This window comes from Bos taurus, chromosome 2 (assembly GCF_002263795.3).
Source record: "Bos taurus isolate L1 Dominette 01449 registration number 42190680 breed Hereford chromosome 2, ARS-UCD2.0, whole genome shotgun sequence".
NCBI lineage: Eukaryota > Metazoa > Chordata > Mammalia > Artiodactyla > Bovidae > Bos > Bos taurus.
Window position 1 is genome coordinate 19,587,571 of NC_037329.1, and position 144,179 is coordinate 19,731,749.

The 144,179-nt window shown below is 41.3% G+C and overlaps 3 protein-coding genes, 1 non-coding gene and 1 pseudogene across 9 annotated transcripts; 1 reads left to right on the forward strand and 4 right to left on the reverse strand.

Moving 5' to 3' along the window:
* Positions 1 to 19,206: 19,206 nt before the first annotated feature.
* Positions 19,207 to 22,244, reverse strand: LOC112443597 (protein tyrosine phosphatase type IVA 1-like; annotated as a pseudogene).
* A 312-nt stretch (positions 22,245 to 22,556) lies between these two features.
* LOC132342952 (uncharacterized) lies at positions 22,557 to 22,691 on the reverse strand. Its single transcript, XM_059877951.1, is given in 1 exon segment — positions 22,557 to 22,691. A coding segment is annotated over 1 exon segment (135 nt).
* A 6,754-nt stretch (positions 22,692 to 29,445) lies between these two features.
* Positions 29,446 to 62,079, forward strand: NFE2L2 (NFE2 like bZIP transcription factor 2). Of its 6 annotated transcripts, none has more exons than XM_024999476.2 (6): positions 29,446 to 29,640; positions 49,489 to 49,612; positions 57,985 to 58,251; positions 58,819 to 58,908; positions 59,755 to 59,943; positions 60,355 to 62,079. In XM_024999476.2, exons 3-6 carry the CDS (start codon positions 57,988 to 57,990, stop codon positions 61,585 to 61,587), a joined length of 1,776 nt encoding a protein of 591 aa, XP_024855244.1. In that variant the 5' UTR covers positions 29,446 to 29,640; positions 49,489 to 49,612; positions 57,985 to 57,987; the 3' UTR covers positions 61,588 to 62,079.
* Positions 62,080 to 70,829: 8,750 nt separating this feature from the next.
* HNRNPA3 (heterogeneous nuclear ribonucleoprotein A3) lies at positions 70,830 to 76,048 on the reverse strand. Its single transcript, NM_001205429.1, has 10 exons — positions 75,940 to 76,048; positions 73,834 to 73,956; positions 73,599 to 73,745; positions 73,308 to 73,518; positions 72,893 to 72,982; positions 72,717 to 72,812; positions 72,548 to 72,628; positions 71,946 to 72,092; positions 71,007 to 71,129; positions 70,830 to 70,911 (listed from the first exon to the last, which is right to left on the reverse strand). Exons 1-10 carry the CDS (start codon positions 76,009 to 76,011, stop codon positions 70,859 to 70,861), a joined length of 1,143 nt encoding a protein of 380 aa, NP_001192358.1. The 5' UTR covers positions 76,012 to 76,048; the 3' UTR covers positions 70,830 to 70,858.
* MIR4444 (microRNA mir-4444) lies at positions 76,012 to 76,085 on the reverse strand. Its single transcript, NR_129538.1, has one exon. It is a non-coding gene; the product is annotated as a microRNA mir-4444 (primary transcript).
* Between the last annotated feature and the right edge of the window lie 68,094 nt (positions 76,086 to 144,179).

Consider the following 144,179-nt stretch of genomic DNA (forward strand, 5'->3'; position numbering starts at 1 on the left):
AACAATAAGCAAACAAATAAAACCTACTACTTTGAGATGTTTTGTAACAGCTGTGCTCCCTATAGAACAGATTTCCTCCTTGCCTGGATCCAAGAGCATCTCCTGGGTCCTTCTGGTTAGAATGCTGAGTGTCCATGGAGAATATGAGCTGAGGAAGGAGGGGGACTGTCTCCCAGCTAAGACCAGGCAGCTGTCATGCAAGGTAAAACCTTAGCAGCTGTAATGAGGAGGTGCAGAGGGCCTAGGGTCTATCAATTCCAGGTGGGAGCTTTCCTGCGGGTTTACAGGTGAATCAGCTTCCACTGAGAAAGTGATAGACTGTAATGTAACTTGTGACATTTTTGCCCAAGAACAGCACAGACTGAACTTTTCTGTTCTGTGCAATATGGAAGGGAAGATACAGACTGAGCTACTTCTTCATGACTTGAGACATCTCATAATATATATGTGATATGTGTGTATGTATAATACTGATTTGGAGAAGGCAATGGCACCCCACTCCAGTACTCTTGCCTGGAAAATCCCATGGATGGAGGAACCTGGTGGGCTGCAGTCCATGGGGTTGCACAGAGTTGGACACGACTGAGCGACTTCACTTTCAGTTTTCACTTTCATGCACTGGAGAAGGAAATGGCAGCCCACTCCAGTGTTCTTGCCTGGAGAATCCCAGGGACGGGGGAGCCTGGTGGGCTGCCATCTCTGGGGTCGCACAGAGTCAGACACGACTGAAGCGACTTAGCAGCATAATACTGATTATATTATATTATTATCGTATTATTCTATTACTATGCCAGTCAGGAGAGGCTAGGTAGGCTGCAGTAATACACAACCCAGAATATTATGGCATGTGTGCTAAGTCACTTCAGTCGTGTCTAACTCTTTGTGACCCTGTGGACTGTAGACCACCAGGCTCCTCTGTCTTTGTGGTTCTCCAGGCAAGAATACTGGACTGGATTGCCATGCCCTCCTCCAGGGTATCTTTCCAACCGAGAAATCAAATCCCAGTCTCTTATGTCTCCTGCATTGGCAGGCATTAGGGTTCTTTAACACTAGTGTCATCTGGGAAGCTCAACATTTTATTGACTTAACATGATAAAAGTTTACATCTTACAGAGGTCCCCACCACTTAGAGAAATCTAAGTGGTGATTCAGGTTCCTTTCATCTTAAAATGCCATCAGCTTTGACATTTGGCCCCAACAGTTGCCCCCAAGGGAGAAGAGAGTACGCTAAAGATTGTCACTAGGTCTACAAGCACTGGCCACGACTTCTGTCACATCCTACTGGCAGAATCCAACCACAGGGTCCCATCCTAACTGCAAGGGAGCCGGGAAATGTTGTCTTTTGTGTGCCAGGAAGAGAAAATGAAATTGATGACTATCTAGCCAGTCTTCCCTGCAAGTTTCTCCAAGGTGAGTTACATAGTGTTTTTCTTCTAATTGTGGTTTGCATTCGACACCATTTAGTCTGCCTCCTTGCTTGGCACGGTTCTATGCGACACCTTTGTGACACCTCTGGGCAGCATCCCATTTCTCACAATGGCACTGTGAGTTGTCAGGACAGGTGTTATCATACACGTTTTATAGACCGAGGACCTCAAGAGCCAGAATAGTCACATGACTTGTCCAATGTATATCCTACTTGAGGACAGAAGAAGAGGGTGACAGAGGATGAGATGGTTGGATGGCATTGTCAACTCAATGGACATGAGTCTGAGTTCGCTCCAGGAGATAGTGAAGGACGGGGAAGCCTGGCGTGCTACAGTCCACTGGGTCGCAAAGGGTTAGACATGACTGAGGGTCTGAACAACAACTGGGACAGAGCTCGCTTTCAGGTCAGCTCTCAGGTCAGAGGTCTCTCCTCTACACCATCCCATCTACCCCAGCAGGTCACACTAGATGAGGCACAGGATTAAGTGAGCAGAAAATACATTTTAATCTTACTATAAAGCAGCCTAATTTATTCTTTAAGCCCCTGCTCTCTCTTGGAAGGTGTCAGCAATGAGTCCAATCATTTTAGTATCTCTCTGTCTTTGAAGGTGTGTCCAGGTTTGGGTTGGGACGTGGCAGGATACAGGGCTTAGTGCCAAGGTACTGGGGGATCTATTTGTTCCTCAAGTCAGCTTTTGGAGAAGGCGTAAATCCAGATGACTACAGTTCCTGCTAGTCTCCCTACTAATAAAGATGCATCGGCCCCTCCTTCCTGTCCACACAGCCCATGCATGCCCAGCAGCTCCCTGCTACTTTGGGGTCACTCCAGGGTCTGGCAAGCTTGGTAAGCCCACACCCCATAGCTGATATCTCCCCAGGCTTGTGCCTTTCTGAGGAAAGCGGGGAAGGGAGGAGGGATGGATCCACCAGGCCTTTGCTGTCTCACTTTTCATCCATCTCTCCTCCCACCCAGTGAAGGGAAGTATTTCTCATCTTCCAGAGAAACCCCAATCTCCCCAGGCCTTTTTCTTCTGAATCACTTTGGCTGCGTGCCTGGTCCTCTCCAGTCCTCTGAGGGCTTTTATAACACAAAGCATAACTCAGAGAAGTTTTTCATTCTTATTTTGCTTTTTATGTTGTCACATCATTCTCTTACCTTGAGGCAATGAAACAAAGAACCTGCTGTCCAAGGCATGGAGGTGGGGACAGGGGAATACCAAGAAAGAAACCACTTCACTATCACATGTGTATCACGTGTAACTTCACCAGGTCCTTGTGAGGTGAAGTTCTGTGTCATTTTCCTGAAACTAACATTGAGGGGAAGAGGCACTGATGAAAGTTGTTATATTTGGGAACTAGCAGGTTAAACCCCTTCCTGCCTGACTGGTCTTTAAATGTACCATTTCCCTTCCTCTACCTCATCCCCTATGAATCTACCCTCAAAAGATTGATCCAGCGATCTTGGTGATCAAGTTTTCACTTAAGAATTGAGGACCTTCTCAGAGTAAGACCCACAGCTGGGTTGTCTATAGATGATTCTCTAGCCTTCTAAATGTGGCAAAGGTGATGTTTCTCTGTGTGTTTAAATGTTTATCACTTCACTTCCCCTACCTCAGTTATGAGCATGCATCCTAGAGTAAATCTGTCCTCCTCCCGGGAGGACATGTCATTGTACAGTATGTCCTCAATGATGAAGCTAAAGGAAGCATGAAGATGACTTAAGTGGAAGGATAACTTGTAAGAGCTGCAGAAGTCAGATCAACTGACAGGCAAAGAAATGCTGCCTGAAAGCAAAGCATCATTAAAAAAAAAAATCTGACTTGTACCAAATATTATTTGCAAAGTGGATTTTAAAATCATTTCAAAACACACTAGGCTTTCAAAAGATGTTTGTTTTAGAGTACACTTGGCTTGTGGTCAAAAGCTGAAGTTTCGGTGATACACAGTAACAATTGTAGTATAATTACTGGCTACAGAATACCAGGTGCCCAACCAAGCCTTTTCTACCCACTTAAGAGAGCCACGCCAAGTAAAAATGCCCTGCCAAGCCATACCCAGAAGTTCCAGAGCTCAGCCTTTGTCACGAAGAAACAATGAATTCACAGAGCAAAGCCATTATTGGGCACAACCAGGCATTATGTTGTGAACACCTTTTGTTAATACATGTTGAGAATTTGAACTTTCTCACAGTTAAGAGGCCTGCTTGAGAGAGAATTTAAACCAAGCCAGGCACACGGTTGTTTTGTTTTTTAGATTTGTGATTTTGTGTCTATGGGATCAAGACAGTAGGGAAATGCTGGCTTTGGAGGCCAAAGTCTCCCCTAGCTGTGATTTGACCTCAGGATTAATAGTATTCTCTATTCTTGTGTGAAGAGACTGCTTACGTCAAGGGAATGAACTCGGAAAAAAAAACAAAACAGATAAAACACAGGAGTGGTATAGGGAAGGAACATATTAAGAGGCCTAGGGATGCACTTCCTCATTATATGTAAGGAAGCTATTTCCTAGGTTCCTGAAGCTATAAAAAGCCAAGTGAATTTGCTTAAGTTAATAAATTTTATTTAATTATGACGATAATACCACAGCAAAATGTTTTATGTTTCCTCTCTTTTTATTGCTTCCTGTTAGTTATTGAGAGAAGAAATTCAGGGTAACTTTTTTTGTATTCTGATAATGATAAGACTATTTCATTTGTTTCGCATACACTTCCCAATGTCCGCGTTTGTGTGCGTATATAACTAAACTGAATAGGTGACTGCCTTATGTGGTTGCTACAAACACAGATGTAAGGCTAAAGGTGGGGCCCAGTTTTATTACAGCAAAACCCCATCATTGAAGCCCTTTGCTAGGCTTTGGAACTGATTGTTCTGTAGTGGGAGAAAAAGCAAAACCTTCAGTTCTCGGAATGACCTGAAAAATCGATGGTATGAACCTTATTCTTCTTTCTGAACCCTGGGATGAGAGTGAAGTTTTACACTGAGCTAAAGTGATCAGTCTGCTTTGGTTGTTGGTGTCAGGTGTCCTGGAAGCAGGCCGGGCCTCCCGGGGCTCAGCTGACGGGCCTTGCATGCTTTTTCACCAGTAGTGGCAGAGGTGGAGGTGGTGGAGCCATAGAGTGGGCATCTCTCGGAAGGGGCTGTCTGAACGCCTCCCTGTCTTCTCTCTGCAGTCCCTCAAGGTTGGTGCCTCTGCATTTCACACACGAGGAAACCAAGAAAAAGAGATGATAAGTTATTACCTGAACCACATGGAATCCCTGTTTTTGCAGATCAAAAAAGGTCTACTATCAGCAACTTCATATGATTCAGCCTAATACTTGCCTAGTTAGTAGGCTGTGATCCCAGAGTTTGAACTCTTACCTATCCCCCAAATTATAGCTGCATATCTGTATTTCAGATGGCAGAAAGGGGCTCTGAGCAGATGCATTCAAAAATAGTCTATCAGTAGACTATCTCCTTTCTTCTCGGGTCTGCGCTCTCAACTACTGACTGTATTCATGTCGTAGTGTGAAAGTTAGACAGACAAGACAGGCCTGCCTGTGGCTATTGTTCCTACTGTGAAGCTGAAATCAGCCTGTCAGGCCAACTCTGTCAGGCCGGCGCCTCCAAACTACCTGCCTAAATATATCTTCCTCTCAGGATGGCACAGAGCGGGATATCCCATTTCCCAAGCTGAACTCCCACCATTAGAACCTCTCAGCTCCGACCATATGCCTTCCTCCTAGAGCCATAACACACTGATGACTAGTTTGTCTTCAGATTACATGAACTCAGGGCTTGGATCAAGTAACTTTTGTTTGGAGCTGATGGGTAAGGTCAGGAGCCTGAGGGTGAATCATGGACTATTAGATGCAATGGAAACATTAGAAGCTGTATTGGCCAACCCCAGCCTTTTACAGCCATGGTAACTGATATACAGGTACCCACACTTTGGCGGTCTTGATTGCAGAATGACCACATTTTGCCTCAGACTGAGGGGTTTCCTGGAACATGAGACTTGCTGTGCTTAAACAGGGCAAGTCCTGGACAAACCATGATGAGATGGGCCACTCTACTCACTTGGAAGCCCCAAACTCTTCAGCTTCTCTGGGCAAGTCAGATGTGCACAGGGCCTTACAGTAAGGGTTCCACAGTTGCCTGGTCCAGCTCAAAACCCCTGGGGTGGGGGTAAAGACAGCCAACACAAACTCACAGGGCACAGTTTAGCCCAGGCTGGCTCCCCTGAGTAGTCAGTGTCCTGCCTCCATGAGCTTGGACACCACATGGAAACAATCCTGTGAGGTAAGGTGGTGTCTGCCTCATGACTGACTGAACTCTTAACCTCCTGGGCCACTGCATTTGGGAAGGCTGGTCGGGTTGAGTCAGTCTCAGAAAATAAGGCTGCGGTCCAGTTTATCGACTTCATAGCGAAGGCCTCTGGGTCAGCCGCAGCCTTGCAGGGCACAGCGCCTGCAGGGAGAGGGCCACTAGGTTTCGTCTCTGCTCTGTGTGCTGGCTGGAGTGGGGGATGCAGAAGTGCTCGGGGACGGGAGATGGGTCAGCAGGGTGCCCCGTGCTGCCACCACTTCCTCTTTCAGTTTTGTCACTCAGAGGTTTTGAATCCTGCAATAAGCAGTTATTCTTGGCTAACTTTGGACTTTTTCCTTAAATGTCAAGCCCCTAATTTTTAAATATTTCTTGGTCTTACTTCTCCTGGCCTATTTTGCCCCCAGCCCTTGGTTGCTTGCTAGCTCTTTCCTTTACCAGGTCTCCTGCTTTCTGTTCTGCTGGCACACAGCTCATGCCCTGCACCTGAGGATGTGAGTGAAAGTTTTTCAGTCCTGTCCCACGTTTTGTGACCCCATGGACTGTAGCCTGCCAGGCTCCTCAATCCATGGGATTCTCCAGGCAAGAATACTGGAGTGGGGTGCCATGACCTCCTCCAGGGGATCGTTCCCGCCCAGGGATCGAACCTGGACCTCCCACATTGCAGGCAGATTCTTTACTGTCAGAGCACCTGGTGGTGAGTGCATGTTAGACAAAGAGGAGAAGGAAAGGGGGACCCAAGGAAGGAGTAAGGCACAGATCCAAGTCAGACAAAATTGTTAGATGGTCCAAGATAGCATCAACATTTTCTGTCCTGAAGGCTTTCCTTTAAGTTACTCCTGGATACCCACCTCCCCCCGATTCCTATAGACACCTGCTGAGATCTACTTTTTTTATGCTCCACTCTTGTTCTCCACTGCCACTAAAATGTCTTTCTTGGTGGCAAAGAACAGATTTACCGATAGGAAAAACTAGTCACTGTTAATGGAAGTTGAAGTCAGAGGCCAAGGCCACAAAAGTGACTCCTAACTATGACCTGTATAGTAAATACCCGTCTTGAGTTGTCTTAACACTTTAGTGTTAAGCCTTCCTCTTAATAAAGCATATTTAGAAAGCATATTTAGAAATATGCTTTGAGTGATTCTCAAAGCTTAGTGCTAGACCAGCAGCATTGACATCACTTGGGGACTGGTTATACAAATTCTCAGGTCCAGCCCAGCCATGTTAAAGTGAATTCTAGAAGTGGGGCTCAACAAACTGTGTTAAAGAGCTCTCAGGTGATTCCCGTGCAGGCTCAAGCTTAAGAATCCCTGATAATGGTAAGGCCTTTTCCCAAATAAACAGGCAAAGTCCAGTTTAAAGTGGCCATGGGTCAATTCTGTGTGTGAAACACTCATTTATCCTTTTCTTTAAAATTCTCAGGCCTTTAGGCTGTTCCCAAGTAGATAGCCTGTTCCGCACACTCTCCTGGACTGGGACTAAGCCATGCCAGATGAGGGACAGACGTTCTTGGCAAGTGGGGCCACTCTTCTCTTTCTGTCTGTGGGCCTCTTGCCTGTCTTAAAAAATATTTGGCTTCCCGAGTGGCTCAGTTTGGAGAAGGCAATAGCACCCCACTCCAGTACTCTTGCCTGGAAAATCCCATGGACGGAGGAGTCTGGTGGGCTGCAGTCCATGGGGTCGCTAGGAGTTGGACACGACTGAGTGACTTCACTTTGACTTTTCACTTTCATGCATTGGAGAAGGAAATGGCAACCCACTCCAGTGTTCTTGCCTGGAGAATCCCAGGGACAGGGGAGCCTGGTGGGCTGCCGTCTCTGGGGTCACACAGAGTCAGACACAACTGAAGCAACTTAGCAGCAGCAGCAGCAGCAGCAACACTTTAGTGAACTTGATGCCAGTGGAGGGATTTTGAAATTGGGGGAGAGGATGGGAAGCACTGTTGTTGCTTTTATTGCTCAGTCGTTTCCGACTCTTTGCGACTCCATGGACTGTGGCCCACCCAGGCTCCTCTGTCATGGGATTCTCCAGGCAAGAATACTAGAGGAGAAGGGGAAGCACAAGTGGAGGATTAGCTGTGATGAGAGTTGCCAGATTTAGTAGAGCAAAATACAGGGTGTCCAGCTGAGTCTGAATTTCACATAAACAGAGAATAATTTTTCAGTATAAGGACGTCCCTTGTGATATTTATGATATACTAAAAATTATTCACTGTTTATCTGAAATTCAAATTTAACTAGGTGCCTTGTCTAGTATCTGGCAACCATCTGAGCCACAAAGTCTCCTGAACATGCAGCCTGTGCAGTAGGAGGCCAGGATTGCTGCAGAGTTTGGAACAGTTTCCAAACGTCTGGCAGAAGGGAAGCAGCCTGTCAGAGAGGGCATCATGTGGCACAGTCAGGTGAGATTGCTGCCCCCAGTGCCAGGCCTGCTGATGTGTGGGGCATCTGAGGTAGGCCTGAACGGAATAGCCCTGGAGACTGGCCAAGGTGCCGGTAAAAAAAGGGCGTGTTCTGCTGGGTCCTTCCCAGAAGATACAGTGTCTGGTTCCGGTGCTGACAACTGACCCATCTGATCCCCATCACACTAGAATATTATTTTTAGATCTGGGGAAGGAGTGACAAGGTTTTAAAAATAAGGTACTAGATATAGGGGGGAACTGTATTCAAGAAGCTCAATCCTAAAAGTAAATGTGGAAAAAAAAAAAAAGAGAGAGAAGCTTAATCAGTCCTGATGATGAAATGCAGACCCTGGGCTTGCTAATGTTAGATCTAGAAAAGGTTAGTACCAGCAGCTTTCCACGTAAAATTGCCTAAGACTGAGACCCCCACCCTTTTTGTTTTAGGCTGTGCCATGTGGCATGTGGGATCTTAGTTCCCTGACCAGGGATCAAACCCAGGCCCCCTCCTTTGGGAGCTCAGAGTTTAACCACTGGTCCACCGGGGAAGTCCCTTTTAACTTTTTTTAATAAGCAAAGGTGATGCTACTAGCTTCAAGAAAATTGCTTTAGCCACCTATAAACATCTTCAGTTAATGAAGAGAGAGGCTGTTTTGTTATCCACTGTTGGTTTCTGTACAGGATATACACTGTCTGGTCTTCCAGACCTAACCTCAATCCTTCTTCTCTACCCTGCTCTGTGGTCTCGGAGGCTGACCCTGAGGACTCCCTCCCCTTCTGTCTTCTTTTAGGACCAGCCAAGGGGAAGACATCAGCAGGAGATTGGAGGTTGGAGGATAGATGGTCAGAAGAATAGCTTTTTTGTAGTTAGGGTTTATTAAAATGCTCATGATTTCAACCACTTGATAAAAAGCACTTGAAATAAGAAGAGATGAATATTTCTTTAATATGATAGAATGTATCTATGTCATTCCCAAGATAAGCATTCTGCTTTATAGGGAAATGCTAGAGGTAGGAATAAGACAGAAGTGCTTGCTACAACCATTATTAGTTAAAATTTTCCATAAGATACTGGCAATCATAGACAAAGTAAAGACTTCAAATATAAAAAACTGGGAAAGAAAAAGAAAATACTCGCTATGTGCAGATGATAAGATTTTATCTTGATAAGCCCAATAAAAACTATTATAAATAATAAGATAATTCAGTAAATTAGAAGGATGGAGAATTAATATATAGAAACCAACTGATCTCACATATACAAACAATAACCTATTAGAAGATAGAAGGATAAAGGACATTATTTAAAGTAGCAACAAAAAAGAGAAAATACCTAGAAATAAATTTAACAAATATGCACAAGACCTATATGTAGAAAACTTAAAAGGAAAAAAAGGGAGGGGGGACTCCAAAAAAAAGATTCGAACAAGTAGAAGATATAACTGGATAGGAAAATAAAAAATTGTTAAAGTGTTATTTATCTCAGAGCTACTTTAAAATTTTAACACAAGTCCACTAAAATGCCAATTTTTTTTCTTTTTGAAGTTGACAAAATAATCTTCAAATTTATATTGGAGACAGGGGTAGAATAACCAGGAAAATTCTGAAAAGAAGAGAAATATGTACATCTGTGTGTGAGAAAAGGTCAGATATTAAAACACATTATAAAGCCTCAGTAATTAAAACACTGTGAGACTAGTCCATAAATGAATATACAGATGAGTGGAAAAGATGAGAGTGTTCGGCATGCATGCATGCTAAGTTGCTTCCGTAGTGTCCGACCCTGTATGACTCTATGGACTGTAGCCCACCAGGCTCCTCTGTCCATGGGGATGGTCTAGGCAAGTATACTGGAGTGGGTTGCATGACCTCCTCCAGTGGATCTTCCTGGTCCAAAGATCAAATCCACGTCTCTTATGTCTCCTGCATTGATAGGCGGGTTCTTTACCACTAGTGCCACCTGGGAAGCCCCAAGAGTGTTCTAATACAGACCCAGATAGGTAAAGGAATTAGTATATGATAAATCACCAGGAAAAAGAGCAACTGTTCAATAAACGGTATTGGTATAACTGAATAGTCATCTGGAATAAAACTAGATCCACACTTCACACTGTATAATAAAATACAAAGAAATCATATATTTCAGTGTAAAAAAAATCATACTAAAATTACTAAAAGAAAACTATGAAAGAATTTCTTTATAACCTTGGAAGGTCTTTATAAATGTGACTCAAAATCCAGAAGCCATTTAAAAATTTATAAACTCAATTATGTAAAAAATTTTTTAAAATTCTGTGTGGATATATATATATATAGCACCATAATTAAACCAGGAAAAAGTATTTTCAAGTCATATTACAAAATACTAATATCCCTTATATACAGAGCACTACTAGAAATAAATAAGAACAAAAAAATTGACAACCTAATAGAAACATGGGGAATGGAAATCAATAAAGAACTAAAGGGTTCTGGTACCAATTCCAGTGTGTGTGTATGTGTGTGTGCATGTGTAGCAGGCGGATTCTTATATCAACAAACTGACTGTCCTACAATTCAGCTCACTTCTGACACTACCTGCCCAGAGGTAACATTAGATCCAGCTGGTTAAGGGTTTAATCCAAGATGGTCCATTTTCCACTTCAGAGATCAGTAGCAAGTCCAAGTTTTCACTTGTGCTTCAAAACCAGGGCTATAGATTGGAATTTCCAATGTTCCCCTCTTTGGATTTGATTCATTTGGTAGAGTAGCTTACAGAGTTCAGATAAATTGGATTACTTATTGGATTACTGGTTCACTGTAAAAGAAGATAACTCAGGAACAGCCAGATGGAAGTGATGCATAACGTAAAGTATGGGGAAAGGTTGAGGAGCTTCCAAGCCCTCTCTAGACTCACTACTCTCCCTAAATCTCCATGTGTCACCAATCCCAAAAGATCTCTGAATCTCTTCTTTTGGTTTTGTACAAAGGGTTCATTACATGGACATGATTGACTAAATTATTTTCCATTGGTGATTGAACTCGATCTCCAGCCCCTTTCCCCTCCTAGAACATGGAGAAACAAGTTCCAGCCCTCTAATCACATCATTGGCTCCCCTGTCAACCAGCCCTCAATCTTTCGTGCTTTCTAAAAGTTGTCTTGTTAACATAACATGATACACATTTACTGCTATCACCACTTAGGGAATTCCAAGGGTTTTAGGAGCTCTGTGCCAGAAAAACAAATATATATTTCTTATTATAAATCACAATACCATAACTCATAGAGAAATTCATAAATATATGAAAAGATATTCAAATTCTTACACAAGATAAATGCAAATTAAAGCTATGCTGATATATAATTTTTCACATATCAGATTTTCAAAAATCTAAGTCTGATTGTCTTTGTATGATTATAAATTGTAACAAGTCCATGGAGGTTAATTTGGCAAGATCAACCAGTCTTACAAGCACATATGCCCTTTGACTCAACAATCCCTTCTAATCAAATATATTCTATGAATAGATTTGACACCTAAAATGATGTAGGTACAGGTTATTAATTGAAGCATTACTTGTAATATCAAGATTAGAAACAGTCCAATGACCATCAATACAATACCTGTTAAATAAATCATGATGCATTCATGTCTTGAGTTGGCAAAAAATTTTGCTCAGTTTTCTTTCCATAAGATGTTATAGGAAAATCTGAATGAACTTTTTGACCACCCAGTATAAGGGCTTCCCAGGTGGTGCTAGTGGTAAAGAGCCCACCTGCCAATATAGGAGACTCAAGTTCAATCCCTGGGTCAGGAAGTTCTCCTGGAGAAGGAAATGGCAACCCACTCCAACATTTTTGCCTGGGAAATCCCATAGACAGAAGAGCCTGGCAGGCTACAATCTATGGGATCATAAAGAGTCACTTAGTACTCAGTATACTAAGTGACTTCCTGGTAGCAGCTGGTAAAGATCCACCTGCAATGCAGGAGACCCCGGTTCAGTTTCTGGGTCAGGAAGATCTCCTGGAGAAGGGATAGGCTACCTGCTCCAGTCTTCTTGGGCTTCCTTGGTGGTTCAGATGGTAAAGAATCCACCTGCAGTGTGGTAGACCTGGGTTCGATCTCTGGTTTGGGAAGATCCCCTGGAGGAGGGCATGGCCACTCACTCCAGAATTTTTGCCTGGAGAATCCCCATGGGCAGAGGAGCCTAGTGGGCTACAGTCCATGAGGTCGCAAAGAGTCGGACACGACTGAGTGATTAAGCACACCATATTAATGGAAAATTATACAGCTATAAAAAGATAGAAATAAAAAAGAAAGACAATGAGGATGTGCTCTATATTGTACTGATACAGAAAAACCTCCAAGATATATTTAAGAAAAAATGCAAGATACAGAGCAGTATGCACGATCTGCTACATTTTGTGTGATAAAAAGAAAAAAATGCATTTAAGTATATGCTTATATATACATAAGCTACTGTGAAATAATATCCAAGAGACCAGTAACAGTAGATTGGGAGGAGAAAAGGGGAGGAGATCTAATGAATGGGAGATAGGAAAGGAAGAGACTTTCACATTTATAGTTTTTAAATATTTTAATTATGGGTATATATTACTTATTCAAATATTAATATGTAAATAAGCCTTTCCTGTGGTGACGCAGTGGTAAAAAACTTGCCTGCCAATGCAGGGGACACAAAAGATGTGGGTTTGATCCCTGGGTTGGGAAGATCCCCTGGAGGAGGGCATGGCAACCACTCCAGTTTTCTTGCCTGGGAAATCCCATGGACAGAGGAGCCTGGCAGGCTACTGTCCATGGTGTCACAGAGAGTCGGACACGGCTAAAGCAACTGAGCATGCGGTGCTTGCTTAAAAATATCAAACAATTCAGAAATACGCAAGGTAGGAAGTAAACATTCCCCTACTCCTACACCTACCACTCAGAGAAAAACCAGTGCCAACAATATAGTCATTGAGAAACAGGTAGGAAAGTTTTTTTAAAAGCACGTATTAACCAAGGAAAGCATTATTGTTTGAGTCCCTGAAATCATGTAGTTGTGACAGTGCCAGCTCTGCTTATAGCAAATACAAGTAGCTAAGATCAATACTGATCTCCTTTTACAGGCTCGTAGTGAGCCACTGGCCTTACATAGCGTATTCAATCCCATATGTAGAATTGAGGTTGGAAAATATTTCTGAATTAAGGGCAATGTAAAAGTAAATGATAGAGATCATTAGCTATTGGACCAAGTGTTATGTTGTTTTGAAATTAAGACATTAGTATTTCAGCAAATGAAAATGTTTATGCAGTCTTCAAATTCTTGGCAGTAGTAACAGAGAATTTAGCCAGCAAGGACTCCTAAGTTACAAACATAAAGAGTTGCAAAGAACACTAAGAATTATTCCTTATTTTCCACTGCCATTATTAAAAATTATTTATAATATTTTCTAACTGGATTCTGACATTCCCTTATAATAAAGCAAATCTCATGTTACAGAGTCTCCTTCAAGGTCATGTTCGTTTGACTCAGAAAATTCCATGATGAGTAGAAAATGAATGTTACAAGTATGTAACAAAAAAATGTACAAAAATACAGCCTCCCTATTTCAACATAAATACCAAGGTCTTAGCCAAACCAGCAGCTGATATTTTTAATTCATGTGCTCCAATACAACACAACAAAATCTTTTCTACAAAATACTCTTGTACAATGTACTCTCTTTCCTGTCATCTTCCTATAAAAGCAGTGCTTTGATGTTGGAAGAAAATTTAGAAATCAATAAGTCTATTCATGTAATCATTCATTCATTTAACAAATATTTATGAAGAGTCTCCCATATCAAGTGAAATAAAATACACTAGGGATAAACCAAAATAGCAAAGTCTCTAGCCCTTGAAGAGCTTAAGTATAAGCTTAAGTCTAAGCTAAGAATCTTAAGTCTAAGATTCTTCCTTTAGAAGAATCTCTAGGTCTTCCAAGTTTAGACCAGTTCTTTTTTATTATGCCCAAATATCAAATATTTATGAAAAGAACTTAATAGTTTATGTTTATAAATTGGCAGTGATCTATTATTACTTCAGTGTTTTTCACATCCTAATTTTTTGGTTTAGGGTTATCATTTCATCTTCACAAGTAACTTTAAATATATACATTATGCCAGTTAACTTCACAACAACCTTCATTTCACAGATGAGAAAAATGGATTCAGTAAGATAAATCAGCTTTCCCAGAATCACACAGCAAGTTAAGTAAATGAACCCAGATCTATCTGTGCTTATATTGCCTCTGTCACAGTACCCAGGAGAATTTTTTAAATTCTAGAGAAAGCATTACAAGTCCTAATGCTTTCAGAGCATATGACTGTTAAAACTCAACATTCATAAAACCAAGATATTGCATACAGTCCCATCACTTCATGGCAAATAGATGGAGAAACAATGGAAACAGTGACAGGCTATTTTCTTGGACTTCAAAATCACTGGGGATGTTGACTGCAGCCATGAAATTAAAAGACACTTGCTCCTTGGAAGAAAAGCTATGATGAACCTAGACAGATTTAAAACAACAGAGATATCACTTTGCCTACAAATGTCCATATAGTCAAAGCTATGGTTTTTCCAGTCATGTATGGATGTGAAAATTGGACCATAAAGAAGGCTGAGCACTGAAAAATTGATGCTTTCGAGCTCGGGTTTTGAAGAAGACTCTTGAGAGTCACTTGGGCAGCAAGAACATCCAACCAGTCAATCCTAAAGGAAATCAACCCTGAATAGTCATCAGAAGGACTGATACTGAAGCTGAAGCCCCAATACTTTGGCCCCCTGATGCAAAGAGTTGACTAATTAGAAAAGATCCTAATGCTGGGAAAGATTGAGGGCAGGAGGAGAAGGGTGTAACAGAGGATGAGATGGTTGAATGGTATCACCAACTCAATGGACATGAGTTTGAGCAAAGTCCAGGAGATAATAAAGGACAGGGAATCCTGGTGTGCTGCTGTCCATGGGGTGGCAAAGAGTAAGCAACTGAACAACTAGAAATACATATATTAAATACACACACACACACATATACATATACCCACAATGGAATACTACTCAGCCACAAAAAATGAAAATTTTGTCATTTGCAGCAACATGGATGGACCTGGATGGTATCATGCTAAGTGAAATAAGTCAGAGAAAGACAAATACTATATGCTATCACCAATATGTATAATCTGAGAAATACAACAAACTAGTGAATATAACAAAAAAGGAAGCAGACTCACAGATATAGAGAACAAACTACGAGTTATCATCAGGGACAGGGAATGGGAGGGGCTAAATAGGGGTAAGGGATTAGGTACAAACTGTTATGTAGGAAATAAGCTTCAAGGTATATTGTACAACACTATGGATATAGTCAATATTTTACAACGGTAATAGCTATATTTATGGACTGGTGCCTCAAAGGGCAAAGAATCTGCCTGCAATGCAGGAGACCCAGGTTTAATCCCTGGGTCAGGAAGATCCTCTGGAGAAGGGAATGGCAACCCACTCCAGTATTCTTACCTGGAGAATTCCATGGACAGAGGAGCCTGGCGGGCTACAGTCCATGGGGTTGCGAACAGTTGGACACAACTGAATAACTAACAAACACTTTCACTTATAGACTATAACCTTTAAAAGTTGAGAATCACTATATTGTATACCTGTAACATATAATATTGTATATCTACTATATTTCAATTTTTTTTTAAAAAGTACACAAAGTTATTTAATTTTTAAATTCTCTGATGCTTTATATATAATTTCTTGAGAAAAAGTACTGTATAATGGTAAACACAATGTACTTCTGAGCGTCTGAGGACCATAAAATTACCCTGCATCATTGTTAGTTTTAGTTGTTATAATACTCAGCATTAAAATGATCAATGTTTAAATAAAGTTAGTCCTTTCCTATTATATTCCTTTACCTTGTTTTTGTTTGCTTGTTTGTTTGGCTGCACTGGGTCTTTGTTGTGATATTCAGGCTTAGTTGTCCCACAACATGTGGAATCTTAGTTCCCCCACCAGGGACTGAACTCACATGCCCTGCATTGGAAGGATTCTTAACCACTGGACCACTAGGCATGTCTTCATATCCTTTTACCTTTTAATCCTTGAACTTTCCTATAACTTTATCTTTCATTTATTTGAATTGCTCTTCTCTCCATCTTTTGAATGCCCATATGAAATCTACTATATCTTTAACGATCTTATAATATTTTTATATTATATTATTATCACTATGAACAAAGCTCATGGAGGTGATAGAATTCCAGTTGAGCTATTCCAAATCCTGAAAGATGATGCTCTGAAAGTGCTGCACTCAACATGCCAGCAAATTTGGAAAACTCAGCAGTGGCCACAGGACTGGAAAAGGTCAGTTTTCATTCCAATCCCAAAGAAAGGCAATGCCAAAGAATGCTCAAACTACTGCACAATTGCACTGATCTCACACACTAGTAAAGAAATGCTTAAAATTCTCCAAGCCAGGCTTCAGCAATATGTGAACCATGAACTTCCTGATGTTCAAGCTGGTTTTAGAAAAGGAAGAGGAACCAGAGATCAAATTGCCAACATCGCTGGATCATGGAAAAAGCAAGAGAGTTCCAGAAAAACATCTATTTCTGCTTTATTGACTATGCCAAAGCCTTGGACTGTGTGGATCACAATAAACTGTGGAAAATTCTGAAAGAGATGGGAATACCAGACCACCTGATCTGCCTCTTGAGAAATTTGTATGCAGGTCAGGAAGCAACAGTTAGAACTGGACATGGAACAACAGACTGGTTCCAAATAGGAAAAGGAGTACGTCAAGGCTGTATATTATCACCCTGTTTATTTAACTTCTATGCAGAGTACATCATAAGAAACTCTGGACTGGAAGAAACACAAGCTGGAATCAAGATTGGCGGGAGAAATATCAATAACCTCAGATATGCAGATGACACCACCCTTATGGCAGAAAGTGAAGAGGAACTAAAAAGCCTCTTGATGAAGGTGAAAGTGGAGAGTGAAAAAGTTGGCTTAAAGCTCAACATTCAGAAAACGAAGATCATGTCATCCGGTCCCATCACTTCATGGGAAATAGACGGGGAAACAGTGGAAACAGTATCAGAATCACTGCAGATGGTGACTGCAGCCATGAAATTAAAAGACGCTTACTCCTTGGAAGGAAAGTTATGACTAACCTAGATAGCATATTCAAAAGCAGAGACATTACTTTGCCAACAAAGGTCCGTCTAGTCAAGGCTATGGTTTTTCCTGTGGTCATGTATGGATGTGAGAGTTGGACTGTGAAGAAGGCTGAGCGCCGAAGAATTGATACTTTTGAACTGTGGTGTTGGAGAAGACTCTTGAGAGTCCCTTGGACTGCAAGGAGATCCAACCAGTCCATTCTAAAGGAGATCAGCCCTGGGATTTCTTTGGAAGGAATGATGCTAAAGCTGAAACTCCAGTACTTTGGCCACCTCATGCGAAGAGTTAACTCATTGGAAAAGACTCTGATGCTGGGAGGGATTGGGGGCAGGAGGAGAAGGGGACGACAGAGGATGAGATGGCTGGATGGCATCACTGACTCGATGGACGTGAGTCTGAGTGCACTCCGGGAGTTGGTGATGGACAGGGAGGCCTGGCGTGCTGCGATTCATGGGGTTGCAAAGAGTCGGACACGACTGAGCAACTGAACTGATCTGATCTGATCTGATTATTACATTTATTAAGAGGTATCTGACTTTTCTTCTGTTAGCCATGTTGATGTCAATCTCTTCCTCATACCTACTCTCGTCAAATTAAGCTTTCTAAGAGATAACAGATTCACACTATAGTAAGTGATTAATGCATAACTCACTCAGAACAGGGTATAGACTGTTGAAATCATAATGGTGATCTGTTGGAAAAATGATACTTTTGATAAAGCCCAGTGATCAAATCTGACATTGATTGGCAGTTTGCTTTGAAGATCTTGGGCCATGAAATCTGAATTGTATTCCTTAGAGTAATATTCTTCAAATTCACCTATGAGCCACTAACAATCAAATACAGGTTTCTAGGGACCCTTATAATTTCTTTTTTATGTATTTATAGATTTAGATCAATAGTAGAGGGTTGATAAACAACAATCAAGAAAGAAAAACAAATACAGGGAAAATATTAAATTGAATTTCAATGTGAAAATTATGGCAAGGCTTTAATATATCCCAATAGCATAAAATTATGGTTCACCCTTCAAAGTTAAATGAGGTGCATGGCAAAAATTATAGGATAGCTCAGAGTTCCTATATTGTTTAATTATTTACAAAGAATTGGTTGGTGTCTTGGAACTAGCTTGGCTTAGTGAAAAAACAAAGGTTTTGGAATGAATTAAACCTAGGATTTCAGGGAATCCCCTGATAGGCCAGTGGTTAGGATTCCGTGCTTCCACTGCAGGAGACAGGGCTTCGATCCCTGATTGGGAAGCTAAGGTCCTCATGCCTTGTGGAGTGGCCAAAAAAACCAAACCAAAACAAACAAAAAAACTCCTAGGATTTCACCTGAACTCTGGTGCGGAATCTTAGCCAAGTTACTGAACTGTGTGTCTTGGCCAAGTTACTATACTAGATTGTGCTCAGATTTATCCCCTGTAAAATGGTTGTTGTAAAGATTAGAAATAAAACATGTGAGGTGTCTGGAAGCAGAGCCTCATACATAGTATGTGCTCAGTCAAGTCTCACATGGCGCACCTTGAACAGTACAGCCATTGATTTTTTTTATTAAATTGAATAGACTATTAGGAGATTAAATGTTGGTATTATATGACCTTCTTCCTGGAGTGGACAATTGAAATTGAAAGGACCTATTTTTTGCTGCTGACTGTACAGTAATTACTTCCCCAAGATACTAGAATGGGCACACTTTAACAAGAAATGTCTCTGTAATGTTCCTTTATGGAGAATTCTATAGTGTGCAGAAAAAACTTCCTCTATTTTATAAATCAGTATTTTCACAAAAAATCTATTTATTTGGTGTTTAGGACCCCATTTAAAAAAACAATAAAATTGCAGTGCCTTTTCAGAAGAGTAGTTAATAGATGATTTTAACCAATTTGATTAAAATTGTACCTGGTAACAACTAGGGTTTCAAAAGGAGAGGAAAAAAAGAGATAGATAATACTTGTTGCTTCTCAGTATGGTGCAGGAACCACAAGTGGGTCCATCAATGCATGGTGAGTGGAAGAAATTCAGAGGCACCAGCTGAAAGTAAAATCTCAGTGTTCTGTAGTTTTTTTTTAATAACCCAAATTTGCACTAAGGTGCATATTTTATATTTTCTGGATTTTATATGTCATGTAAATCAACAGTCAAGATATTTCTTTACCATAGCTCTTTGATTTACCTAACAGTAAAGTTTCTAATAATGAAGTATATTGTAGGGATACATCCCTTCCTTTCAGTCAACATATAAAAAACATTATATTACACATTAAAATTGCTGTGCCATGAAAAGATAGTCATCATCTTTAGTCATTGGGAGATGTGAATTCAATGAAGAGTATATACATATGCACATATTTATTAATAATTACATGTGTCACATATACATGTGTGTATATATAAATATACTATATATTAAATATTAATTATAATATATATTAATAATATCAAGTAATCTTGGAAGGGATATGAAGGAATTGAAATTCTTATTAGGTTGTCAGTGGAAATGTAAAATGGTATAAACACTTAGGAAAAGGTCTAGCGTTTCTTATAAAAGTTAATCATGCTCCTACCATATGACCCAGCTATTCTACTCCTAAGTATCTACCCAAAAGAAATGAAATATATATCTATACAAAGACCTACACATGCATGTTTCACAAGTTTAAAAATGCAAACAACCCAATATATTATCAACATGTGAGTGGATAAACAAACAGAAGTATACCCTCACAATGAATATTACTCTACAATAAAAAGGAACTAGCTATGGATACATGCAATAACATATATGAACCTCAATTATGCAGAGCAAAGTAAGCTAGATTTAAAAAGAGTACATATTGGACAAGCTCACTGATAATATTCTAGAACATGCAAACTAATTAATAGATGCAGAAAGTAGATGACTGGTTGCCTAGAGATGGGATGGGGGAACAGAGAGAAGCAGGAATTAAAGGAGACATGAGCAAATTTGGGGGGATAAAACTTACATTCATTATTTTAATTGTGTTGATGGCTTCATATATATATATATATATATATATCAAAACTTATCAAGTTGTATACTTGAAATTTATGCCACTTACTACATGTTGATTATACCTCAATAAAACTGTCTTACAGAAAAATCATTGTGTTGATTTTTCTTTTTTTTTGCATTTCATTATTTATTTAATGTTTAAGCTCTTGCACTAGATTTTTACAAGCTGGTGAACACTGACAAATTATTTCTTCACAGTACTATAACCACATGTTCCTGGACAATATAAATAAATAGTTGAGCTAACGTTAATACACATCACCATTTCATCAATTACATAATAAAACAAATTGTCAAGTATCCAAATATTAAGTTACACAGCTCAAAAGGTATATAAAATATTAAATGTCTATTTAATTCATTAGCAGAAACCCACTTTTTTTTTTTGCAAGAGAAGCTGGGAATCACACTTCAAGCAAAACCAAGTTGGTAAACAACTTCAGGTAAGTATGGAAAAAATTACAAGAATTTCAGAAATTTTGACTAAGAATTGTTTTAGTTACAATAACAAAGTATTTGTACCTTTTAAGAAATACTTACTAAATTAAAGTACATATTCTACATGTTCTGCACAAGACAAAGGCAATGTTTTACTAAAAATACTTAATAGCCCCCTCCCATTCTGTTTTCAGGCCCTCCCTGGAAGCTGCACCCCAAAGTGCAAACATTAAAATGAACTGTAAGGCTTTTGTCTAGAGACATTAAAGACATGTGCTTCTGTACAATGTAGATTTTCAAAATGGAGGCCTTCTACAACACAAAATGAGATTTATAGGAAGATATTAAATAATCACTGTAAGACTTGGTTAATTAAAAAGGGAGCAAATCTGATGTATCCTGGTATGAGTGTGGGAGATGGAAATATATTGTGAGCAAACCTCATAGGCCCTACTTTCTGTGTTTGAAATGATGCAAGGAATAAACCACGTAAGGTCCAGAGTGCTCATAGTTCCTGGGATTTGTTCTATATGATACTAAAAATATACAAGTATTGTGCTGGGTATTTTGGCACCTAGTCTTTCTAAATTTCTTACATATTGATAAGATTCTGGCATGGAAACAGATTTAAAGATGTGACTCAATACTGCATGATTTCAGGAAGGGTCAACTGGTACAAATTATAAGCACATTTTAAATGCTGAACAGCATGAGTTCTTTACTAGTATCCAAATAGGTTGATCATAACCTGAACAGAGTCTGCAATTCTGCCAGGCTTGTGGCCTGGTGAAACTGCTCTTCAACACTCCTCTGGAGCTTCAGTAGACTTATTCACCAAGCCAACAGGCTATCTACTATGTACAACAAATTCCATCCTGTCTCAGGTTCCACTTCTAAGCAATGGCATCACACACCCTGGTTTTATTGACTGCAACAGTTGTTTCTATGCCCAATGGAGTCTTTGAAGCACAGCTGCATTTTAGGATGATACTTCTCCAAATTCAAAAGTTGCTTGCCGTTAAAAGCTCCTCGCCACTTTCTTATGAACTGTACTCATCTTCATGTTTCATTCCACCTTCAGTTAGTGCTAGGGTGACTGGAGCTCTGCCAAGGTCCACAACACAATGAACAGCAATACCACAACCACGGTCTTCACGAAACTTAATTTTCACAAGACGTGACCAATCATCAACAGTCTGGTTAGATGGTGGTGCGCCATCATCAAAAGGCCAACTGAGAACACGGATGCCTTCTTTCTCCACAAGGAGTAGTGTCACAAGTTGCTTCACATACTCTTACTATAGTGGAACTTCTTAAGTTCCGCTATAAATTTGTTTAAGGTCGCATTAGTTGGGTTGTGTGTAATAAGAAATCTCATGTGTATGTAACTTCTACAGGAGCTGGGGGTTAATTTAGTTAACTCAATAGGGATGTGAAACAACTTAAAAAATTGAATACAGAAATGATGCGAAGAAACTGAGTCACCTTCAATATACGCCACTTGAAATTCTCAGTGCTTTTGAGTATGAAATTGGGAGTAATGAATGAATGAACCTCTTAACAAGAAGCAGCAGTTCTTCAATCCAGTAATACTGAGGCAATAGAAAGGAAGAGTACTGAGGTGTACCCCATCCAGGTCAAAACTCTTGTAAAAAATGCTCTGTGGATTTCAACTCAACACCTCTGTGTCCAGGTTAACCAGTCTTCTGGGGGCTTTGTGGTGGAGCAGTAATGAATTTCTGCAGTTCACCTGTCTGCACAGAGGTCATGCTGTGCCTGGCAGTAATCTCCACTGCCCTTCAAAAACTTCATAAATGTGTGACCGAGAACACCACAGAACTAAGGAATATATCTGCTCATTGAAAATTGTGGCCTAATCATACAGCCAGTCCCGAGGCTGCGGCAGTGGCAGGGCAGGCGCAGCAGGGCAGGGGTGGCGGCGGTCACTGTAGGGCAGCAGCGGAAGCGCCTAAGTCCTGATTTTTCTTAAAAAGGAAGAATCAACCATGACCTCTGCCATTAAGTTGGATAGACTACCCTTTTGTGGCATTCACCACTTACTGGCTATGGTCAATTGTAAAGTTTTATTACTGGACTATAAGGACTTTGAGAGTAGAATCCAAGTTTAACTCATCTTGGTCTTCCGTCTAACCCACAGCATGGTGCCCTTCATCAACTGTTATTTTTTAAATGAATGAATTATCTGGATAATGTTTGGCAAAACATCTCAGAAAACATTTTTTCCTGAGTTCCCTAATTAACCCTTGCCATTCTTTTAAACATCCATCAGATAGCAAATCTGCATGCTTAAAAACTTTAGAGCCGGAGTGACCTGCTCAGCTACTTGCTAACTGTTTGACCATAAATAAAATTAGCTAGCCTCTCTAAGCCTCATTTTCCTCACTTCTAAAGAGGGTAGTAATATACCTATGGGCTTCTCAGGTGGCTCAGTGGTAAAGAATCCACCTGCGAATGCAGGAGACACACGTTGGGTCCCTGGGTACAGAAGATCCTCTGGAGGAGGAAATGACAACCCACTCCAGTATTCTTGCTTGTAAAAGCCTGTGGACAAAGGAGCCTGGTGGGCTATAGTCCATGGGATCGAAGAGTCGGATAGGACTGAGCACGAGCACAATAATGCACCTATGTCACTGGTTTTCTGAAAGGATTAAATTAAACAGTCCATATAAAGTGCATGGCCCACAGTGTAAACCCAAAAAGGCAAGTGAATTCGTACATTTGCCATCACAGACTTTTGCAAGTTTATAAACTCCAAATACTGAAATAATTTATTTTTCATCAGAAGAAAGAAAATGTAATGAACTAGTACCTGAGTCTTTTGAGGAGAGATAGCTGTAAACACATTAAAGTTACCTGCACGTTAGGCTTTTTAAGAAGCGTACAACCAGAGAAATTTCATTTGTTGGACAAAGTAGAAGGGTACAATAGCTTGTAGTCTTGTCAGTACATTTTATACCTTGTTCTTAGACCTTTTCATTAAAACAGAAAAATTAAAGCCTTGTCGTTACACAGAGGGGATGAAGTTCCAAATAGCCCATTTAGTTTCTTCTTACACTTCACTTTGAGGTTCTTACATGTGGAAATCCTGTTATCATATTTGTTTGCAAGCTTTCTCTCTAGTGAAAAATACTTTATCATTCAGCCTATGGGGAATTAATTAAATGAAATGTGGAAAAATGTAATCTTCAGGGACCTCTGCTGTGGGTACTCTCAGTAAATACAGCACAGCTAAGGGACTCTGCAGAGATGTGGCCTAGAGTGGACAGAGTTCTGGGCTTTAGGTCCAGCCGGTTTGAAATAAAATAATTTTCTTGAGCCTTGAGCAATTCATTTCATTGTTTTGCAGTCTTTTGATTTATAATATGGGGACTAATCACATAGTCATGATTTATAGGGAATGTTTATAAAATATATGGAATAATTATGATTAATAAACTAGGTTATTAACCTCTTCCAAAAATAAGGTGCTGACATGTAAATAACATTTGTATCTGAGGCTTTAGTTCTGGTTCAGTGCTAGATATGCCTGCAGAAGTCCAAATCAATTCATCTTACTGGAAGAACATAAGTGTTCTTCTACTCCTGGCTCTGCCAAAACCTAGTTCTGTGCTCACTGGTAACCACTTCACCCCCTCAATTTCTTCAAACGTAAAAGTAGAGAGCTGGATTAGATCAGGGAGGGAAAACACATGACATATACTGACATTCCTATCTGTCTGTGCCCCTGGCAGACACTGTTAGTCAATCACTGAAATTTTTCTACCCAAATTAGGAAGCTGCTTCTGAACTCCTCTCAGCAAAACATCCTAGGCAGTCACTACCCATCATTGAGAGTTAGCAACCAAAATAAAACATACTTGCCATCTTTGAGACAGAGTATCTCTAAGGGTTCTTTTAATTCCAATATTACTCAAAGGTCAAAATGAGAGTCTGCTCCAGAAAGAAGTATGTTGGCAAATCTTACTTCCCTTTTCACATTCCAGCCTCTGAATGTTAAAGACTTTGCAAGGCCTGTCCATGAGGATATTCTGCTCTTACATTATTGCATTTTGCCTTTTATTTGTCCAAAATGAAAACAGGTTAGTGGATTTCCCCCAAATTCTGAAAATACATACTGTAAATCTTTGAACAATCCAGAACAGTACAAGGATGAAAGTGAGAAGTATCTGATATTCAAAATCCATTATTAATATTTGGTAACCAGTCTTGCAGTCATAGGTCTAGGCGTGTTTTCCTGTACTCTAATTTCCCCATACAGCAACATTATGTATGAACAACTTTGCACATCACTTGGATCCTGCACTTCTCTATGTACTCTTAACATGCCATCTTTATCTGGGGGCTCCTATTCTGCAGAGCGAAACTTTGCAAATATAGCAGCAGATTGAAAGAGCAAAAGATCTTTAGACCCTTACTACAACTACGCTTAAAGATGTGGTCAAATTCTCCAGGCTCCTCTCTAGTAAACGCAGAATGGAAATATTTGTAAATCTTGTGGTTAAAATTCAATTTGAAAATGAAATGGACCCAGTGTCTTGGGAGAAAAGCAAGGGTTCCTCCTTTACCTCTGTACCCCAACACAACTTTTTTTCCTGCTTATTACTGTAAAAGTAATATATGTTTTTTTAAGGAAAATGCAGGCAGGCGAAAATGAGAAAAAATAAAAAGCATTTGTAACCTAATCAGAATAATTGTGGTTAACATTTTGGAATGTGTATGTTTGTCTTTTTTTTCCTATGCATATATTTTTATGTTGGTATCAACATACATAATTCAAAAGCACTCTTTTAAACTTCCAGGTTTTTCTCTTCACACACTGCATTGCAGTTCCTGTAGGGCACTCATTCTATTATGAGCAGGAAACTACAAGAGTTAAAGCTGGCTTTGGTAATATACAACTCTTTGTATTAGTAGTTTGCACAGTGAGGTGTGCGCTCACCAAGGAACCAATGTTATGGGTGTGTTTTTAAACTAATACGCCTATTATTTTGAACACTACTGTACTGGAGTTTAGTTTATCCACTGGGCATGATGCTCCTGAAGTTCAAATTCCCTCAGCAGATATCCAGCAAGGATGTTACATAACTGGGATAAATGAGGTCATGTTAGGGCCAAAATCTCTGTATGCATTTATACCTCAATCTACTTAACTGATGGAATATCTGTGTTCCTTAAGTGTATTTGCATAAAGAGACTATCTCACCATCATCTGTCTAATGGTGTGATACTGATACATACTGTGATGAGGTGATTTACTTTGTATGTAGCAGTGAAGAGGTTATAACACAGGAAAAATACCTTCTTCATTCACAGGGTGGTCAATTCCTCCTGAGGGTTTGAGACTCTTGTTAAACTGCAAAGTACCATCCCTATATGTGATGCCAATAATTGTTAACAAACAAAAAGCAGCCAGGAGAAAACGTGTCTTTGATATTCAATATATGCTGTTTGGTTATCTATTGCTGTGAAACAGACCCAAAAACAGACCCAAAACAATTTATTATAATCTCTCACAATTCTCTGGGCTGACTGGGCTCACCCAGGCAGTCTTCTGCTGGTCTTGCTTGGAGTCTCTTATATACGATTGCAGTCAGATAGCAGCTGGGGCTGAGGTCTCCTGGGGTTCAACTGGGTGGCTAGATGAGCTAGTCTGGTTTCTTCACTCATATGTCTGGTGCCTTGGTTCACATAGCTGCTCCTTCCACTTGAAGTCTCACCCCCCAGGGCTTTTCCCCACAGCCTCTCTTCCCACAAAGATAGTCAGACTTCTTACATGATGGCTGACTTCTAAGACTGTAAAATTCAAAGCTGTCAGGCCCTTTTAAAGCTTAGTGGAGACTTGGCATAGTGTCACTTCCGGCCTCCCGTAAGTTACAGCAAGTCTCCGGGCCAGCCTTGGTGCAATGTGAGGGACTACACAAGCACAGCAACACACCAGGAGGGGCAGTTCACTCAGTGCCATCTGGGCAAACTAGCTACTGGATCTGCTCCCACTGGAGGCTGTACAAATTTAGAATTTTAACAATAATGCCAAGGGAGTTTGGATACTTTCTTGGTGAAACATGGAGTACAATGAAAAGGAATAAGCAGAGGGAAGAAGCCTCAAGGTGATGGAGGACTTTGAAAACAGTAGGTACTTTCTTGGGTCTTGCAAATTTGGCAGATTAGATCACGGAGAAGGTGAAATAAATGGGTCATTGCATCATGGTTATCCAAACTTTGCATACTTGGAAGGCTTACCTGATGATGCTTGTTTTTTATGACAGTTCCGGAACTAAGTGTTAAAACTTGGTCACGCATCTCAAGCGTACCTGGAGGGTTCCCTTTCTAAGGATGGCAAAGAATTCAGATAGAAACATACACAGGTTAGTAGAATGTGAAGCCAATTGAGGGGGAAAATAAAATAGCAAGGAGAGCTGACGGTAAAATAACTCCCATGGCAACAGGTCAGGAGAGAAAAACCAGCAACCTGGAACTCCTTGGTGCACAGTATCTGTGCCTTCATGGCACTACATTTAAGTTTAGAGGGCAAGGCCTCGTTTCTCACATGGATATATCTTGCATCAGAGTTCTGCAAAGACCAGGAACCTCCTTGATGTGGGTGGTCCGAGACTGGGGTTTCCTCCTCTTGTGCTGAATCCCCATTTAATGCCAAACAGCTTTGTTTCCTTAATTTTTCTTAAACATGTTCAGACTGTTATCCTATTGTCCTCCTCCCTTTGAAAATATGTACTCTGCAGGTGCCTGAAATAATATACTCCCAGTAACTGCAGTTTTGCAAAAGTAAAGTTTATTTTATTCAGTCTAAACTCAACGGAAATTTGTTGCCCAACAAGGAAATACCAAATTTTATAAGCCACTGGACGGCAGCCATCATGTCGTATATGACTTTGTTATCGCCTGCCTTCTGGGCTTTCTGTCTACCTTCTCCATGTACTAATTTTAATAAGTAACTTGAATTGTTAGCAATATACTCTGGTGCCATTCTTTGACGCAGAAATGTCATTTCATAATGTCTCTGCATATTCCATGTCAGGTTCACTGTAAATCACTTCTCCTGAACTTGTTAGTGCGCAGATCATTTTTCGGGCTTCTCACTTAACAGCTGAAAGTTTAATTCAAAGTGAAGAAACTTACTTCAGTTACAAGCAATTACTTTAGGCTTCACTTACCTTAAGAAATATTCGAACATATAAATCAACAGGTAAGTCCTGGGAGTGTCAAATTATGCAACCGAGAGAAAGTAAGTTCTTTGCAGCTTTGGGGGCGTTGGTCTACTGTAGTCAGGCTTTTTTATGGTTTTCTTTTTTTTTGGCCTCAGGTTTTTGAATGAAATAGTAAAACCAGTGCCAGACACTGTCTACTCCACCTGGTTTTGCATAATTCGAAGAAGTCAGAAACTGAAAACCAGGCTTGTTAAAGAGCTAGAAAGAGTGCTGTTGCATAAGAGAAAACAAAACTAAATCATTTCTCTATTCTTTTTTAAATCATAAGATTTCACAATATTCCTGTTTTCAAGTACTTGAAGTTTGCTCTGGGCACCGACTACTTTTTAAATAATTGTTTTTAATGTGCAGTGAATAATACACATTCATTGTAGATTTAAAACATACTTAAAGTAACAAAGAGAAAAATAAAAATCATTCAAGGTCCTGCAACTATTAATATTACTAGTAATATTTTGAAGAACTTTTTTTTTTCTAGGTACATGCTTTCACAGAACGGGTCCACACTACACAGTTTTATAACTTGTTTTTTTGCGTTTTTGTTTTTAAAATCGTATCTTGAGTACATGAAAACTTCTAGAGGTTATGACACGTTTGTCATATCGAACGGGGTTAAAAATCTCCATCTGTGGTGTGGCGAGTGCACTCTGGTGGGAAGAGAATGCTCCGGGTGGGCAACATCGACCACTCTCCGATCCAAAGAGACTTCTCTGTTTGCCCTCGGCGACTGAAGCCTGGCGAGAGTGCAAGGCGTGGGAGTAAGTGGAGGGCGATCAGGGTGACTGCGAGCACGAGCTCCCCGCGCGGTCCACTTCTCCCCCAGGCCAGTCTCACTGGCTGAACCGGAGCGAAAGGGCAGCCCGCGGGGCGCTGGGCCCAGGTCCCGGCTTCCGGCCCCCACCCCCGGGGCTGGCGCCACTCTCGGGCGGTGGGGAGAGATAAAGCCGGGCAAGGTTCTGCAAATCCAAAGCAGGGAGGCGCAGCTCCGATACCATCGCCTTTGCCGAGTCTCCAAGCGTGTTTGTTTCAACTGTTTAAACTGTTTCAAAGCACCCGAACCCCAGCGACCTTCGGCAAACAACTCCTAATCCCGCGGGCGGGGAGCGATGGCTGCATTCGCCGGAAGGGCAAACTGAGAGTGGAGCCCGGGGAGCTACGGGGGCCCTCCTCCAGGCACTCTGCCAGCCCGCAGCCGCCCCTGAGACCCCCGCCCGCAACTCTTTCCCGCCCCAGGACGGCCAGCTTCTTGCGTCAGCCCCGGCGAGGGTGGGGGATTTTCGGAAGCTCGGCCCGCTCGGCCGGCTGGGGAAGGAAGGGCCTGGGCTCTTGCCCCGCCCTCGGGGGGCGGGAGGCGGAGCGGGGCAAGAGCCCGGTCGGCGACTCCGGCCAAGTCAGGGAGAAGCGAGTTCCTAGGATCCCCCAGGAGCCGCCGCCGCCGCCGCCGCCGCCGCCACCAGTACCGCCGTGTCCGCTCCAAGCCTCGGCAGCCGGAACAGGGCCGTCGTCGGGGAGCCTCAAAGCACCGTCCTCAGCTCAGCATGATGGACTTGGAGCTGCCGCCGCCGGGACTGCCGTCCCAGCAGGTGGTGCCAGGACGGGAGCAGGGGCTCGAGGGAGCCGCGGCCCGGGAGGGACAGCCGCATCGGCCTCTTTCCCCGTCTGTGGCCGGAGCTCGGACTGCAGCGGCCGCGCGCGCACCAGAGCCGCCGCGCTTGAGCTGGGGCCGGGGGAGGGGAGTGGCGACCCCAAGGGTGGCGAGGGGTATGGGGGGCGCGGCCGAATGGTGTGACTGACAACGCCCCCGCAGCCCCCGAGGGCGATAGGGTTGGGGTTGGGGGGCTACGCCAGCGCGCGTGGGGGCGAAGGGCGTCTCTAACCGCGTCCCGGATCGCCGGAGCCGAGACGCTGGAGCCGCGGCCGGCCCCCTTTCCGAGTTTGAGCGGCCGGGAGGCAACCGGGTAGGAGAGGGCGGACGCTGGCGGTCTGAGCCGGCGCGGCCCGGCCCTTCCGGGGCTGCGCCGCTCCCCCGCCTCGGAGCCGGCAAAAATGTGCCTAGTCACGGGGCCGCTCTCGGGGGAACTGAGGTCTCCGGGCTGGGACCTGGAACCCCTCCTCTGCCGCTGCCCCTCTGCCCAAGACCTCCGAGGGCGCGAGCCGCGGCGCTGTTACCCTGCTGAGGGTTCTCCTAGGCAGAGTGATCAATCAGTCCAGCCTTGCGATCGCCCTTAGGTCACTTGGCGAAAATGCCCAGCTCCCAGGGTGGGGGCAGGCGGAGGTCACCAAGCGCCCAGCGCACTCGGTTTCCCCGACGTACGGCGATCGAACCCTGCCCTGCGCGCTGCCTCGCCCGGAGGGAAAGGTTCGGGCTCGTAGAACTCTTGAGTCGGCCCCTAGCAATACCCCGGCAAGGGCGGGCGGGGCGGTGGACTCTGAAGTCCGACGCGGCTTCGCTCCCCTTCTCCCTACAGCTCCCCGCGGCTTCTCGATCCCGGCGCTGTGTCTCCCGATGGCGCACGCCGCGAGCGTGGTCCCGGCGCCGTGACAGTGGCCGGTTGGCTGTCACGGCGGCCCTCAGTGGGCCCTTTCCTGCTTTGTAGCGTGCAAACCTTGCCGCGCCGAGGCCAAGGGACAAGTTGGAGCTGTTGATCTGTTGCGCAATTGTTATTTTCCCCAGGGCGGCTTTGTCTTTGGATTTAGCGTTTCGGAATTACAATTCCAAAATGTTTAAGGCAGGATATTCTGTTCTCTGCTGTCAAGGGTAAGAATTTCGAGTGTAGATTAGCATTTCTGTTGTTTTTAGGCTGTTACTAAATTTTGTGCTTTCATACATTGTTTCTCTTTTGCGTGCTTTGCCTCAGTTGCTTTCCTAGTATGTTACTTCTTTTGAGAGGGCAGAGGGTGGGACAGCTGTGTCTCATAAAGCTTTGCTAACAAGTTCTGTAAATGTCGCAAATGTGGAAACAAGTTTCTGTATATATTTTGTAGGGACTTTTTAAAGGAGTAGATAATTTCCAATTTGTGTGTGTGAATGCGTTCTTTGGAAAAATATTTAGTTCAAGGAAATGTGTAACCTAATAGGAACGGTAAATATATTGAAGCTCTTAAACATCAAGCTTTAGACTAATCCTGAAGTAAGGTTTTGAGTTATTGACAATGTACTGATTGTGCCTTTTTTCCCCTTGAAGCTGTTTGTCTTGAACTTTCCCCCAGTAATGAATAAGATTGTATTCCTTCCTCCCCACGATATGAAGAAGTAAATTGTGCTTTCCGATTTAGCTGCTGTTCAATCCCTATAGCCATTTCTTTAATAATCTGTATGACCAAAGGATATATGATGCTAATAGACTTTAGTTTTCCTAGATTCAGGAATGTAGCCTAGAGTGTTATATTACTGAAGTTTTATTTCTTTCTTAACTATATAATTTAACATTCTGTATGCAAAGGTGGGTAAAACATCTTTACTGCTCTTTCTTTTAAATGTGAACTTTCCAGTTATGTTTGTTAAGGTAACTCCCTTTCCACCCTTTGTAATCAGACCTCAGCTTGCATATGTGAAGACTATAAAAGAAAATGGAATAAAAGAGTTAATGTCATGTCTGTAACTAAGATTCATATTACATCTTTGTAGTCCAGGAAGATTTGGACAGAGTCATAAGTGGATTCTAACCTTTTGTCAAAGAAACACCAGGTGCGAGGTGGTACAGGGGTGAAAGTTCTCCCCGCTTTGTGCAGAGAAGGTGTTGATGAAGAGCAGTAGAGTTTTACATTCTGAATTTCCATTAGCTTCTGGAAGGAATCATCCATTACCCTTTTCAAAGCTGTCTTGGAGAAAGTATTTTTGCATATGAGGAATGAAGTTGATCTTGGACTAGATAAGGTAACTTTTAAAGAAAAATAGGGCATCCCTCTCATCTCCAGAAGGTTGAGCAAAGAACAACTTGACTTTTTAGATATTTGGAAAAAAAACTCTTGAGAGATTGTGAAAGATCGTAGGAGGATTAAAAATGTAACTGAGTCTTTCTGCATTAAAAGTAGCTTGGGTCATTTTGGACTCTTTCTTGTCAACTTGGGTTTTTATAAACAGTGCTGGGAGGGGAAACCCCAAAATCTGACTTTCTTTAGGATAACCGGGAAGAATTGAAAGCCAAATACATTATTTGTCTTTATTTTTATTCAGGACGAATTATACTTACAGAGCTGCATGAGAAAAAAAAAGCCTCTGTGGGCTAGAAGCACTTATTTTCCCCCTGGGAATTTCCTCTCTACTGGTGGAACACATTTAAAGGGGGTTTTGTGTAAATAATATTTCTTCTTTGATTTTTCCTTCATCTGGGGTTAACGCGTCAGTGCAAATTCTCAGATTCAGGAGGAGTTTGGTACTAAGATAATCGTAGATGAGTTATTGGACACTTGTGTGCCAGGCAGTATGATAATTGCTTCACATGTATAATTTCACAGTCACCCTGTAGGAAATACTGTCTCCAGTTTCTAGGTGAGGAAAGAGGCATAAAGCAGCCAGGGGCCTGGGTCCTGCTTAAAGTGACTCAACTATTGAGTGGCAGAGGTGGGATTCAAACCCTGGTAGAAGGACTCCACTTCCGAAGTGGACCAAGACTAGTTAACTTTAAACAGAAGGAAACTCTTACGCTTGAAAAAATGGACAAATCGAGAAAAACTACAAGAAGGACAGGTAGGAAGTTTAAAAAGTAATCTTTGCACCTTTTCCAGTTACCAAGAAATTTAATAACTGTTTGTGAGGGGTGAGGTCAACCTTGAATACAGTGAAAGTAAATACAACCAGTCATTGGACCTATCGCATGGGAAACTTTTAAGGAAGACTAAGAGGCCTACCGGGGTTTGATTTAGAGAGGCAGGACCATTTCTTAATTTAATAATAGTTTTTAAAATTTCTGATATTTCAGCAGTATCTGAGATTCTGCCTTACATTTTTCAGGGACTGTTTTTCAAATCTCTTAGCTCCTGGTGACTTTAATTTTATTTGCCTTGTTAGTTGGTACATTCTCCTGTTCCATTGGCTCTTTTTATCTGGAAATAGTGGTCAAAAATAAGTTTGGTAATGAAGATGTTTGGTAGTGAATATGGTGAAGAGTGGGACAGACAGGGTTAATCCTGGTTGAAGGAAAGTGGAGAGAATGGGGAGAATTTGAGTTGAACACAACTAGTGGAAACCTGTTGGTTCAAATTAAACACTCATCTCCTGTTTCGGCATTTCTGAATTGAAGCAGGCATAAGGGCTCAAATTGAAGCCTTCTTGGGGTTTTGTGACTAGTACATTTCAAAATTAAATATTTCTTAGTCCTTATCTTTAAACAGATTGTTCTCAGAATTATTATTGTTTTGTTTGTCTTTGTTAAGGATACTGCAGGGTTTTTAGGATTCCGTGGATAATTTGCCTAAAAATTAATCTGACAACTCCCTGCACATTTAAAAGCCTGGCCCAGCCACTTCTGAAAGTTTGCTGGACTCTGTTGTTGCACAGCAGGGTTGTCGTTCTTTAGTTGCTAAGTTGTGTCCGACTTTGCGACCCCATGGACTGTAGCCCCGCGGAGTCCTCTCTCCATGGGATTTCCCAGGCAAGAATACTGAACTGGGTTGCCATTTCCTTCTCCAGGGGATCTTCTTGAGTCAGGGATCGAACCCCTGTCTCTTGCATGGCAGGCACATTCTTTACCACTGAGCCACCGGGGAAGCCCAGATAGCAGGGTGTAGGAGGATAAATGTACTAAAGGCGATATTCAACCAGCTTCCTTCACCAATGGCTATATGTTTAAGTTTACTGTAGAATGGAGAATAGAGTTTATATTCTGATAATAAGATATCTGTGAGTTTTAAAAATGTAATTACCAGCTGCTTTTAAATATGCTCTAACAAACATTTATTAAAAGGGCTCTAAGATACAGACCAAGGCATCTTTCATTGATAATGGTATGTTTTCTGGAAATGAGAGCAAAAAATACATTCAAGTGTATAACATTCCCAAAAAGTATTAGAAAAATACAAGTGTTCTTATACTAACTTTGCTCGCCAAGACAAAGCAAGATTGCTAAACAAAATCCTATCTTGCCTAAAGTTGGGGTTTTCTCTGTGTCAGCCCCTGCCACAGTAAACACTTTTTAACTATTATTATAAAGAATTTTAGGAACATTGAGGATTGGAAGCACTTTTTTAAAAATTGGAGTATAATTGCCTTACAGTATTGTGTTAGTTTCTGCTGAACAACAGTGCGAAGCGGCTATAAGTATACGTATGTCCCCTCCCTCTGGGACCTCCCTCCCATCTCACCCCTAGGTCATCACAGAGCACCAGGCTGAGCTTCCTGGCATATGTCCTGGCATATTACACCTTCAGAGCCTTATACAATCTTTCCCTGCGCGTGAGCATCTAAGTTTATTTGGCCCAAACTGCGGTAGAAGTGAAGACAAAGCCAGGACATAAGAGATACTTAGAGTACCAAATCCATCCTTCAAAGACCTTGTTGATTATTGAAAGTCACTATCATTCATCAGCAGCCTGTATTTTGCTTTTGCTGTTGTTATTGTCGTTTGGGTGTTTCGGAGCTCTGGATGGCTTGCGGGGATCTTCCCTGACCAGAGATTGAACCCAGGCCAGCAGCGAAAGCCCTGAATCCTAACCACTTGGGCCACCAGGGAATTCCCAACAGCCTGTATCCTGAAGGATTAAAAAAAATGCCCTGGCAGCGTTAATCAGTCATTCTTTTTCTCACAAACTTGGATAATTGAGACTCCCAGCCCTGTGACATCGACAGCATACTGATGAGATCCAGCCTCTCCGTTGCTTTTCTTCAAATCAGAGAAGAATAATTGGGTAAGAAAAGAAAACTGTCAGATGATTTTGGCTTTGAAGCCTTCTTCCAAACTTAAGAGTTTATTTTCTGCATTAGGCAGTTCTCAATCACTTTTTTAAATCTCCGATACCTGTCTTATACATGTATCTGTTCTTAACAGTTCGATTATAAGTTCCTTGAGAGCTGGGCAGAGAATTTATTTTGTCTGTTCTTTAAATAGATTTAGGAGATGTAAGCCCCATACAGCCCACCCATTTAAAGTGGGCAGTTAGGTGACCGAGTGTATTCAGAGTGTACCGTCATCAGCACAGTCAGTTTTAGAACATTTTCATCACTCCAGGGAGAAACCCCAGACCCATTAGCAGCCACCCTCCATTTCCCTTCAGCTCTCTTAGTTCCTAGTAACCACTCATTATACTCTTATCTCTATGGATTTGTCTCCTGGATATTTCATATAAATGGAATCATAGCCTGGGTGGTTCTGTGTGGCTGGCTTCTTTAACTTAACATGTTTACATAGTTTGACCATATTGTATCATATATCAGGACTTTGTACATTTTATTGCTGAATACTATTCCATTATATGGATACACTACATATTATTTGTCCCCTCCTCAGTTCATGGCCATTTGGGTTGTTTCTACTTGATATATATATTTGCTCCTGATAGCAGTGGTTCTTAAAATGTGCTTTATGTTAGAGTCGCCACCCATATTTCAAATACTGATGCCCAGGCCACATGTCTCGTTAAATTAAAATCTCTGTGGGTGGAGCATCAGTATCTTTTTCAAACCTCTGAAGGAATTCCATCATGCAAGTAGATTGAGAACCAGTGTTCTGGAGGAGTTGGCACGGTGCTTGGTACCTGTGGAAGGTATGTCTGTAGGGATTTAGAAAATCTGGTTAGGATGTTGCTTAATTCATGAAAGGAAGTGTTTTTATGTTTGATCACTGACCTTCACAGCCTTGAGATTAATAACCTACATCTGAGAACTGTGTTTAAGGCACCTGGTGAATGTTTGAAATTCAGTAAATATAACTTGCGCTCTGTAATCCCTCATGGAGATTTGGGTGATGATTTTAGTAGAATTCCTCTGTTTGGTCAGGAGTGTGGTGACTGATAACCTGCAGTGTAGATTATTTGGGAGTCATGTAGAGAAGGCAGTGAGGACCAGTGTGAGGCACTGGGGAGGATGGAGAGCCTGGAAGCTGGGGTGCGATACTGCCTCCCCCCACGAAGCTCCAAGCTCTGCATCCCTGGGCCTCCTTATCTTCCTCCAGTAAAAAACAAAACCTTCGATCTGGGACTCCCCTGGCAGTCCAGAGGCAAGGGCTTCAAGCTCCCAGTGCAGGGGCCTGGGCTTAGTCCTCGGTCAGGGGGCTAGAGCTCACCTGCCACAACTAAGAACCTGCGTGCTACAGCTAGAAGATTTCTCTGTTTCAGAACTAAGACCCAGCGTGGCCCAATAAATATTTAAAAACAAAAACTTCAATCTACAAGGCCACTTTTAGCAACTCAGCTTTTTGATTCTCTGTATATGCTTCGTAAAGTCAACTTTATATTCTGACCCCCGTGGCTACCATTTGTACTTACCTGGGTGGTTTCTGGTTTACACATTTGGAAATTGTTTGCGAGTTTGTGTGTGTGTGTGTGTTGTGCATCACACTGGAGGGTATGGTTCAGGACCTTCTGGAACTGTCTCAGCCCTGCCTTGAGGCAGCGTGGGAACAGGCCCAGCAGGGAGTGGGTGCTCCAAGCCGGCACCCATTTCTTTCAGTCTTTAGGCTCCTCTTTTGTGCGGCCCAGATCCAGTCTTTCCTGAGCCATCACCCACTGGAGGGGTACATTTAGTCTTCCTTTGAGAGCTGTCTGCTTTTCTAACTCTAGTCATCAGTAGTTTGAAATTCTTTTAATATGTCCCTCCTATTATTGCTTTAAGATTTAAAAAGCAGTACTATTCTTTCATTTATTTTGTGCTGAATGATATACGTATGTGTTTAAAGTATTGATACCTTAAAACAGAAGAATTTTGGTGTTAACACGCAGGCTGTATGCAGTGCAGACTTGTATTTCAGTGAGTGATCCTTCCTATTAAATGCCCTTTCCGCCCTTTGCAGGACAGAGCCGATGTCCGGGGCGGGTAATGCCACCCCACCCTCGTGTTTGTGTGGGAAGCACGGGCACTGTTGAGCGTGTATGGAGCGGCCTGCTGATAAACAGTATAGACGTTTGCTTTACTTCAGATTTGCCGGCCTTTTGTCTGCTCGGCTTCAGCACAGAATTGTAGTATCACCCCTGGAGGCAGAGCCCAGCCTATCCCCAGGGAATTCTGGATTGCAGAATTCCTGCAGAACTGCAGGGAGCAAGGGTAGATCCGGTTCTGTGGCCTCCTGTGAACAGAATAGGAAGAGGTGTGTCCCAGTGTCGGAGGGTCAGCTTAAGAACATGAGCGTTTTGCTGCTTGGTTTTACAGTCCTAGAGCAAGGGAGTCTTGCTACTGTGGCTAGAGAGTATTGAAGAACCCTGAATGTTTTTGACCTAGCCCTCCCAAAATTATTTTAATCGTTACAATCCTGGTAATGAAAACCACCAAAAATGAAAACTGTCATTTTTTTTCTTGCACTAGGAAAAACTGTCAGTTTTTGAAGACATCATTTTGTTCTTGGGGCTTCTCAGTGAGACATGATTAAAATGTCCATTGAGAAACCAACTCCAGAGGACAAGAGCCGGGGCAGTGAATTTCGTGCTAGCCGGGCTCCTCTCCCACCCCCAGCTCCTGTGTTCTTCCTCCTTTGGCTCCCAAGCTGAGACCAGGCCGAGAGTAAGAACCAAACTGTGGGATCAGGTTCTTTCTTTTCCTGCAGAGACAAAGGTTCACCATGTGCTAGAAACTTCTTTACCAGGCTGCATGTTTGGGAGGATCCTTAGGGCAGTGGGGATTGCAGGTTACTTTTCACTTGGAAAAAAAGTTCTGGAAGTAAAGGGGAGAGGTTGGGAGGAAAATTGGTTTAAAAGATTCCTTGTAATGAACCCAGGAGGGATACGCCTCTTTGGTCTCTCCGGTAGCTCTTTGATTTGCTCCTCAGCGTGCACCTCGTGCTTGGGTCCCTCACGTGAGAAAAGGGGAAGCATTTGGGGTATTTACTTGTGCTGTTTACGCTCACTGTCTTTAGTTCTTTAAACCACCCTGTTGAGGTAGGTTTGTTGTTACTGAGAAAATTCTTTGGAGATGCTAAGCAGCAGTCCAGAGCTTGGTTTAAGAACTAGAAGGCACAAGTATTTCAAGCAGAAGGATTTTATATAAGAAATTAATTATATAGGTGAGCCGAGAAACCAGCCAGCCAGCCTCAGGAAGCCACCTCCCAGTCCTGGGGCTGGAGGGGCAGAGAGAACAGGCGGAATTCAAGGAGCTGGGACCATGGAGAGAGGGGCTCTGCCTCCCGTCCTCAGCCTCTCTCCCTCTCCCAGAGTCTTGGTGGATTGTAGCTGGGAAGGGAGCCCGGGGACGGAGCAGGGGCAGGATGGGGAAGGGATCCGGAAAGTGTTAGTCGGTCAGTCATGTCCTACTCTTTGTGACCCCATGGATCCGTAGCCCAGCAGGCTCTTCTGTCCATGGAATTCTCCAGGCAAGAATACTGGAGTGGGTTGCCATTAGGCAAATGACCAAAGCAATCACATAGCTGGTAAGAACTGGAGCCAGGATGGGAACATTCTTTGCCATCAAAGTCCTTGGACTTCTCTCCAAATCATCTAGTGCTTTGCCTTTGGGGCACTTGTCATACCTGCTTAGGGGCAAGTGGCACGGGCATCCCATAGACCGCAGTGCCTTCTGTATTCTGACTTCCACAGCGCATTTGTGCTGTGTATTCCTTCTGGTGAGTGGAGCGCACCACGTGTGACCACAGAGCCACTCAAAAAAATGGAATGTTAGGAACTCCTCTTAAGAGCACACAGATGGAGGCTCCAGGCGGGGAGTTCCCAGACTCGACAAGCATCCCACCATTGCTGTTTCTGTGCCCCTCCCGCCACGAGGTGCCTCCAAGATGCCACAGCGGGATTGATTATATATACAAGTTTTTGGTGTTGCTGAAAGACTTGGGCCTCTGGGTCTTGAACTTGGGGGGAGGAGGTTCAGAAAAGAGGGAAAGTATCTAAGAGCAGAGGGAACCTCGCATCTCTTGCTTTGCTCGGGATAAATGAAGCCTTTTCTCCCCAGAGAGGTGTGGGTGGATGTGGTCCCCTTTCCTCTGCCCCGTGGGACTCTGGCCCGCAGGGCGTGGCGCTTGCCCTGTGCTGGGGCTTCCAGAGTTCACTTGATAACCACACGTTGTGCCTCCAAGCTGCAGTGACGGTGTGGGTGCTGGCCAGGATGATAATGGAGACTCAGGGGACAGTCTTTCACCCTTCAAGTGACAATGCACTTGCAACGTTGTCAAGAGAACCCGCCTTTAGATGTTTGAAGACATCGGAATATAGGCAACTGGCAATTTCAGGAGGAAGAAAAGGAGAAAACAAATGAACGTTTACTGAACAGCTGTTAGTACTGTACTAGGGCCTGGTCACGGTCTCTCTTACCTGGTCTTGACGATAAATCTGTGTCGATGGCGGCTATTAACCCCTTTTTTACAGACAAGGAAACCTATTCAAAGAGGTAAGGGAACTTGTCCAAGGGCATGCTACTCTGTCTGGCAGGACAGGGATTTAGCAAGTGTAATCACTGCCGTCCCTCCTTTCTTTCTTTCCTCCCGTGTCTCATGATTCTGGGTGTTTTGTTAGGTACTAAAGCATGAGGGGCTGCTTAACAAAGATTCATTAGTTTGTTCTCAGGAAACCTCAGGATATTCCTTGTTCTTTGCAGGGAGGCCCACTGCCTCCTCAGATGGCAGGCTGTTCGCATCTCCTTTTCTGAGCTGGAAGGGGTTAGAGAGAATGCAGAAAGTGATGAAAGTTCTAGAAACCAGAGGGACCAAGTATATTTGATTTACTCAGTGTCTGTACCAGCTCCTTTAAAACAGAACAGTTTTATTTGAGCCATTGATGGTTAGCACTGCTATTTACCCTTTCTCCAGCCCATGGCTGCAGGGGACTGGTCCTAAAAGATAAGCTAAACGTTTTTAAAAATTTCAAGGTGACATTAAAGGTCATATGCCATCTCTCTGGGTCTTGACTGTCTTTTCTGCCCAGTACTTTCTGAAGTAGTTTGGGAAGATAGTAAAGGAAGCTATAGAACAGCTGAAGAGGTTGAGCTATTGTGGTGATAGACTGATGGTTTAGAAACAAAGTCTAGAATAGGGAAGGAGGCAGGGTTGCCCACTTTCTTATCCTTTTCCTGACCATCAGCTTGAGGGAAAACAGCTTAGTGTCCTCTAAGAAAATACACTTAATCTGCATTTATATTGAATTAATTGTTATATTATCCAAGTTAGAAAATTCCTTAATGCATATTGGAGAATACTTTTGTATCTGTTCTCTCAAAATCAGTTTTATTGTTAACTTAAAGGAATGTGTTTTTCAGATTCTTGAGGCATAATATTTTTGTTTTTAATCAAGTACCCAAAGAATAATTTGAAGTTGATTTTTCTGCGACTAGTAGCTGTGGTCATAGAGATGTTAAATATGAAACCTTTGTTAAGTAATTCTTTAACCCCAGACACCTTAGATACACAATGAAAATGCTGAATTCTAAGCCTAACTCTAACTTACTCATTCCACAAATATGTATTAGGTGGTAACACGCCCTAGGGAACTTTCAGGGCATGAAGTTGTTGTAATCTTCCAAGATAATGCAGCAAATATATTGTCCTCCTTGGAGGACATTTGCTTCCCAAACTGCCCCTCCTCCTCATTAATCAGTCCCTTTGTTCTTTGTACACCTGGATTTTAGGGCAGGGGATGTTTCAGTACTTAATGAGTTATAAATTAATCTCAATCTCTCCTGATTCAGGTATGACCTCCTGTAGGGTAGGGATTGTGTCACAGTCATTTTTGTAACTGGTGGCTGGCACCATGCCCGGGTATTTAATAGTAGTTGCTCAGCAAATGTGAGACCATGTCTGTTACTGCCCTCTCGGAACTTGGTGTTTTTAATCTGTGGTAGATGAAAGGACAGAGGAGAAAATGTCGCCTCCACCTGAGATGCTCAGAGAGAACATCCTGGAGGAGGTAGCGGTATATCTACTTTGTTTTTTGTTCTTTTTTTTAGCCGGTAAGATTTGTTTTGGTTCAAACTGCAGTTGGAAGCCGGGGGAAGCGTGCAGGCGTGAGCCGGCCTGCGTCAGTGTGTTGGGCAGTAGGGCTACAAAGGTGAACGGGCTGGAGGGGGCCTTCGGGCTGGAGGGGGCCTTCGGTGCCCAAGAGTGGTGTTTCAAATGTATATGAGGCATCTGGAAATCACCGGAGGCTTTGGAAAGGGTAAGACACATGAGCTGGATGTGGACAGGGAGTTTATTATGGCCTCTGCTGGGGCAGGTTAGGGGTGGAGAAATGCTGATGCCTTGGCATCAGCCCAGTACTAAGGATCTGTAATTAATACTCCAGTTTGTGCCTCCTTTGTTAGCCTTTTAAGGAGAAATTTGTTAATCCCCCCCCCCCCCCGCCTCATTTTAAAGGAGGGAGTAGAGTTTTCTCTTAACATTAGCTCCATCATGAAACCATCTGTGCTCAAGTGTGCACACCCTGCAGTTCCTGGGTTTTAACAGAAACTCATCGCCAACGTATCCATCACTCCTCTGATGAAAGGAGAGGAAGGAGTCAGAAGTTGCCGGGTCGCTTTTAGGATGGATTGTTTTCTTCCCTGGTGACACAGAGGGGAGTTTCTCTCTTCTTGCCCTTTCCCACGATCCACTTGCTCTCACCATCTTCATTGAGAGAGAAGAGCGTCATCCTTGCCTTCCAGCCCTAGGGATTAGCAGTATTCACCCAAGAATGAAAACACAGACAATATCCTGTCTTTTCTTTTCCATGGGCTTTGCTTCTGTGCCCCCCTGAGCTAAGAGAGGTGGGCATCTTGCAATGTTGGCGAAGGCAGCTGCAGTTTCTGGGGCTATTCCACCACCAGCCAGGTGCTGTGTGCTTTCACATACTAATTTTGTCCTGTGGACTCCTTACTCCACCCTGTGAGGTACGGAGCCTTATCCCTGATTTGTAGGGAGAGAACCAGGGTCCAGAGAGCTTGAGCGATAGTACAGTGGGATTGCCTCAGTTTCATCATCATTACATGTGGACGAACCTATGTACAGTGTAGAATTAAGTAAGACTTGACCTGGGCATGAGATCTGGCACACAGGATACACACGGCAGCTCTGAGGATTGTTATCAAAAGTGTACACCTTCATCGGGGATGTTTGAGTGTATGGGATCTGAGATTTCCTTGGCCCAACTTGAAAAAAATATCCCTCCCTGAATCCACGCCCCTTGTCATTCTTTGCTGTAAGCGTCTCATTCCCCTATGGCTTGTCCTGGTCTCGCGTCAGGGCCTGATTGTTGCAGAGACAGAAGACCAGTCCGTGGCAAGGCCTTACGCGTGCCCTGGGACACAGAGGGGCACACGCTGCCCTGTCTCCTCGGTGGGGCCCTCTAGCCTGTCCGTTGGATGTCCTGCTTATGTGGACTGATAAGCTATCTCTGTGAACTTCATCGCAGGTTGTAGAACTTCTTACCCTGGGGTTCTGAGCCTAGAAATGGAGCAGTGTCCACAGGCAAGTTGTACAAACAGAAAGAGTTGGTGGGTAGGAGTGCATAAGTGGAAGGTTAAACCCAGCTGTGGGGCTTCCTGGTGGCTCAGTGGTAAAGAATCCCATTGTAATCCAGGAGGCTGGGGTTTGATCCCTGGATCAGGAAGATCCCCTGGAAGAGGGCGTGGCAACACACTCCAGTATTCTTGCCTGGAAAATCCCACTGACAGAGGAGCCTGGCAGGCTATAGACCAGAGGGTCACAAAGAGTCAGACACCACTTGGCAACTGAACAACAAAACCCAGCTGTGAACTGAGCCGACCCCTGTGGCCTTGCCCTCTTCCCAGCCCCAACCCATCTTTTAGTCTTCAAAGATTAAAATACATCTTTTGTAGTAACTGCTGCCAAGTAACTCTTTAAAAAGGTGAAATGGTAAAGGGAAACACCTTCCCATGAGGGAGATAACATGGCTGAAAACTTCTGCACCTACTGCCCTTCGTTGTTGCTATGTGATTTGTAATCCTTTTTATGATACTTTTTATCATAAATAAAAGCTTATTTGTGATATGTAAATAAGTTTGGAGCTCACCTTCTATTTTTCATATAGTGATTAGACCCAGAAGCCTCAAAATTACATGCTTCTTAGGTTCATTTGGGCTTCCCTGATGGTTCAGCGGGTAAAGAAACCGCCTGCCAAGCAGGAGACATGGGTTCGATCCCTGGGTCAGGAAGATCCCCTGGAGGAGAAAATGAAAACCCACTCCAGTATTCTCACCTGGGAAATCGCATCCCATGGACAGGAGCCTGGTGGGCTACAGTCTAAAGGGTCTCAATCTGACTCCACTGAGCGGCTGAGCCCCGCCCGTGTTCACTTGACCCGTGCAGCAGCAGTTGACTGTATGGGGAGCATTACTGCTTCACCCCTGACATGTCCCCTGTATTTTTAAGGGGCACTCACATACCTTTTCCCCACATGGAAAAGTTCTGTGAGGACAGGTGTTAGTCTGGGTTTTCTTAGAGCTCCCTGTACAGTTCGGCCCGGCACAATGGCTGTGTGCGGCCTCCTTGAAGAGGCCTTGGGTATGCTGAGTAAGGGCCTCTGTTCTGTGAGTGATCCTGTAGCACAAACGGGGGTGGATCTCGCTGTGACGAGTTCTTAGAGGTGGGTCTTCAGGCAAGTTCACTTAACCTCTCCATGCTTCAGTTTCCTTGCCCCAAAAGGAGATGATAATAATACCACCTTCCTTGCCAGTTGGTTTGAGTACAAGTGAGCTCATGGAGATGAGTGCTTGGAAAGTACCGAACACATAGAAAGTGCACGATAAATGCACTTACTGTTACTGGATTGTGTCACACTTGCCTCTGCCTAGCTTTATTATCCTGACACTGTGATCTTTCCTTCTCAAATCCTAATGTGAAGGCTCACTAGGTCACCGATGTCCTTACGTATTTATTTAGCAAGTTAACTGTAAAGATTTAAAGTTAAAGACTCCTGTACTGATTTTAAGAGAATGAAATGGGACATATGTACTAATTATCATTTCCTTTTTAAGAGGCCCAAATTACTGCCTGGCCGTTGACAACAGTGGGTTTTGTGCATGTTCAAATGTGTACATTGGAAGCAGTTGAAATGGAATTTCCAAACTCAGGACTAATTCATATCCTTGGCTGGAACAGATAGTGTTGCTGGCCAAAATCTTGGCTTTCTTTGTCCACTAAAGCCGATTAAAAAGTACGGAGAGAGAGTTCGGAGGAAATGGAAAGGTGGCTTTAATTCTCAGCCAGCAGATAGGGGCACACAGTAGGTTCATGCCCCAAGAACTGTGCCCTCTCCGTGAGGAGTCCAGGGCCTTGTATAAGATGAGGCCTCGCAGTCAGGAGTCGGTGATGAGTAACAAAGGTGTATGACTTGTCAAATGGTCGGGCTGGCGTCAGTAACCCAGTAATTGAGTCTGGCAGTTCAGTGGCTCTGCCTTCTTTCTGATACGTAACTGCTAGGGGAAGGGTGTTCCAAGGGTAAACACCAGATGCAGGATGTATTTAGCATATAGAGTCAAAGGAAAATAGGTGCGGAAGTGTAGCTCCTGCAAAGTTAGGGGGAGGGAAAGCAAGCTTAGTTACAGACATGCAGAGTTAGGAGCAGTTCAAACAAAACTAGAGATGAGCAGGCCTGCCCACTGGTCTCTATTATCTTCTTTGCTCTCTGGGAAAGGGAAATTAAAAAACTAACTCCTTTTTTTCCCCTCTTTTTCAAGGCAACAAACCCCTAATTTCTACCCATTCTTCCGGATGACCTTTGCAGTAATCTGGTAATCATGTGGCCTCTGGACCATAACGTTGCTCTTTAATCTCAAGGTGATCCATGTAGTATTATGAGCTCTGTTAGTAACTCACAGATTTGCACTCTCAGATTGTTGAAGTAGCTTTTTGCAAACAATGGTTAGCAATATAAATACTACCTAGCATCCTTTGGAAGGGTTACTGTTCCCATTGTATTCTCAGAAAATAATCTGCAGTACAGAGGAGTCTGGCTCTTTAGAATTCGCTCGCTAAGAAATGTGGAGGGCCCGCCCGGTAGGTGCCACTTGCTGCTTGCTACTGGTCACTTTTGAGCACTTGAAATGGGACTCGTGTAACTGAGGGTGTGCATTTTTTAATTTTAATGAATTATGATTTAAAATTTAAAACAGAAGTAGGATAAGATATTTTTCTGTTGAATAAAACTATTTTGGTGGGACCACATTTCATGGGATCCTGTCATTTGATCTTTGTTATGTTCATTGAGTGCTTTGTCACTGCTCATTAATAATTTACATTTTTTGGTTACAAAGTAAAATGATGTTTTGATATATTGGGTGAAATAAATAATATTGTTTAAATCAAATTAACTTTTTTCATTTTTTGTAAGGCTACGAAAATCGTATTGGGCTTCCCTGGTGACTCAGGCAGTAAAGAATCCTCCTGCAGTTTAGGAAACCTGGGTTTGATCCTGGGTTGGGAAGATCCCCTGGAGAAGGGAATGGTAACCCACTCCAGTATTCTTGCCTGGAGAATTTCATGGACAGAGGCACCTCATGAGCTCTAGGCCACAGGGTCGCAGAGTCCGACGTGACTGAGTGACTAACACTTTCCCTTTTCTCTAAAATTGTTTAAATCACACGTATGGCTTGCATTAGATGTATACTGGAAAGTACTACCTTAGAGCATCTATTACAAGTTGCTGAAATTAGCTTGTTCTAAAGTTCAAAAGTAGGTTCCAGGCTTAAATTTTTGACTTTATGGAATCAGAGGTGTTTAGGTGAAGGACTCTTTGGACTCACCTAACCCAACCCTGTCCTTCCGCAGATGGAGAAACTGAGGTTCACAGTTACCGTAGCACGGCACGCCTTGACCGTGGATGGGTGTGGAGCCTAATGTGCTTTACAGCCTGTTGCTTTGCGTCCTGGGCTTCCTTGGCGTTGGAAGCATGATGGGCGTCAGAGCTGCAAAGAACTTCCACCAGTTCCAGATAGAAGGAGTTTAAAAGCAATTATTTTAGGCAATGAGAGAATTTTTGTATTGTATCTCCTGTGGACAGGATGATCGATTCCATCTTTGACACATACATTTTTGTTGGGCAGTATAATGATACATCCATGGGGAATAGTAATAATAAGGTACAAATAATTCCCACACTTTGTGCAAGCACTTACTTTGGAAAACTCCATACATCTGGCTTTCATATTTTCATTTAAGGAGTTCTTTTCCCAAAATGAGAGATTTTAAACCAGACCCACAGCTTTTGTCCTTGAGAAAAAGACTGAGAGCTTGACTTCATGTGTTCATTATTTAGGTAAGTAGCCTGAGATCATTGGTAAAAATTTAGGCCCGTTTTATGGTATTGTTTGCTTATTGGTAAAACTGACTTAAGGAAGAAGCCACCAACAACTAAAATGAACAGCCTGAGAGCAAACCAGAATTTTTTGTCTCTTTTGAGGAACCGAGGAGGAAAGGGAGGCATGAGTCACTAAATGGTGATTTAATTTATAGGTCTGTCCATCCGGTTTTGAGAGGGCTGCTTCCGCTATAGACGCAGTTGACAAGTCAGATGACCTTTGGTATTTAACCCTTCTGAACCTATTTCTTCATCTCGCTAATCTTCACACAGAGTAGTGTGAGGATTAATTGACACGGTCATGCAAGTGAAAGTGGTTTGTGCTCTGAAAGCATTACACATGGAAGAGCTGCTGTCTTGAAGGGCTTCCTTTCTCCAAGAAGATGTAGAACTATTTCTGGGGTCACCCTTGGTCTTGGTGAGCGCTTGGACGAGTCAGTCAAGTTTGGAATGTGTATTCAGTGGGCCCATGGCCTTGACCCCATGATTTGGGACTTCTCAGGCTTCCACGTTAATTTAAAGCACTTCTTGCTCTTGGTAGCAGAGATGCTCTGCCTGAAGTCAGGGTTAGAACTGGAAGCCCTTTAGTCCTATTGTGTTGAGTATGGGCATAGTTTTTAGATACGATGGAGGATTTAGAGATTAGGAGTAGGGAAAGGAAAGTTCTCTGCAGAAAAATGCAGGGCAAACTTTGGTCAGATGACAAGGTTCTGTAGGCCAGGGTTCTATTTGGTTGCAGGATCAAATGCCACACAACAGTTGTGTACACCTCTGTTTTCAAAGTAATTCCTAGCATTTCAGAAATTTAAGGACCAGAAATTGCAATTGGAAAGTCTAGTTTGAAATCTAATTTCTGTGAGTTGACCAGATGACCCTTCCTGGGTTCAGCTCAGTCAGATGGGACCTAGTGTCAGCTACCCATTTAGTATCTCTGGGCTTTGGATCTGGTCTGTGTTCCGCAAGATCACTGTCTTCTCTTCTTAGTTACTTGTGTGTTCAGTGTAATTTAATAGCCAACTTAGACACTTTCCTAGACAGAATACCTTTTCCTGGCCTTCAAAGAGCTAGTAGATATAGTCAGCCTGCTTGGACTTGCTTTCTCTTTTACAGCTGATACTCCACTTAAAGTTATTGCAGAATATTGATGGTACTGCTGGTGCTGTGCACGGCGTCTTTGTATCTTACTTACTTTACACCACTCGTAGTTTGTACCTCTTACTCCTCTTCCCCTTCTTGCCCCTCCTTTCCAACCCTCTTTTCACTGGAAACCATTAGTTTGTTCTCTGTATCTGTGTTTTGTTATATTCAGTTGTGTGTTTTATTTTTTTCGAGTTCATATAGAGGTGAAAACAGAATTTGTCTTCCTCTACTTGACGTATTTCACCAAGCATAATACCTTCCAGGTCCATCCATGTTGTTGCAAATGGCAGGATTTTCTCGTTTTTTGGCTGAGTGGTGTTCCGTTGTGTATACTGACAGCGTCTCTTCTGCGTCCATTCATCTCCTCGTGGACCATCAGTTGCTTCCATGTCTTGGCTGTTGTAAACAATGCTGTGGTAGACACGGGTGCATATCTTTCTTTTCAAATTATTTCGAATGGTTTTTGTTTCCTTCAGATGTATACCCAGCTGTGGAATTGCTGGATCATATGGTAGTTCCATTTGTATTTGACTTGTTTTTTTCTTGGGAATTGACCTTGTCTGGTAGAAGGACTGAGGTTGCCAGTTTTGCTTGTTTCACCTGTTGGGACTCCCTAACCTCTACCTGTGTGTACTGTGGCCTTTATGTTTCTTGCCCCTGCAGATTGTTTTACCAGCTCCAAAGGCACCAACCAAGGTTCCCTTGGCTGGACATAGACTGGTGATTAAAGAAATGTTTGCTGGACAACTATGTACAGTACATTCTCTTTAGTCTCAATTTTATGGTCTTAATTTAAAAATACTGAGAGGGCTGGTTTTGAAATGAGTCTGAAATTAATATAGGAGACCTTATATCAACAATTACTATGTATTTATTGGATGAGTACCATGTGCCAATGTGCTGCAAGGTGTGAAGGACACATGATTGGGGAAAAAGAGTGGGGAAAATGGGCATTTCTCATTGTGTAATAAATTAAAATGTATATACTCCTTGATCAGCAGTTCTGAGTATCTCATAGGTAATCCTTACACATTGTTGAAATGATTTATGCACAAAGATAGCCATTGTAGCATCATTTGCCCTAGCAAAAGATTAGGAATAATTTAAAAGCCCAATGAGGGACTGATTAATTAGATTAAGTGTGGAATGTTATGATTATATCCTACTTGTGTGTGTGTCTGTGAAATGTGTCAGTCCCTCAGTCGTGTCCAACTCTTTGCAACCCGTGGACTGTAGCCCACCAGGCTCCTTTATCTATGGAGTTCTCCAGGCAAGAATACTGAAGTGGGTAGCCATCCCCTTCTCCAGGAGATCGTCCCAACCCAGGGATCGAACCTAGGTCTCCTTCATTGTGGGCAAATTCTTTACCACTAGCACCACCTGGGAAATATGTGCCTGTGGGTGTGTATTTAATAGAGTATCTTCCTAAGGACACAAAAAACTGATGCCAATGGTTGCCTTGGGCAAAGGTAACTGGGAGATTACTTTTGTAGCTTTTAAATGTATCCTGTATACAGATGCCATCTATCAAAAAAGACATTGTCATGCCCTGAAGGAGTCTGCAGTTTAGTTGGGCCATTGTAACAAAGCCCAGATAAGATATACAGAGAAAGTACTGGGGGTGAATATTGGCTTTATGGGAAGATTGGTTTAAATGCTAACCTCTGCTTGTGCAGTTGACTAGATTTGCCTAGTTGTCAGGACTGGCGGGTCTGAGCATCAGTGAGCTGGCTTTCAGCCTTAGTATCCCACCGGGCAGAGGGCACGGGGATGAAGCAGTTTGCAGCCTTTGTCCTGCGGTGGTGGGAAGTGCCCACAGGCTGTACATCAGATCTGGATTGGGGTTCTGGCTCTGCCACTTGCCAACTTGGGGCAGGGATGCTGGAGACCCAGAGCCTAATTGTGCTCATCCATAGATGAAGATAAGCCACCTCCCTCATGCTGTGCTGTGACCACTCCTGCAAACCATGAAGTGTTTTGCAAACACCAGTGGAGATAGAAGCTGCAAGGAATCTGCTGACTGGCAAGCTGGGACCAGAGGTACAAATTTAAAAATTAGAGCGAAGTGAAAATGTATGTTTTCCTCCCCTCTGCCAAATAACTGGGCAGGAGTCATAAAATTAGATGTTAAATTAGAAAAGTAGACCCACTAAATTAGAATAGTAGTTTTGGAATCCTTGACCTTTGATCTCGGGACAGTCATTTCGCCCTTTAGACCAGTTTCCCTGTTTGAAAATGAAAGGGGCTGCGTGCGTCCTCTGGGCCCCTCCAGTCCCCACGTCCCGTGACAGTGTGGCATTAGCAGTAATTCCCATCTCATCTGAGATGAGTCATACTGACTGAAAGGTCCACATGCAAGGAGGAAGTCTCTGAGAATTTTCCTTGTGCTGAAGAATCTGAGCTTCTGGGGAGAAACTGGGGGTGGGGGCAGGATTGCTGCCACGAAGAGGGGAGACCAGAAAGGCAGGGTGAGTGGAGATGGGTTGTCTTCTCCACCTCCAAAACCTCCTTTGATTTCCAGTATTCATACAGACTAGACGTTTGGAAAACCCCAGCTTACCCCTTGCTTAAGTGGGTGGGACGTCCATGTGCTGTGGCCGGTGAGCTTTGTGGCTCCTGTGTGAGGTCTCTGCAGTTTGGTTACGCTTCCTCTGTGCTGTCTTGGCCGCTACATGCTTTTCTCCTCACGTCTCGAAACTGAGATCAGAGACTGTCCTCTGTTGACCTCTGTGTCCCCAGCACCTAGCATAGTTCCAGGTCCCTGAGAGGTGAGCTGTGTGTTTGTATTCGATGGATTGCTGGATTAATGATCCATTTATGTATGCTAATCTTATTAATCTTGACTACCACCTTTATTATAACTATCACCATTCTGGTAAAGTGACATTTTAGCCATTAGTAGCTTATTTTGAGAAATATTTCATACTGAATAAAGTTAACACTAAAAAATAATTAAACAGACCCCCCCTGCCCTTTGTAATGTTGTTTTAACAGGATGTACCAAAAAAAGGTAAGTATTGTAGATAGCCTCTGTACATTCCAGTATATGCGTATCTAAGATTCATCACTGTCCCTTCCACAGGCACGCAGGTCTTGAGCTGGCAGCAAGAAACAGGAGGCCTGAATCGCTGGCCCACTTCTTACCTTTTAAAGCTACCTGTAAGCAGTTAAACCTGAAAAGGAGCTTTAAGATTAAAATAAATAATTTGTTTACAAATGCAGAATCCAAAGAGGGTGAAGGATTATTAAGGGGGTTTAGAAGTGGCAGGAGTAGCTAAGAGTTCCAGGGGTTCAAGCATGCTGGGGCACTGCCCTCCCTCATGGGGGTGGGGGGCAGGGGCAGGAGACTGAGCAAGCAGGGTTGTTTGACCCCAAGGTGGGTGATGACCTGGTTAGTTCACATTCGGTTAATGTCAGCGTGTGTTGAGTGAAGTTAGAGAGTTAGAGCCAGTGCTTCTGCAGGTTCTGTTGGTAAGAAAGGGTGTGTATGTTTTCCTATAGAATCATTCTAGTAGTGATAACAGACCTATTCACAAAGTTACTTTTATGTGTAGAGTGCACCATCCAGAGCTGAATATCTTCATGGCTTGTTCAAAAATGGAGGTGAAAAAAATGGGTCCTGAAATTTGCTTATCAAACAAAGCCACTCAACATAGTGACTTACCCTTGGATAAGCCATTTGAGGCCCAACAGCTGCTGCTGCTGCTAAGTCACTTCAGTCGTGTCCGACTCTGTGCGACCCCATAGACGGCAGCTCACGAGGCTCCCCCATCCCTGGGATTCTCCAGGCAAGAACACTGGAGTGGGTTGCCATTTCCTTCTCTAATGCATGAAAGTGAAAAGTGAAAGTGAAGTCGCTCAGTCGTGTCCGACTCTTGGCAACCCCATGGACTGCAGCCTACCAGGCTCCTCTGCCCATGGGATTTTCCAGACAAGAGTACTGGAGTGGGGTGCCATTGCCTTCTACGGAGGCCCAACAGCAGCGTCCTGCAAAAATACTACAAACGAGCAGAAATTAACTCTGCTGGCATCCAGGTATGAAATTTCCCATGGAAAAATCAGATTCACTTTTGAAATCAGTAGCAGTGGGATCACCTGCTGTTTTGGAAAGTAACTGTCCTTTCTGGTTTCTTTTTGGCCAAACACATATATGCCTCTTAGGAAAATAAACAGTCCAAATTCTTACTCTGTTCACTTTCAGGCTTTGCTTTATCTTTGCATCATGCTTTGCAGTGTACAGACAAGTGTAATAGATGAAAGTTCCAGTAAACTGGCTGGATCATGTTTCTCAGATTGAGTCACTGCTGAGAAACGAGTGAGCAGGAAGCAGCACATGAAAATGTACACAGTAACAAGCTGGACTGTGAGGAAATGGGACCATTTTCTAGCTGAAAGACACAAGGGTAGGAGGATGTGTCTGCAACCCAGGGAGTAGCAAATTTGTGATCTAGTATTTTAACTCATTGAATAATTCATGTTTTGGTGTGTTTGAGATTTTTTTTTAATGCTGTTAAAAACTGCTAGTTATTGAAGACTGGGGAAATAATCCTTAGTAAGTTTAGAAGGAAAACTTGGATTGGAGGTAACTATTATTGCCTATTAGGGGTCTCTGCTGACATATAAATGGTTGCAAGGCCAGTTATGTTTTAAAATAGAGCTGTAGTTACACAGAAATTAACCCAGTGACATTTACACTTGACCTCAGTGTCTGTAAGGCCTCTTCCACCTGTAACATTCTATGATTCTGTATAAATGTTTTTTTTTTTGACCTTTGTTTTTAACCACCTACTTAACAATTATTGTAGCAATATGTTCAGAAATATGCAAGTCAGATCAGTAGAATCAGAAGTACCTGAATGTGGGCAGACTATAAAGAATAACCAGTCATCTGCTTTCTCTAGAATTCTGAGAACTATTGACCTTGTCTTGTGTATCTTCTTGTAATGAAGCGAGAGAGAAGTAAATAGGCAGATAAATATTATGAAATAGAACAGTCATCAGCGAGATGTATTTCACACACACACCCGCTTGGTATCACTTTGCCTTAGTGGTAAGGAGCCCTGCTGCAGGGTAGAGCTTATAAATCAAGGAGGTCGTTTATGTTGTTTAATCAGTCCTTCAGGGTTTGAGCGTCCCCTCGCTTGCTTTTGTACCTTCCTATAGCTGTTGAGGAAGGCAACGGCAACCCACTCCAGTACTCTTGCCTGGAAAATCCCATGGACGGAGGAGCCTGGTAGGCTGCAGTCCAGTCCGTGGGGTCGCTAAGAGTCAGACATGACTGAGCGACTTCACTCTCACTTTTCACTTTCCTGCATTGGAGAAGGAAATGGCAACCCACTCCAATGTTCTTGCCTGGAGAATCCCAGGGACGGGGGCGCCTGGTGGGCTGCCGTCTATGGGGTCGCACAGAGTCGGACACGACTGAAGCGACTTAGCAGCAGCATAGCTGTTGATTTGACCTGTGTTCTTAAGGGACGGTAGGATGTGATTCATGTTCCACCTGGTTTTGCCCAGAAATATTTGTGCAGCTTCTATGGAAAAAAATATTAAACCGGATTTCACTTTTAGGTTAATATAACTGTCTGGGCGTGATATAAAGACTGAAATGTCTGTAAGGAAAGTATTACTGGGTGTAATTTAGACTCTGAATGCTAGTTGTTAATATTTGGGTGGAGAGATCAGTATCAGGAGAACAAACTTTAAAAGATTTACTGTTTTCTTAGTCGAAATACATGATTTTAAGAAGGAATCACCTGGGACATTGTCTTAACACTTACACCGTGTGACTGGAAGTGAGGATCAGTTTTTTATTGTTTACAGAATTATCCTTGCAATTTTTAAAAACACTTTATTAGAGAAACTTATGTTTAGAAGGAAACCCCCCGTCACCTTCCCTTCATCCTCTGGACAAAAGAGAGGATGGGAGAGGGGAGAGAGGGAAAGGCTTGGGGGTACTGGTTTCATTTATACAAGTGAATGTATGTGATAGAAACCATTTCATTTTAGATACTTTTCTAAAGCCTTAGCTTACTGAATTGCTTTAATTTAGTAGTTCACAATTCCTTTGCTTTATCTTTTCTGATTTGGGGGGAATCATCTGAGCATGATAAAATGCTAGTTTATTCAGAGCACTAAAATTAGCTTGCAAAAGACATTATTCTGGGATTCTGTGTTCAAGGGCTTTCTTCTTTGTTTATCCTGGAACAAAGATATTTGTTTTAAAGTGGTCCAAGTTAATAGTCCAATTTCAGATTTCCCATGAAACGAGTAACAGATTACCTAGATGGCAAACGATGATATATATATTTTCCAGTTATGACTATTTCCACTGGGCCAGATGGCGATTTAATGTGAACTGTCAAACATTTCTTAGTATTAATACATTGTCTTATTTTGTTGAAGCCAAGCTAGCAACATAACTCAGGGGTCACGAAAGAACAACAGCAACAATAATTCAGACACCAAGTGTGGCACGTGAAGGCTCATACCCAGTACTGCACTGCCCTCAGGAACTCTGAAGCTTAAGGAGATGCCTGTTGAAAAGCCATACATTCCCCCTCCCTCCCCAGACCTTTCTTCTCTGCCCTGTTGCAGGGCAGCGGTGCTTCCTCAGTGCCTCAGGGTGAAGTGTGCAAGAGCAGTTTCATTCTTCCTTGGCCATTTTCCTTCCACCCTGTCCATTGTCATGCTCTTGTTTGTTACAGGAACCATCCCAACTATTTCCCCTTAGATAGTCTGAGAGCTCTGCAGAGAGATGGGTCATTTGTGGAGTAAGTCACGTGCCCAGTCACAGGGCTCCTTCAAGACAGCTTACTACAGTCCTGGGGCTGCGGGGCTCCCTGCACTAGATGTGCGTGGACAAACTTCTGCTGTTCTTAAATATTTGAATATTTCGTACAACAAATGGCCACGGATTTTTTTCTTCTGAAACTCAGGTGAAGATCTGAGTAATACAATGTATGATATATCAAGGCTATGACAAGCAACCCTTTGTTGCTGCATTCTGAATTTGATCAGAACACTTGTTTTAGGAATTCATAGTGGTTAAAACTCAGCTTTTTTTTTTCAAGCAGATGTTTTCTTTTAGAGAGCTCTCATGGCAAGAATAAATATATAAACTTAAAAAATACAGAGCAAAACCTCTGAGAACACTTTGAAACCTGTTTTGGTCTGTGGTAATCTCCATGAAGGCTGCCCAGCCTGCATTGAGCAATTTGATGTTGTCATGAAATGACATTTTGTGTTTTATGTTTCCTGTTTGTTGATAAAGGCTCTATCAAGGTGCCCTTGCCTAATTATGTTATGGGGAGTTTTAAAACACTGAATTGGTTTGGAGCTGTGCATTGAAGGGCAGTCATATCAGAAGTTGAGTAGCAATTCAGAGGGTGTTACTTGGGTACATGAAAGTTTACATAAAAGTGTGTGTTGTTTACATTTATTTACAACACCCATTGCACATGCCCAGTGGTCAGTTTCCGACCTTCTTTGAGAAGGAACCAAGTAGCTTCAAGACCGAGTGTTGTTTCAAGGCTTGCACTCCGATGAGGGCTGCAGCTTCATTCTTCTCCTTTGGCCTGGAGTTTGGTGTCACTTATAGCAAGCAGAAGGACCCATCCCCATTGGGAGGCATATCAGTACTTGCATATACATTTAGAGAGAAAGTTCCTCCACGTTTCATTTGATCCACCAAAATCTGTATTATAGGGGTAGGATGGAATAGTTATAATTTATAGCTTAACTATCTGAACCCACTCAAGACATCTCATCTGATGAGGAGAGCAGGGAAAGGGAAAGAAGAGTTATATCAACTCTTGGTGTGATTGCCACTGATAGTTTTAGAATAAACTAGAAATTTTCCTCCTGCCCATAGTTCTGGGTTCTAGGGATACTTTGGACTCATCATATTTGTGAGGTATTTCCAAAATAAATTCTTCAGTGCTCTTTTGTGGGAAAGCCAAAACCGGGTACTGGTTTTTATCCTGGGATCTCTTAACAAGGAAGCCGCAGGCCCAGGCAGGCTGAGGAACGTGAGGGAGGGATGTGGTCCGTGGCCCCCAGGTGCAGAGACAAGTATTGGGGTTTCTCTGTTGTGAATCTTCTGAAGAGTTCAATGCGCTTTCCATGTCCCGTTCTTGAGAAGGGTAGGAAAATAAAGCTCATTTGAAACTGTATGAGTACACAATTCTTTGATTTTTAGAACGAGCCTTTAGTAGGAGTGAACATGCCAACCATCTCCTTACTTAGCACCTTGTTAGCTCCGGTTTGGAGAATGGCCCAGACAGGATACTCAGCTGTATTTAGATTTCCCCAAGAAGATACGGCCCAACCTAATTAGAATTTTAGTGTGGGTTTCTGTGTACCTCGGGCCTTTCTCTTTAACATGGCCTTTGTGTAGACATGTCCATTGAAGGCAAAAGTTTTTAAAATGGAAATTATTCTCATGTTTTAGTGGGGAGCCTCCTGAGAAAAGTCATGTATGACTGAATGCTCCACGATTTCTATTTTGTTGCTTGTGGCCAGGAACATAATCCAGATGAAAAGAAAGAGTGGCTCAGTTGTGTCCAACTCTTTGCAACCCCATGGACTGTAGCTCACCAAGCTCTACTGTCCATGGGATTCTCCAGGTAACACTGGGGTGGCTTGCCATTTCTTCCTGCAGAGGATCTTCCCAACTCAGGGATCGAACCCATGTCTCTTATATGTCCTGCATCGGCAGGTGGGTTCTTTACCACGAACACCACATGGAAAGCCCCCAACCTATCTCTGTCCTGGTACTTTCCAGTAGTATCTAAGCCTCAGTATACTTACCTGTAAAATAGGGATACATGTTTTCTTCATGTGGTTTTGAGACTTGGTTTGTATATATCTGAAGTATTTAAAACAATGTTTGGCCCATATAGAAAGATCTTAATAGATGTTGCCTTAAAAAACAGGTATACTCTAGCCAGTTCTCAAGAGCTACAGATACTGCTTTAACTATACCTGCTGCTGTGTGTGCTTTGTACTCTTAAGTTATACTGTTTAAAGCTAGGATAACTTATCTCATGGGTAGGATTTCATAGCTTTTAAGATTCGAACACCAACTTTCAGTCAAGGCTAGAAGTGGCCTCTACTCTCCAGCTAGCTGGGCTACCTCTAGGTCGGGCGATCTGTGCTTGTACTCGGTTGTGTGAAATACCTGACTGCTCAGCTAAGTAATTACCACGTTGTTCCTGCCCTTTGGAGGCTGAAGATAATAGAGCTGTAAATGCACTGGGCAGCCCAGTGCTGCTGGCCGTTGTCCGAACTGCAATACAAAGTTCGACGTTTGCACACTGAATCTACTGGCCTTCGGCCCCAATTCCCTTTCTCTGTCTTGATTTTTCCAACCTCCATCTCATTGTTTTAAATATAAATGATCTATTGAATAGAAATATTTAAATTTCCCATTCAGAATTTAACAAAAACTTAAATTTTAAATCAGAAAAAAAATTGTTTTTGACATTTATAGTTAGAAAATGTGGCCATGGTACCTAAGCCTAGGCTTGTTATATAAATCAGAATAACCAATCCCTCATTATAAGATTCTCCCCTTATGTTAGAGTGCATCACCTTCCATTGTTTCCTGGAGCCATGTTTTTTGGGCATGTGTTATTAAGAGGGTTATTTATCAGGAGTGAGCCTAGTGGGCACTACCCCTTTCGCAATTCTTCTGACAGCCTGTTGCTTTACCGCACATCACAAGATTAACAGTCCCTAGGACTTGACCTTACCAACGTGATCATACCTCAGGAACTAAAACTCAGATCAAGAGGAAATTGTTTTTAATAAGTAACCATGAAGACAAATGTAGCAAGAAATGCTAAGCAAAAGATAATCCACTGTAGGCAAAGACCAAAAGAAAAGTGGTTTCTCACAACTGCAAGATCGACAGTTTAACTTGCAGTTTTTTCCCCCTCTGTAAACTGGCATTTGCTAAGCAAGTTTAGGAAGAAATTCCACATATTCAGTCATGTTCTTCAAACTCCATTTCTCATGATAAACCACTGGCTCAGGGTGCTTGCTCTAAATTTTCTGTTCCATCAAACAAATGTGGGATTTCTTTTGATTCAAGAACATTAACATGCAACATCTGTTACTTTTTACTTTTAGTGACCTCTACCATCACCCAATTCATTAATAATCCAAGTGATAAATGATAAGAATGGATAGCTATGTTTGAAGGTGATTTTTTTTAAGAAAAATGAATACATGCAGACACTAGATACAATTACTGTGCCCTTCCAGAACACTGGATTTATGTTCCCATTCAGATTTTATTTGTAATCTCCCTACCCCCCTATTATCAGCAGTGGTCTAAATTATGTGTTATCTATTGTTTTAAAACCATTTTAACCATGGTCTCTCCCCTTCCTTTTTTGTTTTAAACGCAGGACATGGATTTGATTGACATACTTTGGAGGCAAGATATAGATCTTGGGGTAAGTCGAGAGGTATTTGACTTCAGTCAACGACAGAAGGAGCATGAGCTGGAAAAACAGAAAAAACTTGAAAAGGAAAGACAAGAACAACTCCAAAAGGAGCAAGAGAAAGCCTTTTTTGCTCAGTTACAACTAGATGAAGAGACCGGCGAATTCCTCCCCATTCAGCCAGCACAACACATACCATCAGAAACCAGTGGGTCTGCCAACTACTCCCAGGTACAGGGCGCACCCAGTTCTTGGGAAGGTGTGGGGCAGGACCCAAAGAACATGGACCCAGGGGTTAATCTGAGTTTGAGCTTTGCCTTTTACTTCAAGGCCTTATCAAAAGTCAACCTCCCAACCTCAGCCTCCTGATGAGTTCAATGCCTGACCTCACCTCAGAGTGTAACAATTAGGACATATATATTACAAGGAAGATCTCTTTATAAGCTATAAAAAGCATTGTTATTGTATGCATCAAGCAGCTGCAACAGTACTGACAGTAGCAGAACTGTGGTAGTAGGATTACTCATGGTACTGGGACAAGTACTGTTTTAATATTGATTAATCAACACAATTATATGAATTACATTATCCTATTTTACAGATGAGCAACTGCAGGTTAAATACCTTGCCCAGAAACTGGGCAATAAACTGAGGGGGCCACGATTTGAAACCAGAGAGTCTGCTTTGATTCTGTGCTCTTTACTAAATTGACTTCTGAAGAGAGATATTTGATTAGATTGTCAACATTTTATGAACACTGAACAATTTTCTTCTTCTGTGTCTTTCCCTTTTGTGCAGGTAGCCCCCATTCCCAAAGCAGATGATTTGTACTTCGATGACTGCATGCAGCTTTTGGCAGAGACATTCCCGTTTGTAGATGACAATGAGGTACTAACATCTGGTTAACAGCAGATCTCCACAGCTGTATCTAATATACCCTATATTGGTCCCATCGGTGCAGTGGTCCCCAGCCTTTTTGGCACCAGGGACCAGTTTTGTGGAAGACAATTTTTCCACGGACTGGTGAGGTGGGGACGGTTCCAAGATGATTTCAAGGGCATTACATTTATGTGCACTTTATTTCTCTTATTACATCAGTTCTACCTCAGATCATCAGGCATTAGATCCCAGAGGTTGGGGACTCCTGCCTTGATGAATCTCCATTAAAAACATAAAACAGCATTTTAGGAGCAAGTATTTATCACGGAAACCTCAGCCTATAGGTAACAATTTGGAAGGAAAAAACCCAATCTTCCTCTGGCCATATAATGCAGAACCACACACACACACAAAAGAACCACAAAAAATGTTTACTCCTGCATAGCCAGAAGCATGCATGCATCAGCAAAACCATGGAAGCAAATAACTCATTTGTTTCAGGTACTTAGATTTCTGTGAGTAGAAAGAAAGCTGGGTAGCAAAACCAAGACTTGTTTGGTTAACAATTTTAATAATTTATTTTCTGAATCACTATACTAGGTGTTACAGAGATAGAAATTCAATTCTAAAGATTGTTCTTAGGCATTTTGAAATTTACCTTCAAATGCACAGGGTAAAGCAGTTAAGCTAAGGAATAAACTTGGAGTCAGTTGGGCGAGACAAAAAAGGTTTGTTTGATCATATAGAACTAACAGTTACGACAAATAGGGAACTGCAGCCAATTCCAACTTCAGATGGAGCACACCCACCCACTGTTGGTGGCAGATTCATATACAAATGCCTTCTCAATTTTAGGTTTCTTCGGCTACGTTTCAATCACTTGTTCCTGATATTCCCAGCCACATCGAGAGCCCAGTCTTCACTGCTCCTCCTCAGGCTCAGTCACCTGAAACTCTGATCGTTCAGGTAGCCACTGCTGTTTTAGACGACATGCAGGACATTGAGCAAGTTTGGGAGGAACTATTATCCATTCCAGAATTACAGGTAATTAAGACCTAGTATAATGAGTACCAAAGATGCTATTTTATATTCAGTCCCTTTAAATTAGTCATTCCAGTTGTTTATTACTTATATGCCACCTACTTATAGGAAGAATTGGAAGGTGCTTTTAAATTAGTCAGGATAGCCTGGGCACCATGCTTACTTCAGTGAACTTTTGTTAAATGGACTGGATGTCCTGAGGATAGATCAGGTTATGTAAGTTCTGATCTGGGAACTCTGAAAATGTTACATATGCTTAGACGTTAACTATCTGTTGGAAATGGGAATTATCTCTGAATTCTGGAGGAGCTTGGTGAGAAATCAGGGTGGGGAGAGAACCATCAGATACGGATTATCACCTATTAAAAACAGCTCAACCTTGATTTACATAGTATGAACTTCTTTTCCACACAGTGTCTTAATATTCAAAATGACAAGCTGGCTGAGACTAGTACAGTTCCAAGTCCAGAAACCAAACTGACAGAAATTGACAATTATCATTTCTATTCATCAATGCCCTCACTGGATAAAGAAGTAGGTAACTGCAGCCCACATTTTCTCAACGCTTTTGAGGATTCCTTCAACAGCATCCTTTCCACTGAAGACTCCAGCCAGTTGACAGTGAACTCATTAAATTCAAGTGCCACAGTAAATACAGATTTTGGTGATGAATTTTATTCTGCTTTTATAGCAGAGCCCAGTACCAGCAACGGCATGCCCTCCTCTGCTACTTTAAGCCAGTCACTCTCTGAACTTCTAAACGGGCCCATTGATCTCTCTGATCTGTCACTTTGTAAAGCTTTCAATCAAAACCACCCTGAAAGCACAACAGCAGAATTCAATGATTCTGACTCTGGCATTTCACTGAACACAACAAGTCCAAGCATGGCATCACCAGACCACTCAGTGGAATCTTCCATCTATGGAGACACATTGCTTGGCTTCAGTGATTCTGAAATGGAAGAGATAGATAGTACCCCTGGAAATGTCAAACAGAAGGGTCCCAAAACACCGTCAGTGTGGCCTCCTGGGGACCCAGTCCAACCTTTGTCGTCATCACAGGGGAACAGCGCTGCAGCACGTGATTCCCAGTGTGAAAACGCACCAAAGAAAGAAGTACCTGTAAGTCCGGGTCATCGAAAAACGCCATTCACAAAAGACAAACATTCAAGCCGCTTGGAGGCTCACCTCACAAGAGATGAGCTACGGGCAAAAGCTCTCCATATCCCATTCCCTGTAGAAAAGATCATTAACCTCCCAGTTGAGGACTTCAATGAAATGATGTCCAAGGAGCAATTCAACGAGGCTCAACTTGCATTAATTAGAGACATACGTAGGAGGGGTAAGAATAAAGTGGCTGCTCAGAATTGCAGAAAAAGAAAACTGGAAAATATAGTGGAACTGGAGCAAGATTTAGATCATTTAAAAGATGAAAAAGAAAAATTGCTCAAAGAAAGAGGAGAAAATGACAAAAGCCTCCATCTACTGAAAAAACAACTCAGCACCTTGTATCTTGAAGTCTTCAGCATGCTACGTGATGAAAATGGAAAGCCTTACTCTCCGAGTGAATACTCCTTGCAGCAAACAAGCGATGGCAATGTATTCCTTGTTCCCAAAAGTAAGAGGCCAGATATTAAGAAAAACTAGATTTTGACCTTTTCTGATCTAGTGATTTTGGGTTTTTTTGTACTGTTATACTAAAAAAGCTCCTACTGTGATGTGAAATGCAGAAATATACTTTATAAGTAATTCTATGCAAAATTATACTCAACTAATGTAGAAAATATAAAACTTTAAAAAGCATTAAAATAAGTTATCAGTATGCTGAATCAGTAGTTTCACTTTAACTTTGTAAACTTAAAATTTCTTAGAACACCATTTGGGCTAGTTTCTATATACTGTAAATACTACAAAAACTCCTTATTTATACTGTTCTTATCTCATTTGTTACATTCATACATTTATATGATACATCTGGCTAAAAAAGCAAATTGTTGCAAAACTAACCACTATGTACTTTTTTATAAATACCGTATGAACAAAAAAAAAAAAGGCATTTTTTTATATTAAATTGTTTAGCTCTGGCAAAAGACAATTTAGTTGAAAAGCTGGTACTAATAAAGGAATATCAGGACCGTTCTATTATTTCCTTGAAGTTCATTTACAATCTTACATGACAGTATCTAGCATCACACTAAATTGGCGCTGGTGTATATCAGAAAAATTTTTCTATTCAAGTATATTTAAACCAAGAAAAATGCTGTATATACCTTGACAGGAAAACACTGGTTCTTTTATTCATGTTTGAAGGAGAACCATTCTATTAGCAGAGTATTAGACGCAGGAAGTTGTAAGGCTGGGGGCCTGTTTGAGGAACTATATGGCTGAACGTGGAGTGGGAGGAAAGGAGTAGGTTGGTAAAATAGGACACAGCACAGATCCTTGTAAAGCCTTCATGACCTTGGCCTTTGCCTACTAGAGAACCACTGGAGGTATTAAGCAGGAGTAACATCAGAGTTCAAGTCTCCTCTGCCTTGTATGTTTTAATAGTCTCAAGAGCAAAGAAAGGTCGGAACAGACCAATGGGGAGGCTCTGAAGTGCTCGCATGGGCCATGGTGTCTCCATCTGGGGTTACAGCAGTGAGAAGGCAGTGGATTCTGCACATTTCTAAGGTAGAGCTAAAAGGATTTTCCAATAGAATGGATGCAGGGTGAAGGAGACTCAAGTACTTGAACATCGGAAAGAACAGAATTGCCCAGACACGGTTGAGACTGGCTAAGAGGTCTAGGTGGGAAAATCAGTTCACTGTGGGACACATCCTATGATTAAATACATAAATAGCAAGTACAAAATTAAGGCCCTTTAAAACTTGAGAATCTGCAGGCCACCCACACAAAACCATTCACAGCACTCATCACTTCATCTAATCAAATGTCTGACTCATGTCATGTTTAAATTCAAGTGGGAAAATAGAAGTTATCTGAGGGTTAAGCATGTTTAAAGGTTATTCAGAGTCCTATCAATCCGCTGGGAGCAAGACAGGTCTGCATGCCCTAGAGCCCAGTTGCGTGGGCTGCTGCCATTTTCCAAGAATGACTTCCAGTGAGGCAAAGCACGCTGCTTACTCATCTGTAAATCAGGGATAAATATGCAGTGAATTACTCCAAAAAATAAATACAGAGCCTAGCTAATAGCAAGCACTCTATAAATGATATTTTCTTTGGCCCTCCATTAGCAAGAGAAAGGAACTGCTTGAATTAGTAAGAATTTGACTGATATATAAATGATATTTTCTTTGGCCCTCCATTAGCAAGAGAAAGGAACTGCTTGAATTAGTAAGAATTTGACTGAGATGACGACAGGAAAGTTCAGAGATGGAAAACGACTAAGGATTAATCTAGGCATTCAAGTGTAGACTCTGCTGGGGATTTCCCTGGCAGCCCAGATGGTGAAGAATCCACCTGCAATGTGAGACACTCGGGGTTCAATCTGGGTCAGGAAGGATCCCCTGGAGAAGGGACTGACTACTCACTCCAGTACCCTTGCCTGGAAATACCTATGAACAGGAGCCTCGTGGGGTGTAGTCCATGGGGTCACAAAAAAGTCAACACAACTTAGTGACTATGTGACCAAAAATTCCTTCCCACAATGGTATTGAGATAGATCCCTGGAAGAAACCCCTTTCTCAACCTCAAGACAATCTCATCTTGAATAAAGTACCCTTAAATAAAATATTGGCTGAGGGTAATGGCAACAATCTTATCAGCAGCCACCATCTGGAGCACCTGGAATTCACTTTAGCATATATTAACCTCCCCCTTCCCCCCCCACACACACACCCCCCAACACAGAGGAGGAACACCCTACTAGCATGACAGCAAATACTTTCACTCCCATTCATTGAGTTACTCATATCTGGAAATACTTTAAGACAACCAATCACATCTCAGTACCTAAGAATTATTCTGAAGTACTATACATACTACATTACACAAAACCAGAATTTTAAAATCTAACAAATTCTGACCCGTGACTAAAAGTAGATTTCATCTCTTGATCAAAATTTGAAATGTATTTATCACTAACTCCTCAGATTTTTAAACTTTGCTATCCAATTGCTAAACCTTAAACTCAGCTCCGAATTTCAAAATGGGTACCAATGCCCTTCACATCAAGGTATAGCAAGCATTCTATTACAAATAATTTCATGATAATCCATTTGCTGTATAGAACTCTTGCAAGATTTCTCCTGAAGCCTGTGCATGGTTCCTCTGCTGCTGCCGCTAAGTCGCGTTCGACTCTGTGCAACCCCATAGACTGCAGCCCACCAGGCTCCCCCGTCCCTGGGATTCTCTAGGCAAGAACAGTGGAGTGGGTTGCCATTTCCTTCTCCAATGCATGAAAGTGAAAAGTCAAAGTGAAGTTGTTCAGTTGTGTCTGACTCCTAGCGACCCCATGGACTGCAGCCTACCAGGCTCCCCATCCCTGGGATTCTCCAGGTGAGAACACTGGAGTGGGTTGCCATTTCCTTCTCCAATGCATCAAAGTGAAAAGTCAAAGTGAAGTCGTTCAGTCGTGTCTGACTCCTAGCGACCCCATGGACTGCAGCCTACCAGGCTCCTCCGTCCATGGGATTTTCTAGGCAAGAGTACTGGAGTTGGGTGCCATCGCCTTCTCCGGGCGTGGCCCTTCAAAGTACCTTAAACTTACTTACCCATTCTTCTAAGTCTCAGAACATACACAAAATATTCTCAAAGATATTACTAGGTCAATTCCAGCTTTTTAACACTCTTGAGAACTGGGGAAAATTTAGACAAGAACTTTGATTCTACATGGAGGGAAAAAACCTCCCATTAGCATGAACTTTGTCCCCCTCTAATAAAAATACTATCTTTAGGAACCATGGAACAGGTACTAGCTTTAGCTTTTTAAATCCTGTCAGATTTAACCTTCAGACTTACTAGATCACTAGATTACTGTTGCCAAATATCTCAAAATGCCACTTATCCACAACTTCAAGGTTAAACAGCACTAGGCTTATTTGATGCCTAGCTTACATACTGCTGAGTCAAACTAATTCTTGATAACCATTTTCAAAGTAAGATTTAATTCTACATAGTTGATGCATATAAAAACATTCTAAGGGGACCGCTACCATCACCAAACTGCCAAAGGGAGCATGGCATATAAAGAAACCCATAATAACTTGATCATGGTCACAAAACTCTTTGAAAACTCCTGATTGTATATTTTCCAATACTTAATGAATAAAGGGTGTTAAGACAACTGAGGTTAAATGCAAATAACCTGTCAAGAGTACTTCTGATGCAGTTAACTCAAAATTTTTAGCAGAATGGACTAATTCAACAATGTACTTTTTAAATGAAAATTACATGCATCCTACTTTTCAGATACAACGAACATCCGATAGAATCTGTAATCCTTGTGATAAGCCCATGTCTATACACATGGATGTGCTGAAATTTTACCATTTCTCAGTAAGCTGTCCACATCCTTGTACATTAACATTATTCACATTATCAATAAATTTAAAAACAGTACAGATAAATTCGTTATTTCCCAAGCAGCTTTCAGTATCGTGCCAGGCAAACAGATTAATGCACCCTTGCCCCTACCTGACTGAAAAAGCAGTAAACGAAACTGGCATTTTATACCTACTTTACTCTTCCCCCAACCCTTGGGACTTCATACTCAGTCCCAAGTTCAATTAAACCTGGATCCCACTTTTAATTCTAGTACACGGGAGACTCCAATTTGTCTTGACTGAACATTTTGCATTTTCATTCTGAAAAAATAGCTTACTTTTACTCAAGCATTAAACTCAAATCCTCAAGACTGTATCAATTCACAAAGAATTTAACATGTTAATAGCTATCAATGCAAAGAGCCTGAAGTGTTATCTTTTCCCAACCCTTAAAATGCTCAATTGCCTTTCTTGAAGTTAAGAAACCAAATACTTTTGGCTTCCCTGGCAGTCCAGTGGTTAAGAATCTGCCTTGCACTGGGGGGAGGAGGGACACACAGGTTGGATCCCTGGTTAAGATCCCACATGCCAGAGAAACTAAGCCTGTGTGCCACAACTACTGAGCCCTTTAGAGCCTGTTTCTCAAGATGACAAGCCCTCATATCACTAGAGTAGCTAGCCCCACTCAGCGCAACTCAAGAATACCCACTACACAAGACTTGGCACAGCCAAAAATAAAAAACCCAAATACTTGAGTACCTTCTAACATTTGGAATCCCCTTTCCTCTGAATTGCTTATTCACGTAACTGCTTTACTAAAATTTTTATCCAAGGAAAGTTGATTCACTCCTCACCAATCACCTGAATTATCACTCAAAATCCTTAAGTGGAGGTAAAATTTCCCCCACCTATCCCTCATGTGATGTTTACTACCTTTAACTGATAATGTGAAGGCTCATTCCAGGTTTCCTTTTTTACTTCCACCTATTCACCATTGAAGTCACATGAACATTGTGAAGTGACAAAACAACACACACATTTCTAAAAATATTTTAATGAAAAAGTTCTTTCTGTAAACATTTCATTATACTACAAATAAAACATTTGAATCCATTACAGACCACCTCTTAAAGTCTTATAAATCAGAGTAAAACATTGATTGGAAAGAAATCTTGAATACTTGATATAGGCTAACAATCCTTACGTTCCCCTGCACATTAGCATGCTTACTCACTACTTTGTGACAATTATTGGAATTCCAAGAGATACTGGCATTAGAAATATTTCAAATTGTGACTTACATATTTAGAACTCTTAAAACCAATTTTATTTCAACTGTTCAACAAATGGTCCTTTTTACCAAATTTTCTTCTTTAGGACATGAGTGTAAATTGATTTTTTAAAAAAGAAATGTAGTGTGGGAGGCTATAACCTAGGAGTTTTGACGAAAGGTTTGCCTTGACCATCTCTTGTATAACTTCGTTTACCGGTGTTAAGAGCATCGTATTTTTCAGAAATGACAGTGGAACTACATTTAAATAAAATCACTTTATTTCATAAAATCGATGGACTGGAAAAGAACAATGTCTTGCCTTTAAAAAAGAAAATGTTTCACTATCTTAGGAAATCTGCGTCATTAAAAACCATGTTGTAAAGAAAATTATTAAAAAGGCTATTTACCTTATTTAACACTTATTAGGTGTAGAAACTCAGCCCTGATTTAGTCAGAGACCCAACCAGCCATTCTCTGAAAATAAATGTGGCAAACTTACTACTCTTGTTTATATATAAGAACTTGACTTATAATTTAGAAACTAGTTTTAACCATCTGTCCCCTTCCCCTCATGTTATTTTAAAAAGTGAATTAACACCAAATCTCAAATTTTAACGAGCCCTTTTGGGGCAGCAATAATAGCCCTTATGAACAGTTAGCATCTGACTTTGTGTAGCAATGGAGTATTTTTTAACTCTTCTTTGGGAAAGGTTGTCTTTTAGAAAGGAGCTTTAGTTTATGTAGGGCCCCACTACTTCTGGTTAACAGGTCAACAACAAAACCAAAAGAGAACCAAAAGTTTATCCTATTAGTCCAAATAATTCCCTGAAGTCATATGCAAGAGAACTTACTTATGTATGAGGCCACTTGAATGAAGACCATTTTTAGATCTGTATGATCTGACAGTTTTGAAAGTTCATTCCAGATGTTTTTTTTTCCCCTAGAATGAGGATTGGAAGTGTAATGCTTCTGTTACAAGTCATGCTTGTTACAAAAATCCTTTAAAAAAATCTGGTCACTCTCTTTTCAAAAATTGACTTTATCCTAAGGACACCAACAATGAATTGTTTATATCTGACTCAAGATCAACACTCATGGTTTTTGCAGAGAAAATCTTAAAACTGTTTAAAATGTGCTGGATGTGATTCCTCAAGACAAAGCTTTCAGCTGAAAAAGTGTGCCAAAGTATCTAATAGTTTTAAAATATGTACTGTAAATTTATGGGGAAACAAATGGTGTCATCAGGCTTTACTGTGAGCTACAAACCTTACCCAGCCAGAAACCTTCGTATTTAAGATGGTAGGAAAGACATTCCTCATTTAGGCAAGTAGGGTTCTCATTCAACCTGCAAATCAAAAAAATTACTCTTACCTTGCTTTACAAAAAATTACTCTTTAATTAGTGAAAAAATTCAAATTCAAACCTTACCTAATGCTTATTGCCCTTCCTCGCAGGTCTAAATGCTAGACCTAGTGACTGTGGCCAACTATCTCTCATTGGTGTTCCAAAAGGCGAAGAGCTCCTTCCTGCTAGACCTTCTTCGATATTTCAGTTGTAATAAGCAGATTTAACTAGCTTTTGGAAAGTTGCTCACTATCACCATAGTATTTTATGCCTTCACTTCTCTGTAGTTGAAGCTCTTGCTGCTGCCTTGTCATTCTTTATTTATGCTGACTTGTCCATACTCAAAATGCTGCTGAAGTCCTGTCTTAGTGAGTCTCGTTTGATCCACATCGTGCTTAAAAAGCACCTCTTAGGTCCTTTAAAGCTGGTTAAATCGCTCTCCTCATGGCTTAACTTTTCCACACTGTTCACAAGAACTAAGCTAACAATACAACTTATAAACAGGTCACATACACAGATTTCACCTGCTTATAGGTTGCAAACATCAACTTAACTGACAGTATTTTCACTATTAAACTAGTTCCAGAACACAGAAAGTTTTGTTAACAGTACAATTAACCTCATATGTCATTAAAGGATACTGTCAAGGTTGTGTCAAAACAATTTCACAAACATAGAAACAGGAAATGTTAACCTCCCCCATTCCTTCAACCTTTATTATAGGAATAAAAAAAACCTTGAGACAATTTAGCTTAATTTTAATAAATGTTTCCCAAGCATTATTTTGACCAGGTACCCAGATTTAAGTTATGAACATTGACAGTGTCCATTTATATAACCACACTTTTAAGTTGTTAAAGACTTAACCATTTGCTGATAATTAGCCTATTTTCTACACTGCTTATTCACATATGTCCATTAACAAATGGAATGTTGTCTGTTACATTTATTGGTTTGTGAGTGTTTTCTGAAAAACTGCAGTGTCTGTGAAGACCAATTTCCATGCTGGCATGCATCCAAATATTAATGCACAGAGGCACAGAATTAGAGCAACGAGAGCATAGTCAAACACTAGCACGCCCCATCCCCCCTTTATTGCTTGTTTTGCTTAGTACTTCTTAGAACAAAAATAAGAAACTCGAATTCAACGTTCAACTGCCAAAGAAACAATAACAACAGGGCACATACTCAGGGCTTGAATGAAATTGTAAACACTAGCTGGCGCAAAACAGTAGACATTGATTTTTATATATATATATATATGTGACCTTGTTATCTAAAACTCTTCTCAACAAGGATCTTCCAAACAAATTGTAAACTCATACCAACATGATTTAGGTTCAAGCATACACATGAATAACAGTGTGTTCTTTGGGATTTTAAGTGAGTACAAGCTGACTATTCAAATTTGAATCCAGGTCTCGGGGAAGTGAAAAGCTTTTCTGTACTAAGCAACTGTGCTGCAAGTCTACTGCAGTTAAGTATCTGAGATGATTTCCATCTAGACTATCCTTGGTTTTCACCCAGTAAAATGCAGAGGGTACAAACAGGAAAGCATGCCAGCCAGTTAAGGGTTCAACAATGCATGATTTTTATTCCCTTGCTCTGAGAGCTTGTATCAAAAAAATATATATTAAACCAAGGAAAATAACTGAAGATTTACGGGCCTCTTGTGCTTTAAAAAGGAAAAAAAGATAGCCACTAATTTGCTCAGATACAGCAGGCTTAGTGGTCTTGTATTTTCAACATTTTAAGAATGTTTCCTAAGGTAGGAGAAAAGGGGAAACATTCACTACCCCTTCCCAGAATTTAAACAGAGGGCAGTAGACATTCTTTACACCCAAATAAAACTATGGCAGCAGATCACTTGTGACCAAGGTGAATGTAGAATGGAGATGTTCTAAACACAGCTAGGACTCTCAGCAAAGCTAATACACTAAAATCATGATTACATTTTGAAAGAAAATGCACAAAAACCAAATATAAATTTTGAGATTTTTCATTTGAAGGTAAATCTTAATGCTATTAAATTCACAAATATGCTAATTTAAATACCCAATTCTATTATCTAAAACACACATTGCAAACATACAAATATCTATTCTCTCCACATGTCAGAGCCATTCATTTCATGGTTTGGAAATGGGGAGAATAGATTCCCCTTAAACTGCAAGTCAGCAGGTGTTTCTTTACAGTTAACTTTAGCAAAATTCATACAAAATAGTAATTAACAATGATCTTCTTTACTTGTTAACTCACAAGGAAACACCTTCAAAACTGCATTTTGTTAAAGTTTCTGTACTAAAATGTAGAAAAACTGAACTACACAAATATTGAAAAGTTAAAAATTCCTTAATTTTTTATTCCTGGTACCACTACCACAATTTACAGGGCAATATACCTGATGTAATGAAAAGAAAAAGAAAAAGACAAAGCTACAACAGATAAAAGACCTCAGGAATGTACATCTAATTGACACTACATTGCATTAATCAATAGCTGCACTTTTTGCAAACTGTGGCTATGACAGTCCTGAACAAGAAGGGTTTCCTGTTTAAGCTGCAGTAACTTTTCTGACTATGGATCATCGTTCCTTCTGTGGCAGATTTTTACAGTTCCTCTAACGCATTTGGGACGACTGTCTCAAAGTAACCTGCAGCTTTCCTGACAACTCCTCGCTCTCTCTCCTGCTAAGAACTGTAGCCTGTTGAATAATACAGGATAAAAAAATTATTACACTCAGTGAACAATTCCACATATTCGTTTATCATCATTACAGAAACTTAAAAGATACCTACCCTTTTCTTCTGAGTTTTTAGAACCTTCTGCTACCATATCCACCACTTCCACCACCAGATCCATAACCACCTGGAAATACACATAAAAAGATTATAAAGAAATATACATACATTTTTAACTTAAATGACAATACAGGATTTTACTAGGAAAAAAAAATTATTTACCACCATAGGGACTGCCCGAGCTTCTTCCACCAAAACTACCCCCTTTCATGGGTCCATAATTTGACTGCTGTTGTCCACTATAATTTCCAAAATCATTATAGTTTCCACCACCACCATAGTTACCTGAAATTACAAAGATTTTATTTGTGGCTGACCTACAGAAGTTATTTTCCTGTTTTTAATACATACATGCATTGCATTATCTTTCGACAATCACAGCACCATCCTGACACACACAATCCTTTGAGATTTCACAGAACTATCAAACTCTTTCCACCACAAAAATCTCAGACATACACAGCAGAGGAATAGAAAGTCAAAGTTGGCTAAAGAGACTAGACAGCTACCATAGCCTTCATATTAGATGGCTCTGGCACATTCTCTTCACAACACTCAACACCATAAAATCTGAGAGATTCACTGTAGCTGATACAGTATAACTTCTAAGTCATTGATAAAAAGCATTTCAAATTGACCATTAGGAAAAACCTGTTGTTGATAGAGCAATACAATTCAAAATTGAATACATTCAATAATAAAGTTCTTTAAAGTATCATGGAGTATGGAGTAATGATGCAGACTAAGAGTCTGAAATACTGCTGACATATATTTTTAGTCATCTAAATCCTGATAACACCTATTCAACACGTCTGCATATTCAATTTATAGTTACCATCTATCCAGATTAAAAGTGCCTAAAGTAAAAATCCGGGCAACAAACATTACTGTTAAATGTCCCATTTCAATATGGAGAACATGTGAATACATTTTGCAAATTGACTAAATCGCAGCAATGTAAGAAAATTCAGTTTAACTTTCCACTATTTGAGGATATTCTATTATAAAACGTGAAATTTGACCTGTTTGTAACATTTTTCTAAAATGCATGTAGTGAACTATAAAAACAATATTGAATACTTAAAACAAGTGAAAGTCTACCACCTCCAAAATTTCCTCCTTCATTGTAACCATCATATCCTCCACCACCACCACCATATCCACCACCTTGGTTTCCATATCCTCCTGGTCCACCACCACCGTAACCTCCTCTACTACTATAACCAGGACCACCGCCATAGTTGCCACCTAGAAAAACAAATTGAGTTTTTAGACAAAAACAAATGTACAGTCAAGTTATAGAATGCCAGTTTACTGTGCTTTTAAACCCCAGGAAAAACAGGCCAATTAACACACTAAAACTTGGTAATACCTGGTTAATAGAGCAGCTACAATCTGGGCTATTAACCACTAACATGAAAGCGTAAATCTTTTGATATTAAAAAACTGTTCCATTTTTTAAAAAATCTAAGAAGAACAGTATTAAAAAATCTAAGAACAGTAAACAGTCTCCTCTGAGAAAAATAATTCCACTTCAGTTAGCCGTACAATAAATCTTATCCGCCAAAAAAAACAAGATAACATTAAATCTTAAGGGGAAAAAAGGTCTTGTCTTCTACAGTATTAATTTAGAAGCATACTTTAATAGTCAAGTCACACAAAAATATAGAAAATATCAAGTCGAAAACCATTACAAAACTTACCATCCCCTCCAAATCCATTATATCCACCATCGCCTCCTCCATAGCTCCCTCTGCTGCCACCACCTCCACCACCATAGCCTCCTTAAAAAAAAGGTGTGGATTAAATGTATATTCAATTTACTAATAAATTTCAGGTAGACATGTTCTCAGAAGTAAGATAATGTCCTACCTCTTCCACCAAAGTTTCCACCACGGCCAAAGTTTCCTCCACCACCTCCAAAGTTTCCTCCACGACCCATAAAGTTGCCAGATCCACCTCCACGACCTTGAACACAGGCAAGAAAGATCTTTAAGAAACTTACCATCATAACTTATGTCTATTTCGTATGCATATATATTACTCACCTCTTTGTGATCCAGCAGATTGCATCTCTTGTTTAGAAAGGGCCTTTTTCACTTCACAATTATGCCCATTAATAGTGTGGTATTTCTGAACTAAAAATTTTTTTAATCAAACAAACAAAGAAAAGTTATTTGATGTTTTTGGAAAAGCACATGTTATCCTTTACTGCTAAACAACTTATTAAAACATCATCAAAATCGTAGTGACTTCTGAGTGGGGTTGAGTGGGATGTGAATCACATTTATTGATTCAGATGCTGGTTACACGTGCAGCCACTTCATGAAAACTAAACCATACACTTTTCTATGCTATTTTATACATAATACAAACTTATAAGCAATTTAGCAAGTTTAGAACAAAGCAAACAAATCATTTCTGCTTTCTCATTCAAGTTCTTCCATTCAAATGGCTACTTACCAACAATTTTATCAACTGTATCATGATCATCAAAAGTTACAAAAGCAAATCCTCTCTTTTTCCCACTCTGCCTGTCTTCCATAACTTCTATGGTTTCAATCTTGCCATACTTTTCAAAGTAGTCTCTCAAATTATATTCTTCTGTATCTTCTTTAATACCACCAACAAAAATTTTCTTCACTGTTAGATGGGCACCAGGCTTTACAGAATCCTACAAATAAAAAATATGTAAGTAAAAAAACCTCAAATTTTTACAATTTCACATCATACAACATGGTATTATTAAAATACCTCTCTAGAAACAGCTCTCTTTGGTTCCACTACTCGCCCATCAACCTTGTGCGGTCGAGCACACATCGCTGCATCCACTTCTTCAACACAAGAATAAGTCACAAAACCAAAGCCCCTGGAACGTTTTGTTTGGGGGTCTCTCATCACCTACAAAATAAAAATTTTAAAGCACTGAAACACACCTCCACAGGTCCTCTGCCCTCTTTTGAGAAACTTTATTATTTTAATAACTTACCACACAATCTGTAAGTGTGCCCCATTTCTCAAAATGTTCTCTTAAGCTATCATCTGTAGTTTCAAAGCTCAGACCACCAATAAACAGCTTTCTCAACTGCTCTGGTTCCTTGGGATCATGACCCTGAGGAAAGAAACCAATACATTTTATTTTGTTTAGTAGTGAAAAATCCACAAGACTTTTAATCCCCTACAAATAACAACAAATTCCTGTACCATTATCACTTTGTCCAGTTAAAACACTAGAGTAGAATCATACATATCAACTGATTAAAGGAATCCAAACACCAAAACCTATAACCAAACTCTGAAATGCCAACATCACTTCTAAACTAAACTGAAGCCCAAGAGAATTCCAGATTCAGAAGTCCCATAATTTTGAGCTAAAACAACAAATTCCTGAGGGTAGATTATTTTTGAAGTGGCTACTGAGAAACCACTTTCTAAGAAATTAGTGTTGTGAATTCAGTATTTTATCTATACCATTTCTCTTCCTAACTTCCCTCCTGACTCTACACCTCCCAAAGCATTTAATTTTAAACCACAAAATCGTGAAACACAACTTATGTTACCAGTGACAAACTTAAAGGGAAATTTACCACTTTCAAGCAAATAAAGATGTTGAAATAAATATTTCTCAATGAAAGAGAAAACCAGCATTCCCCCTCACCAAAAAACCTGTGGGGGGAAAAAAGTCTACCACATAAAAATTTCCTATTTGCACTCCTACCACATACCCAAAATATCAAAACCAACACTTTACTAGGTCACACAACACCAGTTTTGGACTTACGTTAAGTACAGTATTCGATATAGTTTGACAAGGAGCCCAACAAAACAAAAATTTGAGATTTACAGAAAATCAACATATGGCCTGAATTGTTTTATACTTCAACTACGTCTTTAATAAATTACACGAACAGCCACTTAATACACATATGCGTTAAGATATCGTTCATCAAAAGTGCTTAAATACATTACATTCTAAGGTCTTCCTGTGTCTTCTAAAAGTAGAGACGCTAAGGCATTTAATATGAAGAGGTTGTCACATGCTAGGAAAAAATGTTAAACGATTAATAGCCTAAAGCATTAATTCACTTAATTTCATCTTTCCAAGGCCCAGTTAAATGAATCTAATCGACGACAACGCAAAGTTGACATAAGAAAACAACTACAACCCACATGGAATTTTCTCAAACAAATGAAAAATTCGACTCTGGTTGCAGGCCTGGAAAATAAATTTCCAAGGAACTACAACCAGAGCCTACCCATCAGAGAATAAAAAAAAGATGAGAAAATTTTCAAATTCATATGTTACAACCACACTCAAATTTCGAGATAGAATACTTCACCCACATGGCGCTTAGTTACGTGTTAACACTGTTAAGTACTTTAGCAAAAATGGCAGCTCAAAAAATACTTTAAAACAGTAAACTTCAGGAAAAAAAATTTTTCATGTTTTGAACCGAGTGCTGCAAGGTACAGAACAAGACATAAAATTCTCCATTGAGAGATCTCTAAGGCCCAGAAACGCGTCGGGAGAACATCACCGAGAGCACCAGGCCGCAAGCTTCGAGGCCATTTGCGGCATTCTCTGCTGGGCCGCCTCCTCCCTCTTCCTTCCAATCCCACGTTCTCTCCCGCGGCGGAGCCAGGCGGCGGCCATTGCGTGCCAATGCGCCATTTCGTAACGCGGCGGCGGATCAATGTCAGTGTGGCCGCCGCCCGCCTGCTCGCTCGCCCGGATGTGCCTGCTCGTCCCCTCCCCTCCCCCACCGCCTCCTCCCAACCGCTCTCGCCGAGGCCCGCCATGCCGCCCTCGGCCTCGGATCCGAGGCCGCGCGGCCAGCGGGCCAGCTCCGCTCCCGAAGTCTCCCCAGCCACACCGCATCTCCAAGGGACCATTCGTGCAGCCCAGGGAGCCGGCAAGGCTGTCGAGAAGCCCCGAGGAGGGCTCCGAGGCCCGCTCCCCTCCCCCTCCCAGCGCCCGTCTCCACGCAGAGCGCGGGACGGCCGACCCGGTCCACCCGGCCTCCCCGCTCCCACCGAGCCAGGCCCCCCATCTTGCCGGCCACTACCCAGCAACCCCCCGCTCTCCCCCTAATACCTCCTCCCCCCGGCGGCGGCGGCGACGGCCGGAGTCGGGCTGGGGGCGACCGGGCGGCGGTTTTACCTCCATTTTGAGACCGGACTCGCCTCTTCCAACTCGAGTTCAATATGGGACCGAGAGGAAGAGGCGGAGCTAGCCGTCACGTGACGCACTTTCCGCGCGCCGCCGGCTTGGTGGGGGAGGGGCGAATTAGGAAGGGGCGTGGCCACCTGGGCGCGAAGAGGGACTAGAAGATTGGATTGGCGGGCAGAGGGTGGAGGCGTGGCAGGCCCCGGGAGCGCGCTCGCCTCGCCAACTTCCAGTGCGGCACCGCCCTTGCCACTGTTCGCGCCCGGGCGGCTACGAGGACGTCAGCTGGGGTTTGGCCAATGGCATGCGCCCACGTCGGGAGAACACCTCGTGACCGCGCGTCACTGGAGAAAAAGGCCTGTTTCCCTTTCTTCTCGCGCCCCTTTCCCCTCCCCCACATGGGCCTTTTAGGTCTCTATTACCAAATTCATTTCATTCCCGTGCTTAACTAAAACCACGTTTTTCCTTCTTGTAATTTAGAGTTGTAAGAAAGCCCTCCCCGCCCCTCGGCGTCTCCTCGCACGTTTCCAAGTGCCAAGGCCTGGTGTCCATGACTGCCACGCCCACTGTGCGGGCCCGCACTGAAAATCCCTGTCACACGAACACACGTGATTCACGGACATCTTGGAAAGGCTACAAAACGCGGTTGACACCGTGGAATTTCACCCTTAAACAGCAGAAGCAAGCCTGGTGGAGGGTGACTTCGCTGATGGTCTGGTAGTTAGGACTTTGTACTTACACCGCAGGGGGCGGGGGACGGGGTCCATCCCTGGTTGGAGAACTAAGATTCCACCCACATGCCCAGCGGTGAGACCGAAAGATTAAATAAATAAAGTGAAAATGAGGAGGAAAGCTTTAAAAAAAAAAACTATTTTAAAAAAGAGTGTTAAAAAGAAGATGATATATATGTGCCGTCTGTAGCCCGCCAGGCTCCTCTGTCCATGGAATTAATTCTCCTGGCAAGAATACTGGACTGGGTTGCCATTTCCTTTCCAGTTGGTCGAAGTCAGTTAATTAGGTACTCACTCATCTCAAGAAACTTGTTGGCATTATTTTCTTAAACTACTAGTTGCTGTGCAAAGAGCTGAGGCGCCAGATTTAAGTAATGATTTACAAGATTGCTAAAAGTAGGATTAGAAGATACACTCGGAGAATGATTTTTACCTAATTGTTTTCACTTGTGGACTATACAAACAAAATCAGAGAGTCGGTCTAATTCTTTCCTGGCCTACCAAATGACTAACTCATTTGCCCTCACTGAGCTCTAGTTTCAGTTTTGTGGGTTTTTTTTTTTTTTTTTTTAATGAAAATGGGGATAAGATTTAGTGATCGCCAACACCCATGACAGCTATAAATTAATAATCTGTGGACTCCCTATTTAAGCAAAGGTGCTGATAAAATGACTAGGATTGACAGGTCTCCCTACCATACTAAGATATGCTATATATTTTAATGTAGCAATGCATATGAACATCTCCTTTAGAATTGACCATGCTCTTCCTTAGAAAGATTAGAAATCTAATCAGTTATATTCTAAGTTGTTTGAAACGCAGTTTGTTAACCAATGGGGAATGACCAGCTTGGAGTTTGGGGGAAAATGGGGCACAAGTAATAACAATCTGTTGGTGTTTATGTAGCATTGCCCAAGTGGAACAGTGTTTGATTTGGGAGACATGAACTAAATGTACTCTGTTCTGGGGCAGAAACCAGTCACTAGGCCTTAATGTAACTTGGATGAAACAAACTTCCAAACCTCCTCGGGTTGCTCTGATTCTATTATTACAAGCAAATTATTACATATTCTGTTTATTAGGTACTCCTGTTAGCCAACAGTAGTCCTTGAGATAATTGGAAAAGTTTTCTGTCCTTCTCTGATATTTGTGTCAGAAGTTTTCTCTATGTCTTTTATACTTTTTATAAAACTTTATTACATAAAAGCTCTGAGCAATCAAGCTTCGTCACTGGCCCCGGATTGAATTCTTCTCCTCTGGAGGCCAAGAATCCCAACCCCTTTTGTAGTTCAGCAGCAACCTTTCATATTGGGGGCTCATCCGGGATTCTTCAGGACAAGGTAAGGATTCGTGGAACTCTAGTTCTTTGTTCTCCTAGCAAACATGTTTTCTGCAGTACTTTACTAACTCCATAGTGTGCTTGTGTGAAATGAATGACTCGCCCTGTGCAAAGCGAGTGAGGAGCCCTGCTCTGTGGTTCTGCGGTGACCTCATACGGCTTATGGCAGAAACCCTGTCAGGGGTTTATACCAATCAATGAACTTCCCCGGTGGCTGAGATGGTAAAGCATCTGCCTACAGTGTGGGAGACCAGGATTCAATCCCTGGGTCAGGAAGAGCTCCTGGAGAAGGAAATCGCAACCCACTCCAGAACTCTGGCCTGGAAAATCCCATGAACGGAGGAACCTGGTAGGCTATAGTCTATGGGGTCGCAAAGAGTCAGACGCTACTGAGCGACTTCACTTCGCTTTCAGTTTATACCCTTAGTGTTTTGTTAATATATAAAAACTTTGTGAGTTTGAATACAAATAGTAAGATTATTTCATAAGACTATATATGAAATAGTCAAGAATAACTTGGTCAGTTCTGAGTATGCAGAAAAACTTGAAGTTAAAGACCTTAGGGAGATGGCATTCATACCTCAATACCTATGAGACACTGCAAGGGTCTGACTGACCCCTTGGCTTCACTTTGGCATATGTTTGCATGGTGTTTTCTAACCAATTTATTTCTAATCAATAACTTGTTATTCTTTCTTTAAATTGTATTAAACTTTCATATTAATTTGAGAAATGTTGGGTGATAAGTATTTCCATCCAAGAAAATGCTATGTCAGTCTGCTTATTCAGGTCTTTTGGCCTAGAGTAAATTGTGGATTTCTTCTACTTTAGTTGTTCATCCAGATTCCATGGTTTTTTAAGACATTAGCTATTTGTTATGCTTTTGTCTAAGTTTCCCCTCCAACTCCAGGGCCACATGGTGTCTTCTACAAATATCCTTGTTGGAGTTCTTGACCCTGTTGCTGCTACTGCTGCTGTCACTTCAGTCATGTCCGACTCTGTGCGACCCCATAGACGGCAGCCCACCAGGCTCCCCTGTCCCTGGGATTCTCCAGGCAAGAACACTGGAGTGGGTTGCCATTTCCTTCTCCAATACAGGAAAGTGAAAAGTGAAAGTGAAGTCGCTCAGTCGTGTCCGACCCTCAGCGACCCCATGGACTGCAGCCTTCCAGGCTCCTCCATCCATGGGATTTTCCAGGCAAGAGTACTGGAGTGGGGTGCCATTGACCCTGTTGGACAAACTCAAAACTTAGCTGCTTTCTGTCCTTGTAGCCCTGGTTGTCTTTGAAATGTCTTTGGGAGAGATAGGGTGTGTTTGGAGTAGGGATCAGGGGACAAGTGTCCTAGGGTTGGATGGGTTGGAAGACTGACTTTATAAATGAGTTTTATCAAACTGCTCAATGTCTTTCATATCACAACATATAGAGAAAAATGCTAATTTTTTGTGTACAGCATTCGGTTACATAAATGAAGAAATTTAGAGGCATCTGAATGATGGTAAAAAAAAAATTTATAACATTTTCTTTAAACTGAATAATGATAAAATAACAGTGTATTAGAGGATATATTACACATTGAATTTGGATAAAACTTTCAAATAAAAATTTTCCACATTTTTAAATAGCTGACTTGAATTTGTTTCTGTAAATATATTTTATATTATGTTTTATGGTTAAAATGGATTTATTAATTTACTGATCTAGACTTTTAGTGATAAACTCATATTCTGAATAGTAATTATAAGCGAGGGACTCTGATCACAAAATATTTAAAATCATGTTACACAATTGTATAAAATGTATAATCGTAATTATATGTAAAGAAAAACAACTCTTACAACTCTCTTTTTTCACTGACAAATATAATATTGCAATTTCATATGATAATACAAATGAATTTCAGCCCCAATAGTACATTTTTACATCTGAAACTTCAGTTTTCAGAATGTGCATGGGTTGTCAAGAGCTAGCCTGGGCACTATTTTAAGAGTGCACTGCTGCAAGGAGATATATGTTATATATGTTCAGATAGATATTAAAGACATTGCCTGGAGCTGAGCCTGTTAGAAACTATACTCTGCCAAGGCTCCTCTCTTATACCCTGACTGATTATCCCTGAGGCTGTGTGCTGTGCCCCATGAGTCTTCTGCATTGGCTCCAGGATCCCTGATTCATGAGGGGTGCTTGGCAGACAGATACCAATGTGGCAGGCATCTCGAGACTTGGCCACATGCAAACAGCAGAACTGTAAGTGTTGGTTGTTTCTTTGGCATACACCTCAGACTGCTCTGCACAGGTGCCTGAGGAGACCCAAACAAGGCTGCCCATGGCCAGCGGTACTAGCCCACAGGGCTCCAGCAGCCCATGACCCATCTCAACTGCCCCATTGTTCATTTCAGTTCAGTTCAGTCACTCAGTCGTGTCCGACTCTTTGCCACCCCATGAATCGCAGCACGCCAGGCCTCCCTGTCCATCACCAACTCCCAGAGTTCACCCAGACTCATGTCCATCGAGTCAGTGATGCCATCCAGCCATCTCATCCTCTGTCGTCCCCTTCTCCTCCTGCCCCCAATCCCTCCCAGCATCACAGTCTTTTCCAATGAGTCAACTCTTCACATGAGGTGGCCAGAGTACTGGAGTTTCAGCTTTAGCATCATTCCTTCCAAAGAAATCCCAGGGCTGATCTCCTTCAGAATGGACTGGTTGGATCTCCTTGCAGTCCAAGGGACTCTCAAGAGTCTTCTCAAACACCACAGTTCAAAAGCATCATTTCTTCGGTGCTCAGCCTTCTTCACAGTCCAACTCTCACATCCATACATGACCACAGGAAAAACCATAGCCTTGACTAGACGGACCTTTATTGGCAAAGTAATGTCTCTGCTTTTCAATATGCTATCTAGGTTGGTCATAACTTTCCTTCCAAGGAGTAAGCGTCTTTTATTTCATGGCTGCAGTCACCATCTGCAGTGATTTTGGAGCCCTCAAAAATAAAGTCTGACAGTGTTTCCACTGTTTCCCCATTTATTTCCCATGAAGTGATGGGACCGGATGCCATGATCTTCGTTTTCTGAATGTTGCGCTTTAAGCCAACTTTTTCACTCTCCACTTTCACTTTCATCAAGAGGCTTTTGAGTTCCTCTTCACTTTCTGCCATAAGGGTGGTGTCATCTGCATATCTGAGGTTATTGATATTTCTCCCGGCAGTCTTGATTCCAGCTTGTGCTTCTTCCAGCCCAGCATTTCTCATGATGTACTCTGCATATAAGTGACACTCAACATACCTTAGTATATATATTCTTTTACATTTTCTTCTAGGCCTGTTTAAAGCTTTGAGCCGTGTGCATGATGAGTTGTGTCGAACTGCTTGTGACCCCATAGACTGTAGCCCATCAGGCTCTTCTGTCCAAGGAATTTTCCAGGCAAGAATATTGGACTTCTCCAGGGGATCTTCCTGACCCAAGCATCTCCTGAACTGACAGGTGGATTCTTTACCACCGAGTCACCAGGGAAGCCCTACGGCCATATATACACATTTACATATACTTAAAGCTTTGATTAAGGGCCTTTCCTGGTGGTTCAGATTGTAAAGAATCTGCATGCAATGCAGGAGACCTAGGTTCGATCCCTGGGTTGGGCAAATCCCCTGAAGAAGGGAATGGCGACCCACTCCAGTATTCTTGCCTGGAGAATTCCATGTGTGCTACAGTCCATGGGGTCCCAAAGAACTGGACACAACTGAGCAACTAACACTTTAACTTTCAAAGATTTGATTAGGCTTCCCAGGTGGCTCAGTGGTAAAGAATCCGCCTGCCAATGCAGGAGATGCAGGTTCTATCCCTGGGTCCGGAAGATCCCCTGAAGAAGGAAATGGGCCACCCACTCCAGTATTCTTACCTAGGAAATGCCCTGGACAGAGGAGCCTGGCAGGCTATGGATGCAAATGAGTTGGACATGACTTAGAGACTAAACAACAACATATATTGCCATATGGGCTTCCCAGGAGGTGCTAGAGGTAAAGAACCAACCTGCCAATGCAGGAGACATAAGAGATGTGGGTCTGAGACCTGGGTTGGGAAGATCCCCTGGAGGAGGGCATGGCAACCCACTCCAGTATTCTTCCCTGGAGAATTCAATAGACAGGAGCCTTGTGGGCTGTGGCCCACAGGGTGGCGCAGAGTCCGACACAACTAAAGTGACTTAGCAAGCACACATATAGCCATATCTGTTTCATTATAAAGAACATATAAAACTGTCCAGGTTGATCTGAAATTTCCTTTTTACCTCCTTCTTACTAAACCAGTCATTTATTGAACTCCTCTGTGCTAGGTACTGGAAATTCATCAGTCCCTCACATTACTGAACACTTACAACGTACCTTGCACTGTTGTAAGCATCTTATGTTCCTGAGTGCATTTAATTCCTCTAACAACCTTAGGAGTGTGCCCTATTATTGTCATTTTTTTAGGTGGGTATACTAGGACTTCGGCAGTTGAATAAATTGACCAGGGTCATATAGCCTCTACAACTAGGGAGCTGAGGTAGAATGTCATGTAATAGCTATATTTAACATTTTATTATTCTTGGAAGTAACAATATTTTGTTAAAAAATTTTCTGTCATCCATTTGTCACCTGCTCTACCTTTTTCATCATGTCTCCAGAGACTGGATGGCTCATGGTAAGGAATTCATTTATTTGTTGTTGAATAAGTAAGTGACTGAACAATGAATGAAATATTTTGGGTTCCCTGCAGTGCTCTACAGAACCTACAGCGTAATTTGTGGGCATAGTGCAAAATTAAAATGTAGAGCCTCTTGCTCAAAAATTATTAACAATTTTAAGATAGTGACATCTGAGCATTAAACCAAGTCAGGACCCCTCTGAACATGGCCTTGTATGACTCTGATGCTGGCCCTGACGCCTAGTGTAGTACTCTGTCTGAAGTAGGTTGTCAGTCTTTTTTGGATGATTTATTCATATTTCATTTTGTGATCTACCTCCACTTCCCCATCAGCCACTCCTTTCTTATGTGTTCATAATCTAATTTCTGCCCCAGGCTATGGAATTTTTTTTTCCAAAGTCACAAATGACTGTCTAGGTATGAAATTAATTTCCCTAGTATCAGTGTTCAGTTCAGTTGCTCAGTTGTGTCTGACTCTTTCCGACCCCATGAACTGCAGCACACCAGGCTTCTCTGTCCATCCCCAACTCCTGGAACTTGTTGAAACTCCTGTGCATAGAGTCAGTGATGCCATCCAACCATCTCATCCTCTGTCATCCCATTCTCCTCCTGCCTTCAATCTTTCCCAGCATCAGGGTCTTAGAAAAGATTTTTCTTTCATTAGAAAATGAGTCAGCTCATCACATAAGGTGGTCAAAGTATTGGATCTTCAGCTTCAACATCAGTCCTTCCAATGAATATTCAGGACTGATTTCCTTTAGGAATGACTAGTTTGATCTTCTTGCAGTCCAAGGGACTCTCAAGAGTCTTCTCCAACACCACAATTCAAAAGCATCAATTCTTTGCTGCTCAGCCTTCTTTATGGTCCAACTCTCACAACCATATATGACTACTGGAAAAACCATAGCTTTGACTAGATGGGCCTTTGTTGGCAAAGTAATGTCTCTGCTTTTTAATATGCTGTCTAGGTTGGGCACAGCTTTTCTTCCAGAGAGCAAGTATCTTTTAATTTCCTGGCTATAGTCACCATCTTCAGTGATTTTGGAGCCCAAGAAAATAAAGTCTGTCTCAGTTTCCAGTGTTTTCCCATTTATTTGGCATGAAGTGAGCGCAGGCAGCTGCGACGACCGGCGCACTAAGCACGACCAAGAGGACCTACCCCACGTCTGAGGTCAGGGGCAGAAGCCGGGAGGACCCCATGCCTGAAGGGCAGCAGCCAAGAGGAGCTACCCCGCGTTCAAGGATTGTGGCTGTGTGGGCGCAGGAGGGTCTAGAGGAGCTGTCCCACGTTGAAGGTCAGGAAGGGAGGCGGTGAGGAGATAGCCCTCCAAGGTAAAGGAGCAGCGGCTGCGCTTTGCTGGAGTAGCCGTGAAGAGATACCCCACGCCCAAGGTAAGAGAAAAGATGGTAGGTGTTGCAAGAGGGCATCAGAGGGCAGACACATTGAAACCATACTCACAGAAAACTGGTAAATCTAATCACACTAGGACCACAGCCTTGTCTAACTCAATGAAACTAAGCCATGCCCGTGGGGCAACCCGAGATGGGCGGGTCATGGTGGAGAGATCTGACAGAATGTGGTCCACTGGAGAAGGGAATGGCAAACCACTTCAGTATTCTTGCCTTGAGAACCCCATGAACAGTATGAAAAGGCAAAATGATAGGATACTGAAAGAGGAACTCCCCAGGTCAGTAGATGCCCAACATGCTACTGGAGATCAGTGGAGAAATAACTCCAGAAAGAATGAAGGGATGGAGCCAAAGCAAAAAGAATACCCAGCTGTGGATGTGACTTGTGATAGAAGCAAGGTCCGATGCTGTAAAGAGCAATATTGCATAGGCACCTGGAATGTCAGGTCCATGAATCAAGGCAAATTGGAAGTGGTCAAACGAGATGGCAAGAGTGAATGTCAACATTCTAGGAATCAGCGAACTAAAATGGACTTAAATGGGTGACTTTAACTCAGATGACCATTATATCTACTACTGCGGGCAGGAATCCCTCAGAAGAAATGGAGTAGGCATCATGGTCAACAAAAGAGTCTGAAATGCAGTACTTGGATGCACTCTCAAAAATGACGGAATGATCTCTGTTCATTTCCAAGGCAAACCATTCAATATCACAGTAATCCAAGTCTATGCCCCAACCAGTAACGCTGAAGAAGCTGAAGTTGAATGGTTCTATGAAGACCTACAAGACCTTTTAGAACTAACACCCAAAAAAAAATGTGCTTTTCATTATAGGGGACTGGAATGCAAAAGTAGGAAGTCAAGAAACTCCTGGAGTGACAGGCAAATTTGGCCTTGGAATATGGAATGAAGCAGGGCAAAGACTAGAGTTTTGCCAAGAAAATGCACTGATCATAACAAACACCCTCTTCCAACAACACAAGAGAAGACTCTACATATGGACATCACCAGATGGTCAACATCGAAATCAGATTGATTATATTCTTTGCAGCCAAAGATGGAGAAGCTCTGTACAGTCAGCAAAAACAAGACCAGAAGCTGACTGTGGCTCAGATCATGAACTCTTTATTGCCAAATTCAGACTTAAATTGAAGAAAGTAGGGAAAACCACTAGACCATACAGGTATGACCTAAATCAAATCCCTTGTGATTATACAGTGGAAGTGAGAAATAGATGTAAGGGCCTAGATCTGATAGATAGAGTGCCTGATGAACTATGGACTGAGGTTCATGACATTGTACAGGAGACAGGGATCAAGACCATCCCCATGGAAAAGAAATGCAAAAAAGCAAAATGGTTGTCTGGGGAGGCCTTAAAAATAGCTGTGAAAAGAAGAGAAGTGAAAAGCAAAGGAGCAAAGGAAAGGTATAAGCATCTGAATGCAGAGTTCCAAAGAATAGCAAGAAGAGATAAGAAAGCCTTCCTCAGTGATCAATGCAAAGAAATAGAGGAAAACAACAGAATGGGAAAGACTAGATATCTCTTCAAGAAAATTAGAGATACCAAGGGAACATTTTGTGCAAAAATGGGCTCGATAAAGGACAGAGATGGTATGGACCTAACAGAAGCAGAAGATATTAAGAAGAGATGGCAACAATACACAGAAGAACTATACAAAAAAGATCTTCATGACCCAGATCTTCATAATCACGATGGTGTGATCACTGACCTAGAGCCAGACGTTCTGGAATGTGAAGTCAAGTGGGCCTTATAAAGCATCACTACGAACAAAGCTAGTGGAAGTGATGGAATTCCAGTTGAGCTATTCCAAATCCTGAAAGATGATGCTGTGAAAGTGCTATATTCAATATGCCAGCAAATTTGGAAAACTCAGCCATGGCCACAGGACTGGAAAAGGTCAGTTTTCATTCCAATCCCAAAGAAAGGCAATGCCAAAGAATGCTCAAACTACCGCACAATTGCATTCATCTCACACGTTAGTAAAGTAATGCTCAAAATTCTCCAAGCCAGGCTTCAGCAATATGTGAACCGTGAACTTCCTGATGTTCAAGGTGGTTTTAGAAAAGGCAGAGGAACCAGAGATCAAATTGCCAACATCCGCTGGATCATTGTAAAAGCAAGAGAGTTCCAGAAAAACATCTATTTCTGCTTTATTGACTATGCCAGAGCCTTTGACTGTGTGGATCACAATAAACTGTGGAAAATTCTGAAAGAGATAGGAATACCAGACCACCTGACCTGCCTCTTGAGAAATCTGTATGCAGGTCAGGAAGCAAGAGTTAGAACTGGACATGGAACAACAGACTGGTTCCAAATAGGAAAAGAAGTACGTCAAGGCTGTATATTGTCATCCTGCTTATTTAACTTCTATGCAGAGTACATCATGAGAAACGCTGGACTGGAAGACGCATAAGCTGGAATCAAGATTGCCAGGAGAAATATCAATAACCTCAGATATGCAGATGACACCACCCTTACGGCAGAAAGTGAAGAGGAACTCAAAAGCCTCTTGATGAAAGTGAAAGAGGAGAGTGAAAAAGTTGGCTTAAAGCGCAACATTCAGAAAACGAAGATCATGGCATCCGGTCCCATCACTTCACGGGAAATAGATGGGGAAACAGTGGAAACAGTGTCAAACTTTATTTTTTGGGGCTCCAAAATCACTGAAGATGGTGATTGCAGCCATGAAATTAAAAGACGCTGACTCCTTGGAATGAAAGTTATGACCAACCTAGATAGCATATTGAAAAGCAGAGACATTACTTTGCCAACACAGGGTTCGTCTAGTCAAGGCTATGGTTTTTCCTGTGGTCATGTATGGATGTGAGAGTTGGACTGTGAAGAAGGCTGAGCGCCGAAGAATTGATGCTTTTGAACTGTGGTGTTGGAGAAGACTCTTGAGAGTCCCTTGGACTGCAAGGAGATCCAACCAGTCCATTCTGAAGGAGATCAGCCCTGGGATTTCTTTGGAAGGAATGATGCTAAAGCTGAAACTCCAGTACTTTGGCCACCTCATGTGAAGAGTTGACTCATTGGAAAAGACTGTGATGGTGGGAGGGATTGGGAGCAGGAGGAGAAGGGGACGACAGAGGATGAGACGGCTGGATGGCATCACTGACTCGATGGACGTGAGTCTGGGTGAAATCCGGGAGTTGGTGATGGGCAGGGAGGCCTGGCGTGCTGTGATTCATGGGGTCGCAAAGAGTCGGACATGACTGAGCGACTGAACTGAACTGATGGGACCGGATGCCATGACCTTAGTTTTTTGAATGTTGAATTTTAAGGCAGGCTTTTTACTCTGCTCTTTCAATTTCATCAATAGGCTCTTTAGTTCCTTTTCGCTTTCTGCCTTAAGTGTGGTGCCATCTGCTTATCTGAGGTTATTGATATTTCTTCTGGCAATCTTGATTCTAGCTTGTCCTTCTTGAATCATACAATTGTACAGTGACTATGCTGTCTTTCAGACAAGTCCCAACTTGGAAATTTGAAAGGCTAAAATGTTTTTAAAAAGTCCTTTATAAATGACTTCCTTGTATTTCTCTTGTCACATCTTTTGGGATGGATATCTGTAATTTTGTCTGTGTAGCATCTAATTTCCTTCTAGTAGTAGCATTCTGACTTTCTTATGGAACCACCTGCTTCTCATTCTTAGACTATATGGTTCAGGGGGAGCTGATTCCACTCCTGATCACAGGGGCAGCATTTGACTTATAACTAACCAATCTACATTGTGTCCTCTAGTTCAGTAATTGGTTCAAAATTGACAAGTGTCTTATTATTCATTGATTCATTTATTCACTCAACAAATATTTATTAAGTACCAGCCACATGCCTGGTAATGTTTTAGATAGCTAGGGCTACATCACCGGGGGGCGGGAATGACAAAAGTTCTTTCCTTCATGGAACTTATCTTCAACTTGAGGGAGATAAATCAATAGGAAACATAGGACATTACAAGGTGTTAGATGATGTCATAGAGCAAAACAAAATAGGGAAGTTGGTAGGGAGTGATAGGAGAGTAAGGAGAAAATGCATTTAGATGATCCAAGATGGCTAATTGAGAATGTTGATGTTTGAGCAAAGACTAGAAGGAGATGAGGGATTGAACATTGGATATTTGGGGGAACAGGGAATAAAGAATAAGGAAGAGAGTGCAGTAACCCTGAGGCAGATTCGCGTCTGAAATATATGAGCAAGAAAGCCAGTTTGCTAGAGGCAGAGTGAGTGAAAGGTTAAGAGAATTGTAATAAGGTCAGAAGTAGTAGGAGATGTGATCTTACAATTCTTTGCAAGAATTTTGGATTTCACTGTGACAGGAAAAACCCCTGGATAGTTTTGAGCCTTAAATTATTAGAGGATCATCCTGAACTCTTTGTCAGATGAATCACTTATCTCTGTTTCACTAAGGTCTGTTTCTGGGATTTAGTTTGTTCTTACATTTGGAACTGGAGAAGGCAATGGCCCCCCACTCCAGTACTCTTGCCTGGAAAATCCCACGGACGGAGGAGCCTGGTAGGCTGCAGTCCATGGGGTCGCAAAGAGTCAGACACGACTGAGCGACTTCACTTTCACTTTTCACTTTCATGCATTGGAGAAGGAAATGGCAACCCACTCCAGTGTTCTTGCCTGGAGAATCCCGGGGACGGGGGAACCTGGTGGGCTGCTGTCTAGGGGGTTACACAGAGTCGGACACAACTGAAGTGACATAGCAGTAGCAATAGCAGTTCATTTGGAACATATTTCTCTGTTGCTTCATTTTCTGTGACTCTCTGTGTTGGTTTCTGTGTACCAGATAGAACAGTCACCTCTCCTACTCTTGAAGGAGTCGTCTTGTTTAGGAAATGAATCTTATTGTTCAGCCTGCCTTGGCGATTTTCCTTGGTGATTGTCCAGGTAGGCTACTTTGTTATTAGTGGTTGGTGGTGGTTAAGTCATGTTAGTCATGTCCAACTTTTGAAATCCCATGGACTGTAGCCTGCCAGGCTCCTCTGTCCATGGGATTCTCCAGGTGAAAATACTGGAGTGGGTTGCCATTTCCTTCTCCAGAGGATCTTCCCAACCCAGGAATTGAACTTGGGTCTCCTGCATTGCAGGCAGATTCTTTACTGACTGAGCTGTGAGGGAAGTCCTTAGTGGTTGGGTGTGCCAAGACTTGTCAGTGTCCCAAAGGGGAGGGTTTCAGTCATCCCCTAGATGCAGACTGATTGGATGGTGGACCAATGGGCAGCAGCTCTTAAAGCTTATGTACATGAGCCTCTTTCAGGGAAAGTGTGGGGAATGGGCATTTCTATTTATTCCTGCCCTGAGCCCTGGGAGGATAACTGGTTAAGAACTGTTTGTTGCACTTTCCAGGATCACTCTAGTTGCGTGCTGAGAATGGATTTTAAGGGGTAAGAATAGAAGTAGGGATACTCTTAGAAGATTATTAGAGTAATTCAGTTTATTTTTAAAATATTTATTTGGCTGCACTGGATATTAGTTGTGGCACGTGGAATCTTTTAGTTGCAGCACACAGAATCTTAGTTGCGACAGTCAGAATTTTCAGTTGCTACATTTGAACTCTTAGTTGAGGCTTTGGAACTCTTAGTTGGAGTATGTGGGATCTAGTTTTGACCAGGGCCCCTGCTTTGGGAGCATGATGTCTTAGCCAGTGGACTACAAGGGAAGTCCTGAGTAATTTGGTTTAGATATGATAGTATCTTAGACTGGGGGATAGGTGAGAAGTTGAAGAGAAATTCAAGAAAATTAGAGATACCAAGGGAATATTTCATGCAAAGATGGGCTCAATAAAGGACAGAAATGGTATGGACCTAACAGAAGCAGAAGATATTAAGAAGAGGTGGCAAGAATACACAGAAGAACTGTACAAAAAAGATCTTCATGGCCCAGATAATCATAATCATGATGGTGTGATCACTCACCTAGACCCAAACATCCTGGAATGTGAAATCAAGTGGGCCTTATAAAGCATCACTACGAACAAAGCTAGTGGAAGTGATGGATTTCCAGTTGAGCTCTTTCAAATCCTGAAAGATGACGCTGTGAAAGTGTCAACATTCAATATGCCAGCAAATTTGGAAAACTCAGCAGTGGCCACAGGACTGGAAAAGGTCAGTTTTCATTCCAATCCCAAAGAAGGGCAATGCCAAAGAATGCTCAAACTACCACACAATTGCTTTCATCTCACATGCTAGTAAAGTAATGCTCAAAATTCTCCAAGCCAGGCTTCAGCAATACGCGAAACGTGAACTTCCTGATGTTCAAGGTGGTTTTAGAAAAGGCAGAGGAACCAGAGATCAAATTGCCAACATCCGCTGGATCATGGAAAAAGCAAGAGAGTTCCAGAAAAACATCTATTTCTGCTTTATTGACTATGCCAAAGCCTTGGACTGTGTGGATCACAATAAACTGTGGAAAATTCTGAAAGAGATGGAATACCAGACCACCTGACCTGCCTCTTGAGAAACCTATATGCAGGTCAGGAAGCAACAGTTAGAACTGGACACGGAACAACAGACTGGTTCCAAATAGGAAAAGGAGTACGTCAAGGCTGTATATTGTCACCCTGCATATTTAACTTCTATGCAGAGTACATCATGAGAAACGTTGGACTGGAAGACGCATAAGCTGGAATCAAGATTGCCAGGAGAAATATCAATAACCTCAGATATGCAGATGACACCACCCTTATGGCAGAAAGTGAAGAACTAAGAGGCTCTTGATGAAAGTGAAAGTGGAGAGTGAAAAAGTTGGCTTAAATCTCAACATTCAGAAAACTAAGATCATGGCATCTGGTCGCATCACTTCATGGCAAATGGATGTGGAAACAGTGACTGACTTTATTTTTTTGGGCTCCCAAATTACTGCACATGGTGACTGCAGCCATGAAATTAAAAGATGCTTACTCCTTGGAAGGAAAGTTATGACCAACCTAGATAGCATATTCAAAAGCAGAGACATTACTTTGTCAACAAAGTCCATCTAGTCAAGGTTATGGTTTTTCCAATATTCGTGTATAGATGTGAGAATTGGACTATAAAGAAAGCTGAGGACAGAAGATTGATGCTTTTGAACTGTGGTGTTGGAGAAGACTCTTGAGAGTTCCTTGGACTGCAAGGAGATCCAATCAGTCCATCCTAAAGGAGATCAGTCCTGGGTGTTCATTGGAAGGACTGATGATGAAGCTGAAACTCCAATACTTTGGCCACCTGATGCAAAGAGGTGACTCGTTTGAAAAGACCCTGATGCTGGGAAAGATTGAGGGCAGGAGGAGAAGGGGACAACAGAGGATGAGATGGTTGGATGGCTTCACCAACTCAATGGACATGAGTTTGGGTAAACTATGGGAGTTGGTGATGGACAGGGAGGCCTGGAGTGCTGTGGTTCATGGTGTCACAAAGAGTCGGACACAACTGAGCAACTGAACTGAACTGATGAGAAATGGTTAAATTCCTGATATGTTTTGATGGTAAAGCCAACAGGATTTCCTGTCAGATTGAACATGCATGTAAAAGAAAGTAGTCAAGGAGTTAATGAGTTAATACACTGAAAGATAGAAATAATGAGTCTAAAATCTGAATATTTAAACAGTTGGAGACTTTTCTTCAATGTGGTTGCCGAAATGAAGGGAGGAAGTCTGAAAGTCCGTAGTTTCTTTTTGCCTCACGTCACCATGAGGAAAATGCTAGCCCATGAATGAAGCCAACTGTGGAGGGAAGCAGGGCCAATAGATCACACGCACAAGACCAAGTCCTGATGACATTATTTACACTCCTTGATCCAGGTAGGCTCAAGCCAGGATCTGGCCCAGAACATTTCAGTTATGAGAGCCCACGTTCTTTTTGTACTTAAACAGTTGGCTTGGGTTTCTGTTACTTGGGGCAAAAGAGCCCTGTCAACTACAAACTGGCATTTGCCCAGGGCATTTGTCTTCTGCCTCTGCAGAGATTGAACCCTGTGCTATTGCAGCTGTTGACCTTCAACATGCCCTGAGGAAGTTCAGGGTGGAGAATGGGGCACTCAGTGCCCCAGAGAAACTGATGGAACAGGTCTTTAGATGGGTAGATATTTTTAGGAACTGGTTCCATGATCCCAATCTTTGCATTGCTTCAAATCTAGAAAAGCACTAAATCTCTTCACGATGACCTCAGCTCCTGTGACTAGCAGAAAACCTCTTGTAAAGTAAGCACTTGATTGCATTGAACTCCCCCTTCACCAAAATCTTATATATTGACCTTCCCCCGCTACCTCTATGGAGCATTCTCTCAAAGCTCTCTGAGGTGCTGTCTCTTGGGCTGCAGTCCTCATTTTGCACCAAATAAAACTTAACTCGCAACTCTCACATTGTTCATCTTTTTAGTTGACAGCCCCAACTAATATACCCCAGGAATAGAGCGAGGATACATATCTCTCCAGTGAAAAGTGAAGCATCAAGACAATGAGGCTTTACTCCTCCTCAGAGGATAAAGAGCCTCACCCTCTGCCCCAGGTGCTAAAGTGCCTTGACAAAGAAAGGGTGAGAGACCACCAGGGCCTACAGAAGCCTTTCTTAAGTCTACCTTTTCATTTGAAGAGTTCTTTATTTTAGCCAAGACAGACAAAGAACCTGAAACCTGTGGGTAGAAGGACACAGGGTCATGTAGTTTGCAGAGCTGAAGGGAGAAAAGAGCAGCGGAACAATTCCCTTCCCAAGTCCGTCTGGTTATCTTAGAGATTCCCCGAGGAGTGTCTCAAATAAATCTGCCTTATATCTTCCTTACCATGGCACCTTGCCTTGCCTCTGCTGCCAGCCACCTCCATGAGAACGTCATCCACATAGCACTGCAGTCCTCTGAGGGGCCACCCCCAGCCCTGAGGGTGCACTCTGGGCTGTGGTTTGGTGGTGACAGGCTAGGAGAATGGCCCTCGCCCCAACTCCATTATACCTGCACCAAGTTTCACAAAGACTTTCATGACCACAGCTAAAAACCTCAATACATAAAGCAAAGTACAAGCAATTTAGCAGGAAAAATAATATAAAGACAGACTCTGTTTAACAAAATCTTTAACTTTTAAATATTTTAGTTATTTCCTCCCATTTAGTCTTCTAGATAAACATTAGAATCACTTTGTCTGCTTCCCAAAACAAATTCTCAAAAATGTGCTATAAAATTGTAGGTTTCAAGAAAATTAACCTCTTTGCAATAAGAAGCCTTTTCATCCAGAACATGGAACATGGATTATGTCCCAGTCAGGGACTTGAGCGTGTTTACAGGAGGAGGCAGCAGAGCAGAGCATTTGAAAATGTAAGAGAAAAGAAAATTGATGGATGGAATGAGATCTTAGAGGTGGGAGCAGATGGGCTCTGGGACACAGAGGGAGGGCTTAGCCTAGACTATGGAGTCAGTTGTCCCACTGAAGGATGGATACAGTACGAAGTAAGACTGTAGGTAGAACTTCAGGACGTTGAAGTGTGGCCTCAGTTCTCTCCCTCATGAGTAAGAAGCAAGGTTGTCTGCTGTGATAGTTAGGGTGGTGGAGTTGTTAGGGGAAGCACCCTGACAGAAACTGCCCACCCTGGCCAGGCACCGTAGCTACCATTCGCACAAGTTGTTTTACGACAAGAGGTTCTGGTAAGGAACACAGAACTTATAAGCCAGCACCAACTGAAGAGTTCAGGAAAGGTCAAAAGTTGAAACCACATGTCCAACCATATCCCAGAATCCTTCTCACTGGCATCCATCTTGGCTGAGCAACACGTGTGCCACCAGGAAGGACTCTGAATCGGGATGATTGGCCAAAGACAACCCAGAAACTATTCCTATCACCATAAAACCTTAGACTGCGAGCCATGTGGCAGAGCAGTTCTCCTGGGTTCCCTTACCCTCCTGCTCTCCATCTGGATGCCCTTTCCCAGTTTGTCAGCGCATGTGTCTCCTTGGACAATTCATTTCTGAGTGTTAGATAAGAGCCCGCTTTTGGGCCCTGGGAGGGGTCCCCCTCCCTGCAACAGAGGATAGTGAAATCTGTACAGATGTTGTGAAAGAACTTCTTAGGACCTTCAGAAAACAAGTTTGAACTGGGGTGGCTTCAATCTCCTTAGCTGGATAATTTTTTCCAGTAGGTCTCAATAGACTGTGACTAGGAACAAAGCAATCAGCCAGTCAGTTTGGTTCAGACTGAGGAGTGGAATAGGAGGCCTTGGGAAACAAGTTGAGAATATTGACTGAAGAGTGGTTGAGGTCAGAGGTAATGACAAGATAAAAGAGGTGAAGACTGTGACAGATTGGGAGAAAATTAAGCAATCAAATTAAAAAGAAGTGTGGAACTAACTGGTCAAGACAGCTAGAAGGATCAAAGGTTGTGATCAGGTGGGATATATATCAGAGGTGGAGGAGTCCTCTGTGATGACAAAGTCCATGGAAGTGGGCAGCTGAATTGGAGGGGAGATGCTGCCTTCTTGAGTGAGGGGGTTGGGGAAATGTGAAACTATAGTGTTAGGTTAGTTGGATAAGGACATTGAATTTATCCCTGATGAGAGCTGGGCTTAGAGTAGATAAGAAAACTGTGCCACATCTTCAATTAACCTAAGGAAGTGAGAAAACATCTTTTGGGCAAATGGAGGAACTAGGCAGATGGAGTAAGAGGAAGGAGATGGGAACCCCAGAAAGGAAATAGACTTAATTTTAATGAACAGGTTCCACAGCACAGTATTACTTTCATGCGACTGGGGGTGCCCCAGGTAACAGTTGGGATCTGACTTTTCTCACTGTGATATCTTGGTAGCTATCACTGGCCAGCCCTCAGTTTTATCTTTATTTTTCCACCTTGCCAATACCATCACTACCCCTACCACCCTAATTCTGATTTAATTGTAATATCATGCAGCAATGTGGCTTCTTTGTGGCTGAGAAAGGTCATTGCACACACACAATGAAAATAACACAAAGTATAAGAATGTAAAAAAAAGAATTTGGTGGGAGTTGTCGTCAGTATAGTAGGTCTGAGCTATCGCAAGAAAGTCATCTGACTGAAATAAATGAAATTAACTCCCAAATTGACAGTGTTACCGAGTCCAAGCTTCTTGCTCTGCTCACTGCACGACAGGCCAATGAATCCAGGAGAGGAGGTGGTGAGGTGAGGAAAATGGCCTTATTCAGAAAGCCAGCTGACTGAGAAGATGGCAGGCTAACACCTCAAAATAACCATCTTATTGGGGCCTGGATGCCATGTCCTTTTATAGATCAGAGAGAAAGAAGCAACGAGGAACTGAAGTCAAAAGGAAGAAGAGAGCAGGAGAGGCAGTGGGAAAGTAAAGTGAAAAGTTCTTCTGTCTTGCAAAACATCTGCAAGGGAATGGCCAGCTTTTGGAAAGGGGTGTGTTACTGTCTTCTATTCACAGGTGGGCATGAGCTGAACAAAGGACTTAAGTTTACAGTCAAGCACTTTCACTTTTCACTTTCCTGCATTGGAGAAGGAAATGGCAACCCACTCCAGTGTTCTTGCCTGGAGAATCCCAGGGATGGGGGAGCCTAGTGGGCTGCCATCTATGGGATTGCACAGAGTCGGACACGACTGAATCGACTTAGCAGCAGCAGCAGCAGCAGAGGGCGCAGGGTCACACAGGGCTGATCGACTATCACTTTCACTTTCTTTCCTTTTCACTACAACAGACCTTTAATTTTTCTCAGGGCTACTTTCCCTCAATCTTTTTATTATAGAAAAAAAAACCCCTAAAATACAGAGAAGTTGAAAGAATTTTACAGGATTCACCTTTATACCCAGCAACTAGGTCCCACAATTGGTAACCATTTGTCATTTATTATTTATGTATCTGTATGGAAATATATTGCAAATATCATGACACTTCTCCCTTAATTTACAAACAAGCAAAACATTCATAAAGTAATTTCGGCCTCTCACTTCCAATACATTCTGAAAAGCTGTGGAGCTTTTGCTGAATCTTGGGCTCTGGTGTAAGGAAGAGGAGACCGCGTGGGTCAAGATAAGCCTAGGCTGACTGACTTAAAGGACAATCACACTGGTCTACCTACACAGAGGCCACTTTCTCTCCTCTTCCCCAAATCTTTTCCACTTATTGGCTAAAATTCCATTATAGAGTTTGCTTTGATTAATAAAATTCAAATGTACTTGAGAGAGAGTGAACTCTTTAAGACTAATAGGAGCATGACAAAAAAGACATAGATGCCAAACTGGGGGCAATTTATTTATTTATTTTATTTTATTTTTTATTGAAGTATGGTTGATGACAATATTATATAAGTTACAGATGTGCAATATAGTGATTCACAATTTTTAAAGGTTATACTTCATTTAAGTATCAAAAGGATTCCCCATTGGCTGAGCAATAAAAGAATCTGCTTGCAATTCAGGAGACTTGGGAGAAGCAGGTTCAATCCCTGGGTTGGGAAGATCCGCTGGAGGAGGGCTTGGCAACCCACTCCAGTATTCTTGCTGGGAAAAGCCCATGGACAGAGGAGCCTGGTGGGCTTCAGTCTATAGGGTCACAAAGAGTCAGACATGACTGAGCTACTGAGCATCCTGCTACCTATCTCTGGCCCTGGCTACAGTCCTATCACTTATCACTTATGTCTTATCACTTGTCACATGTGCTAAACATGTAAAAGGTAGAGACGATTCAATTACCCTGAGTGGCAGTTATGAAATATCCTTCCTTGTAGATACAAGGACAATAATTTCATGTTGCTGTGAATATAGTAATGCTCAAGACACTGCTGATAGGATATTTAAATGACTCTCTCTGAATACTTAAAGAATAGAAAAGTCATTCAGGATTAGCAGTTGCTTTTCAATAGTCCCCAACCTCTTTACATTCTATTTGCTTAGACCCACACTTAGATTTTAGAATGTGTTTACTTTATTTGTTGCTTTTAATTTCCTAATATTTCCCTTTCTTCTGGTTTATCTGGTCCTTCTACCATCATTGCCTTGGTTACTATCTTGGGATATAGTTGTCATTTGCTTACCATTGTAAAATGAAAAGATCTCCAGCCATATCAACAGACAAAATACATCACAGCCATGAGTGATTTCTGGCCTCCAAATGTGAATGAGGGCCCCCCAAACTGTGATCCAGTGGATGTTTCCACCCCCCGTCTGTGATTGCTGAGAAGCTGGGGGAATGCACGAAGCCAGGTGAACAGGGAAACAGCATTGGCTCCAGAGAGCTGTGGTGCGTGTGAAAGGCATGAATCCAGCGAGCCCGGAGCCTCGCATCTTCCCAAACACAGAATGCTAAATTCCTTAACTTGACACCTGTTCTTTGCTGTTCAGACTGCCTGCTCCCCTTGTTGCAAACTTGTATATAGCCTGACTTCCTCTCCTGCCTCCTTGGAGCAGTTTTCTCAGATGCTGTCTCCCGGACTCAGAGTCCTACACATTCACACCAAATAAAATAACTCTTACTTTCAGATTGTGACTGTATTTTATAGTGGACACCATCATGAAACAAACTAGTTCTCCTAAATAAAGAGCTTTGGGTCTCCTGATTGAGATAAGTCTTTCCAGGAGACAAAAATATGAAGGAGATTAGATTCTTCTAATCCTACAACTATATAGAATTATATAAATCTTAGAGGAAAATACTTCATAAATTTACCAAGGGGGTGGGTTTGACAGGCTTAAATGTAAATCAGAGTTTCCCCCTCTCTCCTTTGCTGTATGGAGTAGCTGAAATGGTGCCTTTCTCAGCTCAGGTTCTCTTTCATCTCAGGGCTCTGCTCAAATAAAGTCCCTCTCTGTGAAAGGAATCTTGGTGTGAATGACTAAGTCACTTCTCCTGCCTCCATGTTATTAAATATAAATGGAAGAAACCATGTATTAAGAAAAGTGCTTTTATTTGCAATTATTCAGCTAAGCAAACAAAACATGCTGGTTTCCACTGCAGCATGTCTGAGACACATTCTTTAACCTCCAAAAGCATATATAAAAATCAGAAAACAAAACAAGTGGTGTAGGAAGAGACAAATGAGGGTTTAGGGGTGGGCATGACAGGAAATTATTAAAGAGATGGGAATACCAGACCACCTTACCTGCCTCCTGAGAAATCTGTATGCAGGTCAAGAGGCAACAGTTAGAACTGAACATGGAACAACAGACTGGTTCCAAATAGAAAAAGGAGTATGTTAAGGCGGTATATTGTCACCCTGCTTATTTAACTTATATGCAGAGTACGTCATGTGAAATGCTGGGCTGGATGAAGCATAAGCTGGAATGAAGATTGCTGGGAGAAATATCAGTAACCTCAGATAAGCAGATGACACCACCCTTATGGCAGAAGTGAAGAAGAACTATAAAGAGCCTCTTGATGAAAGGAGAGTGAAAAAGTTAGCTTAAAACTCAACTTTCAGAAAACTAAGATCATGGCATCTAGTCCCATCACTTCATGGCAAATAGATGGGGAAACAATGGAAACAGTGAGAGACTAATTTTGGGGGCTCCCAAATCACTGCAGATGGTGAGTGCAGCCATGAAATTAAAAGACGCTCCTTAGAAGAAAAGCTGTGACCAACCTAGACAACATAATACAAAGCAGAGACATTACTTTGCCAACAAAGGTCTGTCTAGTCAAAGCTAGGTTTTTTCCAGTGGTCATGTATAGATGTGAGAGTTGGACTATAAAGAAAGCTGAGCACTGAAGAATTGATGCTTTTGGACTGTGGTGTTGGTGAAGACTTTTGAGAGTCCCTTGGACAGCAAGGAAATCCAACTAAATTCTAAAGGAAATCAGTCCTAAATATTCATTGGAAGGACTGATGCTGAAGTCAAACGCCAATATTTTGGCCACCTGATGGGAAAAACTGACTCATTTGTAAAGACCCTGATGCTGGGAAAGATTGAAGGCGGGAGGAGAAGGGGACGACAGAGGATGAGATGGTTGGATGGCATCACCAACTCAATGGACATGAGTTTGAGTAGGCTCTGTGCATTGGTGATGGACAGGGAGGCCTGGCATGCTGCAGTCCATGGGGTCACAAAGAGTCAGACGTGATTGAGCGACTGAACTGAACTGAACTGATGACGCTCTACTCCCTTAATGGACACTTTTATGGCATTTTATTTATTTATTAGTTTATTTTTATTGTGGTAAAGTATATATAACACAAAATAGGGCATTTTAACTGTTTTCAAAACACAAGTCAGTGACATTACTTATGTTCACAATGTTGTGTACATCACTGCTCTATTTCCAAAAAGTTTGTATTACTGCAGGCAGAACTCTATACCTACCAAACAATGACTCCCCCTTCCTTCTCCCCTCAGCCCTGGTAACCTCTAATCTATTTTTTGTCTGTGAATTTATCTGTTATTTTAAAAAGATGAACTTTGGTGACTATGTAGATTGGGAAATGGTTTAAGGAAGCACAAGAAGAAGAATTAGCTCTTTTTCTTCAGGTAATTTAATGGGATGTTTTGAAAACCCTTATTGTTACTTTCTCTTTTGCTTTTTTCAGGACATATTCTTTGCTCTGGAGAAGGCAATGGCAACCCACTCCAGTACTCTTGCCTGGGAAATCCCATGGACGGAGGAGCCTGGTAGGCTACAGTCCATGGGGTCGCTAAGAGTCGGACACGACTGAAGTGACTTAGCAGCAGCAGCAGCAGCAGCATTCTTTGCTCTACTTGGCAGAGGTGTTGATCTACCTGGCAGAACTGAGAGGGTTTGAGATGGAAAGGACCCATAAAGAAAAAGCAACAGAATACTCACTTCTTAAAGCCTCTGAAAGCAAAAATAGTATTATGCTTGTCTGTAGATTTGCAAGCTGAAATTTTTATCCTAAGAGAGGATTTTTCCATATTTCTTTAATATTCACCAAACCAGGAGGTACCAGCTCAAAGTTCTGGTGTATAGAGAGGATACTCTTCTGTTTGTATTAACAAATCCACAAGACTTGCTGCTCAGTACCAGAAAGAGGGGGAATAGTTAGGTTAAGGGTTGCCACAAGTTAACAAAAATACTTCAGATAATAGTAGACAAGGGAGAATTCTGTTCCTTTATCATATTCCCGATGTCTTTTTAGTTCACAGGATTGTCAGTTCGAGTCTGGCACAACATTCCCTGAGACTTGAGACTTAGTCTGCTCTGTCTAGCTATTTCTATGCTTCACGTCAGAAAATAAATCTACATTGCAGCCAGCAGACAGGAAGAAAGGGGGGAAAGAAGGATACATCACTTTCCTTTCAGGATGCTTCCCATAAGTTTCACACACAATGTGTGTTCATATTCCATGGGCAAACTTTAGTCACATGGCCATAACTAACTGCGAGAGGGCCAGAAGATGGGAGCTCTGTCATTATGGAAAGAGGGACATTCAGGTATTGGGATAATTAGCACTTTCTACCACAGAAAGAGAGATGTTTTGAAGAATGAGACTTTAAGATGGAGGGGAGTACTGAGTAGAAGGTCATGGCTGAGGGCTCTGGACAGCCCAAGGGCATTCCATGGTGGGTTACTGAATGTCAGGAAAGGAAGGTTAGTTCTGAGTATGTCAAGAGGCTGTAAATGGGTCTTGCTAGCTGAAAATGTAACAGAGAGGTATCCTTGATCTTATAATCTTGGCTAAGACTGGTCCTATCCTGTCTTTACCACGATATGTAAAATGGCTTCTTCCTTCAGAAAATGAGTCCCAGGAGGGAGCATGATGGATATCTCTTCATCATGCTGCCTGAAGAGCCTGGAGACAGGGATAAGGGGAGCAGGAAGGCCTTCAGCAGAACCTCCGATTCAGGACGTGAACCTGTGGCCTGCTGAGCGAGCTGTCTCTTGGGAGCAGCAGTAGGTGAAGGTGTGTCCTTTGAGATGTGGTACTTCTGATGACTTCAGTTTCAGAGGAGACTGCTTTGCTCAGGCCTTCAATTTATGACACATGTGAGTCAGACTGTCCAGATTTGAACCCTAACACAACCCCTTACTATCTCTGTAACCTGGGACAGTTTACTTCATCACTCTTAACATGAAAAGAGAAAATAATAATATGCACCTGCCTCATACTCCATGATGACAGGATGTAAACAAGACCAGAAATAAATTTTGTGTTATAAAGTTCAATATGGTTGGTCCTACCAAATGGAATTGTTTGCCCGTATCTTACAAAAAAAAAAAAAAAAAACTTTTGGGATTCTATCTACTTTGTCCCTACAGCTTTGAGTAACATGTCTCCTATTATGTCAGATTTCTTACTAATAGTGTTGTTTTGTGTTTTTTTTTTCAAGGTTTTAAAATAAGGATTAAATTAATTAAAACATGATATAGAAAAAACTTAAAAAGTTAGTATATATTTATGACTCATAGGACAAAATGGAAAATGGCTGAAAAAATGAAACTCTAAGGAGTCTGATTGGGCATAGAAAATAGGTGTTTATTGATTCTTAATAGATGTTGATGTAGCATGATGTAGATGGTGATAACTTACACAATCCTTTAAAAGTTAATTGATGAATAAATACACTTTCAGTTGTGTTATCAGTTCATACAAAGGAAAAAATCTTAAAGCCATAGAAAATGATAGACAAATGGGATGAAAGCTGAGTCAATGAAGTATTTTTCAGTTCAGTTTAGTTCAGTCACTCAGTCGTGTCCGACTCTTTGCGACCCCATGAATCACAGCATGCTAGGCCTCCCTGTCCATCACCAACTCCCAGAGTTCACTCAGACTCACGTCCAGCGAGTCAGTGATGCCATCCAGCCATCTCATCCTCTGTCGTCCCCTTCTCCTCTTGCCCCCAATCCCTCCCAGCATCAGAGTCTTTTCTGATGAGTCAACTCTTTGCATGAGGTGGCCAAAGACCTGGAGTTTCAGCTTTAGCATCATTCCTTCCAAAGAAATCCCAGGACTGATCTCCTTCAGAATGGACTGGTTGGATCTCCTTGTAGTCCAAGGGACTCGCAAGAGTCTTCTCCAACACCACAGTTCAAAAGCATCAATTCTTGAGCACTCAGCCTTCTTCGCAGTCCAACTCTCACATCCATACATGACCACAGGAAAAACCATAGCCTTGACTAGATGAACCTTTGTTGGCAAAGTAACGTCTCTGCTTTTCAATATGCTATCTAGATTGGTCATAACTTTTCTTCCAAGGAGTAAGCATCTTTTAATTTCATGGCTGCAGTCACCATCTGCAGTGATTTTGGAGCCCAAAAAGTAAAGTCTGACACTGTTTCCACTGTTTCCCCATCTATTTCCCATGAAGTGATGGGACCGGATGCCATGATCTTTGTTTTCTGAATGTTGAGCTTTAAGCCAACTTTTTCATTCTCCTCTTTTCACTTTCATCAAGAGGCTTTTGAGTTCCTCTTCACTTTCTGCCATAAGGGTGGTGTCATCTGCATATCTGAGGTTATTGATATTTCTCCTGGCAATCTTGATTCCAGCTTGTGTTTCTTCCAGTCCAGCGTTTCTCATGATGTACTCTGCATAGAAGTTGAATAAGCAGGGTGACAATATACAGCCTTGACGTACTCCTTTTCCTATTTGGAACCAGTCTGTTGTTCCATGTCCAGTTCTAACTGTTGCTTCCTGACCTGCATACAGATTTCTCAAGAGGCAGGTCAGGTGGTCTGGTATTCCCATCTCTTTCAGAATTTTCCACAGTTTATTGTGATCCACACAGTCCAAGGCTTTGGCATAGTCAATAAAGCAGAAATAGATGTTTTTCTGGAACTCTCTTGCTTTTTCCATGATCCAGCGGATGTTGGCAATTTGATCTCTGGTTCCTCTGCCTTTTCTAAAACCACCTTGAACATCAGGAAGTATTTTTACAGTTGAGCAATATTAAATCCAAGTAATGTTATTCTGCTGTTTATATAACAAATCTATGCTTTTGGTTAGTCCATTGCAGCAATTATGACAACCATAAAACTACAAATAGATAACAAAGTGCATTTCAGATTCTTCTTGGGAGTAGATGTAAGAGAACAAAGCAAGACCACTAAGAAGAAATCTGACACAGTAAAAGAGACAATGTAAAGAACTATTGGGACCAAGTAGAAGGAACCTTCAATTGTCTCTGTCTCTGTCTCTCTCTCTCTCGTTTGCTTTTTGCAAGATGCAGGCAGTCTCCATTGGGTAGGGCTAGGAGGAGCCTGGTAGGCTGCAGTCCATGGGATCACTGAGAGTTGGACACGACTGAGTGACGTCACTTTCACTTTTCACTTTCATGCATTGGAGAAGGAAATGGCAACCCACTCCAGTGTTCTTGCCTGGAGAATCCCAGGGACAGGGGAGCCTGGTGGGCTGCCGTCTATGGGGTCGCACAGAGTCGGACACTACTGAAGTGACTTAGCAGCAGCAGTAGCAGCAGCCATCTTGAACCTACAATGACACTACATCTTTGATCTTGTTTACATCCTGTAACTTATTCAGAGTGTGCTAAGTATGTGCTGTGTGTTTACCCTCAGGCTTATAAAACCAATTGTGAATTCTGTTCAGTCTAAATATTACCATGATCTTTTAAAGTTGTATTTAGAGTATTTTAAACACTATCTATTAGATATACTAATAAAGCCAAATCTGTTCAATATTTATCTCAGATTTCTTCAATTTTTATTACTTTAATTATCTACATATTATAATTATGTTCCTATTGCACTTTTTCCTAACAGGTTAATTATGTTTTGGTAGGATGTCCCTTAAATCAGATAATATCATATGAATCATATGAAAAGAATAATTATAAATATTCTAACATATTGTGATTAAAATTTAAAGCAGTTTTTAATGAGTTCTGGAAATAAAATTTATTACTTCAGTAATATTATTTTAAGTTTGGATTTATATTAAGTATTAACCAATACTATTAGTTATAAGACAATTTAAAAAGCATAAAGTATTGTTTTAAAATAATAGAGCAATAAAAATATTTGGGAGTAAGGGAGGAGGGAAGGTTCAAATACACCTAAGCAGTGACTCAAAACAGCCTAATTAAAAAAAATCATTTAGCATTAAATACCTCAAAATGTGCTAACATGTTCAGAACACTTGATTCCATGTATCTGAGGAAGAATTATCACAAATTTTGGTCCTCCAATTTGAAATAATTGTGAAGTTTTCTTCTTTTGATTAAAAAATGACCTTGGTTTCTCAGTCTTGAAATTACACATTCTTTAGTGTAGACCTTATAATAAGTAACAGAGACAAACTGGGCACATACTGGTATAAGAACTAAAGTTAGAATTGTATCAGGTAATTAATCTAACTCAAGTTTCTAAAATGTAAAAAACTGACTCTCCTACAATGAGTTTTGCCATTTACTGGCAGATAAAACAGTGTTCCATGATATAGCTGATGGGGGTTGGTAATTACATCTCTCTGGTGGGTGCTCACTGCTCCACTGAATCAGACCCCCAGTCTCCCTGGGTCTCCAGTCTGCTTTCAGGAAGCACTTTGGGTTAATTAACACCAGGCTAGGTACTTACTCATTGTTTCCAGTAAACTTGCACCATAGAGCCTTGTAAACCAAGACCTTGGGTGGCCTATGAAGTCCTTTCCAGTCCTGCTGGACTGGTCCTGCTGGTCAGTCCTACTGACCTCCTGTCATAGATCAAGCCAGCCCTAGAGAAAGTCACTGGGGTGTATTCCCAGTGATTTTAGCCTCAGCCTTACCCTTCTTGAGTTTTTTTGGCTGGTCTAATAATTAAATTGACACAAGACTGACTGACAGGAGGAAAAAATATTAATGTGTATGTATGGAGGTCTCATAGAAATAGGATCCCCCAAAAGTATAAAAACAGGCAGCTTTTAGACTTATTCAATAAAGAAGCAATAAATTTGTAAAGAATTGACAAGGCAAAGAGATGTGGGCTGAATGTTTAATTAGTGAAGAATCCGAGTTTGCGCTTGGGGTAGTAAATTAGTAAAGAAGACACAAGGTTTGTTTATACAGGCTTCTTGGCCTGAATTCCCTGTCTCTGGTGATAAGAATGTCTCTCTACCTCCAGATGCAGGGAGTGAACCTTTCACATGGGAGATTTATTATCTGTTTCAGAGGGTCAAGATGTCCTTCTGGTATTGGCTGTCGCTTAAGTAACTTTAATTCAAATAACCAGTATGGAGTTGTCCAGTGGTTAAGACTCTGTGCTTTCAATGCAGAGGGCCTAGGTTTGATCCCTGGTCAGGGAACTAGATCCCACATGCCACAGTTAAAGATCCCACATGCCACAATGAGGATCCTGCATGCCAAAAGTAAGAACCAAAATATATAAAATGCCAAAAATTAGTAACTCCAAAAATATAAAAACCCAGTATGCTACATTGGCATATTTTGGGGCAACCTGCTCTGAGCCTCAACCACCAGTCTCTGGTGTTTGACATAGCAACCTGAATGTTAATAATGTTATTGAAAGTCACTCAGTTGTGTCTGACTCTTTGTGAGCCATGGACTATATAGTCCATGGAATTCTCTAGGCCAGAATACTAGAGTAGGTAGATTTTCCCTTCTCCAGGGGACCTTCCCAACCCAGGGATCAAATCCAGGTCTCCTACATTACAGGCAGATTCTTTACCAGAAAATTTCTCTCTCTTGATATTTGATGATTTAAACAAATTTGCATTGGATTCACATGTAGCCAGGAGTGTGTTACTTACTCTCTAGGGACCTCAGTTCTTTGGAGTTACTGTAATTCACTTTGTAATAATGAAGTTCCATGTATATTCAAACTCACCCAAAAAGAACTGCCTGATTGGATTACAGAAAAGATTCTATACCTTAGGTGTTTCAATTAGTTCATTGTTGCTATGATATTTTTCTCCTCTATTATTTATGAACTTTTATTATAGCAGAAATTAGAATATTAGGTCTGGAAAAATATTAGATAAATTTCCAACTCCTGTGTTAACTTATACCATATTTTGTTCTTCTGATTATTGATAGAACATCCTACAGTGGTGGCAAAAAAAGAACAGGAAAAATCAGGGACTACATAAAATGAGGCACTTTTTGGAGAAGAAATGAAACTCAAGTGAGGCCTCATTTTATTGATTAAATGTTATTCATTTACACCGTAATTATTAACCAAATATTTATACATGAAAGAGTTTTGTTTTAATTTGTATTACTCAAATCATACTATTCACAGATCTGAAATAAGAAGATGGTTATGCTTATAGTTTCTATTGCAGCAAATAAAAGTTACTTTTAGGTGATTCTCTTACCTCCATAATTAGTTGAGCCTTGAATATACATAGATATTAAACATTTCATTGATTTTGAGTATCTTTATGTAGATAAATATGAAAAACTTGCTTAAGTCTTACTGTAATCTTTGAACATTCTTCATGGTCTTTGATAACAAGAAGCATATTTCTATAATATAATCCTTAATCCTGCAGTGCTCTGATGAACAAGACACCATCTCAGCTAAAAGGAATGTGTGTTCTGAAGTCCTCAAGCTAGGGTTCCATGTTAAATACTTCAGTTTTCTTCCTGTTTTAGTGATGGTACACCTTTGAGAACTGAAGAGAGTCTTTTAGCACAGTGATGGAAAGGACAGACACCATGCTATTTTTAGTTGCCAAGAACATCATATTCTAGCCAACACATTTTTTTTACATGATAGTATGAGCCAAGTCTGAGGGTGTTATTGAAGTATCCCTTAATGTGTGGAGAAAGATTGTTTTTAAAAAGTGTTCATGAAGTCAAATTCCTAAATAGTAAAAAAAAAAAATTAACAATAGATATCTAAAATTTAAAAAAACTCTGCTCATTTCTTTGAGAACCTGTTAAATAATTAGAGTTAAGTAATTCTCAGATAAGAAAACCATCTCCCCCATTCCTGGCTCTCAGTCAGTTTCAGCCTTAGACTCCATGCCATTTCCTGTACCAGGAGCTTAAATTTTTAGGCAATAAAGATAACAAGGTAGGAACAGGTTGGTTTCTCATTTCTACCTATATTTAAAAGCTCAGAGGTGACTGGAAACTTATATAGCTTAAAAGCTGACAACCTAGATGGGTGGGATGAAGTGGGAGGTGAGAGGGAGGTTCAAGAGTAAGGGGATATGTGTATACCTAGGGCTGATTCATGTTGATAAATGGCAGAAATCAACAGAACATTATAAAGCAATTATCCTCCAGTTAAAAATAAATTAAAAAAAAAAGAGCCTACTAGTTGCCAAAAGTCCTTGCATGCCTTATTTCAATTAATCCTTTTATTGGCCATAAGTAGGTTTATTATCTCCATTTTAGAGAGTAGATCTCTCTAGGTAGACCTACTAGAGAGAAGGTAGGTTGGAGAAACTGAGTAATCTGCCTAAGATCATATGGCCAATAAGAGGAAGACAGGAAGAGAACAGTAGGTCTGACTGGAAACAGTGTAGGCCGTGAAGCGTCTCGCTCCGTAGGCAGCTCACCCCAGTCTTTCTCCTTGGCCCTGCCACGTGAAGCGTCTCGCTCCATAGGCGGCTCACCCCGGTCTTTCTCCTTGGCCCTGCCACGTGAACTGTACCGTAGTATCAGCTTAGGCAGCCCTGGGCCTCTGTGCAGGAAGGAAGCAACTGCCATCCCATGGAGCTTTATGTTTTTGAAATAAAGGCCCTGACCAGCCCAGTATACTTCAAGCAAAATGTCATAAAACATTCAAGGTATAATAATATTGAATTCCTTCTTCTATTAGCAGTTTTACAGTGAAAATTCTCCATGTGGAGCTGGTTTAGCTCCTGCTGCAGGGTCATGTGGGCCACCTGGGTCGCTAGAAGCCGCTTCCTCCTCCTCATAGAAGCCTTACTGGCTTTGTGTGTGTGTGTGTGCTTTCAAAACTTTCTCCGTTTGGTTCTCTCAATTAACAGGCAATTCATTTCTTAAGACTCAGAATCAGCTTTTGGTAAAGATATTTTTCCTCCAAAGTGGTGTGAAATTTAGATGCTAATTCTGTTTTACTCACCTAATTAGATGTGTGAGTTAAGGGGTATAAAATAAGCCACTAGCTGCTTTCTCGCAAGATACAATAAATCTCTCAAATTGAAAAGCAAAATCTCAAAAACTGTAGGCAAAATAGTGTACAATATTATATCATGTCAGAAGAATGAATTACTTCCAAGGGCCCCCCTGAGAAATTAGGCTGGGAAATTGGCTAAATCCTCAAATTCTCTCTACTTCCTCATGCGCAAGAGAAACAAAACAGGTATTGTGCAATATACACTTTAAAGTGAAGCTATAATTATCACCAAGCAACTTCTCAGCATGTAATTTCTTTTCATTTATTTATTTATGGTTGCACTGGATCATCGTTGCTGCATGTGGGCTTTCTCTAGTTGTAGTAAGTGGGGGCTACTCCTCATTTCTGTGCACAGGCTTTGCATTGTGGTGGCTTCTCTTGCTGCAGAGCACAGGTTTGAGGCAGTAGTAGGGCTTCAGTAGGTCAGCACTTGGGCTCAGTAATTGTGGCTCGCAGGGCAGAGAGTGCAGGCTCGGTATTTGTAGTGCATGGGCTTCGTGCTCTGTAGCATGTGGAATCTTCCTGGACCAGGGACTGAACCTACGTCCCCTGAGTTGGCAGGCAGATTCTTATCCACTGTACCACCAGAGAAGTCCTCACCATGTAATTTCTAACCATTCCTTACCACATAATTCTTCACACCATTCTGCTTTAATACTTCTTTGCTCAAAAGAATCTGCAGTATAAAACAGTGGAGGTCAATAATCAATTCCTTGGCTAGATTAAATGATAGGATAACAAAACAAAAATTGCTGCACAATACAGACTTTGATCTCTCCTCGGGAGTATGTGCAGTCACTCACCCCCAAATGCCAGTATGTCATCTGCAGTCAACCAGCAGCCCTGACACTGCCCCTAGAAACTTATGGGAAGGCCTTCAGGCCTAAACAGATCAGGGCCTATTAACTGCCTTCAACTATTTACAGTAAGATTTGCAATTCTCTGATTTTTCTGGGAGCAACCCTCTTTCTGGGCCATGCTCTGGATAGATGTATTTATATATATCATATATTACATGGAAAACAGAGAAGCCAATTCCCACTGCTCACCCTTATATGGTGTAGCTGGCCAGAAGGTATGCCTGTTTATCTCAGACTATAATGTTATTTCTGCTTTATTGACTATGCCAAAGCCTTTGACTGTGTGGATCACAAGAAACTGGAAAATTCTAAAAGAGATGGGAATACCAGACCACCTGACCTGCCTCTTGAGAAACCTGTATGCAGGTCAGGAAGCAACAGTTAGAACTGGACACGGAACAACAGACTGGTTCCAAATAGGAAAAGGAGTAGGTCAAGGCTGTATATTGTCACCCTGCTTATTTAACTTTTATGCAGAGTACATCATGAGAAATGGTGGGCTGGAAGAAGCACAAGCTGGAATCAAGATTGCCAGGAGAAATATCAATAACCTCAGATATGTAGATGACACCACCCTTATGGCAGAAATTGAAGAGGAACTAAAAAGCTTCTTGAAAGTTGGCTTAAAGCTCAACATTCAGAAAACAAAGATCATGGCATCCGGTCCCATCACTTCATGGGAAATAGATGGGGAAACAGTGGAAACAGTGTCAGACTTTATTTTCGGGGGGTCCCAAATCACTGCAGATGGTGACTGCAGCCATGAAATTAGAAGACGCTTACTCCTTGGAAGAAAAGTTATGACCAACCTAGATAGCATATTGAAAAGCAGAGACATTACTTTGCCAACAAAGGTCCGTCTAGTCAAGGCTATGGTTTTTCCTGTGGTCATGTATGGATGTGAGAGTTGGACTGTGAAGAAAGCTGAGCACCAAAGAATTGATGCTTTTAAACTGTGGTGTTGGAGAAGACTCTTGAGTGTCCCTTGGACTGCAAGGAGATCCAGCTAGTCTATTCTAAAGGAGATCAGTCCTGGGTGTTCATTGGAAGGACTAATGCTAAAGCTGAAACTCCAATACTTTGGCCACCTCATGCAAAGAGTTGACTCATTGGAAAAGACTCTGATGCTGGGAGGGATTGGAGGCAGGAGGAGAAGGGGACAACAGAGGATGAAATGGCTGGATGGCATCACCAACTCGATGGTGGACATGAGTTTGAGTGAACTCCAGGAGTTGCTGATGGACAGGGAGGCCTGAGGTGCTTCAGTTCATGGGGTCACAGAGTCAGACACGACTGAGTGACTGAACTGAACTGAATGTTATTCTATTTAAGTGAGCAAAGATTCTTTTGCTACACAAGCAAAATGATAGGTGGGGCATTTCATTTCATTACTGTAATTAACATATGTGCTTCTGAGAATGCAGGGAAAGACTTCTTAGAGAAAATGGAAGATGGTATTCTTGTCCTCTGAACCTTATGATAGATTATGTCAGGGACATCTTATGCACCTCCTCAGATTCCATCTGCCCCTGCAGAGCTCATTGCTTTGTCTTAGCCATGACCACAGTGACTGACTACTCACTGACTACTGCAGCAATCTACTGCCTAGGGCTGACCAGTCACTTGTCTATTATGCTGGCTCTTCCTGGCTGCTGCTAGGGTAATCATCTGGAGTTTTTGGCTCCTCTACCACTTTTCTACTTGGATGAAACACTAAAGAGTATGGTGTCTGGCTTCCCAAATGGCTGCCAAAATATCTGGATGGTGCAATGCAACGGGCTGCACGTTAACTCACTCGGGATGAATTTTGATCAGTAGAAATAGGAGAGTGTGGCAGATCAATTGTTACCCTCCCTCCTTTTCATTAACTGACTACCCCATGGCAAAGTTTATCCACACAGCCTTCCTATGCATAACTTCCCATTTTTCTTGTCTTGCCTCTCTTTTTTCTCACTTTCACTGCCCTGGGTTTGTGTGTGTATGTGCTCAGTCACTTGGTCGTGTCCAACACTTTGTGACTCCATGGACTGTAGCCCACCAGGTTCCTCTGTTTATGGAATTTTCCAGGCAAGAATGCTGGAATGGGTTGCCATTTCCTCCTCCAGGGGATCTTCCTGACCCAGGGATAGAAGCTGTGTCTCCTCCCACCTCTCCTGCATTGGCAGGCAGATTCTTTACTACTGAGCCACCTGGGAAGAACTCTTATCTGTCCTCTATCTTCATATATAGTTAGGTCAGGGAGATAATACACAAGTACTGACTTGTGTGGTGTAGATTAAAGTGCTGTGCCTTAGAGAAACAGGGAAATAATTAAAGGTTTCAAGTATCTAGGAAGGTTTCATGATAGAGATGAAACTTGAATAACATTTTGAAGAATGGATAATATCTGACTTGGTAGAGGGGAGACAGAGACCAGGAGGTGAGCATTTCAAGCATGCAGACTGCATATAGCACCTGCTATGCACTCACTACTCCTGTGTTCTTGGTAGCAGAATCCCTGGGGGGTTATGGGCTCCCTTAAACTCATCTCTGGAACCCAGGCTAATCTGTGATATACAAGGATTCATGATTTGACAATTTTCTTAATAACAACAAGAAGATACAAAATGACGTTGAATTTAAACTCCAAATCTGGGTCTTCAAGCAGGTATAAATTCTGAAAAGGGCCAATTAAATTTTACTAATAAAAATAAACATTTTTGATGGAAAGGTACTCTCTTGATAACCTTGATGCCAAAGAGTAAATAAATGAATACATATTAAACAGCATAGTCAGACTCATAGGATAGTTTACATAAAAGTGAAAACAGGTAGCAATTCACTTTAGAGTAATATTGAATCATATTCTGGGAATAAGCGAATTGAACTCTTTGACAAGACAGTCCAGTCTACTTGAACTAGACATTCAAGTATGTGTCCTGTAAATTTTTGTTGATCTGGGAGTAAAATTCAAAATTCAATTCAATTGAATTGAGGACAGCTTATTAGTTGAGAACTCACAATTCAGCATAAAAAGCCCTACTTGAATTTAAATAATTGAATTCATTATAATTATGATACTTAAAGACATTTTATGAAGGGAGGGAAAACAGAAAATTAAGAAAAATTCCTAAAGACTTTATGAAAACTTCTCTTTGTTAAGGAGACAGATTGTGTTCCTCGACTATCAGCTATCTCCTTTCTCTCTTTTCCTGAGTGTAACTAAAATTTCAAAAGTTCAGTGTATGAAGTATACGCTGATAAACTGAAATGATGAAGGAATTTGCTCCAAATATTGTAGGGAAAAAAACTGGGTGAGGAGTAGACAGGAGGATCATGGGATAGCTGGTAGGTCATGAAGCTCCATTATTCCTTCTCTTTTGTACGTATTTGAAATTCTTATAGTATAAAGTTCTTATAAAATCCAGTATATTTTTAGTAGATGACAAGTGATGAATCAGATCTAAATTTTCTTTGTCTTTTCCAAGGGGTTTATAAATATACATTCATTATATTGTTTCATCTGAGTATATCCTATTATTAGGGGTGAGTAAGACCTGAGGAAGGATAGGTTTGGCAGGAGGAGTGATGGGACAGAGTTGTTTGGTGAAATGAAAATAAGCAACTTTGAATACAGTTTACAGGAGTCAATAACTGACTTAAAGAGGTAGAAGTTGAAGTTTCCGCAATTGAGTAGATGACTGAAAAGTGTTGTATTTGTCATTCAGTCATGTCTGACTCGGAGAAGGCAATGGCACCCCACTCTGGTACTCTTGCCTGGAAAATCCCACGGACAGAGGAGCCTGGTAGGCTGCAGTCCATGGGGTCGCAAAGAGTCAGACACGACTGAGCGACTTCACTTTCACTTTTCACTTTCATGCATTGGAGAAGGAAATGGCAACCCACTCCAGTGTTCTTGCCTGGAGAATCCCAGGGACGGGGGAGCCTGGTGGGCTGCCATCTATGGGGTCGCACAGAGTCGGACACGACTGAAGCGACTTAGCAGCAGCAGCAATGTCTGACTCTTTGCAACCCCGTGGATTGTAGCCCACCAGGCTTCTCTGTCCTTAGAATTCTCCAGGCAAGGTTGCCAGAGTGGCTTGCCATTCTCTTCTAAAGGGGATCTTCCTGACCCAGGAATCTAACCTGGGTCTCCTGCATTAGCAAGCAGATACTTTATGATAGCACCACTAATTCCTGAGAATGTAGAGATAAGATTGGGGTTAGGAGAGATCAAGAAAGATGTAAACAGCATGGTTTGGTTGGGTTGATTTTGAGGCATCTAAAGGATATTCCACCCAAGGAACATGTTTCAAATATTTATCTCGAAATAAAATGCCACAATCCTTTTTGATAGGAACCACACCTTAATATTTTCAGAGATATACTTCCTTTTAATGGGTTTGTCTGCATAGCAGCCTTAGGAAGACTCAGGAAACTTTACTGAGAAAATGTTATGTTTTCAAGATTAAGAAGTTAAGCATTTAATTTACATTTAATCATAAAAACAAAAACTACCAAATCTTGATCCTCTTGGTATTTAGTAAAAAGACTGATTTACAACCATTTATTATCATTTCCTCCCAACTCAGTCAAATTGCTGTCTCCTTATTTTAGGTTGAGTAATTTGACCAAAGTCTAGGTACTAACCATGGGCAAAGTCCAAGTTAAACCTGCATCTTTTTACTCCTTATCCCTTTTGCTTGATCTTAAAAAAAAATCTCCACAGCAGTTATAAAATAATAAAAACATATTCATGAAAGAACCAGTAGTATATTCCTGCAAATAGTGTTTTTCAGCTGAGCTCCATGTAACTGAGACTAGAACCATGCTCCCGCATTTTCCTATTGCACCTTCACCAAGTTCTTCCAGTAAGAGTATCCTCTCTGTTTATTTCCCTTCAGTTTATTAATTCATATCTTCTAGGCTAAACATATTTCATTAGAGTATTTAAGGGATAGCCTACCCACTCCAGTATTCTTGGGTTTCCCTGGTGGCTCAGCGGGTAAAGAATCTGCCTGCAATGTGAGAGACCCTGGGTTTGATCCCTGGTTTTGATCCCTGGGTTGGGAAGATCCCCTGGAGAAGGGAATGGCTACCCACTCCAGTATTCTGGCCTGGAGAATTCCATGGCCTAGATAGTCTATGGGTTCTCAAAGTGTTGGACATGACTGAGTGACTTTTAAGAGATCAAATTGCCAACATCCACTGGATCATGGAAAAAGCAAGAAAGTTCCAGAAAAACATCTATTTCTGCTTTATTGACTATGCCAAAGCCTTGGACTGTGTGGATCACAATAAACTGTGGAAAATTCTGAAAGAGATGGGAATACCAGACCACCTGACCTGCCTCTTGAGAAATCTGTATGCAGGTCAGGAAGCAACAGTTAGAACTGGACATGGAACAACAGACTGATTCCAAATAGGAAAAGGAGTACATCAAGGATGTGTATTGTCACCCTGCTTATTTAACTTATATGCAGAGTACATCATGAGAAACGCTGGACTGGAAGAAACACAAGCTGGAATCAAGATTGCCAGGAGAAATATCAATAACCTCAGATATGCAGATGACACCACCCTTATGGCAGAAAGTGAAGAGGAACTCAAAAGCCTCTTGATGAAAGTGAAAGTGGAGAGTGAAAAAGTTGGCTTAAAGCTCAACACTCAGAAAACGAAGATCATGGCATCCGGTCCCATCACTTCATGGGAAATAGATGGGGAAACAGTGGAAACAGTGTCAGACTTTATTTTCAGGGGGTCCCAAATCACTGCAGATGGTGACTGCAGCCATGAAATTAAAAGACGCTTACTCCTTGGAAGGAAAGTTATGACCAACCTAGATAGCATATTGAAAAGCAGAGACATTACTTTGCCAACAAAGGTCCGTCTAGTCAAGGCTATGGTTTTTCCTGTGGTCATGTATGGATGTGAGAGTTGGACTGTGAAGAAGGCTGAGCGCCGAAGAATTGATGCTTTTGAACTGCCATGTTGGAGAAGACTCGTGAGAGTCCCTTGGACTGCAAGGAGATCCAACCAGTCCATTCTGAAGGAGATCAGCCCTGGGATTTCTTTGGAAGGAATGATGCTAAAGCTGAAACTCCAGTACTTTGGCCACCTCATGTGAAGAGTTGACTCATTGGAAAAGACTGTGATGGTGGGAGGGATTGGGGGCAGGAGGAGAAGGGGACGACAGAGGATGAGATGGCTGGATGGCATCACTGACTCGATGGACATGAGTCTGGGTGAACTCTGGGAGTTGGTGATGGGCAGGGAGGCCTGGCGTGCTGCGATTCATGGGGTCGCAAAGAGTCAGACACGACTGAGCGACTGAACTGAACTGAACTGAACTGAGTGACTTTTACTTTCATATATGGTATTCAGTCCATCCCAGGACAAATTTCTAGTATTAACCAGACACCTTTTCAGCCTTTCTTACAGAAAAATATTTGTGTGTGTGTGAATATTGGACTTGTTGCTGTTATTCATTGTTCAGTCACTAAGTCATGTCCAACTCTTTGCAATCCTATGGACTGCAGCATACCAGGTTTCCCTGTCCTTCACTATGTCCCAGAGTTTGCTCTGGGACATGTTCATTGAGTCAGTAATGCTATGTAAACATCTCATCCTTTGTTTCCCCTTTCTCCTCCTGCCCTCAATCTTTCCCAGCATTGGTGTCTTTTCCAATGAGTCAGCTCTTTGCATCAAGTAGCCAAAGTATTAGAACTTCAGCTTCAATATCAGTCTTTCCAATGAATATTCCGGGTTGATTTCCTTTAGGATTGACTGGTTTGATCTCCTTGCAATCCAAGGAGCTCTCCAGAGTCTTCTCTAGCATCGCAATTTGAAAGCAACAATTCTTTGGCAGTCAATCTTCTTTATGGTCCAACTCTCACATCTGTACATGACTAGTGGAAAAACCATAGCTTAGACTATATTGGACTTGTTATTATTAGGTAAAACATAAAAGGAGGACCTTTCAGATTAACTCCTCCCCTCCTTTTTTTGTCTTTATCCAGTTTTCCGTAGGCTACCTCACTCCTGACCAAACAGGATCACACCTAAAATATAGCTCTTTTTTCTTTCTTTTGCATTAATTTTGCTTTAGGTACTTCCCCTGAGACTGCTGGTTAAGGGTCTAATAAAACTTAAGGAGTATTAGACTCTTAGATTGTGACAATTCTGTTCTCAAACTTGCTGTGAGATCTTATCATCTAATTGGCCAAATGAAAGAATATAATCAGAGACAGGTGGCTGGGAACCTGAATCAGGCTCCCAATTGATGTAGTTTCGTGGGAAAGAGAGAGGGGAACATGACTCTTAAACTCATGTGCCCAAAAATAATCTTGGCCTAATTTGATGTCTTGGGCTCAGATCAATCATTAATAATGCTTCCCCTTCAGAGTTAGTTGGGGCAAAAACCAGAAAGGAAATTAGGAGAAAGGAGCAAAGACCTCAGCTTTCCTTTACCTGTAAAGAAACAGATTATAATAAGGTTTTGGTGAGAATGGAAGCTTATAGGTGAGACTGTCAGAAATAAAGTTGGAATGATAAGCCTGAATAGGACAATGTAAAGAGACTGCACAGAGGAGAAGCCCAAAGAACTGAATGTCTGGTAGAAAGGGGTGCTGAAACAGAGAAAATGGGGCCCCCAAAACAAGTCTTATCTAGGATTTTATCTGGGGTAGTTTCTAAAACATTTATTATTTTTGGCTTAAATAATATATACTAATTTAAGACTTGCTTTACTCCATTGATTTTTAAAGAATTTATTTATTATTATTATTATTTTTGTCTGTGCTTGGTGTTTGTTAGCCTTCCCAGGTGGTGCAATGGTAAAGAATCCGCCTGCCAAGCAAGGGTGTGGGTTCTATCCCTGTATCAGGAAGATCCCCGGAGCCTGAAGTGGCAACCCATTCCAGTGTTCTCGCCTGGAGAGTCCCATGGACAGAGAAACCTGGCGGGCTACAGTCCTTGGGGTCGCAAGAGTCAGACATGATTTAGCCACTAAACAGCAGCAGCAGGGGCCTCTCTTCTGGTTTCTCTTGAAAGTCTTCAGCTCTTCACAAGCCCCTCTCCCCAAGCTCAATATACCTATCTTGATCCAGAGGACCCATCTGCCTCCTTCCCCACCATCCTTCCCTCACTCTCCCTGGGGCAGAGGGCACCGTCATTCCCAGTGGACTTTTGCTCAGAGTCTTAAATAAGTCCCTGTGGGTTTTATGCAAGGTATTTAAATATTGCCAGGAATGAGAACCGACTACCTAGCTGCCTGCCTCCACAAAAAATCAACCAACTAAAACACTAAAATTAGGGCAAACTGGGGCTCTTGGAAGGTAGAACTGACTTCCAGAGCTTCTGTACCTAGTAAGTGTCTAGTGCATAGTAGGGGCTCCTTAAACCTGTGTGGAATCCTGAGCAGGCTCAGCCTGTCAGCCAGGCTGCAGTCTGGGAAGGACAACCTTCTGGGCTCCTGTCTGTACTTCACTCTGGACTCTGTCCACCCTTTTTTTCTGTTGTTGTTTGGTCACTACGTTGTGTCCGACTCTTTGTGACCCCATGAACTGCGGCACACCAGGCTTCCCTGCCCTTCACTATCTCCTGGAGTTTGTTCAAACTCATGTCCGTTGAGTCAGCGATGCCATCCAACCATCTCATCCTCTGTCATCCCCTTCTCCTCCTGCCTTCAGTCTTTCCCAGCATCAGAGTCTTTTCCAGTGAGTGGGTTCTTTGCATCAGGTGGCCAAAGTATTGGAGCTTCAGCCTTAGCACCAGTCCCCCCAATGAATATTTACGGTTGATTTCCTTTAGGATTGACTGGTTTGATCTGCTTGCAGTCCAAGGGACCCGCAAGAGTCTTCTCTAGCACCACAGTCACCGCAATTTGAAAGCATCAATTCTTAAGTGCTCATTCTTCTTTATGGTCCACCTCTTCTTCTGTTGTTATCTTGATCTGCCCGAGGAAAAAGCTTTAAGTATTTCACTGCAGATTCCCAACATACATGAGGAAATATTTCTTGTGCTCTGATAAAAATGAAAAAAAAAAAAAAAGAAGAAGGTGGCTAGAGAGAGCCGTGAAAAGAAGAAGAAGAAGAAAAAAAGAATGGTTATCTGCTAATAAGAAAGGAAACTCAGGAAAGGAAAGGAGAAAACATGGGTATTGCTAAGAAATGGCAACTGTGAGATTTCTGTCTTTTTTTTGGTCACAGGGCATGTGGGATCTTAAGTTCCCAACCAGGGATCAAATCTGAAATCCTTGCACTGGAAGGTCAGAGTCCTAATCACTGGACTGGCCGGGAAGTCCCCAAAGAGGGATTCCTGATCAGTTCCCCCTTGATCCTTTATCCACAGGTGACTGTCATGCTCCCTGGCAGCATTCTCTATCAGGGCGTTTGTCAGTCAAGTGACTAGGCCTGACTGCTCTGACTTGCTGGGCTGTCTGAGACTGAAGCACTAAAAGGAGAGTAATTTGCTTCTGGCCTTCTCTCTGGACTCCCCCAGATCAGAAGGCCTCTTCTGAGAGGTAAAGAATTGAACATGCTCTGGATTCTGTACAAATTCCTCCTTCAACCAGGCTGACTGGCTCCAAATTTATTGTAACTTTCCAAGTGAGATAGTGAAGGAGAGGGAGGGATGGGCGGGAGAGATGAAAGGGAATTTCAGAGAAAGAGATAAGGAAAAGGAGAGGGAGGGTAAGTGGATCTTAGATGTCTGTGTGCTTTGATTTTTATAATTTTCAGAGCATATTTTTAAGAATTAACTTGTGTGCTCTCTTTAGAATTCCATATAACACCAAATCTGAGACAAAATGTATGTAAAATATACACTGGGAATGTTGTAAGATAAAGGTCAAAAGGTCCTTTAAGTAGAGATGGGGAGTTGGCAGCTGGTGGTTACTAAATTTCTGTTGCGCATTTTCAAAGCTCTGTCATTGAATCACATGATAAGACTAGGAAAATAGGATTTCAAAGTATTGATAAGCAGCAATTTAGTAATCTTAGATAACCATCAAAATAGTTTCATCAAAAAATTCCCTGTTACAAAGTTATCTTACTTTTAGTTTTCAGACTGATACTCTTGGGGTATTGATGCGAGGAGAATGAGAGCTGGGAGTGGTGCAGAGGTTCCCAAGGTGTAGAGGTGCTCACAGGAACAGATAAAGTGCATTTCTTCCCAAGTCTTCCTTCAGTGATGGCTGTGGTGAGCATTTGCCCTATAAAAAGCAGCAAATTTCCAAATCAGTTTTTCTTGAAGTGTTTCTTGTTAAATATTTACTAGCACACCCCTGTCACAGATCTGTTTATGTTATAAAAAGAGTGAATTATAGGAAATGTTTGTGTAAAACAGAGCTTTTGAAAAAGGTCTCATGGCCACAAAGAAGCTTGAAAACCAGGCCTCAGTTTTCTGAGTAACATACCTAGTGAATACTATAATTGGAAGACCTATGAATCATTTTACTATTTACTTGGGTATTTGTTTTAAGAGATGGCATTGATTTTCGTAGTCTCTAAAACTATAGCAGTTGAATTACATACCATTAGCTTTCTAATAAATCCACGTACATGACAGTTTAAAGTACTTTACGATGTTTTAAGATACATCAAAGAAAAGAAAAACCCTTGGTTGTGGGCTTGGAGTTTAGTCAATTTAGGCTTTATTGGATTAGTCAGTTAAGTAATTACAGAACTGGATGTGTTCCAGAAAAATGCCATTCCTCTACACATTATATGCCATGGAACAGTGTTAATATTTAAATTCTTGTTACCATTTCTGATCCTTAGGGGTTATATATTGGAATACCATGCTTATTTATCCCATGTTACTTTTGACTCCCTAACTTTTTCCCATTTTCCTGCTTGCTAAAGTAGCTCCCTAAAATGGTACTTTGAGAACTAATATGGCCCATCATGTTATCACAAGTGTTGGTGATTTAAGCGTTAAATCATTCTCCCCAGGTCTCCACCCTCTCTCCTCCTGTGGCTCCTTTCTCAGGCTTTCTTAGGTCAAATGTCAGGTCATTTTGGGGGCTATTTTTACTTTGGTCTCTGGTCCCATGAGGCTAGCTGGCTCAAGGGATGAAAGAGGCCAAAACACAAGTTGGGCAGAAGAGGAGGGACAGAACTTCCTTTCGGTCTAAACCATGTTTTGGCCTGTTAACCAGAGAGCTCTGCACAGGGACTTTGGGCACATGGACCTTTGATTTTTCATTTCTCATTGCTTCTAAATATCTTTCCCAGGACCTGTGGGGAGAGTGGCTGGGCTCATGCAGGAGCTGGGTAATTTGGGTCTCCTGGTTAATGGCATGAATATCCATGGTCAGAAGAGCCTGGTGGGCTACAGTCTACGGAGTTGTAAAGAGCAACAGAGTGACTGAGCACACACACAGAGACATCATTTTAATGGGAGCCTCCATGAGTGGCTGTCTGGTTTTCACTCGCAGTTACCTGCCCCTGCCTGTCCCTCAGCCAGGTTTGATGCAGGGCATCTAATGCTGAAGCGCCAATACTTCAGCCACCTGACGTAAAGAGCTGACTTATTGAAAAAGATCCTGATGCTGGGAAAGATTGAGGGCAGGAGGAGAAGGGGGCGATAGAGGATAAGACGGTTGGATGGTATTACTGATTCAATGGACATGAGTTTGAGCAAGCTCCAGAAGATAGTAAAGATAGGAAATCCTGGCATGCTGCAGTCCATGCGATTGCAAAGAGTCAGACACGACTAAACCACTAAACAGCAACAACAACAAATCCAATGTTTACAGACACCCTTCAGTTCTGCTTTTTTGTTCTGGTACCAAAACCTACTGGAGCCTCTAACAGTGATGACTCCATTAGAGACATAGATTCTGACCATGTGTCCTAATATCCCAGGACTGAAAAGCAATCATAAGAATTATTTTGAGTGAAGGTGGTCAAAAGGTACAAACTTCTAGTTATAAAATAAGTAAGTCATGGAGATGAAATGTAATAGTGACTATAGTTAATAATACTGAACTGCATATTTGAAAATTGCTAAGAGTGTAGATCTGAAAAGTTCCTATCACAGGAAAACAATTCTGAAACTATGTACAGTGATGAATGTTAACTAGATATTGCACTGATCATTTTCCAACATACACATAAATCATTATGTTTTATACCTGAAACTAATATAATGTTGTATGTCAATTATACCTCAAGAAAAATTTTTTGAAAGGGGAAAATAAATCAGTCCTTGTATCATACAAATAAGGCTCCCTTTCTTCCCTGAGAATGAATTCTTTCGTTGGGAGATTTTTCTGAATGTCACACAAACCCCTTCTCCTCCCCCTACTAATTTGCCAGACTTGTCTGGATGTGTTTGAATTTAAGTAGCAGACCCAGTCTGAGTCCATGGCCAGAGGCAAATCAGTCTGCAGCAAGGTCAGCTTGACAAACATGCCCAGGCATGCCTGAAACTCAGCAAATGCAATATTCACTATGTAAATAAAAGGAAGTAGGAAAAGAAGCAGAGGTCAAAGAAAGGCGAACGAAAGGAGAGCATGACTCTGTGCCACTGTCTGCCTCAGGTTCCCTTTTGATTTGTATTTTGATGTTTCATTTGGAACAGAAATGGTGGTACACCCACTGGTCTGCCTTTCTTCTGTCTACCTTTTGAGCCATAAATACTTTGTGGGTCAGGCTCCCTCCTGGACTAGGTGTGCGTGCCTGTGTGTGTGCTCGGTTCCTCAGCCGTGTCTGATTCTTTGCGACCCTATAGACTGCAGCCCACCAATCTTCTCCGTCCATGGAATTCTCCAGGCAACAATACCGGAGTGGGTTGCCAGGCCCTCCTCCAGGGGATCTTCCCCACCCAAGGAACAAACCCTCATCTCTTATGTCTCCTGCATTGGCAGGAGCACCAATATCACTCCCTGGGAAGCTTGGACTAGGGGTAGCGCTCACCAAAAATACTTAAGAATCAGTTTTGAAAATAATTTTCTTTTTTTTTTTAATGCAAGGAGTGGTGACCAAAAGTGAACATAGATATGAGACTAAAATGACAACAACAGAAAAGAGCAGCTCAATTAGCCAAGTCCATCAGAAATTATAAATATGCCCTTTCAATCACATGGATAGAGCATGATTGGGATGAGCCATTCCTTTAAGCTACCTTCAATGCCAGGACCAACGCTGCAGACAGAACGAACAGATGTCTTTCACTTAGTGACTGGAGGCATGTACTAGACCAAAATATTCACAAAAGTCTCAGAGGTTAGACCATATTAATGACCCTCTCTTTGCTTTGAACTGAGTGCATTGTGAAAAGATCAAGGCTGTTTGTGCAGTGTGATATATATAGTTCTGCTGGAACCACTTTCACAGTGTCTCTTCAGCGGCCGTCTTGGGAGCTGAATCAGTGCACCATTAAAGATGGCAGCACCAACTCCTGCTGCCAGCTCCAGCTCAGACAGTGGGAAAACAACGCTCCCAAGCTAAAACTGATCACCTTCATTGATTTTTCTTTAGTTCTGCTCTTTGTAAGAAACAATTAATGTATAGCCAAACTCACTATCCCTATATTTTATATTTCTGGGACTGTTAGTGAGATATCTCAACAGATAATATAAATTTGATTTGTGTGTGTGTGTGTGTGTGTGTCTTTTTTAAAGTAGCCAAATAAGCAAGTGCATGGAAGTAATTAAAATAGTGTCATTTCAAATCTTGTTGAAGGTTATAATGAGGACTGTTATTTCAGAGTCTCTTAGAAACAGAGGGGGAGGGAAAAAACCCCTCTCCAACAAAAAACTAAATTCAGGTGGCCTCAGTCTCTCATTGGGCTTCCCAGGTAGCACAGTGATAAAGAATCCGCCAATGCAGGAGACATGAGACACAGGTTCAATTCCTGGTTTGGGAAGATCCCCTGGAGTAGAAAATGGCAACCCACTCAAGTATTCTTGCCTGGGAAATCCCATGGACAGAGGAGCCTGGTAGGCTAGCGTGCATGGGATTGCCAAGTGGGACACGACTGAGCGACTGAGCACACACACAATCTCTCATCATCCATATTGATCTATATTCTAGCTATGTCTTCACTTTTATAAAAAATGGTGATAGAGGTGTGCAGAGCAATCCTATCATCAGCCTTCACTTACAAAAGGAGTTTCGAGAGTTGGAAGCAGAGCGGCAACACCCTGTGTCCTCTTGTGTAGTGAAACAGTCCATCTTTGGGCTGAACCTCATCCAGCCTTTCCCCTTCCCTTGCAGCTCTTGGGTCAGCCGTGAGGCCAGGTTCTGTCCAGAGCAACCTCAGTGGAAGGAAGTCTGCTTCCAGGAGCTTCTGCTTCCTGCCTCTTGGAATCCTAGAAACTGAGCTCAGGGCCACACCCACACGAGCAGCAAGACAGAGGAGCTCGGGTCCCTAAAACTGTGCATTACTGCGTCAATTCCGGCCCTCCCACCCAGATGTTTCTGAGAGAAAGAAATTTGGTCTGTAGCTTAATACCACACAGGCTTATTTCTTGATCACATCACCTTGTCCAGTGCTGGTCAGCAGGAGGAACCAGTCATTGTGGTAACCAGAGACCCAGGCTGAAGCATTCCGTCTCAATCAGTGCTTCCACCGTGGCTGAGACAGGCAAAGGGAGTGTATGTAGTAAATTGTACGCTCTTAAAGCTTTCATGCAGCCATGAAATTAAAAGACATTTACTCCTTGAAAGAAAAGTTATGACCAACCTAGACAGCATATTGAAAAGCAGAGACATTACTTTGCCAACAAAGGTCCGTCTAGTCAAGGCTATGGTTTTTCCAATGGTCATGTATGGATGTGAGAGTTGGACTGTGAAAAAAGCTGAGCGCCGAAGAATTGATGCTTTTGAACTGTGGTGTTGGAGAAGACTCTTGAGAGTCCCTTGGACTGCAAGGAGATCCAACCAGTCCATTCTGAAGGAGATCAGCCCTGGGATTTCTTTGGAAGGAATGATGCTAAAGCTGAAACTCCAGTACTTTGGCCACCTCATGTGAAGAGCTGACTCATTGGAAAAGACTGTGATGGTGGGAGGGATTGGGGGCAGGAGGAGAAGGGGACGACAGAGGATGAGATGGCTGGATGGCATCACGGACTCGATGGACGTGAGTCTGAGTGAACTCCAGGAGTTGGTGATGGACAGGGAGGCCTGGCGTGCTGCAATTCATGGGGTTGCAAAGAGTCGGACACGACTGAGCGACTGAACTGAACTGAACTGAAAGCTTTCATCCGAAAACAACACACACATCATTTTTTTGTCTAATGCAAGTCATATTACCATACCTAATCTCAGAGGGTATGGAAGTACCAGCCTATTGTGTGCCCCAAAGGGAGAAGAACCAGAGTATGTGAACTGTCCTAATGACTACTGCAATTTCTATTTTGTTCAAGCCATTATTATTTGGGGTTTTTAGTTACGTTCAACTTTTCTGAATCCCAACTGATATGGGAATGATCACATCAGTAAGAGAGATTGTTGCTGAAGATCCCCCTTGGACTCTGCAGGATTTGCAGGGTCATTTTCTCCCTGTGGTTTTCTGGGAAAAACTCCTCCTCCCATCTCATTTACAGTCGTCCTTGAATTGTTAAGATCTAGTACACTGATGACAAATCTCTAAGAATTCCCACTCCTGCAGTTTACCTTGTCATCCCTAGATCCTTCTTGGCTTAGAAAACGTTTCCAATTTTTTTGAAAATACAGGTCTATTCTTGCTCAATTCTGCCTTTTTCCTATATTCAAACATAACTCCTGGAGTTCTACATCTTTCCCAGTTGCTCTACATATGTTCTTCCCTCCCTCAACTTGGTAATCATTTTCACTTGACCCTACTACACCTTCTAAATACATAGACAAATGGGCTGTTTATAGCTATTGTCTTTATTCTCTCCCTGTTCACCTTTTCTGAACCACCCCCCCCGCCCTTAGTAAGGCTTCTGTTTGCTTCATTCCACTGAAACTGTTCTAAAAAGTCACTGATAGCTTTTTTGTCTAAAAAAAAGAAGTGTTTGTCTAAAACTCTGGAATTCCCTGGAAACATGCTTTCATATATTTTATACAGTGAGATAATAGTCATAGAGAAAAACAATCATTGGTTTAGTAAAACACAATAGAACCACATTAGCATTTGAGAGGTTTAGTAATGTGTTCTGTTCTGCTGTAAGTAAAATCACATGTCTATCTTATCTTTCCCTGTCCCAAAACACAGAAACCATCTGTAGCTGAAGGCTGACATGAAATACTTTTTTCTTTAGATCAGTCCTATTCTGCAACATATGCATTAGTTCTGTAATTCAGAGTGTTTACTATATGTAGCTGTCACCTAGAAACAGGCCTACTTCATTAAAAAAAAAAAAATCAAGTTAGTTGTAGGGATAAAAATTCTATAGACTATTGACATAGGAAGTCTTTTTTTTTTTTTTTGTTACTGGAGAACTAGCCTGTACACAGAATGGGCTATACATGCTCTTTTGCAGTCTCATTCTTTAGCAGGAAAGCAGAGCTGTATCAGTTTTGAATATGAAGGACAAAAACCAGCTCTAGAGATACCAAGCAATAGTCTAGGTATAGTTATGGGTTTAACACACTCATTTAATTTCATTGGAAAAAATAATGAAACCGGTGAAAAGTATTTATGGAACTGGAGGAGAGCATATTTTGCTGGTTTTACTTTATGTTTGAAGTTTTGGGTATAGCTCTACCCATAAATACTGAAATGCCTAGCATAAAGAACACAGCCTGGGGCATACCCCATAAAACTTACAGTGCAATTAAATGAACAATTTCCACTGGAAATAAAATTGGTATGTTGAGTGGAATATGAATTAAACTGTGCATTGAACTCAGGCCTGCACTGGGCTTTTGAGAGGAACCTTCTGGTTTCAGTAGCAACCGATGCAGTCCATCTATATATAGGTCAAGGCCAGTAAGTAACAAAAGATAACTGTAGTTAGCATGAAGGCCAGGGCATTTCAAATTATGGTTAATAAAGTTCCCTTGTCATTATGCCTCTTGGATGGGCCCAGCAACATGATACTAGTGACAAAGGATTAAATCTGACCCTGCATTACACTGTAGACACACTGAGTTCTTCCATTGTGTTTGATATACAGAATTAAAAGAAAATATTTATTTATTTATTTGGCTGTGCCAGGTTTTAGCTGTGGCATGTGGGATCTAGTTCCCTGACCAGGGATCAAATCCCAGCTCCCGGCATTGGGAAGGTGGGGTCTTCGCCACTGAACCAGAACAGAAGTCCCATGCTATACAGAATTTCTGACATGTCCCTCAAAGTTTATTTTCACCTTCTGAATGTTCCCTTCTGCCTCAAAGTCAGCCAGGTGTCCTTTGAAAAACATTCATGAAGATTTAAACTGGAAAACGGAAACGTCATTAGCACAAATATCGGTTGGTGTTAGAGACCACATTCTGTCCTGTTTCATTTCTGCGACCTTATTGGGAGACTAAAGGTCAATGATTCACTGGTATCATAAGGGAAAACTCAGCTCAGGAAAGGATTTATGTCTGTGGCCCTGTGAGGTGCCATGTGTATATATTTGATTGGGGGAAGGACTCGCTTAAAAGTACAGAGTGAGTGATTGATAGTTGCTCATTCATGTCCAACTCTTTGCCACCCCATGGACTGTAGCCTACCAGGCTTCTCTGTCCATGTAATTCTCCAGGCAAGAATACTGGGGTGGGTTGCCATTCCCTTCTTTAGGGGATCTTCCTGACCCAGGAATCGAATCCAGGTCTCCTGCACTGTCGGCAGATTCTTTACCATCTGAGCTATCAGGGAATCCCTGAATGAATATTATCTATGTGAAATGTTTACAAGTCAAACTATATATCTTTTTGAAATTGCATCATTTCACTGTAGTTTTGTCTGAATTCAACTTCTCTTGCCAAAATAAGTGGTGTCTGTCATTTTTCTAATTGCAAAAATGAATATATATATGAATATGAAACATTCCAAATGAAAAAAAAATTTTCCAAGGCAGCATATATTTTGAATTTTCCAAGTACTTATCCCACCCAGAGCTACATCTCAGCGTGTGTTATTTGCATATCTATAGTTTCTGTCCTGAACCAAACAAATATACTGTTTCCTGTTCTTTTGTCCAGGGGCTGGTTTTCCTAAAAAGAGCAATTGTGTGTGTTTAGATGGCTGATCAGTTCCTTCCCACAGATCTGCAGCCATGGAAGTGTCTGGAAGCACAGGATGAGGTAACTGAAAGCTGGTCTCTTGGAGCCAGGAAGTGGACATTTGAAGCTAGTTACAAGAGAGGAAGATGTAGGAGTTAATTAGGAGCTAAAGCTGTAAAGTCCCTTTCTGTGTGTGACCTTGATGTATCAGACATTTCTCTTTTAGACTAAAGGCATAGTAAAAAAAAAAAAAAAAGCCGCTTTACTTAGATTAACAGAGCATTATATAACCGGAAAATTTTACAGTTTTATGTGTATAGTGAATAGTTTGTGAAGGAAAAGACGACTTCCCCTCTGTTTATTGTTTGGATATGGGGGGAAAAAAAAGCAACCCACCAATTGTTTAATGAGGCATCTTTCTTTTTTGAAGACAATAGCTTGGAGGCATAAAATTGGGTTATTTTAATCGGAATCGCAGCTCCTATGCTACTGCTTTTCACAGTTAAAATCACTTCCTATTTTCCTGGGAAAGCTCTGGTCAGTTTGAAAACGTCTTTGTTGATTAGCAAGCTATGACGCAATGCATCTATATATCTTTAGAGCTCTGGCGCCAGCTAGTGGTAGAAGAGGGGAGACGCGTGGTTCGCTCCCAAATTGGAGAAAACGGCTGTCATCTAGTCTCACCTTAACCATCGTTCTTCCGCATTCCCTAGCCGCCCGCCCCGCCCCCCGCCCCCGCCGCCCGTCAGTATAACGGGATCATTGCAATGTGGCCAGAGAGGGGCAGACCAGACTATAGATGAAAGGAGAGGAAAGTGGTGAGCAGGGGCCCAGAGAGGAAAAGCCAGATTAATGCAATCGTTTTTCCGAAGGATTTGAGAAGCGATCATTTATTTGAAGTGCTCTTGCCAGGTTGATGCAGCAGCTCAGTCTTTTGCCACTGGATGTTTAGCCTTTTGTTTTTCGTTTGTATGTATATATGACTATATAATTAGAACTCGTAATAACTATGGAGTATCACCACAAACACAGAACTGAGGACAGACACGTTGTAAGTCTAAATTTGTGTTCATTTTTTAGTAGCAAAAATTTCTACTGTGAATAGGCTCTGCTACCTTCATACTGGTACAACTCAAAGATGAAAAACTCTCAAACGGTTAATAAAGCAGAAACCTCTTAAGATGATATTTGTAGCTGGTACACTATGAAGAAAATATAAAAATTCCAGGCAAAATACACTTTATTTGGGTTGCATGAAGTAAATTTAGTCTTGATGCCCAGTCTGCTCTTCAATTGAAATAGGTTCTGATGATTTGCAAGAAAACTGAAAACATGCAGTATTTATTTTAAGAACAAAGAATCTTTGGCAGGCCATTTTTCTCATTTAATTAAGCCATAACTGATCTTACTAGGGTTATGGAGGGACTTTAAATGCTAATAAATAAAGTCTAAAGCTGAGACATTTCTTTCATTAAATAGCAGAAGCTGTTTATAACTCTATGATTGCTAAAATCAATTACTAGTACTAATATTCGATGTGAAATTTACTATGAAAACAAGTTGAAGCTTTGGAAGAACTTTCCTGTTTAGATGTCATTTGTATGTCTGTATCTGTATCAGTTATAGATAATAATCTGATCTGCAATTTTTTTGTGATAATATTTTTGGAAGGCAGAAACAATTTAGAGGAAGTTTCAGGCAGGAAGAATTGTCACTCTTACCTGGGAGTCTAATTTATGTTACCCTGCTTTTAGGGAGATATACTTAAAATCTTCTCTATGTGAGATAGATGGTAAAATAGCTGGTCATGGTTTTGCTCTGTGAAATTTACATAAGCTACTATTTTAAGCTTATTTTACACTTTTGCTAAAAGCTGCATATTTCATATTAAAAATTCACCTAACCTTGTTAGTCAAGTTAAAGTGTAGATGTATTCTCTTTGATTTTAAGCATCTTGTAACTTTTAGTGAATAATAAGACCCTGGTTAAAAATCTTAAAATCTTTAGTTTATCTGGTCTCCTTTGTGTCTCTTTTATCTTTTTCTTGAGCTGGAAGTTGAGTTTATATAATTGAATAAGAGTTTCAAATCAGTGGGCTTCCCTGGTGGCTCAGCTGATAAAGAATCCGCCTGCAATGTGGGAGACCTGGGTTTGATTCCTGAGTTGGGAAGATTGCCTGGAGAAGGGAATAGCTACCCACTCCAGTATTCTGGCCTGGAGAATTCCATGGACTGCATAGCCCATGGGGTTGTAAAGAATTGGACACGACTGAGCGCCTTTCACTTCAAATCAGTACCTGAAAAGGATTTGTAAAAGAAAATTAACATAAACAAGGCTCTTTTAATGATAGGTGGCTATTATTACCCCGGTGGCTCAGTGGTAAAGAATCCACCTGCAATTCAGGAGACACAGGAGACCCAGGTTCGGTCCCTAGGTTGGAAAGGTCCTCTGGAGGAGGGCATGGCAACCCACTCTAGTATTCTTGCCTGGAGAATCTCATGCACTCGTGTACATAGGAGTCTGGAGGGCTGCGTTCCATAGAGTTGCAAAGAGTTGGACACGACTGAGCAGCAGAGCAGCCTTCAATGACAGTAGATTAATTGAAACTGAAAAGAATGATAGAATTTAATTGTCATAAAATTTTGAGAGTTACAACAAGATAAAATAGTTTATGTGCTCTTAAAACGTCTTCATAGTATGTGAGTATGTATGTACTTATTTTAAATGCTGAGTTTGTGATTAGGTCTATCTTAAGAACTGTTAATGGTTGCCTTAAAATATTTTGATGCTTACTATAATCCTTATGTAACTTCCCATATGGTGCCAAGTAAATGCTTTGAAATGTTATTCCATCATAATTTGAAATTTATTCATACAGATTTTAAGATTTAGCATTTGAATTTAATTTCTTACTACTTTTTGATATTATAAAAGTAGAAATTAACTCTATATTGCAAAATGAATGCATTTGAAGAAAGGAAGGAAAACATACCTGGATGTACATATATATATATATATATATTTTTTTTTTTTTTCCTCTTTAGAGATTTCTCTGATGACTCTGTAATCATATCAACAAATAGCCAGTTCACTCAATTTGGTTCCTCCTTTCATTTTGAAATAGTCTACAAAATTTTTACAAAAGTAATACATGTTGGATATCATTTTTAGTCATTGGTTTCCCTGAATGTGACAACATGAAAACAAATTTACAAGTAAGTGCACTCACACCTCATTTGGATATTCATATTTGAAAAGACAAGGTATACTAAAATGCATATTTATGAATAGTTAAATGTTGGTTTGGCTTCCAGATTACACGGTTGCTGAACAGCACAAACTCCCCTCACAGAACAACACTGGAGCGCTCTACAGACCTCCCTGTTAGGAGATTCTGGCACAGTAAAGGGGGACACATCTGCCAGCAAAGTGCTATACAGATGGTTCTCCTCATTAGCCTACAGAACTCCAAGCAGCCATCACGGAGGAGGCTTGGGATCTCTCTTGGAAAAGATGATAAGCTAGCCTCCTGTTCAATGTCATTATGGTTTCCCCGAAATACTCTCCTTAGTATGCCCTGTTGGGCTTGAGCTGGTCTACGCATCTCACTTGCAGAGATTTGAGACTGTGGCACTGTGGCCAATTCGCCAAAGGGCATTATACAATTTTCAGATTTGACAAATCTCCACACAGCAAGTCAGATCTGGAATACTTCTTCATCTAAACTCAGTGGCAGGACAGTCTTGCTGCTCCCCAGAAGCTCATGAGTAGCTTTTGGAATTCCAGGCAATGCTCACCTTCATGTACCTGCTTACTTATTACACTCAATGCATCAACAGTCTCTTTTCTTCTCTTCCCCTCGACCCACTGATTTATTGACATAATGGCATTTTAATTTTGTTTTGTTTACTCTTTGTTTATGAATCAACCTTAAAATCGGGGCACCAAGCTCTGGCATCCGGAAATGTTAGTTAAGTTTAGCAGTAGAAACAGCAGGGGGAGCCCATAGTGTTTTATGCTCTGCAGTTTCTCTGGCTGGATTATTATTATAATAATTATTATAGTTGTTGTTTTACATTTATAACAAAGATGTTTACAGTCCATATGCATTTATAACATAGTTAGAATACAGAAAATCTCCATGTGCTGGACTATTACAATTTTAAGTCCCAGAGGGTCCAATTTTATTCTTTAATTATATGGAATTATTAGGATACTGCTAGGAATAATTGATTGGAGAAGGCAATGGAACCTCACTCCAGTACTCTTGCCTGGAAAATCCCATGGACGGAGGAGCCTGGTGGGCTGCAGTCCATGGGGTCGCTAGGAGTCGGACACAACTGAGCGACTTCACTTTCACTTTTCACTTTCATGCCTTGGAGAAGGAAATGGCAACCCACTCCAGTGTTCTTGCCTGGAGAATCCCAGGGATGGGGAAGCCTGGTGGGCTGCTGTCTATGGGGTCGAACAGAGTCGGACACGACTGAAGCGACTTAGCAGCAGCAGCAGCAGCAGGAATAATTGATAGGCAAGAATTTGACAGTGAGAGTTTTATTTTCTCTCTTTAATCCAGGGAAAAATTTTTTAGAATTCTTTTATTTCTTGAAAAATGAAATCAGCTAAAATCTTTATGTAGTCTCTGTGGCTCTTCTCTGGCCTTTACAGCCTCCCCCCACCACCCCAAATAAAGCATATAAGTTAAAATATACCATCTGACATATATTTGAGATTGTGATGGTGAGAACACACAATCAATGTGTGTTCTAATATGACTCAGATTTAATTTTCACTTCAGTTCAGTTCAGTTCAGGAAGTTAATAAAATGCAAAAGCCCAGTGGCCTTTAATATTGTTTTCTTATGCTTGATGAGGTCCTTGGGTCAGTAGGTTTTCACTATATAAAATAATTCACAATATCTGAATGACTTTTTACTCTGTAAACAGCCATTGTAATGTCTCTGGGCATACATTTTATATATTGCAGCCCATTCTAGATTATTCTGCTCTATTGGAGGGGAAGGAACTCAAGACTAATACTCTCATATTTGAATTGGTGATTTTGCCCATACTGTCAGAAAAATCACCTCTTAATGTGAGGCTATAATTATGCTAAGAAGTGTTTTCTAAATTTAAACAATATCTATTGAATACTTTTTGAATTTCATAAGAAATAGCTTAATACTAAGCATCAACTTGACATTTTCAAGGGTATGGAATATTGGTACAACACATACAATCCCTTGTAAATGAAGAAAGAATTAATTTTTTTTTTTTGTAACACAGTAGAAGGCTTAACATTTTATGATGGGAGTTCCCTAGCAGTCCAGTGGTTAGGACTTGCTTCTTTGGCTAGCCAGAGTTCAATCCCTGGTTGGGGAACTAAGATCCTGCAAGATGCCCAGTGTGTGACCAACAACAACAACAAAAATCTATGATGGATTGACAATTCTGTGGATCGCATTTCTGGTTCCCCCTGCATTGAAATTAAAATATACAACCTCAGAGTGCTCAGAAGACTTTAGGAAGGAGTAGTATTTGAACAAAGCTTTGAAGTTGGAAGAACTTTATGGGGTTAGTGGTAGGGCTATAGTAGTGATGAGAGAGAAAAGTACTTCAGGCAGAAAGAAGAGCATAAACAAAGGGGCCCTGGTTAGACCAGGACATAGGAACTTCGGGTAACTAAGGGGAATGGGAGGCTCTCTATCAAGTTTTAATGTCTAGCTAAGTAGTTATGGTTTTATTCTGGAGGCAGAGGGAGCCAAGGAGGGTTTTAGAGAGAGAGACATAATAGGAATAATATTCCAGGAAGATTAATTTGATGACAGGGTACAGGATCCTTGAAGATTTAATCAAAATGATTTAGCATCAGCATTAGAAAGCAAAATAAAGAACGTAAAAGCCACTGTTCACATAATTTTAGAATATGATTTAAAGTGTTTTTATGTCATCTCCCTTGACTAATATAGTCAATGCTAAAGTCTAGGAGAACAAATATGAGTAGAGCTGTGAAAGAGATTTTTTGTTCCTTCAATATTAATAATAACACATTGTGCATTTGGGGAGCCTATTTTATTGTCCCAAATGCTAACATATTATTTTGTTTTGTTCTTCCATCAACCTGGTAAGGTTAACAGATACTTATAAAAATAACAGGCTTATAAGCCCCTCCCTTTACCTCCATGATTTCCTTTTGATTGCATATGTAATTATAGATTTATAGATTAGACTGAATCTTATAGCTATTTCAGTTTTTCTGTCAGGAGTTCAGAGTATTGTTCTATGGATATTTATTTTAAGTAAGCTTGGAGTTTCATTTTGTAGGCGTCTTACACTTTTTGTAGGCGTCTTACAGTATTACAGTTGATTCAATTATATATCCTCGCAGGAAACACACTTTTTGGAGGAAAATAGATGTGTCATCCAGTTACATGTAAGTGTTTTCAGTATTGTCTTTCCTTTTTCTAAAAAACTGGTAATTTATAGACATACTACATTAATATCAATATTAACAGTATATTTTACTTTGTCCAGAAAGGTAAGGTACAATAAGAAGAAAGAAGCTAAAGGGAATCCTAATTACAGACAGAGAAGAGATGGACGGAGGGGCCTGGTGGGCTGCAGTCCATGGGGTCGCACAGAGTTGGACATGACTGAAGCAACTTAGCAGCAGCAGCGGTAACAGATTTTAAAACTTAAAAAAACTGATATAAAACATAGTTTATATCAGTAAATTAAAGGGCTGCATACTATACTTTTAAGGGCTTCCCAGGTGGCACTAGTGGTCAAGAACCCACCTACTAATGCAGGAGATATACGAGAAGCTGGTTTGATCCCTGGGTCAGGAAGATCCCCTGAAGGAGGGCTTGACAACCCACTCCAGTATTCTCGCCTGGAGAATCCTGTGGACAGAGAGGCCTGGGAGTGTACAGTCCATAGGGTTGCAAAGAGTTGGATACCACTGAAGTGACTTAGCATGCACATACTATACTTTTAAAAGTATCTGAATATGTTTGGGGGTGAGGAGGAAAGTCCAATAAGACAATCATTTTCTTCGAAACCATTTGACAAAATGGGAATTTAGAATAATTAGCTGTGCTTACTATTCAAACTCTTTCAATGCGATACATATGTTTATCCATTGAACCAATAGCACCACAATTCAAGCGACACATTATTTCTGGTTTATACAGCTGTAATTGTCATCTTTGACGTCTATGTCCATGTGTACTTCCATCTAACTTTATAAAATCATATAGGGCTCTTTAGACCCTGTATTTGGCATTATCACAATTTTCGCTTGGCTCAGACAGGGCAGGTTGATTATCATTAAAGTGTTATTTATTTCTATTTTATTAAGCCCTTTTTACATTCGTGTTACAGGTTAATTTATACTTTTATTTCATGCACTACTTGGCTTTACTGATTAATATGCCCCATGGCATTCAATAAAGTCAGGCTGTGGAGGAAATAAGAGTGGTATTAATTTCTAACATTGCTATAAATTTGCCTTAATAAAACTAGCTCAATATCATTACAGAAGTAATACAATGGATACTTTCAAATTGTTAACAAAGATGCAACTAAACAATTTTCCTTCCTGAGTTTAACATAATCCTGCTGCCTTTCCCTTCAAGTGTTGAAATGAAACCTGCCATATATTTTTTCCCTCTGTAAAAGGTAATCTAATCATTGGCATAATACTACAGTACACAGCTCTCCATTTGACTTATTCTAACGCCTCATTCAGACTTTTAGGTTACAAATGGTGCAAATTAACACAGGCCCACAGGACCCTGGGGTGAAAAAAACCTTTATTCTTGTAATAATTTTCATAAAGATTAAACTCTGTCTCTGGCGTTACTTATTTGTCCTTCTTTAGTGTATTAGTGCTCAATGCCAATAATAAACATTATTACTATGAAATCTGCTAATATGGAGGGATAGTGAAAATCTGTGTGCTAGATTAATTTTTTGTCAGTTTACCCACCACTCCCACGCTAACAGCTCAATTAAATAAGGTTAGAATTAGGATTTATAGGAACTTATAAAGACAAGGACACACTGCCACCCACTGATTTTTGGATCACAAAATTTTGATGACAAAGAATGTGCTCCATTATTAAGTAACCAAATTCATGTATTGCAAGAGAACACATTCTCTACCTGTTATTTATTAGATTGCAACCAAACTGGCCAAAAAAATATTACAAATGGGAAATTTGCCCTCATCTCTCTTATGTAGAAATAATAAGTATACTTTGTTTACCCTGAAGTTCCCTCTTTTTTAGCTTTTCAATAATTTCTGTTTATTCTAAGCATAAATCTAATTTGCGTATTTGGAAGAGAATTGGTTTTTTTTTTAAGTAAAAAACAACTTTAAAAAACTCTTCTTTGCATAAAAATATCAGGAACTATGTTCATTCAACAGGTATTTATGAATCAGCCTCTGTGCCAGGTACTGATCTCGTCCTGGGATGGAACTGGAAGATGGGCCTTTTGTCTCCTTACAGCGTAGGCTTACTCTTTCATTTACTTTAATATAGTGGTGAAATTTCACACATTAGTAAGGTAGATGTTTGGGGACAGGAAAAATTCTTTTTGGGGGCTGTATTTGTTTTTTAAATGAATGAGGAATGCCTAGATTCCTTAAATCCCTGTCAATCACAACAAGCATCTTTGCCCTTGAAACAGTTCAAGAAGCAGTGGAAGACTGAATCATCCTTACACCCACATTCTGCTCAGGGCTTATTTCTTGATTTTTACTAAATCAACTTAATGGAGTGATTTTTTTCCTCCTACTCAACTCAAATGAATCCAGGTCTAGTAGATAGGTGGGTTTGATGTTACCATGCTTTCTCTTACTCATCATTTGGTTAAAATCACATTTTTAGGTAATTCACATTAAAAAAGATGTGCCTTTCATGTTGATGTATTTATGCAACCTTCTGCTTTATGGAAAAATAAAAAGTACATCTTTGCTCTTTCTGTTACCCAGTCAACACAGATCCTCTTTGCTCATAAAAATGAGACTTTAAAAAGAAGCATTTCTGAATCACTGCTTAAATCAGTTGTTAGTAAAAAGTTATTTTCAAGGGAATAATCTACATCCTGGATCCTGAGGGTGCTGATTCAAAAGTGAAATGACAAGTCTGGAGACCTGGGAATGTCCCATCTTAGAAAGTTAGTTGAAGGAAGTAGAGAACCATTTGTTTCCAGAGACAAATGGAAACATTTATAACCTAAGCCTGGAAAATCAGGAACTTCCATTGGGTTCACGTCTTCAAGTAACCATTTACTCACAATCATGCTGACACTTTGAACTGACTCATTCCATGGAGACAGTAGCCACACTAGCTAGCCTCTGTTAGCTCCAGGAAATCTGTTTGTCGGCTACTTTGGAAATAAGAGTTGGGAATGTTTGACCAAAGTTCCTTAATTTTGATGTATCTAGCTGGATTTCTTGAAGTGGACAGACACAGTCTTGTTTATTGTATTTCAGGATGGGTTTGACAATGCCTTTGATTGACCAGTAGCTGCTCAACACACGAGGGGCTAAGCACACACATACCCCCATACACATGAGCGCGCGCACACACACACACACACACACACACACTCTCTCAGTCAATAGGCTACACTAAAACTAAAGTTTTAATCAAATGGGGAGATTTTTTCTAGATAACAATGGGAAAATCAGGCCTGATGGTAGAATGAGTGAGTTACGCACTGAATTGAAACAGAATATAAGGTTATGTATTTTTAACTAATAGGTAATTAAAATGTATTGTTTATGACACCTCAGGACTTTGAATCCAGGTACAATACATTACTTGGAATCCTCCCATACTATCTAATCCAAAGTCATTGCAAATAAAATACAAATTAAATAATGCCTAAACTGCTTCCAACTTAAAATCTTGATCTATAAGTAAGTCTAAAAACTTTAACAAGTCTGTAAAAATGTGTCTTAGGGGCTTCCCTGATGGCTCAGTGGTAAAGAATCCGCCTGCCAATGCAGGAACTGCTGTTGCTAAGTCGCTTCAGTTGTGTCCGACTCTGTGCTACCCCATAGACGGCGGCCAACCAGGCTCCCCCGTCCCTGGGATTCTCCAGGCAAGAACACTGGAGTGGGTTGCCATTTCCTTCTCCAATGCATGAAAGTGAAAAGTGAAAGTGAAGTCGCTTAGTCGTGCCCGACTCTTAGTGACCCCATGGACTGCAGCCTACCAGGCTCCTCCGTCCATGGGATTTTCCAGGCAAGAGTACTGGAGTGGGGTGCCGGAGACACAGGTTCAATTCCTGGTCTGAAAGATCCCCTGGAGAAGGAAATGGTAACCCACTCCAGTATTCTTGCCTGGGAAATCCCATGGGCAGAGGAGCCTGATGGGCTATAGGCTTACCATGCTGGGGTCACAAAGAGTCAGATATGACTAAAGCAACTAAACAACAACAAACATTTTTTTAATAAGTCATTCTTTGCAGAGTTTCCTGGGGTATGATGCTTTCCAGAATGGATCACCTGCAAAAAGATGATAGTTTGGGAGATATTGGTGTAAAAAATAGATATTTTCAATATAAAGCAAATAGAACTTGTTTGACTGGTGAGAACCAGAGAATATTGAGGAAACTTTAAATTTCTAAAGATTTAGTCTGTTTAAATCTTGATCAGAACTAAGCAAAATATATGCAAATATGAGGTAAAGGGTGCCAAGATATTTCCTCTCCAGCATTTATTGTTTAAACAACTACTTAAAGAGTTACTACCCTTTGAGGATTAGGATATTTTCTTTTTGAAGGGGAACATTGTACTCTATAGTAAGACTTGTACTGTCTTTTGTGCCATTATTAATACATTTCCTGTTTAAGGAAATGACTTTTTTTTTTTTTTAACATGATAGTTTAAACTTCAGAATAAATGCTATTGACTTTTAAAATGTCTTATCTTACCAATGTCATTCTGGGCATGAAGAATAAAGTGTGGAAAATGCTTGTCATAATAATCCTATTGTCAAGAGATTCTCCTTCTTGAATAAAGTGATTTATGTTTGGTGTTTTCTTTTTTCGAGGGCAATTAAGAGAGGGAAAGTAAGTTTTGTAGCTAAAAGAAACAGACCCTTTACTTTTAGAGTAATGATATTTAAAAACACAAAAATATTTATATTATAAATTAAAGATGAGCAATGTCTTCTAAAGACCTTTCCTCACATTTACAAAGACCGTATGGGTGTCCTCATATAGTTCTAAATAGTTCTATTTCCTTTCACTACTTTTTTCCTGCTCTTCTTGCAGTCTTCAAAACCATAATATTAAATTTAATAAAATTTGAATTGCAGTAGTAAGCACAGAAAATAGGAATATCAAAGGTTAATTTCTGCAGTGTCAGATTTTTCAAGTTATATACTGAAAGCATGTTTTACCAGTGAATGTCATGAATGATCAATGTGTATTTAGTAAAAGATGTGGATTCCACTGTCAAATGCTACTGTCAAACATTTACTGACTGGAATCTACTTATATTTTCAGTTAATGTATTCTAGTTCAGTTATTTTTCAGTTATAAAATAAGCAAGGTAGTTCAACAGTTAAAGTATATAATACAATTGTATGTTTTAGCTTTTATCTATATATATTATATATTTTAAAAATCTATTTCTCTCATTATTGAGGCCATAATCTTAAATACAAGGTAACCCTTAGTTTTGAAAAGTACAGAGCATTATAATTAATGATAAATTATAGAGTGTCTTAATTGTGCATAATAATAATAGCTGATATTTATTGTATACTAATTTGTGCTAGGCAGTACGCTAAGTGCTTTAGGTATATTAGTTCATTTAGCCTCACAAGAAAGCCACCGGTTAGTTACTTTTACCTTCATTTAATAGGTGAGGAAACAAATTTGGGGTTGAGTGACTTATTCAAGTTCCCACAGCTGTTAGTGGTAGAGCTGGGCTTGAAACCTACGGTTGTCCAGTTAGATACACAGAGTATATTGAACAGAGAGAGAGGTTTAATTTACCTGCAAAATTTTTGGTTAGTTAATATGATGTTAAAAATATAATAATTATGATAAGCCAAGAAATGTTAGAAGGCAGGGTTTGAGGAACAAGTATATGACACATAACACTTTTCCCCTTCGGAAGGAGTGAGACAGAGTAGAAGAGATTGCAATGGTAGTCCTGTAGAACTGTGAAGGAACCTTCAATTATTTGCCCAATTCATTAGTTCACTTACCTAGCTGTTTGTTGTTCCCTGTGTTGGGTGGTGGTATGCAAAGGTGAGTAAGCAATAATGCCTACCTTTAAGGAGTTTACAGTCTTCTGAGGACATAGACCATCACACAAATGGTGCGGCGGTTTAAGAACTGTCAGGGATTGTACAGATTACAAAGGAAGGTAAGTAATCTAGAAAGGGGTGGGTGGTTTGTGGGAAGGAGACTTGTCCTGAATTTTGAAGATGTTTGTGAGGCAGGCAAAATGGTGAAGTGTGAGGCAGGAGGGTAGGTCCTTCCAGGCAGAGAGAGCAGCTAATATAAAGACTGCCTGTGTGCTCAGTCATGTCTGACTCTTTGCGACCCCATGGACTGTAAACCGCCTCTGTCCATGGAATTCTCCAGGCAAGAATACTGGAGTGGGTTGCTATTTCCTTCTCCAAAAGGTTCCTAACCCAACTCAGGGATTGAACACAGGTCTGCTGCATTGCAGGCAGATTCTTCACTGTCTGAGCCACCAGGGAAGCCTAATGTAAAAGGCAAGATAGTCCGAATGACTTTGGGTAGGTTAGCAGGGCAATGGATGAGCCTGAAGACAGACATACAGACCAGGTCCTCCAGGGCTTGGGATCCTGGAGGTCCATATGAAGGCTCCGGAGAAGAAGCATAGTAGGATTTATACGTTAGGACACCAGTCCGGCTAAAGTGTGGGGAAAGATTTGGGGAGGCATCACACTAGAAAGGACGAGTTAGTAGGTGGTTGGAGGATGGGAGAGAAATGACCTCCTGATGGTGGGCGTTGGGAAGAAGATGATATCTCAGGGTATTGAAGAAACCAAGAGAAGAATTTGAAGGAGCAAGGAAAAGTCAACAGTGTCAAACAATGTAGAGAAAAGCTGTTCATTGGGTTAAGTAACTGGAAGGTAGGTTCCTGGTGATTTGCTAGAGCAGTCTTGGTGAGTGGTTCAGGAAGAAGCTAGTGGGGCTAAGTGACCACGGATGAGTGGGAAGTACAATGAACTTTCTCCTTTTCTACTCCCTGTGCTGATTTCTTCCTTTGCTTCCAATCCAGGGAAAGGAAAAAAAAAAAAAAAAAAAACTTCCTGGGCAATTATTGAAAACCAGTATATTGTGTAAGCCTTCCAGTGACTTGCCCTATGGTGGAAGTATGGTCTTCATTTTGTAGGCAGAGAGTGGAGGATGTGAGAGGTTTGTTCATCAGCCCAAGGCCCACAGTTGGCAAGTAGGAAGGCTCCAGGCCAAGTTCGGGTCTCATTCCAGAGCTGACACTCTAGCCACTGCATTCGTCTAGAATTTAGCGTCTTTGTACTTGGCCTCCTCCCAAGTCTGCTTGCACTCATAGAGTTAATAAACTCATTCTCACAAAAGCACAAATGATGGATAAAGCCTAATATGTTCTTTTTTTTTTTAATGCATTTTTGGAATGATCATTGGATATGCTGATTTTATATTTTTGTTGTATAATTTTAATGTTTCATTTAATATGTTGTAGGAAATGTACAAACAGGAGAGGGAACAAAACATGACTGTATAATTTGATTAAGTATTGCCAAACCTCCAGAAATTTCTCAGTCTCCCTCCCTATCTCACTACCCACCTCCCAGAGGCAACCCCTAGCCTGACTTTTGTGACATTATTTCCTGGGTGTTTCTCCATAGTTTTCTCATCTAAGTTATGTATCCCTAAACAACATAGTTTAGTTTGAACTGTTTTGGCACTTTAGGTAAATGAAATTATGTGTGTTCTTCTGTGTCTTGCTTCAGTTGCTCAAAATCATAAGATTCATCCATGGTGTGTGTGGCATTATTGCATTTATTTTCAATGCTGAATAATATTTCATTGTATGAATATACCATGTTATTTGTCCATTTTATTGTTTAGGGACATGTGAGTTCTTCCTAGTTTTGAGCGATTAAGACCAATGTTGTCCTTTTTAAAATTAAATTGAAGGCGAGAAACTCTAAGAATGCTTTTAAACATTTAAAAATATTTTAGGAGGTTGGGAGCCCTTTCCAATCTTCTGGAACTGAAACCCCACAGGTGGTTCCTGTGAGGTTCCTGATCTGCTTACTCATGAGGCCAAGCTTGAGGACTATGAGGGGGCGTTTCTAAATTAAAATGTTTGAAGAGGTCAGGTGAACTGAAAAAACAAAGAAACAGTTGTTACCAGATCTCCCATTTCCCCTAGCTCTTCCACTTCATTGTTGCGATCTTAGCTAAAGGCAGTCAGCTTACATATTTTCCTACATCAGTCCTTTGATCAGCAAAGTAATTTCTTTTCCTTCCTCTGTACAGATCTTTTAATTATAGCAAGCTCATTCTTTGAAGAACAAACATGGTAAAAAAAAAAAAAAAAATGAACAACTTGAATAATTTTTAGTGACCATCTAAAATAACTGATTTTAGTTGACTATCTGGAATAACTGATTTTGCATAATTATTTAATTTTTGTAAAATGAATCATCGAAATATAATACAACTGGTAATAAGATCACAGTGTATTGTATACTTAATAACATAGACAAATAACAAAATAACAATATAGACAAAGTATGATAGTGGTTCAGAGTACAGGCTCTGAGACAGACTGAGATCAGATTCTAGGTTTATTCCCTATGTCATCTGGGTGAATTTCTCAACTTTTCAGACTCAGCTATCCTGAGCTGATAAGGACAGGATAAATAAGCTGATATGAACAGGATGAAGAAGCTGATAAATAAGGACAGGAGCGGTATTTATTTCACAGGGCTGTTGTGAGCACCCAATAAGAAAATGTGTAAGTACTTAACACAGTGTCTACTTAAGCAGTGTTCAATAAATGTTAGATTCTGTTGGTACATTTAACCCATCAAAAAGGGCAGAATAACCAGAAGATTTATGAGCAGATCTTGCCAGATAGTCATCTACTTATGTCATAGCAATTATTCAACACTGAATAGGCTCTTCTACTGTACTAGAGGCTGTGGGTTACACAAAAGAATGGTTTGTGGAGATAAGCATTAGGAAATCAGAGACAAGTGGCAACCCTAAATAAAATACACTTGAAAACATGAAGTAGGAAGTGATTATGGATCAGTCAGGAGTACAACTTTCCAGGCCTTGTATTTTGAAGCTGATATTACACTGAGTAGTAGACATAACTTTGCCAAAGAGAAAGCTGAAGTTCCTTCATCTAGAAAATATGTGAGTGCAAAGAACAGAGAAAGAGTAAGACTACTTTTCTGAGGTATTAGTAATATGTATGTTGGGTGAAGAAGGGAAAAATACTTGGTGGAATATTTTATAAGCAGCAGCTTTAAGATTCAGGTATATATTTGTTGTTGTTTAGTCGCTAAGTCATGTCCCACTCTTTGTAACCCCATGGACTGTAGCCTACCAGGCTCCTCTGTCCATGGGATTTCCCAGGCAAGAATACTGGAGTGGGTTGCCATTCCCTTCTCCAGGGGATCTTCCCGACCCAGGGCTCCTGTATTGGCAGGCGGATTCTTTATCACTGACTCAGCAGGGAAGCCCTAGGTAGTAGGAAAAGTAAGGATTCAATTCCATTTTGGATCGGCTTAAACTATAAACAGAGTGTCCAACTCTTTGTGACTTCATGACCTGTAGCCTGCTAGGCTCCTTCGTCAATAGAATTCTCCAGGCAAGAATACTGGAGTGGGTAACCATTTCCTTCTCCAGGGGATCTTCCTAACCTAGGGATCAAACCTAGGTCTCCTGCATTGCAGGCAGATTCTTTACCAACTGAGCCACCAAAGAAACCCCCACTTTCAAACTATAAACCCTTAAGGTAAAATTTGGCAGATTATAGGAAAATGGTAATATTTTCGGAAAATAAACTTCATATTTTCCTTTTCATAAGTGTATAAATAATGAAGTACTTTGCCCATTTCAAAGACTTAAGATTCATGTTGAAAAACTTGAGTTGTGAAGTTCCCAAGAGTGATTAAACATTTATTCTTCTTTTCCTTTATCTTTTAGAAATGCCTCTTTTTCTACTGCCTCGATTTTAAGTTTGAAGAAAAATGTATTTTATAGTTCGGCTGTAGGAATTGTTCACCAAATCTTATACAGCCGCCACTCACTTGCGGACTCCCCAGATCAATAGAATCCACTAGATGGCGCCCAGATCTACCGCTGCGTCTGCCTCCTCTGGCTGCCGATCTGGGAACAGCTGTGGGTTGCCTAAAAATGGCTGGAGAGATCAATACCGTCCATGTGCAGCCCCTTCCTTCAGGTCGCTCCAAAATGCTCTAAGCCTGGTGCTCTTTCGAACTGTTACTGCAATGGAATCACCAAATATGGGCAATGATGGTGTGGTTTTGGGTATGAGAAAGCCTGCAATTTTGCTCTATGAGACTTAGCTACAAGCAGGCAGCAGGCAGGCATTAGCTGCAGTCCACAGCCTATTCACAGGCAAATAGCATGCTGGCGGCTTCGAAGCTACATAGAAGCCTCTCCTTGAAGCCAAAGTATTGGATTAGGCAACGATAATTTTGTTTATAGGAAAGGGAAAAGGAGACAACAGGAAAAAGGTATCACAATGGGAGAGATTATTTTAATATTAGCTTTCATGTAGGCATAATCCTCTCATTTCTGTCAGGCAATTGAACATTCTGCTTGCTATTCAAAATCGAGGATATATTCTCATGTAGATTTCAGAGAGTGGGAAATGAGGTTATTTTGTTTTCCTTTGGAAATAGCACTGGGCAGTTTCATTTATTTCACGAATGAAATGCTAAAGGTTTTGTAAAATTATCTTATACTTTATTAATATTCTAAAAAGGGACAGATTTCTTCCTTCCAATTCAAGGTAGTGGATAATGACTTTGGCAGCACTTCCCTGC

Coding starts and splice junctions, on each gene's coding strand:
- NFE2L2 (XM_024999476.2), top strand. CDS start 57,988: ATGGATTTGATTGACATACTTTGGAGGCAAGATATAGATCTTGGGGTA. Junction 58,909..59,754: donor CGTTTGTAGATGACAATGAG/GTACTAACATCT, acceptor TCTCAATTTTAG/GTTTCTTCGGCTACGTTTCA. Junction 59,944..60,354: donor TATCCATTCCAGAATTACAG/GTAATTAAGACC, acceptor TTTTCCACACAG/TGTCTTAATATTCAAAATGA.
- HNRNPA3 (NM_001205429.1), bottom strand. CDS start 76,011: ATGGAGGTAAAACCGCCGCCCGGTCGCCCCCAGCCCGACTCCGGCCGT. Junction 73,746..73,833: donor GCACACTTACAGATTGTGTG/GTAAGTTATTAA, acceptor TTTATTTTGTAG/GTGATGAGAGACCCCCAAAC. Junction 72,983..73,307: donor TACAGTTGATAAAATTGTTG/GTAAGTAGCCAT, acceptor AAAAATTTTTAG/TTCAGAAATACCACACTATT.